Source organism: Rhipicephalus microplus, chromosome X, assembly GCF_043290135.1.
Source record: "Rhipicephalus microplus isolate Deutch F79 chromosome X, USDA_Rmic, whole genome shotgun sequence".
NCBI lineage: Eukaryota > Metazoa > Arthropoda > Arachnida > Ixodida > Ixodidae > Rhipicephalus > Rhipicephalus microplus.
This window is the reverse complement of record NC_134710.1, coordinates 418,064,034-418,208,212: the sequence shown is the minus strand read 5'-3', so window position 1 is coordinate 418,208,212 and position 144,179 is coordinate 418,064,034. Positions and strand designations below refer to the sequence as shown.

At 44.1% G+C, this 144,179-nt stretch overlaps 2 protein-coding genes and 2 pseudogenes across 2 annotated transcripts; 2 read left to right on the top strand and 2 right to left on the bottom strand.

Moving 5' to 3' along the window:
• Positions 1–8,733: 8,733 nt before the first annotated feature.
• On the top strand, positions 8,734–52,852 carry LOC142776511 (tubulin epsilon chain-like). The gene is made up of 12 exons (XM_075880314.1): positions 8,734–8,819; positions 10,906–10,985; positions 39,222–39,290; positions 39,729–39,844; positions 40,871–40,992; positions 42,272–42,338; positions 44,302–44,422; positions 45,087–45,238; positions 49,531–49,671; positions 50,102–50,242; positions 50,903–51,077; positions 52,691–52,852. The coding sequence occupies exons 1-12, from the start codon at positions 8,795–8,797 to the stop codon at positions 52,844–52,846; spliced, it is 1,365 nt and encodes a 454-aa protein (XP_075736429.1). The 5' UTR covers positions 8,734–8,794; the 3' UTR covers positions 52,847–52,852.
• On the top strand, positions 25,544–30,631 carry LOC142777047 (uncharacterized; annotated as a pseudogene).
• Positions 52,853–58,224: 5,372 nt separating the features above from the next.
• Positions 58,225–58,899, bottom strand: LOC119161897 (uncharacterized; annotated as a pseudogene).
• Positions 58,900–70,329: 11,430 nt separating this feature from the next.
• On the bottom strand, positions 70,330–143,489 carry LOC119160989 (uncharacterized). The gene is made up of 8 exons (XM_075880313.1): positions 143,119–143,489; positions 142,886–143,023; positions 109,386–109,471; positions 109,209–109,312; positions 104,375–104,398; positions 104,253–104,288; positions 99,500–99,892; positions 70,330–71,141 (listed from the first exon to the last, which is right to left on the bottom strand). The coding sequence occupies exons 3-8, from the start codon at positions 109,456–109,458 to the stop codon at positions 70,650–70,652; spliced, it is 1,122 nt and encodes a 373-aa protein (XP_075736428.1). The 5' UTR covers positions 109,459–109,471; positions 142,886–143,023; positions 143,119–143,489; the 3' UTR covers positions 70,330–70,649.
• Between the last annotated feature and the right edge of the window lie 690 nt (positions 143,490–144,179).

Below are 144,179 nucleotides of genomic sequence, written 5' to 3'. Positions count from 1 at the left end.
ATCCGCAGCGCCCACCAAGGTCGCTCAAGGTTGAGCGTTCATGCTTGTGCACTTGTCGTTTAAGAAGCAATTATTGCGCATGTCTGGGGCACCATAACAACACATATACATTCTGCATGTGCGTCTTTTACCAGAAAAGGCATATATAAGTAATTTTTAGAACCGTAGTGCTTATCACGCGGTGGTGACCATGCAACGCTTGCACAGACAGGCGAGTGTTTCCAACGCTTCGCTAAGATGGGGTGGTGGTGGCACTTACCCGTCGCCTTGCGTTATACCACTTATAACCTCTGAGATGGGCGCCCACACCCGTCTCAGAGCCACGTGCTTTATTTTCTTTGAAAACTGCCAAATGGCGCTCATGTCTCCAGAAAGAAAATAAGATATCTTTCTAAGCTGTAAAAGGAATGCATTCCTTCTGATCAATAAAAAGATTAGAAGAAACGAACCTCAGTGGCGGGCAGAAGTACATAAAGAAGATAGAAAAACAGCTGTGAAATTTTCGAACCATCTAAACTCCCTAAGAAATGAGACGAGCCTAGAGCAGAAGTTTATAACTTCAGCTCAAGGTGCTAGGCTTGAAGGGGACGAAGCTATTGAATATATAAGAACAAAGGTGACGGAAAATTTTCAACAAAAAGTACTTTATGCACCACAATAGACAAGGATGAATCAAGTGGCGCAATGGCTCCGTTTTCACAAGAGTGGGAAAGGGCTGAGAAAAGTGTTCCTAGTAGTACATCAACAGGCCGAGATGGGATTCAATTATGCTGATAAAACATTAGGTCAAAAACTAAGTGGGCTTTTAGAAAGGCAGTGAGCAGAAATAATAATCGATGGTGACGTCCCCGATAAAGGGAAGGTTAGCATAATGAGCGTGATTTATAAAGGAAAGTGGGACAAAGCTGACATAAGCAACTACCGTTCTATAAATGTGACATCAGTGGTCTACTGGCTGGCGATGCCGATTATAAAGGAAAAACTGCAGGCATGGATAGAGGATGAGGGGGTGTTGGAGAAGCTGCAGAATGGTTTTCGGAAACACAGGAGATTGGAAGACAATCTGTTCTCACTGACGCAGGGCATCGAAACAGCAGAAAAGGAACACAGGCCCCTGTGGCTAGCAATTTTGGATATCAAGGGAGCGTATGATAGCGTGGTTCAAGAAGACTTGTGGGGAATAATGGACACACTAGGTGTGGAAGATGAAGTCACTAATCTTTTAAAGGATATCTATAAAGGTAACAAGACAGTTATAAAGTTACACCTTGAAAGTATGTCGAAAAGCTTCAAGTAAAACAGTTTTGAGTTTCTTTGCGGGTATACTTTACAGCTGATTGGGCTATGAAAAAAAAAGATAGCCCTCACACGTAAGGCTAAAAGCACATAGTTGTGATGAAATATCAGGGCAGTTTACTTATTGCCACATCTTTATGTTACAAGTTCCACTTACAATTTGCATTCACTGCTATAGCATTAACTTTTATAATGGCATCAAATGAAAATAAAAAAAAGGATTGTTCAACTGCGTTTTGAAGTTGCAAGATATTTCTTCTGCACCCACTGCACCGACGAAATGGCAGCAGAAAGTTTGGTAGAAAAATATTGCACATATACAGAAAGTAATAGTACAATAAAAAACAAAAACTGCAAATGCGAAATGTGCTAGAGCAGTACTACCACAACCAAAACTATGTCTGAGAACAAAAGGTGCCAAAGAAAATCTAGAGAATCAGGATGGGTGAAGACATGGGATAGGGTACACCACTCACACCTTGCTCTATCCTTTCTGTTCACTTAGTACGAAAAAAACGTTGGCACAGTAAGAACATATAATTTCTGAATGAATGTGAACTTTTACAGCCTATGCCAAAATGCATTCATGCAATGTTGAAATCCATAGTTCCTTGGTTGGGCTAACAAATGTCATGATTTTTACATTTGTATCTTCTAAGGAGACAACTAACAAGCCAGAACATGTATATGGGCCTTTGTGTACTTGGAAAGGCCCAGAATTGGATCGAGTCCACTTTCCACTTTTGCAATTCGAGTAGGATAAGCATTTTCAAATGAAGTATAAAGCAGCTGCCCCGTGGTTATGCTTGGTAGCAAAGTTTCAGAGTCATTAGGTTGTTATATAATACCTGCTGATGTTCACATGACCAATCTCACACTTAACATTACAGGAAGTACACACAACACATTCTCCCGCACTTTGTTCTTGCATAATAAAAAAGAGTTAATATTCAGAAGTGTTGCTCTTTTCACAGCAACTGAAAATGAGCAATTAATTATGGTACGTACACACAGGACCTCGGGTAATTTTTTCCATGCACTCTGTCATGCCAGAACTCGGTAAAGTACACCCCGCTGTTGTGTACCACTGTATGCATCATATGTTGCATATACCAAGACTCTATCGCCAACAAATTTTGATTAAAATTGTATCATATTGTTTTCGTTGTTGCCATTGAATGATTACACACTCTCAGTTGAAAACTTTCTATTGCAATAAAATGAACAAGCACACTAAAAATTGGTTACTGTCATTTTAATATATTGAAAGCGACTACTAGAATTTTTAAAAGCAGAAGCACAGCATCTGCTGGAAATAATCAAGCCCTTTGAATCCACAGAATTCTGTTAAAAATGGTAAGTGATCATTGTATGACCGGTAAAATCACTTTTCTAAGGTTAGGTAGCCAGCTGCATTGCATACGCTCTCATATTTTGCACTATTAATCTGCCAGCAGGAATAAAATTCATCGTAGTTAAACACTATTTAATTCGGAATGTTCAATTCAATATATTTGGACAGCCTTAGACAATTTGCAGGGTTGGAGTTTTCATAGTGCATATATTTTTTTATGTTGACTTTGCTTGTTTTCTGCAAAAAGCTTCTGTGCCATGTTTTAAGAAAACCTTCATATAAAGTGCTCTACTCATCCTACAAAGTTTTTGCCAAGCAATTGTATTATTTATTTATACCTAATTTGGACAAGCATGCCTGTCTAGCTTTGTGGTTTATATATTACCTCTCTTTGGTCTAGACAACTCGAAGTGTGGAGGTGGGTTGGTAATTGTGAAAGCTGTCCATAGTGAATAGAAAAATTTGGATTAATGTTGTGTGAATTGCAGGGCATGTCAGTCAAGAATAAATATGAGATAAAGATATCGGGCACGGGTTGTGACAGAACAATAACTGAGTGCACTCAGTTGGTACAATCAGATTTGGCCTGTTTTTGTACATGTTGATAATTCGAATGTGTACTAACAGCTATATCCTTGATATTGTAGTGAACTATGTAGCCAAAAGGACTAGTATTGTGTGCTACGCATGTTAAGAGTAACACAGACAGTTAAGAAGTAGTGAAGAATGAAAATGCGAATTCCGCTTCTGTCGTCCATAGTTTCAGTATTGTCTTTATGACTATGCACCATTGATGTAAAAAAACTGATTTATTTTTCAGTGAATGCAAAGCATAAATCTTTGAAGGTCATTCAAAATGTAGGGGTCATTTGGTTCCAATGTGGTGAATATCAATGGCTAAAGCTGATATTGGTGGACTTAGTTTAGCGAAAAGAAACTTCACTGTTCTACAGAATCACTGCTACTTTCTTAGCACTTTTCGTACCACCGCAGTAGTTTCATTAGTCAATCTGCAAAAAAGGTTACTACCTAGTAAATGAACCTGTAATAAACGGTGATCTTGAATTTCTCACTCTTCGAATCTTACCCCGAGCCACTGTTTCAAGTTGAAGAAGAGGAAATAATTGAATGGTGCTGGCTAAGGACAGTAGGTCCTGCGTTCCCACCAGTGTTCCGAACCAAAATATTTTATCTTCCCGTTGGTTCTGACTCTGGTGCAAGAATGCATGTTGCCATGTAGGAGGACGATTCTGGTTAAAAATTCGTGATGTCATCAATGTTTATCATACTTCTTACTGTGGTGAGTGTTTCACACTATACGTCAGCTGTAACTGTGGCCCATATTTTATAAAGTATACATTAGGAAGGCCTTTTTTCGTTTGGAAAAAGATAGCCATCATTTTCTAACTGGAGTAGGCTAATTGCTTGAATTTTTTTTTGTAAAAAAGAGTGGAGGCACCACTACAATTGTTTCTGCAATTGCGCACACTATCAAGAGTCGTCACCTGCGAGCAGTGTGCGAAAACAAATCATCTTTGTGGTAGCAGTCGAAAAACTCTTGTCTACTTGACGTCTTTTGGTGTTTGATTTGGTAGGTAAGCATTTTTGGAACCCAACTTGAATTAGCTTTGTGATGTCTGGGCATATCAGCTACAATAATGCAAATTGTAGTGAAGCCAAGAAGGGAAATTTCGTCTTACAGACCACTATTCGTTAGTTGTCTATCTATTGCAATATCCAGCCGACTTGAACAATTTGCTTCTTCTGGATGCTTGGCGTGGCGCTTCACTATTTGTCCTAGATTTTTGTGCATCCATTTTGGAAGTCTCAACACCGTGTTTTGATACTTGTTTTATTCTTCACAGCTGTCCATAAACAAAGCACAACTCCCCGTAAATGGCAAAAGCTAGGGATTATTTTGCATGCAAAGTGTAATTACAGTGTGCACCTCACAACAGATGGGAACAACAATATTCGCCAACACTGTTGCGTCCCCCGACAACGAGACTACTACTGAGCCAGAACAATCACTTAGGATCTTTCGCAGATTGTGTTGTGCATATAACTCTTCAGACTTACGTGCAAATATAGCAGGATTAAGAAATGGCCTATACTTTATGAATAACCATCGTAGAAAATTCTATTATACATATTTGACTGAAAAGATTACTCACTGCCTATTTTTCCAACATAATTAATGCCATGACTTCCAGCACTTCTCAGCTGTCTAGAGTTACTAGTGTTTTGTATGTTCCCATATTTCATGTATATGTCATGTGCGGTGTAGTGTGAGTGCTGTTCGTTGGTGCATAATTTCTTTTTTTACAAATGAGTGCTTTTTGAAGTATACAAACAGGCATCCATTATTTCGTGTATCAGTTGCTCAACAACGGGCGAGCAAGGGCAGCTCATAATCTGAACTTGTCATCCGTGATAACTTTCACAAGAATGTTGACTTGCTGAGATGTCTGACTCAGGCTCTCATTATTCGTAAGCTGTTGCTCAAATAAAGTGTCTGTCACGGCAACTTTTTTTACCTCACTTCAAGCGTTAACTATGTTTTCTTTTCAGCATGATCCGGTAAATGATATGTTTCCAGGACTTCCGTGCTTAGCACATCTACAAGTTGATCTAGTTAGTCGTAAAAAGATCGGACGCGCAGGCATGACCATAGGAATCAAACAGAATATCAAGAACAATTTTTTATGCAGATATTGCTAGTACATCAGCGTGGGCGATTTCTTTTTATTCAACGCGATGTGTCATTCGCCAGTGTGTTGTCAAATAACATATTGCGGCTCAGGCTAATCGTACTGACACAGGACTTTTTGGGGGCATGTGTGGTGAGAAAGACAACGGCCAGCACGGTACCAAGTACTATGCAAGGGGTGTCCAGTGTAAATATTGTTGTCTGACTGAACAAGACAAGAGAGAGTGTTGCACAATTTAAGCGGATCATTTTATAAACAGATGGATATTGCGGTTTTATTTGAATATATGGTTGTTTACTTCTATTCGCAATACCCATTGCCTATAAATGGCGCACCTTGCAATTCGAAGTGGCCCCTATGCTATAAAAAATTCAGCGCCATTATCTTCGACAACAGGGTGGAGCCCCTTACAAAAGAATATCAAATGTTCAGCCATTTCTTCCTCTCCACACGCACGACATACCGTGTCTATGCCTTCGTATTTTGCTTGGTATGTCTTGGTCCGCAATACTCCCGTTCTAGCATCGAAGAGCAGAGAACTACTGCGCGAATCATCGTGGATATTTTCCCTTGCAATTTCCTGCTAAAAAGTTCGGTAGGTCTCCAGTGATGATTTCGTAAGCATTCCCATCTTCCACATGTCCCTCTATCTTTCCTTCACCTTTTTCTTAACCAATGCTTCTTTTTGGCTTGGTATTCTGCTGTTGTCTAAATACTTGCTTGACAATTTTCGGGTTAGTTTCCTCCATTTAGTATCCACATTCTTCACGTACAAGTAACTGAAAACTTTCCTAGCCCAACGTGCCTCTCACTTTTCTCAATCGCTCCTCAAATTCTATCTTGCTGCTAGCTTCCTTGCACTCAAACGATGTCCATCATGATAGTATTAGCAGTGCTATCTCTAGGTCGCAAAAGTTAGTTGACAACGCCCCCGCTACCCTTATTATTTTGCATTGTCTATAGCACAGTTTTTCTTTTTAAAATGATAGTATATAGGTGTTCTGTCGTACTACGTTGTCGACACGAAACCTGCACGATTCGCGAAGCTCGGTCAAAGTCGCTCGAGCCGTGCACTAGCTTGAGAATCGGTCCTCACCACCGGCAGAGTATTGTTGGCGGTGTTCCAAAAAACACCACTGCTACGAACGACGCCACCGCGAAACATCCCTAGCTCAAAAAAGTATCAAAAAACCTCTTCTTAGGTAAGCATTCTGCAAGGTCAGTCTAAATAGGTCGCGAAAGTCGGAACGAAAAGTGGTTTGAAACCTATTGCGACAGAAATCAACAACCGCGTGACGATTGAAGCACGACTGGGTAAGGGGAGGACAAGGAGTGAAAACTAGGAACTATTAAACGTTTGTTTGCAATATTTTAAAAATTTCATTCGTTACAAAAATTAGTAGGTCACTTTAATGAATCGCCGGTCTTTGTGGTTCAGCACCTTTTTTTCGTTTGGTTTTATAAACAGTGGGTACATGCAGGCTGTCTGGTAACATTGGCCAACGAATGTGGGGGCGTATCCAGGCAATATGCTTGTGTTTAGTTCTGCGTGATTTTATCCCCTATGTAGAGTAGCAGGCTAGAGCGAACTAGCTCAGGCCGACCTCTCTGCCTTCTAATAAATTCTCACTCTCTCTCTCTCTCTCTCTCTCTTGATTCGGCATGCACATTACCAGGTCAACGAGGCATCACTCACTTTTCCGTGGTGATTTCGTGCGTAGCTTCACTAGTTTACTCATTATTTATGTGCATTTCATAGCTCAACTAGCTCACAGAATGTGTAGATAGCCGCTTCTGTGACTGCCGACTGTTTTCGCTGGCGCACGGCCGGCATGCTCTCGCCTTTGGTGACTGTGAACGCGACAGGCTAAGCAACAAAATGTACTCTAGGGCTGCCAAAGCTATATTTTCAAAACAGCTGTCTCGCTGTAGTGGGTTTCAAGGTTTCAGCAACGCGACTTTTCGAACTATTATTATTTTGCGCTCGTAAACAGTTGTTTGACTATTACCTCTGCTAACTTTCTTCTAAATATTGCAAGTACGTCACTTGGCTAATAAAATAACATTGCTTCCTCAATCTTTGTTATTTGTATTTCTTTTATCTCACATGCAAAGAGGTAGATACAATAAAGGCGCAATAACATTGCGTGATAATAAATGAACGTAGCAGGTCAGCAATAAGAGAAATGTTAATTTCGCGCCATGTAGGGCAAATGCGCAACGTCGCTATCACTTCCGGTTGTGACGTAATATTTTATGTTTATTTTTTGCTGTTAAATATCTTCTCCTCACGTAAATGGTGACGGAGGCCACGAGCCGCCGACTACTGGATTGATGGGCTTCTACAGCTACCAGTGTACATATACCTTGGATTCTGTACGACAAATAGGCGCTCGAACAATCGACGACTATGTCGAAGCAGTATTTGCTATCATAGTGGTTCCTAACTCGGCTAAGTTTATGATGCCCTCTCGTTATCACAGTTCGTGATTACTTCCCGCTCGTGCTAAAATTCTAAAATTCTCGTCACTTGCATAAGCTTATCACATGTGAGTCATGCTGTTTAACCCTCGCTTCTCACAATTATTTTGTCGGCTGCTCTGCAATCTCTGATAACGTTGTTCTATGGCTCACGTAGACGTTTTGGCCATTCTTTCAGTACCTATTATCTTTTATTAGTTTCGACTTTCATTACGTAATCATCGAATTCTTTAGAAAAACAGTGGCACATTCAGATTTGTAGGAAAAAGACATCAATTGTCTAACGTCTTCTGCACCCCATCTTGTTGTGCAGGGTATGGCTATTACACTGTACCCTGCATTGGGTAATAGCCATAAGAACAGGTGAAAAAGAAGAAGAAGAAGAAGAAGAAGTAGCAGCGGGAGTGTAATAAACGCTAAAAAACAATAAGAACTCACCTGCCGGGGCCAACACCCTGCAATGGGTAATACCCATAAGAAGCGGTGAAGAAAAAGAAGAAGAAGGAGAGTGATTGCTTCCGATCTGGGATTCAGCCACGAGAACAATTTCTATGCAGTTTGCAAGTACCTTAATGAAAGTAAAAGAATTAGGCTTTTAATTGCGTGATTAATATTCCTGCCGAAAATTCCAAAATACACAGGAGCTTTGTTTAATCACGCTGATTTCTGTTCAAGTTAATGAATGATTGTACGATCTGAACAAGTCACAAACAACTATCGCACTCCTTTCATTCTGCCTAGGACGTCTTTTATTTTTTCTTTCTTTTTTTTCCTGGTAGGTGGTTTCAATATTGAATTGAAAAAAAAAATCTTACTGAAATAAGTCATCAATTCTTGGCCGATCCCCCTGAGTGGGTACGAGCCATTGTTGTGGAATCATCATCATCTTCATCTTCACCAGCAGCAGCAGCGTGAGTACGTCTTGCCTCTGCGTGATCGCTAGGTCTACGAGATGACGCAGTCAATAGTCGTACAAGGTGAGTTCATTCTGTCTATAAAACTTTGTAAATCCCACGCACAGCGAAAATCAGTGGTATGCAAAGCACGAATGAGGAAGGCTGATATGTCACCTTCAAGTCAGCACAACGTAAAGAGGCGGACATAAATTCTTCGTACACGACTACCATGTCATGATTATCATGTTTGAATGCGTCATTTACCTTCATCATTTATTCACGTCCATGGCTCACATACAAGAGACCAAATTTGGTATATGTTAATCTAGTGAAACGGCCGCGAGCGTGCTATGAGCGCTGTCATGTTTGAGATGACACGGAAGCATACCATGATTATCATGCTTGAACTTGCCATTATTCTTCGTCGTTCATTCACGTCTCGTAATACCATATTTGTATATGCGGAACTAGCAAAACGGCCAAGAGCACGCTATGAGCGTACAATGTAATCATGTTTCACATGACAGGCGTATTGTGGTTATCATGTTTAGACCTGTCATAATTATCTTCTTCGTCTATTCATGTCATCTGATAACAAATTTGGTATATGTGGAGTTAGCAAAATAGCCGGGAGCACGCTACAAGCGTAGAATGTAGTCATACTTTAAATGACCCACATGTTATGATTATCTTGTTTAGACATGTAATTTACTTTTGTCATCCATTCACGTCACCTAATACCAAATTTGGTATCTAAGAAACGAGTGAAAGGGCCTCGAGTGCATACTGATCGTGGTATTTTGCCATGTTTTTACAAGACGCGCATTTATTGATTATCGTGTTTGCAACGATAAAATACCTTCGTCATCCATCGACGTCATGTAACACAAAATTTGCTATATGTGAAGCCAGTGAAATGGCCGCGAGCGCATTGTAAATGTGGCATGTAGTCATGTTCTAGCATGACAGGCATCTTATGAGTTATTGTGTTTTCACCAGTCATGTACCTTAGTCATTCATTCACGTCCCGTAATACTAAGTTTCGTATATGGGAAGTTACTGACACGACCGAGAGCGCACCGTGAGTGTAGCGTGTTGTCATAATATACATCACTCTTGTCATGATTTGCCCGTTAGGGTTTTTAACTTGTGTTCCCCATGCAGTCATGTGATACCATACAGTTTTGCAACAAGTATTGTGAACCAAAATACCGCAAAAGCAGCGAGACCAGGAAATGTAAATCCTAACATTCATGACATGTCTAATGATTGTCATGTTATGACTAATCAGTTAAGCTCGCTCTACCGTCATGATATTGCTTACCAATTTTGGTATTGATACCATTATCGTAATGGCTAAGAGAGTTAAAATTCGTAGGCGTCTCAATAGATAGATAGACATAGTTTACTAAAATTAACTAGAAAAGACCCTGGCGCTGCGATCGCTCAGGGACCATGGGAATGATGGACAGTACAAGAATTTGCCTAATCTTCGTTGTTAATGGCTGGTTTCGGTTTCGTTTTCAAAGAAAGGACGAACTATTTTAAACTTTGTGACCTTATTCGAAATGGTAAACCTAAACGTAGAAGGTGATGAAGCGCAACCACTGAACAATTGATGATTTTTGTTTTGTGAAAAAAGACCTCCAAGCCACACGAACACACACGGAGCCAGAAGCAGGCGAAAAGTAAGAAGATTAGAAGAAATATGTCTACCCATCATTTGCATGCTCGCTGAAGCGCCGTGCATTGCAACCAAGGAGGTTATAATAAAAGATTTAGTATAACCTTTTTCGTTTCAGCTCCCATAGGCACTAGCGCCAGAGTTCCCACTAGTCGTCTGTGTAATTATTCTGTTTTCTTTGAATTTCCGAGTTTTACTACCCTTTTTATTAATATTATTCTTGTTTTTCAGTAGATGTGCACATAACTATAATCACTCTGTATCATTTTGAGCCCGCTCCTGTAAGAGCTTGTTAAGAATTATAGTATGAATAAATAAATAAATAGTGTACATTAGAAAACTTTAGATAGATAGATACGCTATCTAGATAGGGGCCTTATAAGGTCCCTCTGAAATTGTGTCTTTTAATATTGTCGTGCATAAATGCCATTATATGCAGCGTTCTCCACATGCTGAAACAAACTCCTCATTACGGTTTTACAGTGGGCCAGTGCGGGAATCAGATCGGATGTCGTTTCTGGGACCTAGCGCTCCGCGAACACACGCTGCTCGAAGATCGAAGTGTAAGTCACTCTGCTATCGCACAAGTAAACGCCTCGTCTCGTCACCTTGACGCCACCAGTTTTTGTCAGGGGACACCCATTTTCAATCCGTGTGTTTTGAAGAACGGGATGACGGTAACGTAGTTTACGTCGCCAGCGCGGGGACGGAGCCCCACTCCTTATAGTACCAGAGCCGGTTCGCGTATTAAGTGTCAACCACAGGCACGCGTATGGTCGTGTCTACGCGTCAAAAGCATCAAATGCGCCTATCGGCGACGCCGTCGGAGGTGCGAGGGATCAAGCCAGGCTTGATATTTTCGCCGCGCGTACAGCGCTTCGTATGCTAGAACTACTACGAAACTACAAACGACTGCGAGCGCTGCAAGCGTGACGCGGTTTTGTGCCGAGTTTGAGCGACGCCGACAAATCCAGTGAATGCCGGTCGGCTGTGCTTGCGCCGGTCCCGAGTGCGATAGTCAGCCAAGCGAAAACATCGCACAGACTACTGGAGCATGTCGGTGATATTGCGCTTAGATCTATGCTTTTCTGTACTAAAAACGAGTGTAAACAGACTGTGGAGGTTCGAAGCTTTGAGCGTGAGCCCTCACTTACCGCGGAGGATATTCAGATCGGTGTTATCTGCATCCAGCACAGGCCTCTACCATCTAGTTCGTATGAACTAGCACATGCGAGGCACATCGGCTGAAAAAACTCTATGGTAGCTTCCGTCGCAACATAGACACCACATACGACGCCCGAAATATCGCGTAGTTTATATGGAGGAGTTATTATCTGCACTGTGTTTGTTTTCAACATCAGTATTCATCATCGCTGAAAGCGAACCTCCCACTAGCCAACACATTTCCGTGATGTGAAAACGTACGTACTTATATAAGTGTATTCGCGAATTGTATGACGCGGAAACATTCGTTGGCTTCGGTGCAAATCGTTTCCGTGTGTTACCAAGATAATAACAAGCGTGCGCTGATTGGTAGCAGTGCGATGTGACTCCGTGTCGGGTACCACCGTCGCTGACACATTCAGCTGTCAGCGTTCTCATTTCCAGTCACGTACAAGATATAAACTTGAACGGGCATTGCAGTGGTGATCTAAAAAGAAAGTTGCATGATTAAGTGCTTCTGGTATTGCCTGATAATTCACTTCTCGATTGTTCTGCTTCTCTGCGACGCTCAGTAGCACATACGTTATTTGGAAGCATTCTAACACAAAAAATCTGAACTTCTATTTCATTCTAATACTCATAGCTATAGGCATACAATGACGCTTCTCCGTCCTTTTACAGTTTATTATAATATAACACGCGTTTTGTTTACAGCTGGACAGATAACTGAAAATCTTGTGAGAAGCACCTGATTTGAAATTAGCAGCACGATGACACGATAGTTGGAAGGGAAGGTCACCACGTGTTTGCAAATAATGAATGAAGGTTCACTAGTACTGCACTGCACTTTGTTCAGAAAAAGTGCAAAAAGTGCCTCATGTGACCTATGAGGCCATTCAGAACTGTGCATGTATTTATCTGTTCCCACAAACTGTAATGAGCTGAAGAATTATGAGATAGATTCAAATAATGAATCTGTGTACGTGTTTGCAAAGAGTGCTTCATTTCAGTTAAGTTTTTTATACACATTACCTTAAGCATATTGTAACGGATATAACAACCTCACAACCGGGACGTCCTATTTACAAGGTTTAATAAGGGCGAACTTGTGCCCAAAGCCAAAAGAACTACACAGTAGCTGGGAGAAAGCAGCGAACGCTCGTCGTCCTCTTCTTCTCTTCTTTTCCGCTGCTCGGTAGCAGCTCGTGCACAGGCTGGGCCGGCTCGTGCCTTCCGGCGGGCTTCATGAGTCGTAGCGATGCCGTCAGCGTTCCTCTTTTAACAACGTCTGCGTTGTACTGCGCCTTAACAATTCCTCGTGGCATTATCCCCCCTCTCAAGCGGCATCGCCCCGATGCTTGCGATGAGGCTGTTTTTTTTTTTTTTTGTGTGTGCAAGTTTGTAAAAATGAGGTTGCAGTACGTCAAGGTATTGGGGTGGCTAGGTTTGGAATCGGTCGTAGTACGGTTTCATCCGTACAATGTGTACACGCTCCGTGGGATTGCGTCGCCTCGAATGCAGGTGGCCTGCAGGCTTGACTTCGTAGACGAGGTCATTGTGTCGCTGTACGATCTCGTAGGGGCCAAAATACCGTGAAATGAGTTTTTCGGAGAGGCCTCGTCGTCGTACTGGAGTCCATATCCACACTTTGTCGCCAACGTCATATCGCGTGTCAAGTCTTCCTCGGTTGTAGCGGTCGGCATCGATGCGGTGTTGGTGGCGTATTCGGTATCTTGCTAACTGGCGGGCTTCTTCCGCTCTTTGTAGAAAGTCGTCAAGATCGGGGGGGTAGTCATCTTGGTCTATTGGTAACATAGCATCCAGTGTTGTGGTAACAGCACGACCGTAAACTAGTTCAAATGGGGTGATTTTGGTGGTCTCTTGCACAGCCGTATTGTAGGCGAAAGTGACGTATGGTAAAATTTCGTCCCACTTTTTGTGCTCGACATCCACATACATGGATATCATGTCCGCTAAAGTTCTGTTAAGGCGTTCGGTCAGGCCATTGCATTGAGGATGATATGCAGTGGTTTTCCTATGAACAGTGTGAGTCATGTTGAGCAGGCACTTCAAAAGTTGCGCCGTGAAAGCCGTTCCGCGATCGGTGATTACAACCGTTGGAGCGCCATGTCGCAGGACTATTTTGTGTACGAAGAATTGGGCCACTTCTGCTGCCGTTCCTCGTTCCAAAGAGTCTGTTTCGGCGTATCTAGTTAAATAATCAGTGGCCACAACGATCCATTTCTTGCCGAGTAAAGATGTCGGGAAGGGTCCAAGGAGGTCCATTCCAACTTGGCGGAAAGGCGCTTTCGGTGGATCTATAGGTTGTAGAAGGCCCGCTGGTTTAGAACGTGGTGTTTTTCGTCTTTGGCACTCGCGGCATGTTTTGACGTAGTGTTGCACTGAAGCTAGTAGCTTGGGCCAATAATAATGGAGACTGATCCTTGCAAGCGTTCGCGTCACACCCAAATGTCCAGATGTGGGCTCATCGTGACACGCTCGAAGTATTTCTTGTCGCATAGTTGCTGGAACGACAAGCAGGAACTTTTCGCGGTTGGGCTTGAAGTTTCTCTTGTAGAGAACGTTTCCTCGGAGGCAGAACAATGCGAGGCTTCGAGAAAATATACGGGGTACTTGTACGTCAATTCCTTGCAGGTGTTCGATAAGCGGGAGTAATTCTTTGTCTGTACGTTGGAGTTCGGCTATTTGAGTGGTCTCGACAATTCCTACGAACGGAAAGTCGTCTTCTTCTGATAGTGGTGTGTCTGTAGGAGCCCGTGACAAACAGTCGGCATCGGTATGTTTTTTGCCAGATCGGTATACGACGGTTATATCGTATTCTTGCAGTCTGAGGCTCCACCTTGCTAGTCGTCCAGATGGTTCCTTTATGTTCGCCAGCCAGCAAAGCGCATGGTGATCGCTGACTGCCTTGAATGGTCTACCATATAGGTACGGCCGAAATTTACTGATGGCCCAGACGACGGCAAGGCATTCTTTTTCCGTGGCCGAATAGTTTGTCTCTGCTTTTGTTAGAGTCCGACTGGCATAAGCTATCACTTTTTCTTCACCTTTCTGCCACTGTATTAGAACGCATCCAAGGCCGATGTTACTGGCATCTGTGTGTATTTCCGTGTCGGCTGTCTCATCAAAGTGAGAAAGAATCGGGGGGTTTTCTAACCTCTTTCTCAATTCGTTGAAGGCGCTTTGTTGCTCGTTTTGCCACTGGAAAGGCACATCTTCTCTCGTAAGTCTCGTTAAGGGTTCTGCGATCTTTGAAAAATTTCTCACAAATCGTCTATAGTACGCACATAGACCTAGAAATCTCCGTACTGACTTTTTGTCTGTTGGCACCGGAAACCTTGCGACGGCGGCCGTCTTATCAGGATCAGGGCGAACACCTTGGGCGCTGACGACATGCCCAAGAAAACGAAGCTCTTCGAAAGCTAATCGGCACTTCTCTGGCTTGATTGTCAAATCTGCCGAACGGATTGCCTCTAACACTGACCGAAGGCGCTTGATGTGCTCCTCAAATGTAGCCGCGAAGATGACCACGTCGTCTAGGTACACTAGGCAACACTGCCACTTCAATCCGGAAAGCACAGTGTCCATCATGCGTTGGAACGTTGCCGGCGCACAACAGAGACCAAACGGGAGAGCCTTAAATTCGTAAAGTCCGTCCGGGGTAACAAAAGCAGTCTTTTCGCGATCACGTTCATCAACCTCGATCTGCCAGTATCCACTTTTCAGATCTAGTGATGAGAAGAACTTGGCACACCGAAGTCGATCTAACGTGTCGTCGATGCGTGGAAGGGGATATACATCCCGTTTAGTCACAGCATTCAGTTTCCTGTAGTCGACACAAAACCGTAGCGTGTTATCCTTCTTCTTGACAAGCACCACGGGAGATGACCACGGGCTGTTAGAAGGCTGGATAACATCATCTTCAAGCATTTCTCGTACCTGCTTCTTGATGACTTCCCTTTCCTTAAGGGAAACACGATACGGGTGCTGGCATACCGGCCTGGTTGTCTCGTCCGTTATGATCCTGTGTTTTGTAATGCTCGTGCGCCGTACCTTTGAACTGTTGGAGAAACAGCTGCCAAATTCCCGCACGAGGTCGTATAGCTGTTGACGTTGAATCTCTGAAAGATTAGGATTTACGTATATTGTGTCGCAGGCATCAGATGGAAGTTTCACATTCGGTGACGTCGTTTCAAGACTGCATATTTCTGTCACTTCACAGAACTCATGAAGAAACGCTATTGCCGTCCCTTTTGCGATGTGCTGGAATTCGTTACCGAAATTCGTCAAGAGGATGTCTGTGCACCCGTTTCGCAGCTGGATAATCCCTCGTGCCACACAAACGCCTCTTTTCAAGAAAACATCCACGTTGCTCTCCGCCACACCCTCGTAGTCGCTGAATGCATCATTATGCACGAGAACCATTATACTGCTCCGTGGCGGTACAGTCACATCATCGTCGACGACGCGCAGTGGAGTGGTACATCGTTCATCTGATCGTGCTACCTTTAAAGCTTGCTCCGTCGAAAAGGACACGCTCGACCTCTGTAAATTGATAATCGCACCATTAGCTTGTAGGAAATCCATTCCCAGTATCACTTCCCTCGAGCACACAGGCAGGACGACAAAGTCACCGACGTAAGTGAAGCCCCGTATCATGACCCTTGCGGTACATCGGCCGGAAGGGGTTATGAGGTGACCACCTGCAGTACGTACTTGAGGTCCACCCCATTCGGTCAGAACTTTCTTGAGTCGCTTCGCTAATTCGTAACTTATCACAGAATAATCCGCACCAGTATCGATCAAAGCATTGAGCTCTAGTCCGTCAATCACCAACGGCAAGTCTGAAGTAATTTTCTCTGTACTGCACTCCTTTACCTGGAAACAGTCGTCGTTATCAGGCTCGTACCGCAGTGGAGGATCTTCACATCCCAAGTCGCCAGCGGCCTCGCCTCCACAGGTCGCCCTCTTCAGTTTCCCGGATTTGGGCTAGGCGAACGCTGCCTAGACGTGCTTGGGAAGGGACGTGGGCTAGACGAGCGGTAGCGCATAGGGGATGGTGAGCGTGGTTGATGACGACGAGGCGGGTCAAATTCCCGACGTGAGCATAGGTATTCTTCAATCTCGGAAGGTCTTTCGCCGTTTCGCGGACACGGTGCATTGATGGCGAATCCCCTAAGACCAGCTTGACGATATCGGCAGAATCGGTACAGGTGGCCAGCCTCTCCACAGTGGAAACACAAGGGCCTACGTGTGGCATCTCGCCACACATCGCTCTTCCGTGGCATCATCTCTCTCGCACGAGGTGGAGTGCGTGTTGCCTCTACGATTTCAGGCGGGCTGCGCATTGTCTGCACATAAGTACTTGGTGTCTCGATCGGCGAACAGTGCAGAGTAGGTCGCCTGAGCACCTCGGAGTACGTTACCGCCCGTCGTGTCGCCGGCACATCACTCCGCGGCTCCCGCATGGCCTGTCGAATTTCGTCTCGGACAACTTCAGCAAGAGACAGCTCGGGGGTGACATCAGGTGACTGCAGTTTCCTTAATTCTTCCCTGACAACAGACCGGACGAGCTCGCGCAATGTGTCAAGATTATCCACGACGCCTGCTGAGTAGACTCCTGCGGATGCACCGGCTACGTCGCGGTTGTACTGTCGGGCTCTCTGCTGAAGCGTCGTTTCGATGGTTGTTGCTTCCGACCGAAACTCAGCAACAGTACGGGGCGGATTGCGGATGAGTCCCGCGAACAATTCTTGCTTTACCCCGTGCATGAGGTGGCGCACTTTCTTGTCTTCCGTCATGCCAGGATCAGCTCGCTTGAAAAGGCGGGACATGTCTTCGATGTACATCGCGACAGTTTCGTTCGTTCGTTGAATCCGTGTGCGGAGAGCTGCTTCCGCCTTTTCCCGGCGATCACTGTTGGCGAACGTACTCAGTAGCTGCCGCCGAAACTCTTGCCACGACGTCAGAGATGCCTCGTGGTTTTCGTACCACACTCGTGCAGAGTCTTCCAACGCAACGTAGACGTTACGCAGCTTGCCTTCCTCGTTCCACTGATTTAGATTTCCCACTCTCTCGAAATGCTCTAACCAGTCTTCGGCGTCCTCGTATGGGTCACCATGAAACACCTTTGGGATGACCGGTTGGCTTACGATGAGTTGTGCCGGCGTAACTTGGCTCGTCATGGTGGTGGCGGCGCTTGTCTCCGTCACCGATGCCCTTGATACAGAAGGGAGTGGCCCAAATTCTGGCAACTCTCCTCGGATACGGCGGCTGACTCGTTGGTGCACCGGTGTAAGCTCCACTGGTTGCGGCTGGTCAGTGCTTGGACTTCGCTCTTGCGTGGGGCTCGGAATCATGTACCCCGCACCTCCACCAGAAAATGTAACGGATATAACAACCTCACAACCGGGACGTCCTATTTACAAGGTTTAATAAGGGCGAACTTGTGCCCAAAGCCAAAAGAACTACACAGTAGCTGGGAGAAAGCAGCGAACGCTCGTCGTCCTCTTCTTCTCTTCTTTTCCGCTGCTCGGTAGCAGCTCGTGCACAGGCTGGGCCGGCTCGTGCCTTCCGGCGGGCTTCATGAGTCGTAGCGATGCCGTCAGCGTTCCTCTTTTAACAACGTCTGCGTTGTACTGCGCCTTAACAATTCCTCGTGGCAATATTCAAAGAGTCAAAATATTCCGCTTAGCTTTGTTAGAAACTTACTAAAAACTTCTATACAGTGCTCTGGCGCAACCCTATGACCGATATCTGTCGTATCAAAATTTTGGGCACGCTTCATTGTATTACAGGGTATTTAGACTACTGATGACATGTGAAAGCCTTCCACGGAGTGCTTGGCTGCAATCTTATAACAAATATCTGTCTCATCAAGAAGCTTCAGATGCGTTTTGTAGATGTAAAGGATATTTAAACTACCAAAAAATTGCAAAATTCTTCAAGACAACACTCATCAGATATCACAGTCCAGTTTAGAGTGATTTTAGCGCTCTCTAACACCTTCAAATAAAGTTTAAAAACACTAGAATGATATACTTGGTTTGGTTCGTGATACCAGTGTGTCTGACATTTTGGAGGCACTTGTATCATAATAGTGTTCTATTTCTCACACTTTTTACCGGGATGTGATCAGGGGGTAGTGATATTTGTTTATGTTAGCACACTTATTGTGATATTATTGTTAAAATTCCTTAATTTTGTAGTTATGTACACCACTACTGCAGTAGCCTCGCATTGGGCTGACATATTTGGAAATAAATAATTATACCATCCGAAAGCGCTCTACCCTGTGCTCGGTTCTAATCTTATCACTAATATTTAGTGCATCATAAGGTGTATGGTGTGTTTTATTGAATTGGAGAACATTTTGGCTGCAGACAATGTTCGAAAGCTTTCCATACAGGGTTCAGTTCCAGTATTATGACCGATATCTGAGACTTCATGAAGAGTTTGGTGTGGCTTGTCGCTTTAGAGAATACTTTAACTACAGACAACATTCAGAAGTCTTCCATACAGGGTTCAGTTCCAATACTATGTCCGATATCTGTGACTTCATGAACTGTTGGGGGCGGTTTGTCGCTTTAGAAAATACTTTGACTTAAGACAACGTTCAGAAATCTGCCATACAGGGTTCAGTTTCAATATTATGACCGATATCTGTGACTTCATGAACAGTTCGGTGCGCTTTGTCAGTTTAGAGAATACTTCGACTAAAGACAACATCCACAAGTCTTCCATAGAGGGTTCAGTTCCAATATTATGACCGATATCTGTGACTTCATGAACAGTTGGGTGTGGTTTGTCGCTTTAGAGAATACTTTGACTAAAAACAACCTTCACAAGTTTTTGATACAGGGTTCAGTTCCAATATTATGACCAATATCTTTGACTTCATGAACATTGAGATGAGGTTTGTCGCTTTAGAGAATATTTTGATTAAAAACAATGCCCACAAAATTTCCATACAGGGTTCAGTTCCAATATTATGACTGATATCTATGACTTCGTGAACAGTTGGGTGTGATTTGTCGCTTAAGAGGATACTTCGACTAAAGAGAAGGTCCAGAAGTACTTCATACAGGATTCAGTTCCAATATTATGACTGATATCTATGACTTCGTGAACAGTTGGGTGTGATTTGTCGCTTAAGAGGATGCTTCGACTAAAGAGAAGGTCCAGAAGTACTTCATACAGGGTTCAGTTCCAATAATAAGACATATATCTGTGACTTCATGATTAGTTTTTAGTGGTTTTTCGCTTTAGAGAATAATTTAAATACAGACAACATCCAAAAGTCTTCCGCACAGGGTTCAGTTCCAATAGTATGACCAATCTCTGTGACTTCATGAACAGTTGGGTGCGGTTTGTCGCTTTAGAGAATAGTTCGACTAAAGACAACCTTCAGAAGTCCTTGATAGAGGGTTCAGTTCCAATATTATGACCGATATCTTTGACTTGATGAACAACTATGTAGAGTTTGTCACTTTAGAGACTACTTTCATTAAAGACAACATTCAGAAGTTTGTCTACAGGGTTCAGTTCCAATATTATGACCGATATCTATAACTTTATGAGCAGTTGGGTGTGGTTTGTTGCTTTAGAGAATACTTTAACTACAGACAACATCCAGAAGTCTTCCATACAATGTTCAGTTGCAATATTATGACCAATATTTGTGACTTCATGAACAGTTGGGTGTGGTTTGTCACTTTAGAGAATACTTTACTAAAGACAACGTCCAGAAGTCTTCCATACAGTGTGCAGTTTCAACATTATGACCGATATCTGTGACTTCATGAACTGTTAGGTGCGGTTTCTCGCTTTAAAGAATACTTTGACTTAAGACAATGTTCAGGAGTCTTCCATACAGGTTCAGTTGCAGTCTTATGATGAGAGGAAATTTCCTAAGCATTTATCATTCAAAATCCTCCACACTGGGCACAATTACAGTCTTGAGAAATCAATCCGTAACATCACGAAGATTAGGGCGTGGGTTGTTGCATTAGAGATGGGTTGTTGCATTAGACAACATTCAAGAGCTTTCCATACAGAGTTCACTTGCAATGTTATGACCGATATCTGTCACATCATGAAGTGTCAGGCAGAGTTGGTTGCATTAGAGCTCATTTCCAATATGGAAAATGCCCATAAGGCATTCTACACTGTATTTTGTTCCCATCTTATGACCAATATATGTTGTATCAATAAGAACCAGGTGTGCGTTGTTGCATTAGAAGATATTTCTAACACACACATCAGCCGAAGGTCTGCCAAACTGGACTCAAATGTAGTCTTATGACTAAATCTTCAAATCATCACGTTTCAGGCGTGATTATCAAGTTAAGTGCTATAAAATGTGAAGTGTAAATGTACTGAGGGTTCCAGCACATTCACGTTATTATTAATAAATTTGGTGGTGCAGGTATAGAAACCCGGTGGCTTATAAACTTGATTAGGAAGGCAGCCGCCGCCTCATTCACCGAAGAGAGGAGAGGGGTGCAATGTCTGCCCCATATAATAACATAATGGGGAGGGGGCGCTAAGTCAGCCACTACATTGACATAGTTGGAAGGGAGATGGGGCACTGCGACGAATTTTCACACCCGCCCCCTCAAGGAGAACCCTGCACACGCCTATGATAGACGTACAGTATCCTAGACGCGAGTTTTCATGCGCGGGAGTGGCACACGCACCGATGTTGATTTCTGGGGCATACCGCTGTAGTTGCTTTGCTCACTGCGATGTCAATTATTTCTAAAATAGTCAGAACTGTGGCGGCCGAATGAAGCACTACCAACATTTTAACGCGCTAATATATTTTCGGCGTCGTACGAACCTATTCCAGTTCAGAACACGCTGTTCTGTGCTGAACTAGGACATTTTCAAGCCAGAAGATCAAGCAACACTGTGGATCGGCCTTGGGTGCGTGGGCGTCAACGCGGTTAACGCGTGCTAGTAGTTGCGCGCCCTTTTCCTCCACAGGCGCAACTAGACACTGTGCCAGAGGTTAGCACTTCACGCAGTGTGCCTGTATTTTGAAATGCTGGCGCCGAATCGCACGCGAGAGCAAAAACAGAGTGATGAGCGTTCCAGCACCTCCAACAGTAGCGCTTGCGCGCTATTGGTTCCTCGCTTGACGTGACGCGGCTGGGCGAGCGCGCGTTTGCAAACGGACGCACACACGCATGGAGCATTGTACGGCACTCTTTGCGGCTGTTCACTTGTATAAAAGCACCCCCGGCCTTCGGCGCGCGAACGTTGGGAGTGTGGTTCTTGCCCTTTGAAGGGGGAGTGCATAGTCGGCACTTTACAATGACATAATAGTGCCGCGCCCGAAACAAAGAACGAAGACTATGTGCGCGCCAACAGCCTCGTGACTGATGAGAGATGAGAGTGACCTTCACTCTCATCTACCTGTACCCTGAAGGAGAGCTGTGCACGCCACGTTCTCTACATTTTCTTTCTGCGTTCCCTTCCCCTCTCCCTAAAAGAGCTAAACTCAACCATGCTTCCGCTATGGTCGATCGAACCAACTCGCAACTTTAGGGGATTATAGGGGGCGCCACAAGAAAACCGATATGGCTGTCGATGCGGTGATCCCCTGCATGCGTGGTGCCTTCGTCACAGGCGTTCTCACTGCGTGGTTGCCGCTGCTTTTGGCTGGGATAATTTTCCGTGGCATTTAAATTGCCATCTGCAGCTCATGCTAGAGTGCATAAAGTGTGGGACACGTGGAGTGATCTTTTACCGGATTCGACGTCCAACGCGCTCGTGCAGCAGCCGTTTCAGTGACGTTGCGTCACATTGCATTGCCGGATGAGGCATCCAGTGTGAGTCAAACTTGGCAGATTTTTGTTATCCACTCAGTCCGCCGATTTCGCGGCCGAATATCATCCATGGTGAACAACACGAGAGACAGGTGAATAGGGCCGCTTTTGCTACCGATCGTTTCTTTACAACTATGATCAACTTCACCGAGGGTGCCGGTTTCATGCCAGCGAAGATGGGTTACAGTAGTTTCATTAACAAACTAATGCTTAATCCAACAAACTTGTGCTCCAGTATGTTACTTATTCAAAACAGTGCCGGCTTACAAGCTGCGAGCGAGCTTGGGAACCACGATGCTTGGACATTTTGCGGGCAAACATGCGGCACTGTAGGCAATCTCGCCAAACCGGATTCTTTGCTGCAATCTTCATACCATTGTTGTGGAGAAAACTGCTTGCGTATCTCGAAGCAGGCATAAGACTAGAAATGGCAATCACGTTGATGAAATTGACGTGATGACAATCACGTTGGTAAAAACCGCGGCGGTGCCGGGGCAACCTGCTGCGCAACCGACTCATGCTGCTCGCATGTGCCAGTTGCGGTGAGCTGTTACGTGTGTTTCACTCGCGAAAGCATAGTTGTATTTAGCATGTTGTTGTAACTCTCCTCCCCACTCCAACTCAAAAGAAAAAAAAAAGAAGGCACTTGCCACTAGCCGCAAGATTAGGCACCATGGTATAGCACAGCACGCCTAGGGCAGTGTTGCTGACTTTGGTGGCACGGGCTAGATTGTCGGCTTCGTTGATGAATTTTGATAGGGCCAAATGCAAAAGAACAAACAGGTACTAAACTTCAAGAGCACTTCCTAAGTGGCCAAAATGACTCCCATAGTCCTTACTACACCGTCTCAACACTCATCGTATTGTGGGTTTAGTTAAGAAAATCGAAGCAGTTCTGTTGCGTCCCAGAAGTGGCCTCATTGTTATTCTGACAAGTTTCAAGATGTGCAGTGTGATAGTCCATAGCTTTACTTGTCGCCAGCCGAAAAGAAACTCAAACACGCTTATGACGCCTTTCACGGTGCGGTTTGACCATTGCAGCCTGAAGCACACACAGTTGTTCTTGTATTATTTGCCCATTATTGAAGCTGAAAGGTACCATAACCTTGCATCAACAAAATTTATCGTACTCCTTTTCCCGCATGCGCAAGAAGTTGTCCGACAAAACGACGAAGCACGGCTGGCACGTTGTCGCCAGGCAAGTTTTCATTCTATCGCCCTATCACAGTTTTCGCCGGTTGCCGTATGCCTTCGCCAGAATAGCTGAAAATTGCAAATTAGCACGACTTTTACAAGCTACTCACCACGGTTAACTAGCGCTCATACTTTTCACGGGTCAGAACCTTTTCCTTTTCACTTCTCTTTTATTTATTCCGACCATGTTCTCCTCTCTCTGTCTCTTTTATCCCCATCCCCCTCGAGTGTTTTTTTTGTTGGGTGTCCTCCCTGAAACAGTTATTGCGCATTCCTCTCTCATTTTTCTACCTTTTCTCACCAAAATTTTTTTCTGTTTAAATAAATAAACAATTACTCATCTGCAAAGGCTGTAAAAAAGAGTTCCTCTTTTCTTCAATTAACCACTTTATCATCCGTGCCATGAGCAAAGTGGACCCTCACTTGCGAGTTAAAATTCTAACGTACCACCTAATCCTCGAGCTGGTTTCGATCAGCAACGTGCTTCCAACTGGCATGGAGAACTTCACGAGCGTTTCGGTGAACGACGTCGATCTGACCGACATTCACGTGCAAAATAGACGCCAGTTCTAAATGACCATCTAACGCGCTGAAAGGCCTCCGCGTCGACAAGTCACGGCCGACAAGTCATGGCGACAGTGATCCGTCACGGCCGATAGATCCCTGTGGTTCCGAAGTACAAGTCATATTCAGAGAAAACACCCGGTGTTCCTTCTCACTAATTCCCAAACAATACTGAGCTGTGCGGCAAGTGGCATAAGAATATTGCGAGAGACAACCTCATCAGCAACGACAAGTCCGCATGGACAGTCGTATACAGCACACTTGCACGATGATGACTATGTGCCTGCGTTCCGCATCAGAAAATTTACTTCTAAATGCGCGCGCGCCTTCTCTTTTCGAGAACTATATCTTCCTGCGTGAGTTCAAGTGCATAAAAGCCTCGGAAAGATCCTGCTTCATGAGTTTGGCCCTTACGTCAAACATCAAGGAAGCGAAAGGCGGACACCAACGAAAAAAATCTGGATGTCGCAACTTCACAAGACGCTTTTTCCGAAGAAGCAGCAAGTGCTTGAACCCAAGCATTAAACAGCGACGCTCATCGGGTGGGTCGACACCAGACAATGATAGGACGATTCCGCCAATTGCGCTCCCAATAGTCGCACCATCGTTCAAAGTGCGAGAAAGTTCAGCGATTGCTGAAAGAAGAAAATAATGCCTCCCAATATTATCACCAAATCAACCACCACGCATGCGTTAAGAAAATTGCAGCAGATGCACAGAAAGGACAAAAATGGCCGTGTTTTTTTGCATCAATTACAATGTGACGAAAAAAACATTCAGCGTACCCTGACGATATTGTAAGGGGTGTGTGGTATGCCACTTTTTGTCACAAAGAGGCTGCGATCATGCGCGCACTTCGGGGCTTGTGACACAGCCAGCAAAGTGCACTCTTCATAGGTGTATAGGTTCAAGCCCAGCATCATCAGGAATGAGCGATGTCATAAACCATCAGTGTGACTTCAATGATTAAGCAACTCGTTTTTCAACGCGTGGTGAGTGGAGAAGACGCCCCAACTCATGTGCTGCCGGCGATCGCACTGCACGGGGCAGCGGGAGATGGCTAGGGAGCCTACATACGCCGCGCAGCGCCTTCGTCGTTTAGGGTGGTGCCACTCTTTGACACAGCTCGTGCCGCCTCCCGCCGTCGGGCAGCGTAGCCAGCACACGTTGCCATAGTAACGGGGCAGACACGGTGCCATCTTGTGCCCCAGTCGGTTTACTGCCGCCGTGTGCGCGTGTCTGCGTGCGTGCCGCCTGTAACTCACCGTGACTTTTGTTGACCACGGGAAGCTTTTCGTAACCATGCCAGCTCGGTGAACGTGTTGGGAGTTGTATGAGCACTGAAAATGCCCGGCTGTTGCGTTCCGCAATGTACGAACCACTGCAGAAAAGGCATACGGATGTTCCGCTTCCCGGCCAGCCCGAACCGAAGAAAGCGCTGGCTTGTACGGGAAAAGGGACCACTGGGAGCTCACTGCTCCTTCTCGTGTTTGCGCTGTGAGTATTGCACCTCACTTCATGTTTTTCGCACGCGTACTTGCAGCTATATTCTATTATATAAGTGCTATGCACCTGCAACGCTTTCAGCGAGCGTCGTCGTGTCCTCAACTTTTCCTCCGTCGCCGTTGCGCATCGGTAGCGGAGGCCATGGCCTGTTTTGATGGCTTCCAGCGACGGCTGCGCGTAGCCGAGCGGCAATTTAGCGTGCGAATGCAGCGTGCGCGCAAGTGGATGCTTTGCGTGGTTCGATTATGCCGGATTACGCATACATGGAACGTGAATGTTCAAAACTAAGCCTGGTTATAAAACATTCCCGAAAGGCCCGGACCGTTCATGCTTGCTAAAAAACAAAAAACAAAAAACACGCGATTCTAGTCAGTGTGACAAAAATTGGTCGAGACCAAGTGACAAAAGCGGTCACTAAGTGACTGCCAAATCTTCGAACGCGCGGCAATTCAGAGTTCGGCAATCGATTTAGAAGCTGCTGTGGGCTGGATATTCATCGGGTTGCCGAAAAAATTGGCTGGCAATCTCCCCCTCTACTGTAGACTCTCCTCGTAGGTGTTGTAAAATCCCCCCTACCGCCGACGGGCAATTGTTCCCTGCGTTGCTTGTGCTGATATTCCGCGCGGGGGTGGAATATATGATTGATTCTTTCTTGCAACACTGCCAAACTGCGTACGAGGGGTAACTAAATTCTGCCAAGATTTCTGTGGCGAGCCGCCACATAAAAATTGCCGTACTGCAATTAGAGGGCATAATCAATTTTCATTCCAAAAGATGAAAAACGCGCGAAAGCGGGAATTCTGCCTCGCTAGCGAGTAATTCAAATGCATTATGTGGTTTTCAAATATTGTTAAGATTGACTTTTTTATTGTAGGCACATTTTAAAGATTCAAGTTTTGTGCAGCACCGACAAGATGGACTGAAAAAGCTGAGGCCGGATGCTGTCCCAACTCTCTTTCCATATCGTGGTAAGAACATATCTGAACTCGTTATATCAAGCCATAGTATGGACACAAATTTAATTTTTCTTTGAATTTGTGAATCTAGTTTGGGTCATTCAAAGAAAAGACACACTCATCTAAATGCAATGCCTCAATTGCACTGTGGCGTTTCGCTCTTATTTTCTACTCGGAACATCTATAAGAAACAGTAATATGCTTTGTGTGGTGCAGACCGTGCAGGAAAGTGCATGATAACATTTTGCTTGTAATTTTTAGTCTGCAAAGCGAAAATGAGTATTGGAACTGTTTGCTGAGTGAGATTGCATAGGCAAGCATGTTATTGTAGTAATGTTCGTATGTTTAATTTTTTCCAGCTGCTCCAAAACACCGGAAGTTCCCGAAGAAGCGCACTTCTGCCACGAAACCTGCGAATTCTTTTAACACCAAACGTGTTTGCCCATCTGAAGACATTCCACAGCTGCCTATGGATCCTTGCGACATAACGAGTTTTGAGAACAGTGTTCAGTTAAGTGCTCATGTTTCAGCAGCCGTTTTACAGCCAGATGCTCTTCCTCATGACACTGCTGAATTCGCGAGGGGTGATCCTCCAGAAGCCCACTTGCTGTCACGTTTGCCCACCAAAGGCAGCAAGCATCAGTACCAGTGATCCTGAGTTCAGGCTTGCTCACGCATTGGGAGCCGTGTCATTTCTTCTACCGCCTAAAAACAATATAGAAAGTGATGCGGACAGTGCTGCTGAGTGTAGGTGCGAGTGTACATCCGTGTGTGTGCCCCTGTCATTTGTTCCTCCAGCCAATGACGCAGACAGTGCTGGTGAGTTTCGGTGTCATCATGAGACAGTAGCCGCTTCTCCACCCCACCTCCCTGCCAACAATCTAGCAAGCGACACAAACGCTACTCCAGGTGCATCCGTAGCCATTCTGAAACAGCTCCCTCCCAACACCGTAGCAAATGATGCAGGGCTCACTCCTGCACAAGAGCAGTCAACCATGCCAGCTGCATTTATGTTTGGAGGCAGCACAACTCCCACATTGTCGATGTTGCATCGGGAAAATTCCGAGCTCCGAAAAAAAACGCCGACTTAAGCAGAAGGTTTAAAAACTTGGTAAAACTGCATAAGCAGACGAGATCAAAAGTACGTAGTCTAAACAAAAAACAAAGGTTAGTTCAGCAAGAACTGAACGCATTGAGATCATCGACATTTCTTGCTGCAGATCAAACGAAGGCCCTAACAACAAAAGGCAGAGTTCACAAGTGGTCAGTTCAGACTATACGCGTAGCCCTCCAAATAAAGCACGCATGTGGTACAACAGGCTACGAATTGCTCAGGTCTCTGTCGTACCCACTGTCATCTAACCGGACATTGATTAGAAGAATGCAAAACATTCGCTTTCTGCCTGGTGTATTTACTGAAGTGCTGGGTGTTCTGAAGCGCAAGGCGGAAACAATGGAGGACATTGTGAAAGATTGCGTCCTCTTTATGAATGAGATGGAAATTAGTCAAGGGTTTGAACATGACCGCTCTCTGGATTGCCTTTTTGGGGGTACGACACTTTCAGAGTCAAATGACTACGTTGCAAACCATGCTCTCGTGTTTATGATTGGAGGTCTAAACACGAGGTGGAAACAGGTCTCGCTTACCACTTCACTTGTCGTTCTACTGACGGAAGCCTTTTAAAGGAGCTTATATTTCATTTAATTGCGCTTTGTTTTGAGGTGTCCTTGAGAGTTCTTGTTGTAACAAGTGACATGGGAAGTGCCAACAGGAAAGTGTGGCAGCTGCTGGAGTTTTAAGCCACAGGCACTCGGAAACTGTCTGCTCTATACCACACCCTCAATTGGATGGTAGGGAGCTGTATTTCATGGATGATCCTGCTCACGTTTTGAAAAACATACGTGGGCAGCTTCTCCACTCAGGAAGTTTTACTCTGGGGAAGGAGACGACAGAGGAGCATTGCATCCCAGGAAAAACTGTTAGCCTTGAACATGTTGAGGCTGTTCTCCAATATGATAAAAAATGACCTCAAAATCACTAACAAGCTGTCGGACATTCATGTCAGCGATGGGCATTTCGCAAAAATGAAAGTAAACATCACCGTGCAGTTGTACCGTGAGGCACCTCCTGCCATTCGCTACCTAATCAAGCTCAAAATCTTGAAGCCGGAAGATGAAGCAACTGCCTGGTTTTTTGACCTTGTCACTAAGTGGTACACTTTGATGTCGTCACGACACCCCATCGTTGCTTTAAATCATTTTGACCGCGCAAAGCACCAGGAAGCAGTTAGGACATTGCAGCTGGCATGTGCTACGTTCACTCGGATGAACATGGGAGCAACTGCACACTGGAAGCCATCGCAGGCCGGTCTTTTGGTGTCGACGACTGTTGTGCTGCGCCTGTCAGAGGAGCTCCTGGCGAGGCATGGGTACTAGTACCTCCTCACTGCTAGGCTGATACAAGATTGCCTAGAAAACATTTTTTCAGTTCTGAGATTGAAGAAGCCAGTTCCAAGTGCGTATGATGTCAAATGGGAACTGAAGGCCATTTGTGTGAGCCAGTTTGTACACACCCCTAAGACTTCGAGCTACAACATCGACGACAGCAATCATCTGGCTGACTTGCTTGACCCAAGCTTAAAAAAGCTAGATCAAGACCCCATTCAGCAGGCTGAGGAGTTAGAGAACTTGTTTGTGATTGGCCTGGCGGAAGCAGAGTGCGACATCGTAGCGTACATCGGTGGTTTCCTTCTGAGGTCTGTCTTAAAGTTTATAGACAACTGCAAAAGCTGTAAAGCAGTACTGACTGACAGTGCTCCTGGGAAATACAGCAGCCTCATCCAGTTGAAGGAATACGTAAAAAATGCCGGAAATCTCATCCAGCCGAGCACGTCTGTACTGACAATTTTGATGGATTTTGAAGAAAACTTCAAAACTTTTGCAGAAATGGGTAAAGTCATGAAGGTGAAAAAACCATTTTCAAGCATTTTAAGTGCCCTGCAGAAGTCTGTAAAAATACACTTGGGATGTTGCAGTTTGCACAAGCCTACTGTAGAGAAGCTGCTTCTCGAAAAATATGTCCGAACAAGACTAAAGCTTTGCCTCAGGCAGCAGCATAAACACAGAGTAAATGGGGCAGCAAGCAAAACCTGTGCTGCGGCAAACTTGGAGTAGTTTAGCAGCCAGCTAGAACCGTAGAGCGTACGCAGCTGCGATCATTTTTTTATGTGAGGACACTTGAACGACTTGGGTGGTACGTTCAATCATAATTTAGGACTGCCTTTGTTAAGGACTCTATGCAACTTCATTGCCGTACAATGATGATAAAGGAAAATTGATGCTTATTTGTATAATTTACATTATAGTGTCTTCAAAATAGCTGTGAAGTATTTTAATGCTAACATTTTCTTTTGCTGTTCCTCAATACCAGCCCGAAAAAAACATTCAAAACCAGGAACACTGGTGTGCCTTTATTTACATTGCACCTTTCTCTTGAGACGTTGCTCTCCATTGTGTCAGTTGCTCACGACGTGTTTGTATTCTCGACTAATGTCATGTAATTTTCAGCGGGGTAATTTAAATTAACCCAGTGGGGCTTTGGCGGTTTTCTTATCGATTTATCTCCCCAATATTTTGGTTCATGTATGTATCTGTGCTCAAAGTACTATTTATGCAGTCGTTGTGTAAAATGCTTTCTTCTCACTGTCATCAGCGTGGCAAGCCGTATTCTTCTCTACTTGCTTTCTCTTTCATTAGTTATCTCTGCGTTGGTCTCATCAGCATTGTCCACTTGTGTAGCCCCTCTGGGCTTTAATCTTGCTCGTTGCCTGTGTGTTCAGTTTTTTTTTCAACAGCTCCATAGAAAAAAAGTCACAAATGAGTGATATCACTTTTACATGCATTAGGCTGCTACATAAAGTGCTTCTTGAAATTCGATGCCTTTATTAGCTCGGACACATTTACTTTGTGTGTTTGTTGTATTTCCCATGTACGCCTGTTGTTCAAAAAGGGGGCATCTGCATGTCACGCAAGCAATGTAATAAAATAATTTTACGTGAATTTTGTCTTGCTTTATGCGTGTAATAAAAGTACGCTACAAGAATGATGACTTCGATGTTCAGCCATAGATGTAATATTTTGTGTTGCCACCTCAAAAATATTCTTGTTAGTGTGTGTAAACATGTTAAATTACACATTGGGCACGTGCCTAGTACGAGCAGAACGATTCAAGCATAGGCTGGGGAAGTTCTATGGGCAACAGTGGTTTAGTCTGTGAGGGTCATTTTTCTTGTATCAGAAACTTTACTACCACACCGATATTTTCTATGCTAAAGCATTTGCGGGGTAACCTAATAACTTGTAGTGCCTTGTATCTGCACAAAAATGCGTAATTGAATAATAGTGCATAATAAATAAAATGGTAATTGAGCCAAAACAATTAAAATGATATAAAAGGCAAAAACCAAAACTGAAAATGAAATTACCGTCTCTCTAATTGGGCGTCATCGTGCAATTACCTTAACACAGAACCTTTCCGGGTTAAGAACGACGGCGAAGCAAGGCGACATAAAATCCCCGGCCATTTTCGCGCTTCTACGTGCTTCTACGTGCAGCTAGTGCCTCCAAAGGATACACTGGCAAGCTTTTACCAAGGACGTGAGTGCTGCATTAAACGAATAATCCCGCGATCTCAACTGTTCCTAGCAGCAGGAAGTTTTTGGAAAGCTTCTTGGCGATAACCGCTAATCACGTACGATCGTTTCGAAGCAGGTCGTTTTAGAGATAGTCTGTTTCGCGCCTACGGAGGCGCGGCGCATGCCGGCTCTCTGGGTCGGGCGGGCCCCAGGGAACCAATATGGTGGCCCGTCAAGTTTGGCGGCCCCCGCAGCCACCGTTAGGCAACCTTGGACTCTGCTGTCGCCACCCTAAACAACGAAGGTGCGGCGTATGTAGGCTCCCTAGAGATGGCCGGGTCGCAGAGCCCCTCTCGAAGGAGTGGCGAGAGCCATGTACTACACCCATTGCGAAGGCCGTAAGAAGGAAGCGCGCAGGTGACATTTAGCCTAAAGCCTTTTGATCTTGGGAAAGTATCGCCATCCACTGTACTCGCCACCGCGCTTGACCTCCTCTCTCCCTTCTCACCCCCTTCACGTCGTCCCGGTCTCCGACACTTTTGCATGATTGAATGGTCTTCTTCACAGTTGCCCTTGGAGATTCGTGGGCCCTACGCTTTGGTTGTGTTTTTCTTTTTCGCTCGCGCCACTTTTCGCCCACGCTCTGCGCCACAAACGTAGCGCGCGCTTTGATTTCAGTGCCTTGTGCGGGTGCCAAGCTGTGTTGTTGCACCTATGACTGCAACAATCACAGTGAAAATGGTTACGCACTTTTTACGATACCCCATGGTAAGCGTAATGGCTTGCACAAACAGAAGTGGCTGCACAACATCGTCTGAAAAAACTTCGTTTCGACAAAGAACCGCGTACCTGGCGAGGTAAGGCGCCTTTTTATTGCTCGTACCAAAGCATCACCAAATGCTGCATTTGAAATATTGTTTCAGGCTGCTCATGAACATACGTGTTCTTTAGGGGCGAAGATTCTTACGCCATGGGTCACATGTGCCATGTCCTCGTAGCCATGATAGTAGCCAGTTGGAAAGCATTGGATGCCAATAAAAACGTTGTCACGGCATATCCACGGAGCTAATGATGATGAGTTGGACAAAGCGTCCGTCAGTCCGTGCATGCTTCTGTTCGTCCATGTGTGCATCCATCCGTGTGTCAATGTGTCCTTCTGTCCGTCCGTCTGTGCGTCTCTCCATCCGCACGCTTCCCCCCACTCGTCATCTGTAACCTCGTGGATGTGCTGTGATTTTTTTCTTTGCTATCCGTGTGTTGCTTCAAAGTGTAGTTCTCATCAATATACGAAATGTCTTTGGAAGAAGCTGATCCTTTATCAAACGATTGCCTCAGTGGTAATTTTATTATTATCATTAAAAAAATTCAGCACTACTGCGGCGCGCAAGCTGCCGCAAATAATCCACCTCCATTGAATTCTGTGGTGTGCCTACGCCGAAAAATGGCGCGTAAGGCGAGCGGGTGAGAAGACTTGAGGAGAAAGCGCGTGCGTGAATGAGAGTGTCGTTACTTTACCAAGATCGAGGGGCCTTAGCCTGGCCCGGCCGTGGCTTGAGACTCGCTGCGGCGCTCGCGTCGGCGGTGCGCGTTAATCACCGTCGAAACATCGTGGCAGCAGACGCGGTGGTGCCGGCGTACTTGTCCGAGCTCCTGACCATCAAGGAGCTCAGCAGCGTTGCCGTCACTGCCAGGGAGCCTGCTGATCGTCGCAGCAGCGTTGGCATCCTCCACGGCCTGGACAGCGACCTCACCGACTCGGAACTGACCACGGGTCTGGCATTGACTGTTCCGATTCTGGCTACAAGCAAGGAAGGTAAGACGGTGCGGTCGCGGTTCGCCAGCAGCTAACCACCGGACCGGACCACCCTCGGCGATCTGCAGCTGCGGGTGCGGCACGCCAGGCCATGTCCGCTGCAGTGCCGGCAATGCAGCCGCTTTTACTCGTATCGCAGAGATGCCTGCGTGCCGGCGCCTGCATCAGATGCGCCCATCAACACCCGGCCGCCTTTACAAGCCGTCCCCGCTCAGTGAACTGCGGAAGGGGGCATCCTGCTGACACGCTGACCTGTCCTCGCTGGCAGGAGGAGCGGAGAGTGGCCATGCTGCTAGCCATAGCACCAACGCTCTTCTCAAAAAGGGCAGTCAGGGCCGCAGTTTGCGAGGAGTACCAAGGGGTTCACTCCTAAGATGCTGCGGTCAGGGCAAACCTTCCGGAAAGCCCCACCAAGGATCCTGCCTGCAGCGCCCGACACCGGTGCCGCGCCGATCCATCCAGCCACCGGTGAGCCACTTTATATTGAGACCACCCCCTGCCCCGCCCACTGAACCCGCACTGGACCTGCGGGATGCCCTCATCGCTTCCTTGCTCGGTGCACTGCGCTTGGTTGGCGACGCACTTCCTCGGGTCACTCGTTGTGCGCTGTGGGTCTGGCAGCGCTCAGAGGATAGTCCGGAACCACCCAGCTACACTAAGAGCCGTGCCGCGGGGGCAGATGTGCTTCACTAACATCTAGACGCTCCACAGGACTCTTGACTACTACTGGCTGCTGTTAATGCTGTGGCAGTTGCCCCTTCGACCATGTGTTGCCACCTGCGAGCTCTGCTGACTGCCTCTAACCCTACCTTCTACTTTCTTATTATTTATTCTCCTTCCTCCGTTCCCCTTCAAGACGCTGTGCCTTGCTCCCTTAAAAACCACAGAAATAAACGTCTTCCTTTCTTTACTGAACCACTACCACGCAACCAGCTCTGGTACAATGAGGAGTTCTGACACGGTTTTGAAGAGAAAACAAGTCGGAAATCTCCCCTGAAAAAACCGGTAACGTCACAATTTCTGTATGTGTGTGTGTGGGGGGGGGGGTGACGGGTAGTTTGATAGCTGTGAGAACAAGCCTGAGTTTCCTGAGATTTTCAAGGGTAAGGCACCTGTCAATATTGCGCATTTTTGATACATTTTTCTTTTTTTCGTTCGTGCCAATCTGTTCCAAAAGAATTAAAGTCTCGAAAATTGCACCAAACTGCTCCAAAGCAGTCTCGAAAGGTAGAACTTTCCTGCTAACCTCAGCTTCAGTGGAGAAAAAAGGCGAAGTTGGCTACATGATTTTCCGAGAAGCAGCAGGAATACCAAGAAAATAAGACGCATGCGAGCAATTTTTTTAAAGACGATAGTCTTTCCTGTAGACCTTCGACGCAAAACGTTTTTTTTATCTGTCTACATGTCTGTACTTTTGTCTGTTTGTCCACTCTTAACAGTTCCTAAACGCCATTCAAGTGACCAAATAATACTCCGAAGGGCCGATCCCATCCGCAGTGCCCACAAATATTGCTCAAGGTTCAGCGTTCATACTTGTGGCATTGTCAAATAAAAAGCAATTATTGTATATATCTACATATCTGAGGCACTATAACAACACGTCAATATTATGTATGTGTAAATTTTACCAGGAAAGGCATACAGAGGAAATTTTAAGGATCGTGGCCTTTACAACGCTGCGCTGGCCACGCAATGCTTTCAGGAAACGACAAGTATTTCCAACGCTTTGCTAAGATGACACTATGGTGGCACCTACTTATCGCCTTGCGTTCTACTTCTTATCACCTGAGAGGGGGGTGCGCATGGCGCTCGCCCCATTTTACTGGATATCTGCCAGATAGCGCTCATGTCCACGTGTGACATTACTTGATGCGCTTGTTCACCTCCGCTGCATGCTCGAGGCACTGTAACACAGCGCCTCCAGAATACCATTCACCAATTTTCTTGCTCAGAACATCAAAAAAAGGTTTTGTTCACTCTCTCCAAACGCAAGAACATCGTCTTTCGACGACATTTGCGGTGTAACATGCAGATACGGGGCCAATAATTTCAACTTAGCAACTTTCTTGTGACAAAGACTTCTATAGTGCCAGCATAATCTCCTCTAAGCGGTTTTAAATCCATGTGACCCTGCAAAAGTGTGCTTCCGTGCATCAAGGGTGCTGCTTCAATTAGCTAGGCTGTGTGCTCTGGAGCCCCTGTCGTTTAACGAAAAACACCGTGTTGGCCTCCCCATCTGAGTGGCAAGTGTAGCGGAGCTGACTCTCAGGTTATGTTGTGTGATAGCCCGTTCCTCCGGTCGGTGCAGTTGTCAAGTCGACGCTGCTGCGTGCGGTCATCTACACGTGCACGTTTGCCGTGAGCGAGTAAATAAACGTAGAGTTACTGAGAAACGTGGCGCGTGCACATCAGTATCTGCAGGTAATAAGAGACCCACTTAGTTATTTGCGAGCCCGTGGTGACAGAATGCGTGTTCAAACCATTTCGAACAATATTAACCTCTAAGCTTTATTCGTGACTCATGACGCGTCGGCGTTAACGTGGCACAGTTTTACTAAATGGTGCCCTGTGCTCCGTTTTGAAATCGGAACTCGCAACAAGCTCTTTAAGAGACGTACCTGCGTGCCGGCTCTGGGCTGCACAAGCTTTTCGGCTTAGCTTTACGTTCAACCAGTGTTTTTTTCAGCGGTCGTTCGACAGTACTTAATTCGTATTCTTTCTTCTTTTATTTTTGGAATCAAACCGACCACTGTACGTTTGGCGGTTTGTTTGCGTGGACATAGACCTATTTCGTGCGCTGCGTAGTGCTATCATATGCTGTTATGTCAGGCTTTTGTTAAGCGGAAGTCTACTGTTACCTATAGAAATAAGTACGATTCTTGCGCAATCGCTAGTTCTGAATTTATTTTTAGTGTGATCCATCTATTTTTCTTTTAAAATGTTTCCGGGGACCCTATTTTTCAACAAACATTTTTACAATATTATTGGACATGTTCTTTACAAGGGCTAGATAGGTCAGGTTGTATAAAAAGTTAGTGCACATCATATATATATATATATATATATATATATATATATATATATATATATATATATATATATATATATATATATATATATATATATATATGGCAATATTCTGTTGAAAAACTTTTTTCAATATCTGTTTCAGGGTTGTGTGTATTATCAGCCAATTAAAATATGCGCTGATGCCCACACGTTGCTGAAATTTCTTTTCAAGCTCTCCCAGTACCACATAATAAATAAATGCTTTCTGGAGCCTTCAACTACGGCGTCTCTCACAATGATATGGTGGTTTGGGGACGTTAATATATATATATATATATATATATATATATATATATATATATATATATATATATATATATGTAGGTATCAGATGTGGCACAACGGGAGCGTTGTCAACAAGGATAAATATATTTATCCTTGTTGACAACGCTCCCGTTGTGCCATATCTCATACTATCTCATACCTTCAAGAAGACTAACTGGCCCATTGAAATATTACTCCCACTATATATATATATATATATATATAGTCTAGTAGATCCTCCGTGAGCGGTCACAACGTGGTTTATTTCGACGTTTCGGCCTAGAGTCTGGCCTTCATCAGGAATAAAGATACAGTTTGTCGGTGCTCAGCTTTATACAATCTCAAATTATATATATATATATATATATATATATATATATATATATATATATATATGAAGAATGGGAGACGTGTGGTCTGGCTCATACGCCATGTTTATTCCAAAGCACTTATTTCTCATCTACTTCTCCTAACCATCACTTCATACGTCACACGATTCCCCCTCGCCCCGAAAGAAGGCATGGATTACGAACAAGAAAATGTAAACAAGTAGAGGTTAAAAAGTCACAAATGTAAAAAATTCACAATTGGTTTTATGCTCCAGGGTAGTTTCGTAAACATTCGAAGACTTCAGGGAAAGTGCAGCAGTCCTGTTAATGCAGGAGTTCTGGTGGGCGAGGCTGGTGGATGCGTCCCGGATAACTTAAAAATGCTTTGGACGTGGAAACAGATGAAAATACAGCCGGTATTCTTGCAAAGGACCAACAAGATTGGAACGCCTTGCAGGATTGAATGTTTCGTATGCGTCGCATTTTTTGTCGTGGGTCCTACAAACGCCGTGCATGCAATTTGAGCGCCCGTTGGTCGTGGCTGATTAGGCGCTGCTTGTGTTCCTGCAGAGCACAAGCGGTTGTTTTTGTGGCTTTGGGGGAGTTTTATATGGTGATGACGCAGATGTTCAGACCAAAGGCGCATTCTTGAATGCTGGAGCGGAAAAGTTCCTTGGCTTTTCTTTTTGCAAGATAGCTCAGATGCACAATCAGTCTTTTCTTTAGTGTATGTTGATCACGACACTCTTCAGGCCGCAAGTATCCTTGAGATGTAGTTTTAGTTGTTCGTTGCCAATGTTGGTGTGGGCGTTTTAGCTGTTGGGTTTCCTCTTGTGGTGGCATTGCTGATGTTGCACTGTCTGACGTGGTGGACTTCCTTTGGAACCATGAGCCCGCTTTTTTGTAGGTTGACGTGACCAGCAAATAGTTGATACTTGTTAGGGTGTCGCAATTTCATTGCGCCAATGAAGATAGTGCGCCAATTCTGGCGCAATGGAGATAGTGCGCCAGAATTGGCGGAAAAATCTGCTGAGGCTCTTGCAACGCCATTCTTGATGGATGTTTCTGGCACAGGGCAGTGCTTGAGAGTTGATCCTTGCGAGCCTCCTGTGTGGGTTGGGCACTCAGGTGGCTGGGAATTCGACGGCGACACTGCGAAAGGATCGGTTTGGTCATATTTTAATTGGGAATGACTGTCTTTCTGTGGAACGGATGTTGCGAGCTCTTCTGGCGTATGAAACTGAGCTGTGTGTGACGGGCTTGGCTGAGTGTGCTCGGAGCTTCTCCGCTCTATTCCGACCATAGTGAACGCGTGAGACGCGAGGTGAGCGTTTTGAGCGACCGAAGATCCACGCGACAGAAAAGCAGGAGGTTGGTCAATGCATGAAGGCTGCTTTTGACTGTGACGACCTAATGCAGTTGTCTCTGGATGGTGGATTACAAGCAAGTCTTCGTCCTAGTCGTCATTGTATTCTTTAAACCAAACGATCATCTCTTGTTTTATCTTTTCCTATGACTTGTAATTTTGAAATATGTGGGTGAGGTAGAAGTTGAAGGCCTCACCGGAGACGTAGTCGGTAAAGTTGGCGACCATCTCCCGTTCCGACCATGATGCAGCGGTTGCGTGAAGCTCGAACATGTCGAACCAGTTCTGTACAGGTCCATCGTCCGCTGCTCCGGTGTACTTGGGGATGAGAAGGCCGGTCGATGATTCTGTCGTGGTGCTGGTCGCTGAGTGCGGTTAGGAGATGATTTCGTAGTCGATGTATGATCAGGGCGTCTTGTGGAGAACTGCGTCGATGGTGAGACACTGATGAAGTGACTTCATCCTGTCGACACTCGTGTGACGCTATGATGAATGGGAGACGCGGCCTGGTTCGTACGCCATGTTTATTCCAAAACACTTCTCGCTTCATACGTCACACAGACACTCACACACACACACACACACACACACACACACACACACACACACACACACACACACACATATATATATATATATATATATATATATATATATATATATATATATATATATATATATATATATATATATATATATATATATATATATATACAATTCAGTCTCACTCGTCCCACCTCCCGATTTCCATCGGGTCTGTCCAGTCAGAATAGATTTTCTTGGTCGTGGTTGGCTCCTTTACAAAACTGCAGAAAGAGGCCAATCGCTGTGGCCAAATGTGATCCCGATTGAGCATAATCGTGATCAGCAGCGCCCTATGTGATACTGAGCTATGAAAACATGAGCTAGAGAAGCAATAAAAAGACTCAACGCAGCTGCCATGACTCTTAATTAATAAAGTATTGTTTTCCAGACCAGTAGGTTGATTTGTATAGCTACCTCTAGATGTACTCTATTTGGAATTTGAATGCAATAATCATGTAGCTTGTTGACTTCGAGTTCTAATCATACTTCTCGTGTTTTTTAGGACACCGACATGTCAGCATGGAATTTTTTTCGCATGGAAGAGAATGGCAAAGATGAGCTGAGAGCCAGGGTAAGCTGGAATGACATCCACTGGACGCGAACAAGGCACATGAGACATTTATTTAGGTTTTTGGCTTCAGCTGCCGCACCATAATTAAACCATAGAAAAAATCATGAAAACGAGAAATGCTGGATTTTCCACTAACTTCAATTTCCTACACACCACCCAAAGATATACTTTCCAAATATGTACATGAAAGCACGTAGCACGTGAACACTCACTACCTTGTAAAATATTCGCGTAGAAATATGGAAGGAGCACGAAGACTTTTTTTCTGATACACTTGCAGCACTTCTAGGCCTGATGCTTCCGTGTTTTTTGCTATTGTGCATGTGTTCCGATACAGTATTACAGAGCCTAAGAAAGCATACTCAAAGAGCTATGGAGTTGTGTGATCAGGGACTTGAACATGATATGCTTTTGTATTTTTTTTCTCAACAACAAAAGGTGGTGATGGTAGACACGGAAGAACGTGTGATTAACTCTATCCGGCGAACGCCTCTTGGGGGCATGCTGAGCAAACATCAGTTTGTGACAGACGTCTCTGGCTCTGGAAACAACTGGTGAGAAATTTCGTGCTCACAACTGACGATGAATCATTTGATGTCTCATAGTGCAGCATCAAAAGAGCCAGATCACAAGGTTATGTTCCTGGCTGTAACGATGGCATTCCAATGTAAATGTTAAAGTGCTCGCGCGTTTAATTTTGGGTGTGCAGTAGAAGATTGGGTGGCTGGCAGTAATACTAAGTTTTCTATTATAGCCCATCTCGTAACCCTAGCAGCATTTTAGGCCACTGGGTAATGTAATGAAGAAATGCCATGACCGTTGACAGCGGGCATTAGCAAAACACTAATGAGTACCGATGTGCACATAACAAGTGAATATCACGATTCTGCAGCTTCTGGCACTCAGCATCCATAGGAATTTTATTGCTAAGTACAAACTAAAAAACACACTGCTGCTTCTAACCTGTAGTTGTACCGAAAAAAAAAGAAAGTACTTTATTGAGATAATACAATTTTTTCTCCCACGAACAGCAAATATATGCAAAATTTTCGCGTTGCGAAGGTCAACTTTGTTTTATTTACCGAAGCTGATATTTTAATAAGACAGCTAATTGACAGAAGTGCATTTAAGGAGGCCCTACTACATAGCAAAGACACTCTCAGCTTCACTTTTTTTCTTGGGAGGGGGGGACATTGTTTATTGCCAATATTTTTAGTAATAGAAAACATTGCTATATTATAGGAGTGGTTGTGTACTAACCTGCCATGCTAGGTTTAGGGCTTTAGTATTGCCCTGTTAAACGTATGGGTTAAACTCTAGCAACAGCAGCTGCATTTCCAGGAGTGGAAATGTCGGTAATGCTGGTGCACATGCAATTAAAGCTCCGAGTTCAAAACAATCTAGAGCGCTATGCTAAGGCTGGCACCATAATTACAATATGGTTTTGATGTGTAAAGCACCAGCACTTAAAGTGGAAGTACTATTTGTGTAATAAAAATGTTGTCTTGGATGTTTAATAATTAGGTTTAGCATTACACACAGGCATCATCTTTAGTCTTAGCATTTTTTTTTTCTTTCAGGGCTGTTGGCTTTCACGAGTATGGCGCAAAATATCGAGGAAAAATCACAGAATACCTAAGGAAGGAAGCCGAACATTGTAGTTCTCTACAGACATTTTTCCTTCTTCACTCGTTGGGAGGTGGTAAGTGCCTTTCACGGGCTCTCTTTGTGGGCACCTAGTTTACTCATAGAATGGGGTGCTTTGTACTATTCAATCTGTAAATATTTTACTGTTATCTGTGATGCCCATTTAGAAACTTACGTATATACTGAGTGATGGCTAACCTCATTCATCTTTCTGTAGTACTATCTTGCTTCTGCAAGGCAAAGGCAATGTGAAATTCTGATAGTGTTTTCCCGTAATTGATGGATCAAACGAGAAAACAAAGCTGCCTATTGCTGTGCTGAATAAATTGAACAAAATACAATTTCATTTTAAAGGGCCACTAAACCGCCTCTAACTTTTTTTACATCCTTTAAACAAGCTCCGAATTCGTACAGTAGACCACGGCAATCACATTTTCTAAATATTAGAGCGCTGTGTGCCGGAGAAATCCTCCATTTAGATAAACGATTCCCATGCCTCTTCCTGTCTGACCAACCACCCTCTTACCCGCTGTGACACTAACTTAGTTAGGGGCTACTTGACATGCTTCTGAGCTCGTACATTAGGCCTTGGCCGTACGAAATGACACCTTGGTGCTGGGGTGATGCAGTTTCAACTGTGAAGTCTGCTGTTCGATTTTCCTGTGCTGCCCTATGTGATTTTATAGAGCCTGACACCACCGAAAGAAGCAGTATTACCAGCAGGAAATCATCCAAGATAAAGAGGCGTCTTGCTACTTTGCGGCTAGGAGAAGGGTGATCCTTGCACCGCTCTACCTACCATGCCACTATGGTACATGCTCATGTCGAAGATGCCCAGATCGGTCGTTGGCTCCATGCCAATGATGTATCGCTGACGTCATGTCACACTCCTTAAGTGGTGGAGTCACGACGACGGGCTATATCTTTTAGCAGAGAAGGGTAATGAGGCCGCGTAAAGATATGAAAAAAGTTGAAACAAATTTTGTAACCCCAGTTATTTCCTTATATAACACGTGTTCACAAATTGTAGCGGCAGCAAGTTTACATACAAAAGTGCACATATCTCTTTCGATAACACATTTTAGACCTCAAGATTGTTTACTGGCCCTTTAAAGTTGAAGCAAACACTCACCCCAGTGTTTATGATCAGTTTGGTCATGTTCGAAAATCATGGTAAATTGATTTGTTTGCTATTGTTTCACCAATATATGATGGTTCCTGTCGTTGGCATTGATCAATGAATTTTTATGGCATGCAACAATTGTAAAGCTCTCGTCTCAGCCTCTTTCCCAGGATTCTATTAACTTGTGAAGCAAGGAGGGTTTTCTTTTCAGGTACTGGTTCTGGCTTGGGAACTGCTGTTCTGGAAATGCTAAGCGAAGAATTTCCTAAGGTGCTGAGGTATGTAAGTACTTAACATGACAAATTTTAGTACAGTTGTGCTCATTAGGTTTCTCACTTTCAGGCCTTTGGCCACGCGTGATATAGCAGATGTCAGCAACGTAATAGCATCAGAAAAATCATTTTAGGAGTGCTTTGTATCAGAATACTTCCTACTTTCGTTGCATCCTCGTAATAGAAAACAAAAAAAGCTCATTTTTATCAATCCGATGCATATTCGCAACTCAAAATAACATGAAGAGGGCACTACGGAGTTGCAGCGTGGCGGATTCGTAGAGGTCACTGCATCCGCTGTCGCTAACGAAGTTATTGAGTTTTCTGCAGTGTGATTGCAGTTCGCGCTGTTTTATAGAAGGGTGCAGGTTGTTGACGCTGAGCATATTATTTTAGTCGGCCCCAGTTTCCCCGCAAGCACGAGCGGCGTTGTTCAAGGAGCACTGACATCAAATTTCAAGATCGAGATGTGCCCATCATTCGATAGCTTGGTATGCATAGGTTTTCTTGGCCAAATATCATTGGCATAGATCGCATCGAAGATATTTTATTTTGATTTAAAAGAGCGTAGAAAAGCTAGGGAGAAAAACAGAAAATAGACTGCCCTGCGACATCTACACTATAGTGCTACGTGTTTGGTGTGATACATTCCACAAATACCACCCTGGGTGACGATACACCAGTAACAATGACGTCGACGATCTGCGTGTGTTTGGAGCCGACTTCCGGTCATGCTCTCACTAATGGCTCTCCTTGCTGTGTTGAAGCGTGCGTGTGATTCATCTTATCACATTGACTGAATAGACATGTGCTCCACAGCTTGAATACGATCATTCAGAGTGGCAAAACATGCCAGAATGTCAAGGAACAGCTGCGCATTGAGAACCTGCACGTCGAGCTGAAGAAAAAGCGGAAATTGCGTGACGTTTCATGCTTTTCCGAACCACGAACCTCTACGCAGTCAGTGGGTTGACTTCAGACACGCCGTTGGACAGAGAAACTGCACACCTGTGAAGAACAGCCGCATTTGCTCCCTTCACTTTGCGGTGAGCTGCTACAGGGCAAATCCTGTGTTGGCGAACGAGTGGGGTTTCACTGGCAGTACGAGGCCCCTTCTCGAGGCTGGGGCTAAAGGGAGAGGGAAAGAATGAGTCAGCGCTCCTTAACCTAGCTGACGGAAAACGCGTGGAAGGGCTTCAGCCTACATCATCAGACACAGAGCGGGATTGACTGCACGTGCGCTCCAAGCAGACAAAATGCCAGCGTGCGTGACGTCATAATTTTTTGTGAAAGCACCATCAGCTGTGCAGGAGCCTCGACATGACCGTGAGGTAGCGCTGACAGCACTACAATTTGGTGGGCTTTTGGCCCATTTTGAACCGCGTTCGATAGCGGATATATCAATCAATATTACAGATGTTTACTCGTACTTCATATGTTTTTTAGGTCGCAAATTGCTACTAGGGGGTCGATAGCTACTGGTTGACGCAAAAGTCTTGACTTGAGTAAATTTGATGTCAGTCCTTCTTTCAAGTGGTCGTGTTGTGTGCCTAATGCACCAGCGCACCGCCTCTCTGCGAAATATGTTTACATATTTCGGGCACCGCAGCAACAGGTAGTCAATGGATACAATTGTCAATTATTAGATCCGAGTTAACAAGTTAACGCTGATGCCTCACCTAGAAAGAAGAAATCTGCTTAGTAGTTCAGTTTTTTCGTCATGGGTGGCACCATCCAACCATGCTCCTGCCGTATAAGACTGGAGCTTCGACTGTTTAAACCTCAGTACGCAGCTTCCCTACATTGTCACTAGGTGCCGCATGAATTGCTTAAGTCGCGAATAAAGGTCTAGTTGCTCAAAGAGTGACTTATTTCGTTTTGTCTCTCTTCTTTCTTTTTATTTTTGTTCTCTTGCATTAACATGTGTCAGTAGAATATGTAATGCACTCGTATACGCTTTTTGAACCAGATTCTGCGCACCGGTGATCCCCTCTGCTGTGGACGATGTTGTGACGTCACCATATAACACAGTACTTGCTCTCGAGAAGATTTCAAGTCTCGCGAATATTTCCTGTCCGGCCGAAAATATTGTAAGTTAGAGATTTGGGTTTAACTACTCGTTTAGGGATAAAAAGATGTTTGCAAAAATAGTCCCAGTCAAAACGTATGACATCTCATGATTGTGCCTGTGCTTGAACTTAGTAAAAACTTGTGAAGAAAATCTGTAACAGTGTGCAGCTATCAATCGATAATGCTAAATTGTAAGATGCTATTTCATAGTGTCCTAATATTCAGTTTTCCAATGTAACCTAACTGTACAAGTAAATCATGATATGGCAACTTAGTACGCGTGTTTAACACCCAAGTCTGCCAAGAAAATTTTCGGATATTAAGGTAAATTTTGCTTCAGTATCTGAAGAAGTTTGAGGTTAGAAAAAAAATGTCATTTTTTAAAGTATACTCTGTTGATGTTCTTTGCTGAATATTTTTCGTTCACCTTATAAGAGTTTATTGCTGCGTTTATACCTTGTCAAAACACATTAGGTTAAGTGGTGTCAATAAAAACGAAAAGCCAGCACTAGCGTTTTTTGTCTTGACTGCGAAGGTTAATTGACGTAATATTTGCTTAAAATACCTTGTATTTAGGCACGGTTTTCCTCTTATCAAGCTATTCTCTTTTTAATGGACTTTTATTCACATGCAAGCTGAAGGCATTTGATGATGCACTAGAGTCTGTACCGTGGTTTATTGCAGGCACTGATTGGTATCTGTGATCGTGTTGCCAAGGCTGCAGCGAGCTTTAAGCAGACTATCGCAAGTAGTGCCAGTGGCATGCTGGGACAGAAAGTGACACCTTACGATAAAATGAATGACATTGTGGCGAACGTCTTGATCCATATAACAAGGTATGAATAATTATTTTCTCTAATGTTTCTTGCCTGCTTCTTTTCCTTGGAAGGCGTCTAGGGGATCGTTTCTTTTGATAAGCACTGCTAGTATGCTCAAAGGGGCCCTGCAACACTTTTCAGCATGTTCACAACGTGGTGTCGATCAGTAGCCAAGGCTTTTTCGAACACGTGAGCACAACATATAACACCCCATGCAGCTTCGCAGTTACAATTCTTCAATTAGCTAGAAATTGTTCTGTCTCCTCTGAACAAAGGATGACGTAGAACAAAGTCACTGGGCCAATAATTGAATGTCCCGACTATTGTTGATTTGAGCATTGTAAGCAGCGTAGTTACTGTGGTCGCCGTAAAGTGTTAGCACATGCTTGTGTGCATCATCGCGTTCACATCGAATGCAAGTCGCACTATAAAAAAAGTGCTCAATGTCATGACATGTGCTGATGAAAGCATCTTTGCCTTTTTGTCCTACCCCTTCTAGCGTAGCTCTCTGCACACTCGCTAGCACAGAAAGGAGAGAGAAAGCACCTGAAGCGTGTGACTAATTCTTGTATCTCTCCTCGTGCGTGACAGACTCTGAATGTTTTTGTGAATGCCAATACGTGAGGCAATAGGCTCTTTTAAAAATCCATTAGGTGATTACTCTAACAGGTGTTCCAGAGGTTCTTTAAATGATGCCGAGGCCTTAAAAGCTGATGCAGAGAGGTGGTACTTGTTTGTAACTCTCCTGTGAATATGAACACGTGCATAAAATAGTAGGCGGAGGTATCGTTGCCCAGGCAGGACTGACAATGCAGTGGCAAAATGGTGGGTGATGCTGCAGGATAGATGGTATCTGTCTATACAATGCAGCAATTTTGTACAATTTCGCAAGTGTGACACAAAACACTAAGAGCTGTCTTTCAATTGCCGAGTGCGGAATGGCTCACAACAAAGCGTACCTGAAAAAAAACCTGTTTAATAGTCCAGGTATTATCGCCGAACGATTATCCACTGGTACTGTTTCCGAAAATTCTTTGCTGACAGGCCATCCCACTCATTGAAGTAGCACAGCATTGTGGCTGTCAAATCCTAAACAGAAATGAAGCTTCACATCTCGATTCTAGATCATCACCAATTCAAATGCCTACTTCGCTGTTGAACTGCGACAATGAAAACTTTTCATCCATTTGCATGCAATGTGTTTCGTCTGTTAGGCGCGCATGACCTCTTGCTGGCCTTATATGTTATTACCATCAACATGACTGTCACAGGAGAGAAGAAACACAGGTGTGCTAGTCTGTGTTTCTTGTCATCTACACGATTAGAATCTCCTTTGTATGTTTTGTGTACAGAGATATATTGTTTGATTTATATGTTTGTATATGATTACCATATAGTCGATGCATTGAAAGCCACGTGGAATTAAGCTTCACTGAGTAAATTTGATATCATCAAGTATTAACAAATTTGCTAAAAATGCAATCACGGCAAAGCCACAGGCTTTGCAATGGTGTAGTCGCATGTTAAAGAATTTTTATTCATCTAAAGAGAATGCTTGGGCATGTTGGTACTACATATCGAAAACCAACAGACCCAAAAGACGGAGTGCAAGAAAAAAGAGGACTTAACAGCGCAGGCCTAAAACAAAGCTTATTCATCAGCATCGTACGATATACAGGGTACCCCACATAACTTGAGCCTAGAATTTGAAAATAAAAGATACTTCAATGGCGACTTGAACCAAACGCGTGCTACTCGCACTAGCCTGTCTCAGGCTATTTTTGATTTCTTCCTATAATAAATATTTAAAATTTCTAATTACCAAGTTTTTTATATGGGCTGAAAACCCAAAATATGAACTCTGTGTGACAGCACTTTCAGAAACCACCGACTAATTTGTTTCCTGTGCGATGCGTCTCTCTGTTGTTTTTTTCCGCGTTGTAATGAAAGCCTACAGCGGCACTATAGCGGTAAGTTCGTAGTCCGTCACACCGCGGCTTCTTTTTACATTTCGCGGGCTTTTTTTACAGCGCGGAAAAAATAACAGCGCGAGACATATCATACAGGAAACAGTTTAGTCGGTGGTTGCTGAAAGGGCTCTACATCTCAGTGCTCATATTTTGGATTTCCAGCGCATAGTTTAAAGAAATAACTAATTTAGAATTAGTGTTGTGGGAAATGAAAATAAGCCCGAGCACCTACAGGGTAGGGCGAGTAGTATGCGTTTGGTTCAATTCGCCTCCTAAGTGCCTTTCACTTTCAAATTCCTGGCTCAAGTTATGTGGGACACCCTGTATATTTGTGCAGTGCTAAACGAAAGAAAGAAGTCATAATGACAAAAAGAACAAACTATCACCTTCATGAGTAAAAAACCAAAGAGTGACGAAGGCAATAGTTTGTTTTTGTATCAGTTTTTATCATTCCGTATTGTTGTTTCTTACTTTTGCTTAGAACTTCGTAAATATATATTCCGCAGTGTTGATGAATAAACTTTGTAAGTCAGCACTGTTGTTTGAGTAGCCTTTGTGCTCCACCTAGTCAGCTGATTTGTTTCTTATTCATGCTTTAGATTCCAAATCTTGTGCAAAGGTTACTTCATATGTATGGTCAGCGTCAAATGAAACCCGATCAGTGACAAGCCTTTGTGATAGTAGTGCAAGCCGTCCAGTTATCACGATTCAAAGGCGTATGCATCCTGCCTGGCAGCTCCACGCATATACGAGTCATCCTGTCCTCTCTTCATTTCTGTTTATTCGCGCGCTTGAACTGACAGTTATACCATGCATATGCGACGTCTGTTAGAAAAGTATCTGACCTTTGGTGGAAGAAAAAAAACTGGCATATATGTACACTTAGATAACTGATCTCGTTCAAAGTAGTTCCCTTTGTACTTTATACACTGCTCACAGCGGTGCTGTCACACCTACCACTCTCAAAGTAGTCCCCTTTGGGCTCCACACTTCTCCCTATGGTGCTGTTATTGTTGGAGGCATTCTGAGAAGGCTTCTTGCGGAATGAAGTTTAGCTCAGCTGTTTAGCAACCATAATGTTCTCTTTTGTCTGAAATCGCTGTCCTCTCAATGTCCTCTTGAGCTTCAGAAACAGCCAGAAGTCGCAGTGGGCCATATCAGGAGAGTAAGCAGCCTGTTGAACTACAGCAGTTTGACTTTTCGCCAAAAAAAGTCTGAGCAATATGTGAAGAATGTGCAGCAGCGTTGTCGTGATGGAGGCGCCAGTCTTCTGTTGACCACAACTCAGGTCTTTTGGGCTGCACAGGACCACGTAGGCTACAGAGAACATCTATGTAGTACTCTTTGGTGATTGTTTGACCTTGTGGTGCGTACTCGTGTTTTACCACAGTATGAGAGTCAATGCATACACTTATCATCACTTCAAAGTTGCGGCGCACTTGGCGGGTCTGGTTTTGGTGAGATAGAATGCTTTCTATGTGACTATTGGGATTTGGTTTTCGGGTCGTGCCCATACAGCCAAAACTCGTCACCAGTGATAATAGTGTTCATAAAGCTGGTGTCAGTGCTCGTGAATTTCAGAATGTCCTTTGAGACTTCATGAAGTTGCTTTTGCTCGACCATGAGCAGTTTCAGCGTCAATTTCGCCTCAACTCTCTTCATGGGTAAATCTTCGGTCATAATGGAATTTGCAGAAAAAGTAATAATGCCCGCCTCTTCCGCAATTTTCCGGATAGTAACGCGAAAGTTCCGCATCGCTTCGGCAATGAGCTGGCCATTTCAGCATGTTGATAGCCAACCATATCATGGCTTGCTCTTTACTGCTGCGTAGCCATTTATAAAGCAGTTGTACCACTCTATAATATGTGTGCAGCACATAGTGTTGTCGAAGAAGGCCGCATTGATCGTTCGAATGGTTTGCACTTGGCTCTCGCCCAAGTTGTGGCAAAATTTGATGCAGTGGCACTGCTCCTGTCACTCCGTCATTTTCCTTGCACTAAAAAACCGCTGACAGCACTGTGCAGTACCTAACTCAAACGCTTCTTTACATTGAGTGACGCTATTGGCAGGCAAAAAAAAAATCACCCATATGCACAATGGTACAAGGTCAACTGATGCAAGCGCACTTGTTTCAAATCGATGCAGTGCTCATACAAAAATATGGTTCCATACTACAGACCTCTTATGCGTGCCTGCCCATTGTGATTAGTGGATGGCGTGCAATATACCATCACGAAGGCTTTTCGCTATTAGAATTTTATTTGACGCTGATACTACAGTGTCTAAAACCATGAGTTTTATACAGTCTAAGCTTTATTATGGCATCACCTGCATTTGCAGTTCGGCACGCTTTCCGGGCTCCTTCAATGTGGACATGAACGACGTTTTCACCAATCTGGTACCCTATCCCAAGCTGCAATTCCTGGTGTCCAGCATCACACCCCTCCACACACTTTTTGATTTGAACCTTCCAGCTCGCAGGTGAGCCTTGCATTAGTTTACTGGTAGGCAGGGAGCCCGATAAAAAGGTTATATTTGTGTTTACATGAATGATGAATTCTAGGCATATTTACAAGAGCATTCTGCCAGACATATTTTATAATGTTGCGGTCATATGCGATGTAGGTCATTCTTGGCAGCGCAAGGCTTGAAAAAGTGCCATCGAAAATCAGAGCTTGATGGGACGCATTTTTCACTAGAAACGCCTATGCAGCTGTCCGGTTAATGATGTCGAACGGTATAATTTCTGTTGTAAGGTCATCAATATTGAACTATATCCCATGGTTTTTTTGTAAACAAGCCGTCCTAAAGACTTTGTAGCAGCTGTTCAACATATGTTGCGCTTACTGTTTGATGTCTTCAAAAAAAGATAAAATCGTATCGATAGCGCGGCGTGTTTTTTTACCCTCAGACTGGACCAGATGTTCACGGATTCCCTTAGTCCGAACCACCAGCTAGTGGAGTGTGATATCAAGAAAGGAACTATGCTATCATGTGCCCTTCTGGCAAGAGGAGACATCTGCATGGCTGACATGCGCAGGAACCTTGACAGGCAAGTCCGGATCTTTTACCGAGTTATGTTGAACATCAAATGAAGTATCTGTTTGTATCCATTATGCAATGCGTTCAGTTTACAACAAGATCTTCATTTGGGCGAATTGGTTTATCGTGGTTGTGTTCTAGTTTCAGTGTGAGAACTTAAGGCAGAGACAAAAACGACAGACAAGATCGCTGACTGTGCTCTTTCCTGTTCGTTTTGTCTCTTCCTGCAGTTGTCGCGCTGTTAATAGAACACAACATTCAGTTACATATTACTTTTGTGGAATATTTTGGCAAGTTATGATGAATCGTAAAATCTTTCCAAGAAGGAGCAGTGCAGTCACATATTTCAAAAACTCTTGTGACCATACAATGCTGCAAAGCACAAGCCAGCTAGCTCAATTATCTGCATTGAACCTACAGCTCTTCTCTAAAACTCTTGTTGATAGCTAAATTGTTATGAATAAAGGGCGCACCACGATAGAAGATTTTGCATTAAAATTGGATGCTTTAGTATGTCTCGTCAGGAAGTTGTATACTGATAGGTAGCACTACAGTATTAGCAGTAGCACATAGCATTAGCATACATCCGCATTCTACTATAACCGTATCTTCTGCATTTGAACAACGGCTGACGAGAACACTGTCTGTCTGCTTCTTTGTTTGCACACAGATTGCGAGGAAGCCTCAAATTTGTCCACTGGAACCAGGATGGCTGGAGGACAGGCCTGTGCTCAGTAGCGCCAGTGCGCCAACCACATTCCCTGCTGACTCTTTGCAACACCAGCTCCTTCCAACGTGTTCTGCGCCGACTGAAGTCTGGATTTCTCAAACTGTACAATCGCAAGGCAAATATGAACTTGTATATACATTCACACATGTATACTTACGCATGCATGCTAAAAAACGCACAAAAGAAAAAACACTGGTAAAATTCTTCAAGCTAGGGACAGTCTTCTGATGACAAGCTCCCATAAAACTATGCTTTGCAGTTTTAATGTCTGCGCGCTGAACGTCTACTTGCTTGTTTTATGCATCGAATGCTGTGCAAATATGCCCTAAAGTGTTAGTGCAACACTGTTGTAGCCAGCAATTATTACATGTTCTGCAGGCGAACACACTTGCTTACGATCTGCACTCTCAAGAATGATTAGAAAAAAAACATTTGATATAAAACACACACCACCACATTGTTCTAGTGGCTAAGGTACTCGGCTGCTGACCCGCAGATCGCGGGATCGAATTCCGGCTGCAGCAGCTGCAATTCAGATGGAGGTGGAAATGTTGTAGGCCCGTGTGCTCATATTTAAGTCCACGTTAAAGAACCCCAGGTAATCAAAATTTTCGGAGCCCTCCACTATAGTATCTCTTTTAATCATATGGTAGTTTTGGGATGTTCAACCCCACATATCAATCAATGAAAGAAAAAATTCCTGCGCTTTTTTTTACAAAGTTGGCGTTTTTGCATAGCGACAAAGCAATGTCATGAAGCCACTTTTGCACACCAGCATCTGCAATGTTTGTTTAGACATTATATCCAACTTTTCTGTATATTTCATGCGATAGATTATGCATTATCAATGAACTCCATTGAGCCCAAACACTATAGAGAAGATAACACCCAATGGCTTTGATAGGAGTATACTTGAACGGAATTCCGTGAAACAAAGCTGATTAAAGGAGCACTGACTCAAACATTTTCTATTTTGGTTTTTTTTTTCTGGTTGCAATAGGTAGTTTATTACAACTGGGAAACTTGTTTTCTTGAATGCACGATGGTTATTTATTTAAAGGCATTTATTTCAGAGTGCTCAATTGTAAACACTGTTTTATGTAGCACTGAGTTAGGCAGTCGCAGTACCAGAGGCAAGGTAAAAGTACAACTGCTCACACGGTCACCCAAAACCGTGACAGGAACGCCTCGCGCGAGCGGGCACCGCGCTTCCAGCCAGCACGTAAAAAGCCGCAGGCAAGTATAAAGAAATTGCAGCTCGTGCACGAGCAAGCAACTAGCCAACAGGAACTCATGACTGTGGGTTTGTTTACATTATCTCCGTGTTGTTGCAGGCATCGCAGGGGGCTCCGAATCTTGTTCAGTCATGCGACATGTTTCATAAAACTCATTTTCAATCTGCTCTAGGTTACATTTTCCCTTGATATTTCATTGATGCTGTGTATGTCTCCACATAAATCAATCTTACTAACTATCTTGCCTTCGAGTTTTTGTGTCGGTGCTCCTTTAATTAAATAATGCACAGAATTGTCAAGTTATTTGTTTCAAGTACTTCTGATAACTGGCAGATAATTCCAAGATATAAGAAAATAAAGACTAGCTGCGATTTTTTATCAATCTGCATGTGCAAATGATAAGTGAGAGCAGGCGAAATTTGGCACTAATTGTAGTAGATTGGCTGGAGTCTGTGCCGTGCTCATGAGCATAAATCACTGCTTTGTTTTATAGGCGCACATGCACCACTTTCTCCAAGTGTCTTCCATGGAGGAATCTCACTTTCAAGATGCACTGGCAAGCTTAACCGAGCTTTCAACCTTGTACCAGTCTATGGAAGGCAGTGACTCCAGCGAGTATGATAATCCCAGGATTAAAGTTTTGCTGTGAGCTAAAGCGTGCCTTTACAGCAGCAACACTGAGTTGTACACTTGGGTACCAAGCACTCTGTGTCACTACTACTAGCGCTGTTTTTACGCCATTGTTCTCTGCTGTGCAATAATACTGATGATCATTGATAGAAATCAAAACTACTTAAATTTGCATCTAAGATCATCAAATTTCGAAGGCACCCTTGTTTGTATTGATATAACGTAGACATGGTTTAGTAGAAAAAAATTGACGTTGAATTGCTTTGGTACTTTCTGTGGGCATTATCGCCAAGTCGAACTTAATAAGTGCACCACTTAGAAGTGTCAGTTATAGAACGTTTGTGTAACATGATATTTCTATGAGGTGTCTTTTTTAGCTAGACAAGTATTCTAACAACACTGCTGGATTATAGAATCATTGCTCACTTTTTTGTGCCAATTTAGCAATTAATGCATGTCATCTACACGTTTACTATGCTGCACTTGTTAAGCGAATTCAATGTTAACTCTGCATTGCCTTATCAAGAATACATTATAGAATGGAATGTGGAATACACTATGGCACGGAATGCGGAATACACATTATGCGCTGGCTCGGTGTGTCCATTGAAAATCATTTGGCATAGTCACTAACATTTCCCCCGACGGGTAGCATTATGGTTACGATGATGCTACATGGGCAGCACATCACAGGCTGCAAATGCTTTGCTACACTATGTTCACATGCAAGTGATTATATGTTCACAACTGTAGACGGGGCTTCACATATTTCACTTCCAAATACTACAAATTCCATTTGTGATGGCAGCCAAACAAGTTTACTCTTCGTAATACACTGAACAGCTGCACTTCGCGCAAGTTTATTCTAACATACAAAGTGACAATTCCTATTTAAAACTGCTTTACAATACATTTTGAAGCCCCCAGCTCCCGAATACTTGCAGATGTTGTGCTCTTGAGAAAATAGTTTTTGTTTTATTTATTTATTACATATCATATTGTCCTATTTGACTTTTCTTCAAGATCAACAAAAAGTCACCCTGCTGGCTTGCCTATGAGTCAATAGTTATAAGCAATCATTATTCCGAAATTCTAAATGAAAAACTTCGATGAGTACAGCCAGCAAACTGCAAAAATAAAACTGTAAAAACACTTGATAAGCGTTAAAGGCACAATAAACTGGATATGTTAATTGTAATGTACCAGCTGCCTTTTTGCAAGTGGGTGAGAAATCTTTGAGTATGTGCATATAAAACTTATGTGTCGCATAACATGTTGCTAGAATAATGTCAAATAACAAATAAAAGCAAACTCAAAAAGACCTGACAGAGCTGACTGTACAAAACCAAGAACATATTTTTCATTCTCCACGATGGCATTCCCACATCAATCTAGGACAGGCATAATGACTACGAATTCTAAACAATGCCAAAATCTCTACAGCACTTCATATTCGCTAGCGGAGTTGTTGCCTCGCCATTACAAAGCAGGCGATGGCTATTTCTTCCTTCAGGGCACCTTAGCTGAGGGAAGGTACACTTTATTTTCAGTATTTTGGATCTTCACTGCAAGTGTCTGTGCTTCTACAAAACGATATCACTCAGTTGAATTTTTTTGTTTACATCGATTAATCTAGTAATTTGTGGTTGTTTGTAATGCTGATGTAGTATTTATGCCTGGGTACCACTAAACTTATAGAGTACATTGTATGATTTTTGAACAGTAGCTCTAAAGACTGTTGAGAGTCATCAAAATGCAATAAACAAGAGTACACGGGAAGCAAGTTACAAAGATAAAGCTGGTTGAAAACAGGTGCAAAGACCTAAGAACATGCAAACAAAATACTGTTGTCATAGATGGGATGAGTGGCCTGGAACAACCTTCAAAATGTTTCATGCTACAAATAAACTGAAATGGGAAAGTTAGTAGGGGAACATTAAAAAGTAAACGCTTGAAAGGGCATCATTGACTCGTAGCTTCACTCAAAATAGGTCTGCAGAAAGCACAGGATTGGAGACAAAAAACGGTTACTTGCTGTAGAAGTTTCTGTAATGCTGCTTCTGTGCTGACCTAAATGAGTACACAGAAAAAAATACAGTTCCAAGAATCTATTGTTTGAGCTAAATAAGAGGTACAGGCACCACTCATGCTGACTAGTGTTTAAAGTATTTGCACATGCAAGCATTTTCCGTGCAATTCACATCATGTTACTCGGAACTTTTCGTCGCACTGAATAGATACCCTCGGTTCTGTTCAAAATAAAACTCTGTAGTTCCTTCATGTAGCCGTACTGCATTAACTAAATTTATACGCCACTTGCGTCTTAGTGTATCTTCTTCCACCAAAAACCAATGGGCGTTAGCTTTCCTGCCTATGCTAATCACTCGTTTTCAGCTATTCACTGGACTATACAGTTTCCTTGCAACTCTGCTAAGCTAACCCACCAGTCTGGAAGTTTAGAACAACGGCAAGTTGAGCTAGTAGGTGGATGCTCCTCGATAAAAGAAGGTAAAGCGTGCACACGTGAAAGAGAAGCAGAGCGCACAAAATTGTGTTCTTGTGATCTGGTTCTCTTCTCTAGCCGTGTTTCCAGACCATAATTTTCTTTCATGATGATGATACGTGGGGTTTAACATTCCCAAACCACCATATCTTTCATGACGAGTGTACAAGTCCCGCCTACACCACACAGGCACTTTACGAACTATGATGTTACCGCACAGTTTTGTTTATCTTCAGGGAAATGTACAGAAGGCAGAAAATGTTCCTATAGACATGACGTAAAAGGATTAAAGCAAACTTGATAGTCATTGAAAATGTGTCAAGAGAAAAAATGTCATGAAGTCTGGTGCGTAGTTCCCTTTCAGTAAACTGGTAATGCAATCCTATTCATGAAGCCACATGTCAATTTTGTTGTGGGTATGACATTTCACATGATTGTAGACAAAAAGTGTTATTACAAATGTCACTACCATACTTGAACATCAAAAAATAGTCTAGTAAGCAATGCTTATTCTTGGTTCCTCACTTTCTACCCTCAACATTTCCACCAAGTTTTCCTCTATGAGAAAAAGGTGACAGAATAAATTTTGAAATATACAAGAAATTGACTAGACACATTCTTACATTAGAATAAAACTTTTCACTATAATTCTATCAGTATTCAAACAGCCATATCACAATTTTTGGTTTGTTTTCAAAAGGCTGTCCACTTCCCCAATAAAATTTATATTATAAAGGTGATAAACAGATTATAATAATCATAAATTTATTGTCATATTAGCTTCACCAGCATGACCTCAAGAGTGCTCTGAAAAACCAGCTAAATATTTCGCAGTATTGCCACACAGTAACTTAACGTGAATTGCGTTGTCTTATCACAGACTACAAGAAAAACAGTAGTTCATCATGTTAAAGAATAAAACCTTTCCCGAAGTTCTACGTCAATATGTCTAACACATCAAAACATCATTTTTATTACACTGCAATGATTTCCTTCTCTGGTATGAGGTTGTAAACCTCAAGCAGAGATGACCACTCATCAAGCTGCGTGGAGGGAACTTAGCCCAAATCCGTCTCTTCACAACACATAAATTTAAATTGACCCCTGTTTTGGAAGGCAATACAAAAATACAAGCGCACTAGAATTTTCTAAATACACAGATTAGTGTGGCGAGTGAAAACAAAGTAATTATGACGGGAAAGAGAAATCTGCCAGATAAAGAAAAGAGCACACACCACCCTGTAAAGACAAAGCACTGATTAGTGGTTCCTGCAGCTGCAGCTATGGGTTGACAGAGTGTCATACCTTAACATGGTTCGCCCTTTTTGCGTAACATGCATCCGCAGTACAATGTTGGCTGGCTAACGGCACGGGCGAAGTTTCTTTTTGATTTCGTTGCAAGGTCGACGGACAATGTAGCTTTCATCGATGTGGCGCAGCATGGCCACGCCCAACGTTTTGCCACTATGGCCTTTCATCATCGCGGTCGCGTACTCAACTCAGCTTCAGTGAGGAAATAGTGTCTGCCTCTGTTTCGGGCCAGGCATGGGTACGAGCCGTATTTTAAAACAACGGCTGGGCGCAGGCGGGCCCATGCATGGCGAATTCGGGGCGGGCCCGGGCTGGAAAAATCAGTCCAGCAGTGCTCTATTGTGTCTTCACTTTTTTTAGCCCTCTTCCACCGCACATCACGAGTGCCTGTAAACTAACAGCGCGAGTTCGTGTAGTTTAGTATCATGCGAACTGCTCGTCCATCTCTTTGTAACTCTTTTTTTTCCTCTATCCTTTCCTTTATATTATTTCCTCCTTTTCCCACCCCAAGTGCCGGGCAGCTAGCTAACTGAGCAAAGCCTCCTTATAACTTCCCTGTCTTTATATCCTCTTCATTTCTGCCTTATTCACTTACTGAAACTAACTTTGTCTTTCGTGTTATTAAAGTATTTAGTCTCAACAAAACGTTTTTTTCTGAAATCAATTTTCCAAAGTCTCATTCTGATCCTTACAATTTAGAGGTTTTGGTTAGGTTTCAGCAAAGGATTGCATTATGCTTATGTTTTGTGCGCTGAGAACGACATTACTTCAGCGCTCTAAACACAAGGGAGCTCCTTGCACTCAACAATGCCACTGCAGGAATATGAGCTACTGCTGTTGTCGAATGTTGTTAAATGGAAGTGCACTGTATAGGCATAGTCAGATGCTTATGGGATGGGGATTCAACAAAAGTTGATTATCAGCCCATTTTGTGCAAGCTCTGAGACAATGAAAATTGAAAATTCATGCACAGGCAGGACATACTGTAAACTTTTGATTATGCCTCCAATTGAAGAGTGGGAATCGCAGTAGGTTTTCCACACATTCAGCTCTGTTTGAACAGTCCTCACAGATTGAAATGCGGTATCAAAACATTCAATTCAACGACTGCTGGACACAACTGCTCGTTATCACCTCAAACGTAGCTGCTGAAAATAAGGTTGGCTGCGATCTAAATGTTCGCACCGATATTACCCAAGCTGAAGGAGGAGCGGAACAGTGTAATACTAAGCCATAAGGGGTGACAATTCAACCAATCAAGACTGTAGGGTAGAGTGGGTTAAATTGTACCAAGTTTAAAATAGCGAATATTTCATTTCGTTTACCTCCCTAAAATAAACATACATGCTGAAACTCTTTTATATACAAGATTTGTGGTGCATAAGTATTGCCACGTGGCCATCGTTCAAATCATCGTGAAATAGTGAACTGTCTTAAAACATGTTTATTGAAGCATTTATGCTTCTACAATTGGGTCTCACCTGGCATGAACTTTACGCAAGACTGCAGTAACAAAGCAAAATAAGTTCTCAAGAAAAACTCAACTGCTTTTTAAGGTGTAGTGTTTTTTACTGTTTCTAGATTTAGTCTGGCCCTCGTGCCACTTGACATTTACTGCATGTCCATGACTTCGGTGTACGCTTAAGCTTAACACACTTCAAGGGAAAGTTTGCTGTACACAGAGAACATTGAACAATACGGTCTGACATGGCACCATGACAATAACATGCTTCTTTGGCGCACTTTATCTGCTTCAGATATTTTAGTCTGCAGTTCATGAAAAACGTTGGAGATAAAAAAGCTTGCTGCTTCAGGCTCTGCAAGTGACGAGAATAATTTGTTGAAGCTGATAAGCTCAATTGCTAGGAAAAACCCTGTGAAAACTATAAAGTGGGAATGGTGGAGCCTTGTGGCAGCCATTTGGGCTTCTACTTCGGCATAATAGGCATGGTCTTGTTTCAACTGTAAATAAGTATTGAAATATCCTAGACACTTTGATTCATAATTAAGGGAAGTATTTTTAGGGATGCAGGGCACTTAACATGTACAACGGATTTCCAGCAATATTCACAGGAGGTGAATTCATCAGGGGAAGTAGCGAGAATAGGCAGTGTTTTCATCACAAAGAGACCACACTCCATTAAATGAAAGCCTTGGTGCTTTTTCCGCTCATCTGATACAAAGGCCTCTTTAGCTTTTGGCTCTATCGAAACACCCCAAGAGATGCTCGAGACACTGGGTGTCTTTACGTAACCCATATTTTTAGCCACAATGCCACTGATGCAACTTTACAAACTAGCACACGATGTAAAAAATATGCCGTAATTGGGCAATTCCGTTCGAGAATACATCGAGCTGTTTGTGACTTCCCATGGGTAACAGCTCAATTTCTGTGCAGCATTCCTTGATTAGCTGGACATTTCTTGCACTGTTTAAGTCTGAATTTTCATAAATGTCCCCCATTGCTGACAATGACGAATAGTGCTATTGGTAGCTTTCTTTTCTTCTTCTGCAGTTTTATGAGAAGGATCTGTGTCCTCACTGTCTGTTGTGTAGCTCAAGACAAGTGTGCTGGAGGAAAATGTCTGTAAATGAGCCAAATAAAAAAGCGTTCAGTGATCTTGCCTGTGAGGCCAAACAGATTTATTTAGGCATGCATTATTTTCAACAGAAAAAGGAAATCAAAGTGCTTGGGGACAGGTGAATTACATGATCTTAACTTTCCAAAACATGATGAAGCCAAAGAAGTCATCACTTTGTGCCAAGTTTGTTCTTTCCCATCGGAAGAATGCTGATTGAAATACGTTTTCTATGATGTAAATTTTGAAGGCTTGAAGTTTCACCAGAATTAGTCTCTCGAATTGCCTTGACGTGCTGCAGAAAGGTGTGCACTTGATCCGAGCTTCACGTCGGGATAGGCACTTGTCGCCTTGCGACAGGTTCAGGAACTTCTTGTCCAGGCTTTGGACTGAAAAATTATGTTTCACAGACAGTTGCAGCCTGAAAATACAAAATTCTGCTATTTTACAAAACGAACATTAACACATGAACATACGTATGAGGGAAGAAAGTATAAGCTGCATATAAAGATATCCATTGTGTAAGAAATCCTACCCTGCTCTAGAATTTGAACCCAGGATTGAGGACTGTAGGCCTGTGTGCTCAGATTTAGGTGCACGTTAAAGAACCACAGACGATCAAAATTTCTTGAGCCCTCCACTACGGCGTCTCTCATAATCATATGGTGGATTTGGGAGGTTAAACCTCACATATCAATCAAACCTCACCGTAGATTTCTTCGACACTTTGGGCCACCTGCACGCTGTCTCTGTTGGGGAAGGATTGCTCATCCTGTGTTTTATGGCTGACTCTATGGTAAATAATAGGGCAGCCACGTGTGCGCAGCATCCTCAGAGTCTGAAAGAAAATGTTGGCACGCATTTTATGTGTTAGCGAGCACTCTTAGGCAAACAAGTCTTAACCCTTAGTACCTTGCACCACAAATTGTATACATTAGCTAGTTTGTCCAGAATTAAAAACTAAAATTAGGTTGATTTCACTCATTCACGTGACAAGCTGCTTGCATAGTTTTAACCGAACAAAAACAAATAATTAATACTGTAGTTTTATATACTGAAATTGAGATACAATAAACGCTGGGATTTATGTGCCAAAATCGCAGGATGATAATGAGACACTCAGCTTAGGGGCACTACTGAATATTTTGTTCACCTTTCCATCCAAAATAACACGCGCGTCATTGTCAGCATGTTTTGTCATGTTTTTTTTTCGATATTGCTGCCACCGAAAGGCACCCACCATGGGCGGCTATGACACCCGCATCTTGTTTCAGAAGCGCGAAGCCGCTAAGCTTCCGCGCTCAATCATGGGCACGTGAAAATGGGTAATGTAAATCGCGCTGTCGAGTAGGCAGCAGACTGTACTTACCCAGCCATGCACGTTCACTAAGCGCCGACAACAGTACTGTCATTTTTGACGATGCACCAGGGCCGGTATATTTTCGAGAGCTGCTGGTGGGCATCCACTGATGCAGTTATCAAGACGACGTGAACTCCGCGTTTGCCTGCCTTTAAAGAAACCACGCACTGAACTTTCCCACTAAGGAAAGGATTGTAAGCATCACTCAGTTTATGCGTATGAATGGTTTCTTGGTGTAAAAACAGGATCCTTCCACCAAATACACAAAAATGCCGCTGCTGTGCGAGAAAGAAAGCTCCTTGAGCCTGACGAAAAACGGAATTGCACAACATCGTCTTCTAGTGGGTCCGGCAGCTGTGGACCATCGAATGACAAGTTGTCTCGGTACCGATACTGTGCGGTCGTGTTGAGGCCCTTGCAATATGCACCTGTCATGCTTGTGAAGCAGTGCTCAGGTGCGAACGACAGCGCATACTACGAAGAAATATCTGCGATGTGGTGCACGCCACGTGCTTGCACCGGAATTTTCGCTCCGCAGACGCGTGGAAGTTGTTTGCTGGAAGCGTCGCGGGAACACCAACAAGACGTGCACGTGATTTGTTTACAAACATGAAAAGGGTGTATAGACTACTGCAGAATGGCGGTGTTCCTGTGCTTTGAGCTGTGATTTTCTGTGCTAAAAACGAGTGTAAAATGGCTTTGGAGTTTCGAAGATTTGAGCGTGAGCCCTCGCCTCCCACAAATTCAATCAGGAGCGATGTCGCCTCCATTCAACGTAGGCTTCTACCGTCAAGTTCGTACAAAGCAGCCCATGGGCGGAACATTGGCTCCAAAAAATTGACTGTAGTTTCCGTTACAGCGAAGACACAATATACGATGCCCGAAACATCGCGTAGAGCCTACGAAGCAGTTCTTATCCGCACTGTGTTAGTTTTAAACAAAGGTGTTCTTCGTCGCTGAAAGCTTTTCGCACTAACCGACACACTAAGGTGATGTGAAACCGTCTGTACTTACATAAACATATAGATTGTACGACGCTGAAACATTTGTGAGCTTCGGTGAAATGGTTTTCTCGTCTTGACAAGCTATAAACAAGCGTTCGCTGGTTGGTAGCAGTGTGATGTAATTTCGGCCCGGGCACCACCAACGCTGACACATTCTGCTTTCAGTGGTCTGTTTTACATTCTTGTACAAGACAGTAACTTGAACGTGCGTTGCTTTGGTGATCAAAATAGAAAGTTGCATGGTGAGGTGCTCCTCGTATTGCCTAAAGTTTCAATTCTTGATTTTCATTCTGCTTCTCTGCCACAGTCAGGGCAGCATCCTAACTCGCACATTCTTTTTAGTACATTCTGATACTCGTTTAAAAACAAATGAAGCATTTGAAAATAAATAGATGCAACATCTGAAAGCGTTCCCCGTTGTGTTCGGTTCCATTCTTATGAGCAATATTTTCTGCATCATGAAGTGTCGTGTGTGATATGTGGTATTGGAGAAAATTTTTTGCTGAAGACCACATGAAAATCCTACAACACAAAGTTCAAGTATAATTTTATAGTTATGACTGATATCTGCAACTTCATGAAGCATTGGGTGTGCTTTGTGAGTGTACAGAATATTTTGGATTGCAACAACGTCAAAAAGTCTTTCATGGAGTATTTAGTTGCAGTCCTATGAGATATATGTGTGACATCATGAAGTGCCAGGCACAGTTTGTAGCGTCAGAGCGTATTTAGACTACAAAAATACCCAAAAGCATTCTACACAGTGCTTGCTTCTTATTCTATGTTAATATATTTTGCATCATTAGGAGGCAGGTGTACTTTATTGTATTAGAGGATATTTACAACACACAAATCATCAAAAAGCCTACTGCAAAGGGCTGAATGGCATCCTTATGAACGTAATCTGCCGCATGATTAAGTGTCGTGTTCACTTTGGTGCGTTAGTTAACGCTGAACTGCTTTCATACAAGGTTCAGTAACCATCTTACGACTGATATTTGCGATTTTATGAAGATTTGGGTGCCGTTTGTTGCTTTAGAGAGCATTTTGGCTGCAGGCAGCGTCCAGAAGTCTTTCATACGGGCTTAAATTACAGTGTTATGACCAATATCTTTCACTTAAAGAAGATTGAGGCATATGGTTAGTTGCGTCAGGGCGTATTCTCACTACAGAAAATGCCCAAAAGTATTCTACGCAGTGCTTGGGTCCTATCTTATGACCAATATCTGTTGCATCATCGAGAACCAGGTGTAGTTTGTTGCACTAGAGGATATTTCTACCGCAGACATCAACCAAAAGCTTTCTACACAGGGCTCAATTGTAGTCTTATGACATAAATCTGTCCCATCATAAAGTTTCAGGCATGATTGTTAAATAGTATGTGCTGTAAGATATGAAGTGTAGTGTACCGAATATACCAGCCTATCTACGATAATAATAATGAATCTGGTAAGGCAGGTATATGAAATGATAATTTTATAATAAAACTTGGTGATTTAAAACCTGACTAGAAGGTGGCCGCCCACTTAGTCACTGATTTTCAGGAGGGGGCGCAATATCAACTTTAGAGACTATATTATTGGAGAGGGGGGCGCCAAGGGAGCCCCTAAATTGACATAATAGGGAGGAGGAGCACTGCGAAAAACCTTTGCCTCCTCCCTTAAGGAGTACCCTGCGCGCGCTTATGATAGACGTACAGTATTCTAGAAGTGAATATTCGTTCGAAAGAGCAGCGCATGCTACGATCTTGATTTCTGGTGCATACCGCACTAGTTACTTTCGTCACTGCGATGTTAATAACACTTAAAGTAGTCAATACTGTGGCGCGTGAAGCACAATCAATATTAAAGAAGAAAGGCTTTCTTGGGGACATTCGAAGCAAAAATATTGGTCTGTCTGTTGCTTGCCTGTCTATCTGTCTGTCTGTTTCTCTGTCTGTCTGTCTCTCTGTCTGTCTGTCTGTCTGTCTGTCTGTCTGTCTGTCTGTCTGTCTGTCTGTCTGTCTGTCTGTCTGTCTGTCTGTTCGTCTACTCTTAACGGCATCGGGTATTTGAAACGGCTGATCGCATCCGCAGCGCCCACCAAGGTGGCTCAAGGTTGAGCGTTCTTGCTTGTGAACTTGTCAATTAAGAAGCAATTTTCGCGCATGTCTGGGCACCATAACAACACGTACATATTCTGCATGTGCGTCTTTTACTAGAAAAGGCATACATAGGTAAGTTTCAGAACCGTAGCACTTATCACGCTGTGGTGACCATGCAACGCTTCCACAGAAGGCGAGTGTTTCCAACTCTTCGCTAAGATGGGATGGTGGTGGCACCTACCCGTCGCCTTGCGTTATACACCTTAAAATCTCTGAGATGGGCGCGCACACCAGTCTCAGAGCCGCGCACTTTGTTTTCTTTGAAAACTGCCAGATGGCGCTCATGTCTTCAGAAAGGAAATAGGATATCTTTCTAAGCTGTAGAAGGGATGCATTCCTTCTGATCCATGAAAAGATTAGAAGAAACGAAGCTCAGTGGCTGGCAGAAGTACATAAAAAAGATAGAAAAGCAGCTGCGAAATTTACAAACCATCTAAACTCCCTAAGAAATGACCGGAGCCTAGAGCAGAGGTTTATATCTACAGCTCAAGGTGCTAGGCTAGAAGGGGATGAAGCTATTGAATATATAGGAACAAAGGTGACGGAAAATTTTCAACAAAAAAGTGCTTTTGCACCACAATACACAATGATAAATCAATTAGTGCAATGGCTCCATTTTACAACGAGAGTGAGAAAAGGCTGAGAAGAGGGTTCCTAATAGTACATCAACAGGCCCAGATGAATTCCAATTATGCCGATAAAGACATTAGGTCCGATGACTAAGCAGGCTTTGAGAGAGGCAGTGATCACAAAAAATAATCGATGGTGAAAACCTCGATGGCTGAAAACTTAGCAGGGTGAGCATGATCAATAAAGGAAAGGGGGACAAAGCTGACATAAACAACTACCGTCCTATAAAAGTGACATCAGTGGTCTACAGGCTGGCGTTGCAGATTATAAAGGAAAGACTGCAGGCATGATAGAGGATGAGAGGGTGCTGGGGTAACTGAAGAAAGGGTTTCGGAAACACAGTAGATTGAAAGACAATCTGTTCTCACTGATGCATGGCATCGAAATAACAGAAAAGGAAGACAGCCCCTGTGGCTAGCATTTATGGATATCAAGGGAGCGTACGATAGCGTGGTTCAAGAGGACTTGTGGGGAATACTGGACACACTGGGCGTGGAACATGTAGTCACTAATGTTTTAAAGGGTATCTATAAAGGTAACAAGGTAGTTATAAAGTGGAAAGAACAGGTATCCAAGCCTGCAGAGGTAAAACGGGGGCTTCCCCTGTCACCCTTATTATTCATGATAATAAGGGTGACAGAGGACACCCCTGACAAGGACTAGAGGCCAAATTAGATGGAAGGGACTGGGCTTAAACCTCTCTTTCGTCAAACAAGGAAAGCTTATTGAACAGGTACTACCAGCATTGATGTACGCAAATGATATAGTGCTAATGGCTGACAACAAGGAAGATTTGCAGAGATTGATGGACATCTGCTTTAATGAGGGAGATAGGTTAGATTTCTGATTCAGTAAAGAAAAGATTAGCAGTGATGATTTTTAATGATAATGAAGCTAGTGAGCTCAGAGTACTGGAGGTCACGCTTGAAATAACAGATAAATACAAATGTAGGGGCGTATGGATAAGCAATGGGACCGAGTACCAAAGGGAACACGAAATATGCGGGACGACTAAAGGTAACAGGAATTCAGTGGTGATTAAAAACTGGGCGCTTTAGAATTACAATAGGAATGATGTTGCGAGAGGATATGAAAAGGGGTCATGGTTCCTGGTCGAATGTTCGGCAATGCGGTCTTGTGCATGAGATAAGAAGCTCAAGCAAGATTAGAAATTAAGCTTCGTGGAATAGGTAGTTTCGCCTTGGGAGCTCACGGGAATACACCAAATCAAGGAGTACAAGGTAATATGGGATGCACATCATTTGAGGGCAGGAAAGCTAGCAGCAAGATAAAATTTGAGAAGCCGTTTAGAGAAATGGGGGAAGAGCGTTGGGCTAGGAAGATATTCAACTATTTGTACAAGAAGAATGTTGATACAAAATGACGGAAGCGAACCAGAAAATTGACTGGTAAATACTTAGAAAACAGCATAGGGCCAAACCAAAAAGAATTATCGGTTAAGGAGAAAGTGAAGGAAGCTGAGTTCAATATGTCGAGAATCAGCATGATTGGCACGTCCGCACTAGAGATCACTCGAGCCTTTAAGCAGAAATTCGCCAAGGAAAGAACCTATGATAATACTCGGGGTAGTTCTCTACTGTTTGTGGCCAGGACGGTAGTATTGCGAACCAAGACATATCGGGCCCAATACGCAGGGGTAGGCACGGTATGCAGTGCGTGTGGAGAGGAAGAGGAAACTGCTGAACACTTAATAATGTTCTGTAAAGGGCTTCACTCTATAGTTCTGGATGATAGCGCAGAGTTTTTCACAGCACTGGGGCTTAGGGACAAAGAGGGAATGATAGAACCGGGTATATTTAACTGAAAGGAGGTTATTTGATTGGTGGCTGGAGTCAAGGCACGAGTGAAAATTAAACCCTTCACTGCAAAGTACGAGTCCTCAACCTCACTTTTTAAGGAAACAAAATCTACTTTTTGGTTCAATAAGTACTATGGCTTGATGGCGTTAGCCACCGTCCTATGTGAAGGGTATAGCCATATCAATTCTTCCAATTCATTCATTCATTGACCTGACCTAATGCGCTCGTTCGCTTCCACTGTACGCTCGAGGCCCTATAACGCAGCGCCTCCAGAATACGATTCCCAAGTTTTCTTGCGTAGAACATCGAGTAAATGTCATTTTAATTCTCTCCACACGCAAGACCGCCGTCTTTCGACGACATTTGCAGAATGAATTGGAGATACGGGGCCAATTCATTTAACGCGGTCTCACATCTTTTAAAACGCACGAAACCGCTCCAGTTAAGCACGTGCCGTTCTGTACTGAACTTGGACAGTTTTAAGCCAAAAGATCAAGTAACACTGGATATCAGCCGTGGACGCTTGAGCGTCGACGCGTTCGAGGCATGCCACTGGCTGCGCGTTGTTTTCCTCCACAGGCGCGACCAGTCGTTCTTGTCGCGTAGGCGCGTGCATACGCGTGCCAGTGGTTTTAACCTTCGCCATTAAAAGTTTAACGCCAAAGCGATATCATGTCTCGTACTTCAAGCACTTAGTGCATGAAATCTTTTTCAACTTGCTATGCACCCACTACGTGGTCTTTAAGGGAATAGGCGCAGTAATGTGTGTGCGTTCGTTTTATAGGGAATGACCGTACTGAAAACAGGAATTCATTACAATAATCACATGTTCTGACGCCCGAGGGCAATTAACCGTGGTGTCATGGCATTATTACTCCAATATTTTGTATTTTATTGTGAAGCATGTAGAACAAACGCGTATGTTTGGTAAAGCAGTAACGTCACTGTTACTTCATTTTCAAGCATAGCAACTTATTTCCACTGTATTCACATGCAGACACATGGCTGTGTAGTAGAACATCAACTTGCTACGGAGACAACCCAGGGTTCGATCGACCCTCAGACCCAGTACTTTTAAATGTGAAGAAGCATTTCTTAGCGAACCTCGGTGACTTTTAGCGTATCTATCTATCTATCTATCTATCTATCTATCTATCTATCTATCTATCTATCTATCTATCTATCTATCTATCTATCTATCTATCTATCAATGACATTTAGCTCTCCTGGTCTTTTCAATAATGGTATCGATACCAAAATTGGTACAGCGTAGATGACTTTATCACGAGCATAAGTGACTAGTCATAACATGAAAGTCATTACGTGTATGTGATAATTGTTATGGCTTACATTTCACAGTCTTGCTGCTCTTGCGGTGGTTTTATTCACATGACCTATTGCAAAACTAGTATCGTGTGACATGACTGCATGGCAAACATAAGCGACAGACCCTGAGGTGAAAAACGTGACATGCACGTCATGTAAGTCCTGACTACACGTCATGCTCGATGATGGTGTGCTCACGGTCGTTTCACTAGCTTCACATATGCAATATTTGGTTTTATGGGACTTAAATGGATGACAAAGGTATATGACTGGAGCAAACAGGATAACCTTGACATGCGTGTCATATAAGAACATGACCACCTACCACGCCCATGATACGCTCGTGGCCGTTTCGCTAGGCTCACATTTACCAAATTTAGTATTACGTGACATGAATGAACGACGAAGGTAAGTGACTCGTCCAAGCATAATAATCATGGCATGCGTGTCATGTAAAACATGACTACATGCTATGCTCATAACGAGCTAGCGGCTGTTTCGCTAGCTCTACAAATACCAAATTTGGTATGACTTGACGCGTGACTAGACGACGAAGGTAAATGACACTTCTAAACATGATAATCACGATGTGCGTGCCATGTAAAACATTACTTTATGCTACCCTCATAGCGCACTCACGGTTGGTTCGCTAGTTATACATATACAAAGTTTGGAATCACGTGGCGTGGCTAGACGACTAAAATAAATTACACGTCCAAGCATGATATTAATGATATGCGTGTCATGTAAAGCATGCTACGCTCATAGCATGCTCACGGTCGTTTTGCTAGCTCCATATATAACAAAATTGGCATTGCGTGACGTGAATGAACGACGAAGGTAAGTGACACGTTCAAACATGGTAATCATAATATGCCTGTCGTGTAAAACACGACTACGTGGTACGCTCATAACGTACGCGCGACTGTTTCGCAAGCTTCACATGTACAAAATTTTATACAACGTGGCGTGAATAGACGGCGAAGGTAAATGACACGTCCAAACATGATAATTATGACATCGAAGTTGGCACAATTAACATCCGCCTAGTAACTTTGTGCTCAAGAGTAAGTGAGATATCAAACTTTCTTATTCGTGCTTCGCATACTATCGGTTTTCTCTGTACGTGGGATCTGCGAATATTCATGATTTATTTCAATTTAGTTGCATATTTCTAGATACTTTGGTCACGCACAGGGTGATAATTTTTTGCTCAACAACGGCGCCGAAACGGATGCCAGAATGTCTCCTAAACGAGATGTTTTACGATATCGCGAGACGCGTAAGCTGCTGCGGGCTGAGCAGCAAAGGGCTGGCAGAGCAATGCAACCTTGCGCGTCAAAGGGAGGCCTCCGCATGTCAGCAAGCCCAATATCATGAATTCTGCCAACCAAGTGGTATAATCTCTGAGATGAAGCTACCATTTCGCATTTGACTAACTACTCTGCTTTGCAAGAAGCTTGTACGGGACGCTCTGATAATAAGTGTTTTTGCTCAACAACTTCATTACAGTATGTACTGACTCTTTTACCTTACTCCAGTAACAATTTGTTGGTGCCGTAAAGTAACTTTTGGCGACGCTTCAGATCTTGCTGCTGTTCCTTGCTTCGAAGTTGTTGGTCTTTGCGCTACGGGAGCTAAACGTTCATGATCACATAAGCATACCTTTGTTATCTCTGGAAGTTATCCTATTACTTGGCGCATTAAAATTATATCTGGGGCCTCTACGCTCAGTTGCTTATGGTTACGAGGCTGTTATATTGCTTTGCGGTGTCGGTGGTAATAGCACTCGATTGTACTCCGTCAGCAAGGCCGGAGTGTCAGATCCCATTCACGCCTCATCGGCACGAGAGTTGCATGGATTGGAAACTCCACTTGAGTAGCAGAGAGTTCGCAGTCTCTTTTACTCTGCATTAAACGAAATAGTACGTTCTGCGGCTAACTGTGAAGAGTAAGAACTATGGGGAGAGTAACACCGTCCCTCTGCTCTTGCAGTACCCCCTCAAATTCTGTGAGTGCATGTGGATTTCTAAATGTAGAGGTGCGCCGCAGCAGGCTTGCAGTGGATAGAATAAAGTCCTCCTGTGTACAAAATGTATATATAACTAGACGTCACTTACCTGATAAATAAGTTGAGTTTCTGTGAAGGTAAGCCAAAAGATATGAGCCTAGTTTGTGTGGTTAAGTGTTTATTTAAACACACACACACACGTATATATATATATATATATATATATATATATATATATATATATATATATATATATATATATATATATATATATATATACATATATAATTATATATATATATATATATATATATATATATATATATATATATATATATATATATATATATATGATCAAGCATTGCACGCGACTGAGCTAGATGTTACAAAAACAAGCGTTGACTTCTGTGGCCCTTCGGCACCGAAATTAGTTTCAGGGAGGCTCCACTAACGCGAGACGTGACGTTCTAGTGTTGGTAAGTTATTGCATATGACTGAAGAAATGTAGCCTGGCTGACATTACCATCTATTATGGTACGACAACAACTTCACTTCTTACATATAATTTCCCTACAATACGGCCATGTGGGTCAGATGTGAAGCCCATAACTACCGTGAAACGACTCACGTCAATAATATTCAGAAATCCTACGTACACTTGCTAGAAAGTCTTCCCTTCTTTCATCTGCCTCGGAGCCTTATATAAGGTCCACACTTATTTTTTATTACAATCCCAACTTGCAAAACAGTAGAAGCTACAGTAAGTGCGCTTCTTTATACTGACGAACATAAGACCGACGAACGTAGTATATCTCCCTCCATAATGTTTCTTAAGGTAGCTCGTATGTCCCGTCACAAGAGTTTCACACATCCAAGATAAGTTCTTCCAAACGGCAGTCTTTGGGTCCCTCCGTCATTCCAAATTTAGGTTTCCCTGTATACCGATTTGGCTATCTTCCTGATGAAAGGGATACTGAATAAATGCACGACCACAAACTCAGCTTCTGTGCACAAAGTCAGCGAGATGACCTTAATGATGCCCAATATTGCAGCTGGCTTCCACCAGGCAACTGATGGTATGCGCCTACGGCACGCAAAAAACAAGTCCACAGACACAAAACTACGCTATACACGCCTAGCCTCTCCTCCTGAAAAGGTGCCCGATGAACTTGTTGATGCCAGCTTGTGGCGTTTGTCCGTCTACGGTGCCAAGCCCGACGCGGCCGACGTGCCAGTTTGCTGGGTTGACCAGCTTCAATGATCCGCGCACCAAGTCCGACATGGCGAGCATTCCGTTGTTGACGGCCAACTGGAAGCCGTCGTACGCCTGTAGGAGGTCGTGACTGGCCGTAGAAAGTGTGCTGCTAGTGGCGTTTCCACTCGAGTTACTGCTGGGAGAAAGAGCGAACGAGGCATTCCTGAGATTGTTCGAGAGCACGGTCACAAATTCCCTCAACGGTCGTGTGCTCTCGGCTCCCTGCGTGGCCATCCGTCGCATCAGCACAGGCAGGGCCCCAGTCAGGTTGCGCACCAGCAAGGTCAGGTTCCCCCTGGTCTGCTCCGTTAGCCGCGCCACGTCGGTCCTGGGCAAGGACCGTGTCACGTTTTGGATGTTCTTCAAGTCTTCCTGCGTTTGACCAACCAAGGAAAGCCGAGAAGTGAATTGTATGAAAGCTTAAAAAGGAATACACGCGATACAGGATCTCAGCGGATGATGAAGGCTCGGAACTTGTAAAACAGCTAAGTTAGCAATCCTCTGCCTGACCAGCATTTATCTACTGCGCTTTTTCATTTTTCAGAAATTTTCTTCACATATCATATTTTGCACCAGTGACCGCATTCACAAACGTGTTAAGATAAAAATATTCGCAAAACAGTATTTCAGCCAAGCACAATGCTGGAAAGCCAAGCCAGCTTTCTGACAAAAAAGAACACTTATGAAAACGAAGTTAGGTACATATACTGTAAATAAATTACTCCGAGGTCGGAGTAAAATGCTTGTCCTCTAGCGTCCCCCTTATTCGGAGCAATTTTCGCTCTGGACATCCGGGGCAAAACTTTTGCTCTGGGTCGTCGGAGGAATTGCGTGGCGCACCCGGAGTACTTTTAAAAGATATTTCACTCCGGCTGACTGGAGAAATCGCATGGCGCCGTCGGAGTACATTTTACTAACAATTTCTTCCGGCTGGCGGGACTGATTACGTTGAACTTCCGGAGCATTTTTCGCGGGTTTTTCACTGCGGCTATCCGGAGCTTTTGTGTGGTACCTCTGGAGTATTTTAAGGATGTACTTATTTTGTCCGGACAGAATTTCAGCGACGTGGATCAGTACATTTTTTCAGTGTTTGCTCCACTGTTTATTTATTGTATGCTGATCGTTTCACGTATTGGTTAGATGAATGAAGTCTCTATTCTCATACAAGCACTGCAGAGGTACTGTGTAATCTTTTCCACAGAACTCTAGCAGAAGAAATTCAAGGGAACACTTGAGTTCTTACTCTTCGATTTATTCAAAATAAGCTGCCCATTTTGGATGATTATCAAGCATTTAGAAAAATGAGACAAGAATAAACAAACATGTGAAAAGCCACCAAAAACAAAACACAATAAGACACATCTGATCAAATCAACAGTACCCAAGTTTGAAGCGCAGTGCTTCAAAACGAACACCATAATGCTGCAAAACGATGCACGACAAACAAAAAAGCGTGGCCACCAAGAACTCTTCAGCATCTCCTAAGGACCATCCATCAGATTAATTGATGACGCAAGGGTTGAGCTGAATATTTCCTGCATAATTTAGTAAAGAAAAGTAATTATACATGATAACTGCAAATCATGCAAGAGCCACAGAAACTGAGAACACTCAAGCCACGGATTATACAGTCTGTGAGTCTATGAGAAGAAGCAATTTCTGAAACTGACCCAACACACGCGCACCACACACACACACACACACACACACACAAAACAGTATGAGCGTTCAAAATCGAGAAGCGCAGCCGAAGTAATCCGGTGTGAGACAGCCGCAACATAATAAAACACACCTCCCTGACGCATTAAGTTCAAAACTGGCCAAAGTGTTCTATATATTTTTAAATTGATAGCTGTACCTTTGCTGAAACATTCAAAAGCAATTTTTGACTAAAAAAATCTTATTTTGGAACTCTTGAACACGGCATGACAAATGCCACTCCCAATAGTTTCCTAATTTTATCAAATAGTATTTATAAATATTAGAGTCACATTTTAGTGCGTGCTCATAGTCACACTTCTAGCAAAGTTGGCGCTTACAGTTTGCATGGTTGCAGCCTGTCTTTAAGAAGAGCCTAGCTTTATCTCCTTTGTAAATTAATTTTCGGGATGATTTGCATTGTTTTATTTTCATTTTTCATAGTAGTTATTGTATGAGCATGTATTTAAGAAAAACAGCTTTAAGTACAAAATAAAGAAAAGTTCACTACAACGTAACAAAACAAAAAAGTCGCAGCTTTGCCGGAAACGCGAAGCAATGAACGCGATAGGAACAAAGTGAAAGGTCATGCGCAGAATGGAAAGCAGATCAAAGCATGCCGTTCTTCACGCTCTAATAACGCACAAAAACGTACTTCCAAGTACGGATACACGCGAATAAGCGTCTTCTATATTACTTTGCTGCGTCTGAAAAGCGCGCGCTTTTCGCAAACGGAGAGTGCAATGATTGCAGTTACATTTGTGCACCTGTAACTACAGCATAATTGTTCCAGGTAAAGCCCGAGGCCATCCAAAGCGTACGACCTTCCCCTTCTCGCCGCCACGAGAGTAGGGCGCGTGACTGAGCGTTGCTCCCCTTCTCTATGCCGGGCAAAATACGCGTAGAAGGTTTGAGCGGGCGCCGCAGCGGGATGTGGTGACGCGCGCTCGTTGCGCTGTCTTGCTGGTAATGCTGAAAACGAAATTCCCCCGAGATCCCCGTGAGCAGGGGTAAGTACTAATAATAAGTAGCTTGCTGTTTGAACGGGGGAAGGATGTGCTCCGGTGTAGCTCAGTGGTTAACACCTCCCTTTCTCGATGCAGAGGTCCAACGTTTGATTCCGTTCACCAGAGTGTTTTTTCGGCATTTCTTTCTTTCTTGCGTTTTCATATATATATATATATATATATATATATATATATATATATATATATATATATATATATATATATATATTGTGAGCGCTGACTATGTACTTCATCTTCATCTGTATGACCAAACCATTGTAGTGATCATCATCGTATGTCACGCGGGCTGGCTCTCTGGCTCGTGCGTCTGGATTAAAAAAGGATAACCTGGTTGCTGCCGTACCGGACGTGGTCTCATAAGTGGTGGAGCGTGCTTTGGTTCCCACGTCCTCCTGCTCTACCCGTCACCCCTGGAGCTCCGGTCTGGTCGACGGTTGTGCCCTCAAGCAACAGCAATGGCAGAACCCAACCCGCCCACTGCTGCAACCGCTCCTTCTCAGCCTCTTAGGCTTCACTACACCGTGAGTACCTCTCATCGAGACCCTCCGGTATTTTCCGGCCTTCGCAACGAAGACGTCGAAGAATGGCTCGACAGTTATGATCGAACCAGCGTTTGTAATTATTGGGACGAGGCGCACAAACTGCGCTACGTTCCTTTTTACCTCGATGGCGTCGCTAAAACATGGTATTACAACCACGAGAGCGACTTCTCCGATTGGTCGGCCTTCACGGGGCATCTCCGTCAGGTATTTGGCACGTCTGCAGGATGTTCTGTAGTAGCGAAACAGAAGCTCGCAACCCGCATTCAAGGGGACGACGAATCGTATACGTCCTACATTGAAGATATCCTGGCTCTCTGTCGCCGAGCACAAAATGACATGACGGAGACCGATCGCGTCCGACATCTACTGAAAGGCATCAACTCTGTGGCCTTCAATGCTCTCGTGATTCAGAATCCGACTACCGTCCGGGACGTCATCACTACATGCCAACGCCTGGACGCGCTTCATTCCATGCGCCTTCCACACGCCTCCTGCGACGCTCGCTTTACCAAAGAGCACGAATTGCGGGCCCTTATCCGCACAATTGTCAGAGAAGAACTTCACGGCCTTATCCCAGGCAACCCTACCGTTGCGTCTAACCACAAACCTCCTCCCAACCTGCGAGAGATAATCAAGGACGAACTGGCATCAATGACAAGCGCTGCACATGCCCCGTCTCCTGTGCGCTTCCCAGTGCCTTCGTACGCAGAAGTTGCATCGCGGGCCCCTGCACCAGTTCCAACCGTGCCTGCGGACGTCGGATGCGACCATGTGGCTGCGATGACAACGCAAGCGCCAAGGCCACGCCACTATTCTACATGGCGTCCTCCCCGCCCCATCTGCTTCTACTGTGGAATAAGGGGTCATATATCCCGTTTCTGCCGCCGCCGTCAGCAGGATGAACGACGCGGTTACTCAGCTTACGAGAGAGACTTTTCCCCGCGACCCGATGAATACGATCCCGCACCGTATCCATCCACTTTCCGTCAGTCGCCCTCCCCTCCACGGTCTCATGCTGGGCCTCATCAGTCTCGTTCATCTCGCCGCCGTTCTCCGTCACCGTTTCGGCGTACGTCATCACCCTTGCGTCCCGCTCCGATCTCTCGGGACTCGGAAAACTAGAAGGTGCAGTTTTTGGAGGGGAAACTGCTTGTCGTCGGAACGCTACAACTCCTCCGTCTCGTCCAGCTAATTTACTGCCTGTTTCTGTGGAAGGTGTTTTTGTTGACGCCCTTATAGACACTGGAGCCGCAATTTCGGTAATTGATCGTGAATTGTGTTTTCGCCTGCGTAAAGTGCAAACTCCTTATGCCGGTCCCATGTTATGCGGTGCTAATGACAGTCCAATTCGCCCGACCGGGTTGTGCACTGCTCGTATTCTCATCGATGGAATCCGTCATCACATACAATTGGCTGTGCTGTCTTCGTGCGCTCATCAGATAATCTTAGGCTGGGACTTCTTGTCAGCGGCGTCTGCTGTTATTTCGTGTGGTCGGCCCCTCATTCGTATTACCGACACTGAGCTTTCTTCTGCTGCCGACCTTTCGTCGCCCAACCTTGTGACAGCTGCGGATTTCCTCCTGCCTCCCGGACGAGAACGTGTCCTTACGATCAAGTCACGTGACATTCTAGATGGTGACGCTGTGGTTGCTCCTTGCCAGCGCTGCATTTTTCGAGGGATCACCATCGCATCTTGTTTAGTGCGGTTCTCCCGTGGTTATGCAAGCATCACGGCCTGCAACACGACGCCAGAACCACTTCTTTTGCCTGAGGGGACCACTGTTGCCAGCATTACCGAAGAAGCACCGCTTTGTGTCGTCACTGGTTCATCTGCTTCGTCATCCTCAAAGTGTATGCCAGCGGAAGATGCATTTCCTGCTCTCAAGGCCACTTTGTGTGAACATCTCAACCCAACGCAAACGGATGCCTTGCTAGCGTTATTAATGAAGCACAAAACTTGCTTTGACGTTTGTTCCGAAGGTCTGGGTCAAACAACAGTGACCGCCCATCGTATCGACACCGACGGATCCCGTGTGATTCGCCGCCGCCCTTACCGTGTGTCGGCTTCTGAGCGCAAGCTTATAGAAGAACAAGTCAACGACATGCTCGCGCGCAACGTCATCAGGCCTTCGACAAGCGCATGGTCTTCTCCTGTCGTACTAGTGAAAAAAAAGGATGGCTCGGTACGGTTTTGCATTGATTACAGATCACTCAACAAAATCACTCGTAAGGACGTCTACCCAATGCCTCGCATTGACGACGCTCTTGATACTTTCCAAGGTGCCGAGTACTTTTCAAGTCTTGACTTGCGCTCCGGTTATTGGCAGATTCCAATGCACGAGTCTGATAAAGAGAAGACTGCGTTTGCTACCCCAGATGGGCTCTTTGAATTCAATGTAATGCCTTTCGGCCTGTGCAATGCCCCAGCCACATTCGAACGGATGATAGACACGGTACTGCGGGGATTAAAATGGAAAACCTGCCTTTGCTACCTGGACGACATTGTCATTTTTTCGTCGAGCTTCTCACAGCACCTGGAACGGCTAGACGAAGTCCTCACGTGTTTAGCTAAGGCCGGTCTCCAGCTCAACACTAAGAAGCGTCGGTTTGCCAGTCACAGCATCAAGGTATTAGGTCACGTCGTCAGTAAACATGGCGTTGAGCCCGATCCCGACAAGGTTGCCGCGGTGCTGCACTTTCCTACACCAACCACACAAAAAGACCTCCGCAGCTTCCTTGGCTTAGCGTCGTATTTCCGCCGCTTTGTACGTGATTTCGCTACTATTGCGGCTCCTCTAAACAAACTTCTGACCACGAGCGCACCCTTTGTCTGGTCGGATGACTGCGAAGCTGCTTTTCACACCCTCAAGCGATGCCTCACATCACGGCCAGTGCTTCGCCATTTCGACCCTGCAGCACCTACTGTGCTACACACTGACGCAAGTGGACTTGGCATCGGTGCTGTCCTTCTTCAGCGGAACCACGCTTCCGAAGAACAAGTCGTGGCCTACGCGAGCCGTACTCTATCACATGCTGAGCGAAACTACAGCATCACTGAGCAAGAATGTCTCGCCATCGTGTGGTCCATACAAAAGTTTCGTCCTTACTTATACGGCCGGCATTTCACAATAGTGACTGACCATCATGCTCTGTGTTGGTTATCGTCTCTCAAAAATTTGTCGGGACGCCTTGGCCGTTGGGTACTACGATTGCAAAAGTATGACTACAGCGTCACATATAGGTCGGCCCGAGAACACCAAGATGCCTACGCTTTGTCCCGTTGCCCGCTCTCGCAGAGCGCCGAAGTGTCACCTTCCATCTGTTCGTCACCGCCCGCCAAAGTGACCAAACAGACAGCTGCTCCTTCGAAACAGTTAGTTGCCTCGGCGGACCTTCTTTCGTCCACAGATCTCGCCTCGCTCCAACATGCCGATACCTACTGCCGCACAATCATCGATCGGCTGACTGGCTTATCGCGTGCTCCAAACAGCCGCCTAAGACGGCAACTTGCCCGTTTCAAGCTTCAAGAGGGAACATTATGTCGGCAAATTTACCATCCTCTCGGTAACCAATGGGTTCCCGTCATTCCTCGCTCACTTCGTCTGGAAGTTCTACAAGCGTTTCATGACGATGCGACAGCTGGTCACTTAGGGTTCCACAAGACCTACGACCGCCTCAGGACTCGCTGCTTTTGGCCTGGCCTCTCCACTTCTGTCGCCAAGTACGTCGCTTCCTGCGCGTCATGCCAGCACCGAAAACGTACCACGTCTTTTCCCGCAGGGCCACTGCAACCACTGCCGTGCCCGTCCACTCCCTTTGAATTTGTGGGCATAGACTTATACGGACCTCTTCCGCTTACGTCAGCCGGTCACCGCTGGATTGTTACTGCCGTAGACCACCTTACTCGCTACGCGGAGACGGCAGCTCTTTCATCTGGCGCTACCTCTGAAGTAGCCGATTTTTTCCTTCGCGCCATTATTTTACGACATGGCGCACCGCGTGTGCTCCTTAGTGACCGTGGCAAGACATTTCTTTCACATGTCCTTGCTGAAGTCTTAAACGCCTCTAACACTATTCACAAGACCACATCAGCGTATCACCCGGAAACTAATGGTCTGACTGAGCGTTTTCACCGAACTTTGTCCGACATGATCTCTATGTACGTGCAACCAGATCACAAAAACTGGGACACAATACTTCCTTTTGTCACGTTCGCATATAACACTGCCATACAGCGTACAACGAATTTCAGCCCTTTTTTTCTCGTGTATGGCCGTGTACCGACTTTTGTTCTGGACACCACCTTTTTGTCCACATCCTCCAATCCATCTTCATCTCTCCCGGAAGAGTTCGCCGCTCGCGTCGCCCGCTGCCGTAAAATCGCCCGTGCCAACACTGCTGCCATTCAGGACAAGAGAAAAATCGACATTGATGCGAAGCGTCGAGTTGTTGTGTTCCGCCCAGGCGACGAAGTCCTTTTGTGGACACCTGTTCGTGTACCTGGGCTCTGCGAAAAATTCCTTCACCGGTATCTCGGTCCATACACCGTCCTGGAACGAACATCTGAAGTCAACTATCGCGTTGCTCCTGTCAACGCGGCTTCTGATCGTCGTCGCCGCCACACCGAGATCGCCCACGTCTCTCGACTGAAACGATATATTCGGCGTCCCAACTCTTTCTAACTTGCTGCCCTCTTTCGCGAAGGGGGGAAAATAGTGTGAGCGCTGACTATGTACTTCATCTTCATCTGTATGACCAAACCATTGTAGTGATCATCATCGTATGTCACGCGGGCTGGCTCTCTGGCTCGTGCGTCTGGATTAAAAAAGGATAACCTGGTTGCTGCCGTACCGGACGTGGTCTCATAATATATATATATATATATAAATATATATATATATATATATATATATATATATATATATATATATATATATATATATATATATATATATGACGCATAACGCCGACGCTGGAGGCAAAATCCAGCCGAGAGTGTTCATATAATTGCTATCGTTATAATAAGCAACATAAAAGGCACAAACATTACGCAAGCTAAGAGCCAACTGCGTTTTCAAAGAAATAAGGAAAGGCCAACCAGTGCACTCAACTGAAAGATCCGTGCACACGTTCGGAGGCCACAAAAGGTGGTGCAGCTACAAGCGTCCTGACGAGCATCCCAGGCTTGAAGATATTTTTCCCCTTTTTCTGTTCACAAGCTAGTGTCGTTGTATTGCCCAGGTCAAAACTACGTCTGATCACTGACGATAGTTATAGCGCGAGAACAAAACGACGACACAGAGACAAGAAGGACACGAAAGACACGTGTCGTCTTTTGTTCTCGCGCTATAACTATCGCCAAGCCATACCAACTAGCCCAAGCTGCCACACTTCTAAGTCTGATCACTGTTCGCACTCCCATGTTTTGCCAAAAAAAAAAATGCTGCCACAGCAGCACGACTGAAAAAAGAAAAAATGCAGCAGCAAGGATAGTAATCTCTCCTATCATCAACACAAGAAATGCGGCTAGTTTTCGAAAGGGTGGCTTCTCCTTTCTCTCTTTCTTTAACTACAGTGCCCCCTCCGTCTAAGATTCTTGAGTCCGCCTGTCATATAGATTAACTTTACTACACCCCCCCCCCCCTCCACTTTCACAGAAACGTCGAGCGCTTCACGACTCGTTCTGCCAAGCAACGTTTCCTTTCTTTTCACATTCCTCGTCTTTAGTATCGTCAGTTTATTTCACCCCTCTTTCTTTTCTTGAAAGCACGACGTCCCGCGAAAGGTCTAGTGTACTTCTAGATTAATATCTCAGCACCATTTATCCAACCAAAATACCCTTTTCACAAGTATGAGCACGTGTATGCGTTTTAAAAGTCTGTACCATTTACATTGCCCTGCCTCACTTTACTATATATATAAAGAATTAAGACTGATTTTAGTTATTAAAGTTTTATTGGTTCAGCTAACATATTTTATCACAATAGTTTTTACGCAGTGCCTCGACCTGGCGTGTATTGATATGGAAAGCGGACAAATGTTACCGTTAATGTGTACTGACAAGACCAAAAATATCTTTTAACCAGTTAGGTTCAACCATAACAATCATTACTCTTTCATAGAAATAACCTAAAACTATGATCTTTTCTATTGTTCGATGTCTAACCAATAATCCAAAAATACAGCGACATGACTCTATTTACCAAAGCTAATAAGGCGTTAATGCTGAGCAAAAAAGACGAGTACAAGAAAGTGAACAACCACAAGTGCTTGTTGTGTTCACTTTTTTGCGCTACATTTACGCCATAATGAATCAGTTCCAACTCGCTCACCTCTTCGTTCGGCTTTAGTGACGTTATATTAAGAAAAAAAAAGACGTAGTCCAAACAACGCGTTATTAGAATTCCGCTAATTTTTCACTGACGTCTTATGAAATTAGCCAAATATTGATCACACGTTTAATTTATCAACCCAACATTATCCGATATTAACACTACCTGTCAAGAATAACACATGTAATTTAAGCAGAGCTCATTCACCATTTTTTTCGCTGCACCAACAGCCGCCGGGTTCCTTAACACTCGCGACATCACAATGTGTCGTTCGCTGCCAGGAACCATTGCACGAGTACCGTTCCCACAACTCCCTTCTGTCGTTGATAACCTTCGCTGCTGCTTGTCGCTTGTGATATCCAAAATGTGCTCAAAACGATATCCTTTTCTCCAAAGCGGCTGAACGCTTCGCACAATCCCCACTGCACTGGCTTTATCCACGCCATGTTGGTTTGTGGGGAACAGCCTCCTGGCGGCGAGGCTGCCTACGTCACTCCTCGAACAGCCAACAAATGCCAGTGAGCGATGACCCGGAACAATTAGGGAGCATCCACCGAGGCAAAACCGATGCGCGGGAGCATTTCCAGAGGGACCACGGGGGCATAATCAGAGGATTGGCCCCGTTTTTTCCGGTTTCCTTCTTCCGGCGATGACCGGAAGAAAACAGAGAAAAACGAATGTATTGGCTCCGGTACAATCCGGTTTGAGTGAGGCCGCCGGAGCAGAGCGGACGCGTCGTTCCCCGATTCCTCCCAGCTGGCTATATTTTTGTTTACAGTGTATGCACTCCGGTTTTCAAATAGTGAGGCGCACGTTTACACAAATGCTGCCATTGAAATCACCTGCTTGTTTAAAGACGAATTCTCTTACCGAATCATTAGGTACTGTGGCTTGTCTTGTACGGCTAGAGTAAGTGACTGGGAGATTTGATTATGGGGGGTGCTTTCGAAGTTGTAATTCGTGTAAAAGAGAATTGCAAGTATAAGACCATATCTTCCCAGTATTCATGAAAAACGGCAAGAAATAAACCGTTGTTGTTCTCTAAAATAAATAACAAAATAGAATGAGTCCCACTTGAATCTTGAAGTTAACTAGCACCAGGCTGTCCATTTTCCCCAAAAGTATGAGAGCAGCGTTACACAATTCGCTATCCAATGGCTGCTTAAGCGATGCCACTCGGATGCATGCCAGTAAGTATAGATGGAGACGATGTCACGTTTAGTTGTAGCTACGGAAATTGATTGGTATTCTATAGATAATGCGAACACTTAATTTCTTGTCTAAGTCTTGTATATCGATACTCGTTATGATCGGTTAAAAAAAGGGCTGCATGTCTTGTTTTTTTTTTAATGTAATGACGCGCATACAGCGTTATGGTTAAACCTCAACTGGTATTTGCGTTTTTGTAAGACCGCAATTGTTCTGAGGCCCGGTAAGGTCCGACAAAGCACACAGTCCTTGTTCTGAACAAAACTTCATAGACAAAAGATCGCGTTCAGAGCTTAACGTCGGCAGGTAACAATTTTTTATTTTCGCGGCCACTTTACGGCTTATCTGTGCTTCAGAATAAACTGGTGCATCTGTTGTGGAATGCAGGCAATTCAGTGATAAAAATACCACTAAGAAATTAAGGACACATGTAACTAAGTACACGCTGTCCCTGTTTCTTGCTCACTCTGTGACAAATTAAGCATCCAAAAATATTATAATCGCTATAGTTCGCACAATACACACAGAAGTAGCATAGTTGGTCACAAGCATATGCGAAAATTTCCGGATTAGTTCTTACAACATTGTATCAAAGCATGAGTCGGGACTCGGGAAGTTTCGTAACTGAGACGAAATTCCGTTGCCAAATTATTCTACTTAGAACAAGGTATAGTAAAAGCTCGTTATTTTGAACTCGGTTTATTTGAACTTAGTTAACTCGTACATACACCTCGGTCCCGATACTAGCCTGTGTATTTATACGGACGGAAACTGCCAATAATTCATACACGTCACTATCCACGATGGTCAATTCACGCTTGGAGCCCCTGGTTTTCATCGCTATCTTAATCTGTTTCAAAACCAAACCAAGCCAAACTCACTAGAGATGCAAGACAGCGAAACAGCATTTCTGAGCAAATGACAATTTGAACGATGCACCGGAACTCTCTTTCATTGTACAAACAATACTCACGGTGTCACTAGAGAAAAAAACAAGCAAATGCAAATTACTGGAAGCTCTTTAGTTTGTTTGCATTACCTTAAACGCAAAAATAGACGTGCATTACAGCATAAAAAGCGTCATGTATTTCGACATCTAGGATCGCTGCTCACACGAGCGCATAAATATGCTTCTTGCTAGCGTGTTATTGACTGATAAATTATATTTATGATCACTGTTATAGCTCCATCAACCCAACTTACAAAATCACCTGCCCCAGACGTGTTGTAGCGCCTATTTCGGGATGTCAGGATGCGGCTTTTTTTGGGCTCTGGCCAGGAAGTCGGGTGCAATTTTTGTTAAATGTAGTGGTCACCCACTAATTCAAGCATCACTTAATTAAAGGAATTTTATTGCCCCTTCGAGTTCGGATGAACGTGCTCTTGAACTGTATAATGCTAGACGAGTAGACGCAGAGATTAAGATCAATTTTTGGTGCAAACTGACAAGGAAAATGAAAAAAAACAAAGAACGAGGTCTGCCTTTCTTTCCCGTCTTTTTTTTCTTATTCTCTGTTAGCACCATGAAATTGTTCGTCAAGTTCTGCTTAATATCGCGCAGAGAAATCATTGTGAAAACCAGCCGACGGCAACATCAATATCCTTAGTGCGTCATCGTGTCCCAGCCACTTGTAAAAACTATATACCTAATGAATATTTCTAAAAAGTGGTAGGCTCCGTCGACATTATAAGGCGTTTGTAGCGACATCTCGGTGCGCGAGCTCCGCTAGGCCTAAAGTTCTTCACCGCTGTCTACGATCACGCGACAACTGATGCAGCATGGCGGAGGCTCCTGCCCTACGCGCTTTGCTCGGAGCCAGCTTCAGTTTGTAGCTACACGCATGTAACTACAGTTCGAAGGCAAACGTAGTAATCACTTGGCTGTCCATGTACTATTGTTGTGGTTTAACGTCCCAAAACCACCATATTATCACACTTACGAGGCGGTCTTGCCCCGTAAGCCTGGAGACGAGGCGACTTGAAAACAAATTTCATTTGAGTGATCTAGTGCCTATAAAATAATTGCGAGGGAAAAAAAAACTTTCATTGGCCTCGAAACGGCCAGTGCGGCTCAGCGTCGGTGGAAAAATATCCGTTGTCTCGTCACAGATACGCATCAGTTTCTCACGTGGTCTCACTGCTTATCAAAAACTTGCCCAACGCACGAGTGACGGAACGACGTGCTACCGACGTCACACTGTAGATAAGCTGAGGGTGGCGCTGCGCAAAGAAGTGGGCACCAACAGAAATGGTCGTGGCAGTGCTCCCAGTGCTATAAAATATACAAATGAAACTTCAAGCTTTCTTAAGAAATAACCCGGTAAAAAATACATGCCAAGAAAGATTATCTGTGAGTCCACTAAAGCAGGAAAAACGTTTTCATGCGCAAGACATTTACGACTTCAGTTCGTGCCCGGCGTCATTGAGATTGCGTAACCCCGTCAAGGATAACTTCACGCGTGAGTGGCCGTGTTATCTTGTAACCTCCAAAGTAGCGATGGAGGAGCTTCTCGCTGGGACCGTGACGGCAAATCGGTGTCCATACCATTACACGATCGCCAGGTGCGAAATACTGCTCGCAGTGTCGCAAGTTGTAGTGCCGGACATTGGCGTGTTGTTGCCTCGTTACGAGTGTTCGGGCAAGCTGGCAGGCTTCCTCTGCACGATGTAGAAATCCGGCAACATCTTCGTCCATGTTCTCATCACCGACGTGTGGTAGCATGGCATCCAGCTTAGTAGTAGCGCCTCGGCCATGATATATGCGTTGTCTCCTGCTGCATCGTATTATACGCGTATATAACGTTGGGGAGAACTTCGTCCTACGTCTTCTGCTTCACGTACACGTACATAGCGAGCATATTGACAAGCGTCTTGTTGTAACGTTCCATAAGGCCGTTTGTCTGGAGGTTGTAGGCTGTTGTACGGCGATGACTGGTGTGGTTGGAACGCAACGCAATATCTGTTGCGTGAGCTCTGCAGTGATCACAGTTTCCCTGTCAGTAATGAGGACCTCGGGTGCGCCATAATGGAGAAAGATGTTCCTCACAAAGAATCTTGCGACCTCTAGTACACTCCCTGACGGTAACGCTTTCGTTTCGACATAGCGAGTCAGGTAGTCCGTCGCGACTACTACCCATTTGTTCGCGTTGGACGACGTCAGGAATGCACCAAGCTGGTCCATATCGATTTGCCGAAAGGGCTTCGTGGGAGGGGGGGGGGGGGTCAATAGGCTGCAGGAGTCCAGCAGGCCTAAGAGGTGGGGTATTGCGGCTTTGACAATTGCAGCAGGTTCTTACACAGAGGTCAACGTCAGCGTTAAGACGCGGTGAGTGGTATTTTTCCCGGAATCTTAATGAAGTACGAGCAAATCTAAGATGTCCGGCGGTCGTATCATCGTGGAACGCCTGAAAATTTCTTGCTGCAGATTGTATGGCACGACTAAAAAGTATGTCGACCCATTCCGTGCGAAGTTCTCCCAGTGTGCGCCATTGCAGAGGCACAGTGTCAAGATGACACGTTTTTACAGCCTGGGTGGTGAATCGGTGTTGCTCTTCAAGAAGTCAATGACACTGCGTAGGTCGGGATCTGTGCGTACGAGCCCTGAATACTATCACTGATTAGCCCGAGAAAACCATTGTCGTCAGGCGAAGCTGGTTCAACGGGTATTCTTGACAGGCAGTTTGCGTCTGAATGTTTTCTTCCTGACTTGTAGACCACTGTTACTTGTTACGTCCAACTCCTGTAGCCGTAAGCTCCAATGAACTAAGTGACCAGATGGGTCATTCAGGTTGGCGAGCCAGTACAAGGCGTAGTGGTCACTGACAACTTTGAACGGCCAGACTTTCATCTATAAGGTCGAAATTTTGTGACTGCCTATATGACGGCCAGACACTCTTTTTCGGTTGTCGAGTAACTGCATTCAGCCTTCGAAAGAGATCTACTGGCGTAAGTGATTACCTCTTCTTCTGCGTCCTTTGTTTGGACCAACACAGTGCCAAGGCCTAGCCCCTTCCGTCTGTGTGAACCTCGGTGTCGGTGTTCTTATCGAGACGACCAAATAGTGGCGGCGACTGTAGCCGTCATTGAAGTTCCCGGAAGTAGTCTTCTTGTGGTTTCTGCCACTCATATTTTACGTTGGCTCTTCTAAGACTAGTAAGGGGCTCGGAGATTTGTGAGAAGTTGTGGACAAAACGGTTGTAATAGGCGCAAAGTCCCCGAAATTTTTGCACCGTCTTCCTCTCAGTGGGTAGTAGAAAGCTTCCGACGGCGACTGTTTTCTGGTGGTCAGGGCGTACGCGGTCACGATTAACTACATGGCCTGAAAACAGAAGTTCTTCGTAGGTAAAGCAGTACTTCTCCGACTGCAACGTTTGACCCGACGATTTAATTGTTTCGAGTACTGCCTGTAGCCTTGGGATGTGTTCTTCAAAGTTTGCTGCAAAAACAACAATGTCGTCGGGGTAAACGAGACAGGTTTTTCACTTGATTCTTGCCAAACCTGTCATAACTCGCTGAAATGTGGCAAGTCTAGAACAAAGTCTAAGTTGCATGATTTTAAATTTGAATAGGCCATCTGGTGTAATGTATACGGTCTTCGCCGGTCCCTTTCATCGACTTGAATCTGCCAATAGACGCTCTTCAAGTCCATTGAGGAAAAATACTTCCCATTGCAGAATCGGTCAAGAGCGTCGCCGATCGCCGGTAGTGGGTACAGATCTTTTTTAGTGATGCTGTTGAGTCTGCGGTAACCGACGCAGAACCTCGGTGTACCATCTTTCTTCTTCCCAAGTATGAAGGTGAAGGCCACGGACAGCGCCTCCTCTATTTTATCAGTGCCCGGGCGAAGGAGCGGATTTCAATGGGAAGCGGCTGTCGGTGCTAGTGCGGCGTTTCGTCGCCAGGCGCCGCAACTGGAGTAGAGATGCCACCGCGTCGTCTCTCGCGGAAACGAATGGCACAGCTGCATTCGAAGCTGCCCATATGGCTCGGTTTTCAGCTGTACTACGCATTGTTTAAGATGTAATGGGAAGTTGGAAACAAGAATCTTAAAGCACTTGCTGTTTTAGACACCCATCTCATTTCAAAGGCATATGTGTCATTCGCGACTACTTGATCGAGGCGCTCACGCGTCGTCTGCTAGGCCTTTACTAGATAGTTCATGCTAGTAATCTGCGTAAGATCGTTTTGTCACTGTGGCGTTAAGTTGACTGAGAGTTGAATTTTTGACTAACTGAAAGTCGATTTGTGAGACAAGCCTTTGCCAGAAGCAAATATTAAAAGATTGGGTGCCTAATGTTTTCAGATGCTCGCTACTCTATACTGGCGTAGCACATTATGTGCAAGCCAGGAGTTTATGCTCTAAATGGCACTAAATGCCACTTGACTGCTTCTAGGGATATAGGTCATCATTCGTTCCTATCGGAAACCGGACATGTGTTGCCACCGAGAAAAAGCAAGTGCCAGAAAATGAGAACTATGGCAGGTTATTTCATCATTTGTGGCTTAAACAATGAAATAAATGCGAAATAAACAAGAACAGCTCCACACGCGGCGAGATTTCGGCGATCATGCCTATGTTTTGAACGGCCGTTGTTAAAGACGCAAGTTTACTGCAGACTCTCAACTTGAGCCAAGGTGAAAGGCCTGAAAAATGCTGCCTGTGGTCAGTTGTTTGAGCTTGTCTGTGTATTTGTGGGCGGATTGTTGTAGCATTGATACCCGGCAGCTCAGCTTTTTTTTCTCTCTTTTCCTTTGACCTTTTGATTCGGTAGCGAGCAGAATAGAGGCCGAATGGTTGTGTGGTGCCCATGAACTCCCATTTAGCTTTGGGGCGTAATGTTATCGTGGCATACGGCAGTGATCGCGAGATAGCGTTGTTACTGATAGAGTCATTTATTGACTGTTCGGATGCACCGCACTCCCGTATAGCGATGCCAATTGTCATGTTGCCAAACGTGACTTGTCTTCAACCACTACTACTTATATAAAATATTCGAGTCCTAAATAACGGTTACATATACAGTGTAGTACGAAGATTTAATAGGAGACCAATGGTTCTGCCTAATTACTGCAAGCACGCTTCCCCAAACAAAAGCGGTAGCTGCGATTTCACTGAGCTACAGCCATATACTGCATCAAAGTGATAGCTCTAGATGCCTCATGAAAAGCGAAAATTTTCTTGCGTCGGCAGCTTGAACACGAGTGATGCAAGAAATCAGTATTACGTGAAAACTTCATCATATGACGTCACATACCTCAAATGTTTGTGACCTATAGAAAGGTCGCATAACCTGACGGCATCATATAACATCTTCGTTTGGTTGAAATGAGCCGGTCATGAGAGCAGTGCATAACAAGCAGAGTGGCAGAAAGCTAGCTTTGTCTCCAATTCCTGAGGCCGTAAGAAAACCATGTTCGGCGCAGAAAGATCCCGGAGGGAAGTAGAAAACATACAGTGCACTCAATCGGAACAAAGCGAGGAAAATTTTTGCCTTTCAGTTGCCTCAGGAAAATCCACAAAGGGACTGGCGAGTTTTTTTTTGTAACGAAGGAGAAATGAAAAATAAAGTGAATCATTTTTTCCCGTATGACATTCAGAGTGATACACAGCTTTAATATATACTGAGCCATGCAAATAATGAGGCTGCAGTAGCTTGAAAAAGAAAATAAAACACGATTGCTTTAAAACTCGAACGCATATAACGAACCGGTAGCACGGCCTGACAGAGCCCGGTGAACACAGCGCACCGCTATTTTCGTGTTACTTTTCATTCTCCCTGCATCCGAGAAAGCCGTCAAGAAACCGGACTGCTAATTAACTAGCATGAAAACATGAATTCACAAATTCACAAGCTTCCCAATACGCGTGTCCGTTTAGCGCCAGCATCCCGTAGTCCACTCGCGCCGCGCCACCATGCGGCATCGGCGAGCGGAGGCGGAGCGCGCGCTCGACGACCTGAAGAGAGCGTTCACCCGGGCACTGAAAAAAGAGAGGAGGCGCTGCCACGGGCTGATTGACGGCTTAATGATTTTTTCGCGAAGCGTTTCCTCGACATGTGCTCTGGCTGCTTCGCACTCTCGAGGTGACACGCGATATGGGCTCCGGCGGATGGGTCGGGCTGATTCGTCGGTGATTATACAATGCTTCGCAATCGGCGTGTGCCCGATTGGGGATATCTTTGATGAGCATAATCAAGAAGAAGGCTGCGTAACTTTTCTTGCTTGTGCTTTGGAAGGGCAGGGTTGATGTCAAAGTTCGGGTCATCTTTCATGGCCGATCATAGGTCGTCGAATGATTGTGACAGCATACATGCGCTTCGTACTTCGTCAATACGTTCTACAAATGCGACCATCGTGTTATTATTCAAGTGCTTGTGCTCAGAACAGAAGTTAGTTACGAGAGTATCTGCTCGGCCTCGATGTAATTAAAGCGTGCTTGCCGTTAGCGTGAACCGGCTCTACGCTAGCGGCAAGCATGCATCGCCATTTGATGGTCTCAGGCAGTCATGCGCGGCTGTTTGCTTCGCGCACGTTTGCCGTTTTTTGCCTTTCTAAAAATGGGTCCGAGATCAAGACTCATTATCGTGCCATTTGCCGGAGAATGGTTTGGCCAATCAGCGACGAAGGAGCGACATGGCTGAGCCGCGTCGTCTGCTTTTGCCTCTGCGCAATGTCTGCGTCTACAGCGGAACTCTTCGAGCTGCTTGCTTCTTGCTCCACCGTTTTCGAGATATTCGGTAAGTGTTGTTTTCAGACTACGTTCTAGCAATGAATAGAGCATTTTCGTCTATCCAGTATTTCAAAAAAGAACACAGCAATTCAAAATGACGTCCCCAAAGCAGGCGTTTGAACAAGTAATGCCAGCTATTCAGCGTTACCAAAAAACAAACAAACGTGTAATGTATGCCCTCCAAGATTTGGGTATACTTTTTTAGGCATAACATCAATTATGTGAGTAAGGTTCTCAAAAACGGTGCCGAATCGATTCGAGTACTTTGTTGTCGAAGCTAGAGGACATGAGTCTAAAGCCAGTGGAAGCATCAGTTCGGAGCTTTCGAGCTAAAGAACGCACGGCGGCCGCTTGATAGATTCGAGGTGGTCGACAACTGCATTTGTAAGAGCAGCCATATTTGTCAGAGGAGCTTGCCGTGAAAATCTAACAGCTCTCCTGCGGGCGGCGCTGGTTGCCGGTCTACGGCACCGCACCATTAGGGCTGGTTCCCGCTTGCGGCAAGCCTGGCGTTAGCGTGAACGTTTCTGAAAACCATAATCAAATAATTGACGTTCTAGGCTTAAGCAAGCCTTTTTGAATCTCGGAGGGCACACATTACACGTTTGTTTGTTATGCTAACACTGGATTGTTGGCGCTACTTGTCCAAACGCCTGCCTTGGGGACGTCATTTTTAATTTATGTGCGTTTTTTAAAGATATCGGACAGGCTAAAATGCTCTATTCACTGCTGAAACGTAGTTTGGGAACAACACGTACGACATATCGTAAAAACCACGGAGCAAAAAGGAAGCAGCTCGAAGTGTCCGGCGGCAGAACCACACAATGCGGAGAGGTGAAAGCAAGCGATGTGGCTCGGCCATTTCGCTCCTACGTCGCTGATTGGCTAAACCACTCTCCGGCAAATTGCAAACGGCACAAAAATGGGTTTCGGACCCATTCTTTGAACGGCGAAGAACGACAGACGTGCGCGAAGCAAACAGCCGTGCACGGCCGCCTGAGAACGTCTAACGGCGAGGCCTGCTTGCCGCCAGCGTGAACCGGCCCTAAGTCGGCACTTGGCGTGCGTCTTCGAGGTTGAGGAATAATGGATTTTGAGGTGTGTCGCTTGGACTGGTCATGGCTACGTAGTGTGAAAGTTTCGAAACTTGGGCGTTGTCGCGTTGTGAAGTCGTAGTGACCCAGCATCGGATCGTGGCGTCACGACGCCAAGTTGTCACGCCGCGGCAACGGTTCGTGGCGTTGCAGTGTTGGTTCGTGCCGTAGCAGTTGGAGGGTCTTGCTTGGTTCACTGGGAAGCGGCGTCAACTCGTACATCGCTGTCGTTAGTTTCTCTGATGAGGGCTTGGAGATTGCCCTCCTGTTCTGTAGGAGCACGCTGTGTGTGGCGACAGGGCGTTGCGTGATTGCGGTGAAGACGACCTGGGGCGAGACTGCACTTGTCCTTCAATTTTTGTCAGATATGCCTCGAATTCATGCGGCCGCTGGCCAAGAAGGGGGCGTTGAGGCTGAAGCCCCGTAGGCCTATATGGTGGCAATGGCATGTTCGGACCACGTGGCCAGCTTCCCTATAGTGGAAGCATAATGGGCGTCGGTTTGGTGTCCGCCAAAGGTCAGCCTTCTTCGCGGTGGCTTTTCGATAGGCCATAGGTCGACTTTGTAAGCGGCGCTCGTGGTAACGGCGTGCAGGGTCGGGGAGGCGGCGACGGTGTTTACGTATCAGTGCACGCGACTACAGGCATCTAGCTATGTGTAGCGTCGACATAAGTCATCCCTGCGGGCTGTGGCACTGGCTGCAGGACCACCTTGGTAGGAAATGCTGTTCCGAGCGCCTGATGCAGCTCGTCGCGAATGATGCTTGTCAGAGGTGAGACGTGTGGGCTTGCCACAGGGAGCAATTTCTGAAGTTCTTCTTGAAATATATTCTGTATGGTCACACGAAGACAATGAGCGTGTAGTGTATCGAAGTCTATGTTGCCCGAAGAGACAGCTGGCAAGCCGCGGTTGTATTGCCTGGCTCGCAGGTGAAGTGTTTTCTTTTTTTTTTACTTGTTGCCGCCTCTGTCACAAATTCTGCAATTGTGTTTGGCTGGTTACGTATGAGGCCAACGAACAGCTGTTCCTTCACGCTTCGCATCAGGTACTGGAGTTTGTTTACCTCAGTCATATCGTCATCCACGTGTCGGAAGTTTTTCGCATTTCCTCGACAAACACAGTTACAAGCTCATTCGGGTGCTGCTGACGGGTCTGGAGCAGCCTGTTACTTACGGTGGGCGTGTAGGAATGTAGATGCCAGTCATCTCCTAAAGATGTCCCAAGTCGTCAGAGAAAGTCTTCTGCATTTCATACCATGTTAGGGCGGACTATTCAAGAGAGAAAAAGACGTTACGCAGCTTGTCTTTTTCCTTCCAATTGTTATAGAATGCGACTCTCTCGAACCTGTCCAGCCATTCTGGCGAGTCCTCGCACGTGGAGCCATGAAATTTCGGTGGTTACTTTGGTTGTTGAAAAGTAAACGTAGCGGTAGCAGTGGTGTTCGTCATCGTTGTTGAAAGATGAGGTTTCACGTGTCGTCCAGGGTCGCGCAACAATCCGTACTACGGGGGCCGTCCCAGGCGCCTTCGACTAGTTTGGATTTCTCTCGGGTTCTTTACCTTTACGGCTTCGATGCGTTCGCCTTTGCGTAAGGGGCTAGTTTCACGACTTGAAGTGGTGTTCCCACCATAAGCACTTCTACCAAATGTCACACTTACTTGGCGGTCTTGCGCCGTAAGCACGGTGACGAGGAGACTTGAAAACAAATAAACTGCATTTGAGTCAACTTGTGCCCAAAACAATTGTGTAAAAAAACTGCCAGTGACCTCAAAACGGCCTGTGTGGTTCAGTGTCGACAGAAAGAATGCCCGTCCTCACTTCGCCAATACGCATCAGTTTCTCACGTGGTCCCCAATCTTATCGAAAGCATGCCGAGCGCACGAGCCACGGAACAACGCGCTACTGATACCGCACTGTAGATAAGCTAAGGGCGGTGCTGTGCAAAGAAGTGGGCACCAGTATAAACGCACGTGGCAACATGATTATGAGAGCCGCCGTAGCAAAGTGCTCCGAAAATTTTGATCACCTGCGATTTGTTATCGTGCGCCTAAATTAAGCACGCGAGCCTCAAGAAGTTTCACCTCCATCAAAAATACGCCCTCCTTGCGTCCGGAATTCGATCCTGTGACCTGCAGGTGAGAAGACGAATCCACTAGACCACAATACCGGGTTCTATTATAGATATACTTGTATAATTTACTAGGCAAGTGGGTGATAAAGGCGACTGAGCGTGAGTCGGAAAAAAAGGAAAGGCCTAAAAAGAAAAAAAACACGTGGAGAAATATAGAAAGAGAAGACGCAGAGAGAAAGAATGAAAATTGAGAGAGGAAAAAATGAACAGAGGGAAACAAACATACACAAATAGAAGGCGAGAAACAGAAAAAGAGAAGGAAAAATAGAAAGAGCGAGAAGTAGCGAAATAAATAGAATTAAATAAATAAAATAGACAGGTCAGAAGGTAAAATCAAAGATAAGCCAGAGCCGTCTTGGTGTCTATACTCTGGTGTTAGGCAGCGTTGCGTGCCTTAGTGCAAGTTTCGCTAACCTTCTTTCTTCTAAGTTGCAATAGAAATTTTGTTATCCTGGTTGCTGCAAGTAAAAAAACAAGTAACTATTTCGGCAATCGACTTTCACGATTTATCTCAGCATACAAAAGAAAACTATCTCACCAGTATGCTCGAGGCCATACCACCGACAAAGTGCCATCGATTGCATCTTCGAGTCTCGTTACACTTCTAAGAAAGGATATATTGGTCTGAGTTAGCTGGCCCTGGACACACTGCATATTGGAAACAGTTCTTTTAGGGGCGAAGCTTCTTAGGGCGTGGGCTGTGCGTCCCCTGTAGCCTGTATGTAGCCACCTCTAGTTTAGTTCTTGCAGTGTTCACTAGATGGCGGTACCATCCCCTGTATGTAGCCACCTCTAGTTTAGTTCTTGCAGTGTTCACTAGATGGCGGTACCGTATCCTGTATGTAGCCACCTCTCGTTTAGTTCTTTTAGTGTTTACTAGATGGTGGTACATGTAGCTGATGATGAAAAGATGCAAGATGTTAAACTAGAAAGCGGTACTTGTAGTTGATGAAAGACGCGAGATCCTATAAAATAGGAATGATGTCACATATGGCGCGTGTCATTGGTTGAAGGCAATCGTTCGATTTAGTGCGGCGACGTACGCTAGGGGGAGCGATGTATTAAAATCGAGTGGGCAAAATGTACAGAGGATTCATGGTTTACCAGGTTTACCTCCGGAGCTTCACCCACTCATCATCATTCACTTCGTGGATATGGCGGAATTTTTTTTAACAGGTTCACCGGAAGTTTGCTTTATCGAAAGCGGGGACAAATCCGTGAACTCAGCCTTGAAAGACACGCACACAAGAGAACAATTTTGACAAGCACACAAGGTGGAATTAGCAACAGTGTGATGACATATTAGCTATACTTACTCGAAGACAAAACCAAGACGCGCAATTGCTATTCATGATATCATGAATGTGAGAGCTTGTGACAAACAAAGCAAAATAAAATAGCTAATGCACCTTAAATGAGCCCTAAAGAACCCGTGATAATACGAGCTTTCGAGCGCGTCATAGTATCGCGGCGTTACCCGATTTTTCAGCACAATTTGTGACGCTATAGCTGTTCACGTGACGTCAGGATGGAATAGGCACTTCATTGGTCGATGTACGAGAAATACATGTTATGAATTGTCATCTACCCTGCTTTGCCATATTTTCGCATGCCCGTTCTGCCTTCTTGCGCAGGACTGTCATACTTGTGGCGCATACCCACTGCGGGCGAATGACTATTGTGAGCCATAAACTGATTTCTATTTGTTTTTTAATTGCAATGGTAATTATATAAACGGTCTCGGCTGGTTTTTTTTTCGTTGCTGCGGTCATTCGTCGTATTATTATATATGAACACCCAAGAAAGAAAAAAAAAAGCCGCCTGCGCTCGGCACCCAGCTTGTCACGATGCGCCGACACGCGCTTATCTTTAAGGTGTACTTTGCCCCGCGATTAGGGGAGGGGGGTTATATGCTTGTTCGCGAGTGCTTATCCACAGGTGAGGAGAATCGTGTGCCTCAGGCTTTCACCGGAGCGATTGCGTTAGTCGCTGCAGGCCCTAAATTAGCACTTCACTCACTACATAGACCCCGTTTGCGAAGAGAGCGCGTGCTTTTCATACACAGCGAAGTATAACAACTGGGACCCTTGTTAGTTTTCACTCATCTGTACTTGTGATTAAGTTTAGTGCGTCCATTTTGTTTTAACAGCCCGTTAAGTGTCGAGCGGTAGACGTTGTTATACTCACGGACAACTTTTATTGGCTACGAAAGGAAAGCTGCAGAGGTGCAGAAACTTCACATTTGCTCCTCCAAGTAGTCCGGTTCGGCTCGCGTTTCGAATGACAGCCGTGTTCCAATAATAACACTGCATTCAATTTGCTATGTCTGCTTAGACAGCCATTTGTGAGCGAAATTTGTCACAAGTTGCTATCATATTCATTGAGTCGCCATGGTGGCGGAGCTATGATTTTTTCATAGTTTGCGATTGCGCAAGCCTGATATAGGAGCGTGCAATTGAAAAGTGCGAAATACTGACTAGTTCGACGCTCAGTGCTGACATTCAACGTGTTTTCCACAGAACTAAAGGGCGTAGAGAAGCTGGCGGTTGTATAGGAAGGTAACAAAGGTGTGAAATGAACTACTTTCTAACCTTTGAGCTCGGTGTGGTTGAAAGCCCTTTAAAAACGTGTAGATATGAGCGCATGCGCAAGAAACCGTCAAATCGCGGTTCCTTTGAAAATGCCACTTATTTTTTTTGCGTTAACGATAAAGAAAGTACAGGCCTTGATTTGAGTTCCACTTTTCACTTGACGGAGCTCAGCACAGCGCCGCCACGCAACCTAAGTTGACGAAGTGGTTTTTATGAAATGAAATCTGCTATCACTCCTGCAGATAGGAGTGAAACTTTATTTAACTAAAACAAAAAACCTCGTGTTAGAGCTTCTATGGTTGGATCTCTATATCCAGGGCTCAACTGGCCTTAACTGAGTAAAGGGACGCTCGTTAGAACATGTAGGTTACACACAGATCCTGTCCATGCTTTTGCATTTCACACGCTTCAATTATTTGCCTAACAGATTTTTCGGGTCCCCAACCAATAATGTCAAAATGGTAGAGCAACCACACGCTCAGTAATGAGCAGGCAAGTTGGCACCTCCTTTTGAAGTGGCCGATGTGTCATGCGCTTTCAAGTAAGTATTGCCACGGTGGCGCGCCTGCCTTATGTGCATTCTACTACAAGAAGAGTGGTATGCGATACACGACATTTTTTTGTGCAGTCGATAAATCTTGCGATGTGGCGAATGTACAATTGCCCTTTGATTGTTCAGAAAATTCTTCCTTGTTCACCCCTTACCAAAAGACTATCATCATCATGAACAGATATTCGGCACAGAAAGCGGGTAAATCCCAAAAGTCATCATTGACCCTTCAACAGGGAAGTACGCAACAGTTAACACGGACATGTGCCACAAAAACTTGTGCAGCCTGTAAGAAAACTACCCGTCATTCAGAAACGCCAAAACGCCACCGTAATAGGGTAAGTCGCCCTACGCACAGTTTACACTAAAAAAAAACAAAAACTTAACAGCTTTTCCACAAATGCGATACATTTAACGCAATAGCAACGAATTGGAAGGTCACGCGTAGAATGTCAAGCAGATCGAAACGTGCCCGCGTTTCTCACGCACAAATAACGCACGAAAGGTATTCATAGCTACCGATGAACGTGAATAAGCGTCTCAGTAGTTACTTCAATGACTCAGAAAAGCATGCTCTTTTCGCAAACGGAGAGTGTGCAATAAGGGCAGTGGCCATTGTGCACCGGGTAAATACCACAGAATCAATCCGGTGAAAGCCCAAAACGTACATTTTTTCCACTGCGAGATAAGTGAGCGCACGAGTGAGAGTTCCTTCTCACGGGACAAAATACGGGTGGGAGATGAGAGCGCGCGCCGCCGCGTCGAGACGATGTGGTGACGCGTGCTCATTGCGCCATCTCTCTGGTAATGCTGAAAACACGCCCCACCGCGGTGGTCTAGTGGCTAAGGTACTCGGCTGCTGACCCGCAGGTCGCGGGTTCAAATCCCGGCTGCGGCGGCTGCATTTTCGTTGGAGGCGGAAATGTTGTAGGTCCGTGTACTCAGATTTGGGTGCACGTTAAAGAACCCCAGGTGGTCAAAATTTCCGGAGCCCTCCACTACGGCGTCTCTCATAATCATATGGGGGTTTTGGGACGTTAAACCCCACAAAGGTAATGCTGAAACCACGACAGCAGTTCTCCCGAGATGCCCATCGCCAGCGGTAAGTAGTAGATATAAATAGCTTGCCATTTGAACGGTCAAGGAGGTGCTCCTTCGTGGCTTGGTGGCTAACGCCTCGAACTCAAAATTCGGAGATCGGACGTTCGATTGCGCGCGCTGAAGTTTTTCTTTCTTGAATTTTTTTCTTTTTTGTGTGTGTTTCCGTATACATAAATACATATACATATACGGTGAACGATGGTCGAAGCCGACGGGAATATCCAGTCGAGAGTGTCCATATAATTTATGACGCAATAATGTCGCGATATATTGGTCGCTTTTAAATAGAGCGCTCTTCACCATGCCGATCAGAGACCATGGCTGAAAGAACACCCGGCCACACCGAGCTCGCAGGCGTCACCCGCTCGGGGTTCTGGTGAAGGAAAAGAAGAGGTGTTCTGAGATTTCTTTGGTGTTCGACGGACTCGCGCTTTTCACAAAGTTACTTTACTTGTGGGCACAGGTTCACCCTAATGAATAGGTTTGTTTTATAGGCGTTTTTGCTTTAGTATTGCTACAATATTACGAACAACGCAACAATTGGCAACAAACGATTGCGAAGCAATGGTGGTGAACCGTATACGTAAAACGAGAGAATGCTAGAGAATTAGAAAGAAAACGACGGCTACGAGATGACTGCGACGCAATGGAATGTCCACGCCAACGACAACGTGCACGTGTCGTGTCTGTGACTGTGACTGTTTGCGCTCTAACCTGTATGCGCTCACAATTCAACGTATAGAAATAACCTAGCATCGCGTAGCTACAGCGCAGCTATCGCTCAGAAAGGAAAACGTCATCTATTTTAGGTCTACAAATAACCTACAAGCAATCAGATTAGTCTTCAAATACTCCAGTTTCACTCTGTAAAGCCTCACACGGCTCAGTGCAAACTTCGTTTTTTGATTTTTATTTAGTATTATCTTTCGCAGTTAATATATCCAAGACGATTGTATTGTGTTTGAAAAGATTAGCTTAAAATCTAAAAACTTTATCGCGTGCCCTGATGGCAGTCTCTTGGGTCAATCTCAAACATTACTGCATGTTTTGTATGAGTTTAAAAGATCACATTTTACGATTTCTCTGTTAGCTAGGTTCTTCAATTTAATGAAATAAAGAAATAAACAACATACCTTAAGACTTTGTGCACTTTATTTTTAATTAAGAAGTTGGAGAAGGGTTGACAAATATTGAAAGGAAAATCTGGCGCCAAACCAGGTTCATACTGGACCCTATACAAATTTCGCTCTTTTGCGGGAACAAGACGTCGTCAAATTCAGAAAAAATGGGTGACAAGCACATGGTTAAAAGTGACCTGAGGAAGTCACAGGAAGGAGACAGGCATTTTAGAAGAGGAATATTCCGTTTTTCTAAATATGTTTCCAAACCGCTATGAAGAAATCCGCATGAGATACTGAATAATTAGGTCTATAAAGTCTAGGGAGATTGGTGGTGTTAGCACAAAGCTGTTTTCGTGCTTGTCGCTCCAAGACACGTATAGCTAACGGGTTCACTGATTTCTCAAGCTATGTGTCACAGGAAGGCTTGTTACGCCTACCAGACGTACCGAATCCCTTTGAACCAGGACGTACAGCATACGTTGACCGGATAATCTGCAGCATACAACAAAAAAGTCACAGCTTTGCCGCAAAGGCGAAGAATGAACGCGATAGCAACAGGATGGAAGGTCGTGCTAAGAATGGCAAGCAGATCAAAACGTGCCCCGCGTTTCTCACGCACAAATGCCGCACGAAACGTACTCACAGGTACACATGAACGCAAATAAGCGTCTCAGTTGTTACTTCGTTGTGTCTGAAAAGCGCGCCCTTTTCGCAAACGGAGACTGTGCAACAATTGCAGCGATGCGCCCGGTAACAACAGCAGAATCATTCCGATGAAAGCCAAACTCCAGCCAAGACGTGCAACCCTCCGCACTGCGAGATAAGCAAGCACACGCGTCAAACCTACCCCCTTTACACAGGGCAAAGTATGCGTGAGATCTAAGAGCGCGCCGACACGATGGGACGATGCGTCCTATGACGCCATCTCACTGGTAAGGCTGAAAACACGACAGTTCCCCCCGAGATGCCCATCAACAGCATTAAATGGTAGATATGCCTTTTGAAGGTTGAAGGAGGTGCTTCTTTGTGGCTCAGTGGCTAACGCATCGCACTCACAATTTAGAGGTCTCACATTCAATTCCGGGAGCTAAAGTATTTTGGTAGATTATTATTTCTTTCTTGCCTTTTTATATAGATAAATCCGTATACATATACAGTAAGTAATAGCGATGCCAACGCCGACGCCGATGCCAGAGGTAATATCCAGCTGAGATTGTTCATTTATTCGCTACTGCAATAAACATATAGAAACAATTTTTCAAGTATACACCCGTTATGGGCTTGCGTGGCGACCTTTATGATGTGCCTTTTTATAAATGCAAGGATTACTGTCCGCCAACAAATCTGTATGACCTCAACAGTAGTATAGCCAGAAATTTTGTTGCTGGATGAAAGATTGATTTCACGCGTTTCACGCTTTCACGCGAAAACATGCAAACAAACGCGTTTCACGCGTTCGTTTGCATGTTTTCAGGTACATTTCCACACATACAAAATTTCCAAACCAGGGGGGGGGGGGGCTGAAGTCCTCTCCCAACGCTACTACTGCACTAGCTACGCCAGTGAACGTCTTTGGTTAACATTACTGCATTCTTCTCACCAACCTGAAAGCGGTGCATGAGCTGATTGGCCGTGGGCGTCATGGCATTCACGCCTGCCGTGGCTATGCTGTTGAATGTCTGCAACGTTCGGTTGAAGTTATGTACCACTGTCTGCAGAGCGGCACCTGATGTCACCGACTTGGACATGTTGCGAAACGCTTCGCTGGCCGACTGCAATGTTCGCTGCAAGGGTTCGGTGCCTTGTGCGCCACCAGAATGTGGCAGTCGCAGCCTCTGGAAGCTGTTCTGCAAAGCTTCCAGGTTCTTGACGATGTTGCCGTTCAGTCGGTGAAGGGAGGAAAGGTTTCGCAACGCAGTGCCCAGCTCACCTACGTCCCTGATGCGCAGGTGATCTGTAATATTCGACTGGACGCGGTCGTACAGGTCTCGAGCACACTGCGACCGAGAACAACAACAGGCGATGCTATGAATAAATGATGATTACGCTACTGGTAGAAATTGCGAAGCCAACGTGCTAGACTTCACGCAGAATAGAAACTGCATACAATAGATGGCTTGTTACTTTTTTGCATTATTATAGTTAAAGCTGCCGCACCGATTGAGGCCCTTCGTTTTATCTGCGTTTTAAGACGCTGTGTCATCGAATACACACACGCAGATTTCACTTGAAAAGCATAACTTTTGTCGAAAAGTGGCACCATAAAAGAGTAGTAAATGCTTTCACACCAAATGGCGGTTACTTTTCAGTATAAGTTTGTGGAGTATAACAATAACGTGTCCATATTAATGTTCAAATTTCTTCGAAATGAACCAACCATGGAGATCAGGCGTCTCAGTGTACTAAGCACTGAAACAAATGATACGTGTTTCTAGGAGCACTAACGAAATGGTTGAAAACTAAAAAATTATATTCATGTTTGCGTAATCAGTACGCATGCACCAGTACTGAAGTGTGAATCTGGGTATGGGCTCCTGGGTAATATGTTGTCAATGCACTTATTGTTTCGATAATTGCGACCATGTGTTTTTCAATTCGTCTGGAACTACGAGTATTCACAAATTCAGATATTGACAGCCGTGAACATCGAAAAGAAGAAAATGGTATGCAGATATTGACAATTATACATCGGGTACATGGGCACCGTGATCATGAGAGTGTTAAGTGAATGCTTTCGTGGTATCTTGTATCGTGACATGAATAAGTAAGGTCATTAAACGTAGAATGCACCAACCCAAATTTTTTTATTGGTCTACGAATACATCAATATGGCAGCTCCAAAGCCCACCCGTAAGGAGGTCTTTAAGCTGCATAGTAATGTGTAATAGTAATCTGCACAGTAATCTTTCGTGCGGGTCACGAGCATGAACGGAACTTCCCAAACTGTGTTTGTGAGGTGCGGTGAGGGGTGGTTTATGTGTTATGAGGTTATCTGTGTATACCTCATAATCATCATCCTGCACCTGCAGTAGCATTTCAGGCAAACAGCCAGGCTAACATCGCAAGCTTTAATGTGGAAATATATGAGCGCACAAGGTAGAAGGAAAAACACTCGACAGGAAAAACGCTCACTTACAACTGAAATATTATTAGAAAACATTCATTGCACAAAAACACAAACGCGCAGGTGCTACCAACTATCACTTCAAGGTTCCACCCCCCTCCCCCAAAAGAAAAGAAGATATACGTTTATCTACTTCAACAGCTCAAAAAGACACCTCTTTTTCACTTATTGATACCAAAAGAACACTGATACACGTGCTTTCATTCGCCCTAATCTGTTCTGCTTCCATGATTTCTCTGGTCAGTTTGTGCTTTGATTTGCCAAGAATTCTCATGCTGCCAATCTGCGGATCGCACCCACAATCCTTGCAGTGCATTGAAAAGTGCGTGCCACTTGCGAGAACCTTCAAGGACGTCGCATGTTCTCGGAGTCGATCATTTAAACAACGTCCAGCCCAGCCGATGTACACTTTTCCGCAGCTCGAGGAGATTATGTACACAACCATTGGAATACACAGTACAAACAGCGTGGCATGTTTTTTTAGTGCAACCGCTCTTGTTCACCGTTCTATGATTTCCTATCATGGGGCACAGTTTTGCCAGCTTGCAGGGAGCCTTGACAGCAACGTGTACTCCGTGCTTGCGCCCAATCTTCATCAAGGAGTATGAAATCTTGTGCACATAGGGCATAGCTACAACCGTTTTTGTTGGCCTTGTTTTCGCCATGTTGGCGGTACTTAACCTCTTTAACCTCTTTAGCATGGTACTGCCTACTGCCACAAGCAAGCTGTCCGGGTAACACGACCTGAGCAGGTGTCTTACTTGATTCCGGAAACTGCGTTCCATTTTTATGGACATGATTTGCTGAGTGATGAACTAAGGCAGGAATTAGGTGTCGCCTTTTTCACTAGCTTGCTGTGAGAAGATTCGAAGGGCAACAGGCCCTTTTTTGACCGTGGGGAAAACTCCCAGCAAACGTAACCAACTGCACTGAAATCAATGTTAAGATCTGAAAACTGCAAAGCCTCTCTGGCTGGTTTTTCATGTGTGAATGACATTGAACTTGTGCATTGTTTAGAACACCCCAAGTTGTTGGTTCCTACTGAAGTGGGTGAACAGTTATCCTCTATGTTTCACATCGCTAGGAGGTCGTCAACATATCTGTAGACATTAACTATAGGTTGTCCCACGAGCTGATGTAGTAGCTTCCGGTCAAATTTTGCCAAGAATAATTCACAAAGCACAGAGGCCACACAGGACCCAATGCATACGCCCTTCCTTTGGACAACTGTCAAATCATCAAACTTTAGAACGATTGCACACAGATAGCACTGAAATCTTGCAAATTTGATATTTTAGAAGCATTCTTTTTGGCCATGACACATAAAGTCATGTGTCCCCTACGAGCCATTGTCACTGAAAAGGGGTGTTGGTAGCATCTCGTGAGCTTCTAACTGCAACGACACCTGAACCTATTGGCTCCTGATGACCCCTTTAAACTGAAGTGTTCAGACGTACTGGTGAAAGACCTGTTGTGAGGCATGTGTGGTGCTGGGTATTGTTTTTCGGTTGATGTCGAAGAATTGATTTATTCTGTCCCGCACGATAAACTGTTTAAAACTACACGTAAGGCCATTGACTCTTTCGGGGTAGTAAACTTTCAAAACAATGCACTAATTAATGTAGATAATTTTATCGAGCTACTTCAGTGCTACTTGTGTGCAACCGTTGTGAAGTTGGATAATTTGACAGTTATCTAAAGCAAGGGCATACGCATTGGGCCCTGTGTGACCCCTGTGCTTTGTGAAATATTCTTAGCAAAATCTGACCGGAAGCCACATGAGCTCGTGGGACAACCTGTAGTTAATGTCTACAGATATGTTTATGACTTCCTAGTGATGTTAAACATAGAGGATAACTGTTCACCCAGTTCAGTAGTAACCAACATCTTGGGTTGTTCTAAACAATGCACAACTTCATTGTCATTCACACATGAACAACCAGCCTTGTAGTTTTGCTGTTTTTAAGTCTTAACATTGATTTCAGTGCAGTTGGTCACGTTTGCTGAGAGTTTTCTCCACGGTCAAAGAAGGGCCTGTTGCTCTTCGACTCTTCTCACAGCAAGCTAGTGAAAAAGACGACAGCTAATTCCTGCCTTAGTTCATCATTAAGCAAATCATGTCCTTAAAAGTGGAACGCAGTTTCCGGAATCAAGTAAGACGATTACTAAGGTCGGGTTGCCCAGACAGCTTGCTTGTGGCAGTAGGCAGCAGCATGTTAAAGAATTTAAAGAGGTTAAGTACCGCCAACATGGCGAAAACAAGGCCAACAAAAACGGTTGTAGCTATGCCCTATGTGCACAAGATTTCGTACTCCTTGATGAAGATTGGGCGCAAGCTCGGAGTACACGTTGTTCTCGCGGCTCTCTGCAAGCTGGCAAAACTGTGCCCCATGATAGGAAATCATAGAACGGTGAACAAGAGCGGTTGCACTAAACATGCCACGCTGTTTGTACTGTGTATTCCAGTGGTTGTGTACATAATCTTCTTGAGCTGGGGAAAAGTGTACATCGGCAGGGCTGGACGTTGTTTAAATGATCGACTCCGAGAACATGCGACGTCCTTGGAAAGTTCTCACAGGTGGCACGCACTTGTCAATGCACTGCAGGGATTGTGAGTGCGATCCGCAGTTTGGCAGCATAAGAATTCTGGTCAAATCAAAGCACAAACTGACTAGAGAAATCATGGAAGCAGAACAGATTAGGGCAAATGGAAGCACGTGTAACAGTGTTCGTTCGGTAGCAATAAGTGAAAAAGAGGTGTATTTTTTGAGCTGTTGAAGTACATAAACGTATACCTTCTTTTCTTTTGGAAGAGGGGGGGGGGTGGAACCTTTAAGTGATAGTTGGTTGCGCCAGCGCGTTTGTGTTCTCCTGCAATGAATGTTTTCTAATAAAATTTGAGTTGTAAGTGAGCGGCTTTCCTGTCGAGTGCTTTTCCTTCTACCTTGTGCGCTCATACATTTCAGCATTATGTTGTACCAACTGGCCAAGCATTCCACTATATCGCAAGATTTTTCATTAGAACATTTACCTCTATCTCTCAAGTGACATAGGGTTTCCATTAAACCATATAATGATGCACCATCGAGTGGCTTCGCAATTAAAACGAACGCTTTTTTGCCGATGCTAGCTTCCAGGACAACATTATAAAGCGGATGTAAGGTAATAAAAAGTAAAATTGCTCATATATAGTTTTAAGCCGAATGTGAGCAGAAGCAGCTCTTCAAACTTACCTTGTTGAACTTCACAATGTCTACGGTGTTGTTTTCCTGCAAGAAGTGAATCACATACACTCTTAACACCGTTCCTTTAAAGGTTCAGCTGGAAACTCGTCGATAGACGCAACTGCACTCACCTTTGTTGCTCCACGCTTTAGGCACTGGGGGTATAGGAAAAAAAGAGTAGACGGAACGTGTTAGTGAATATTTACAATTTTCATATTGGAGTAACGAATTGTATAGAATAACGTCAATCGCACCCTAAAGGATTCGCAATGTTTCCTTTTGGAATATGGGTCTCGGAGGTGATAAACTTAACTGAACCTGTACTTCAAAAGCTATACTAAGGATGGCGCCCCATTCCTTGATTATAGGAAAATTAGTGTACTGCTAGATTTCATGAGACACGGTGTGCAGCGCCTTGGACGCCATCAATATAGTGTCTTTGTGTGTGCTACGAGCAGCCGTGAGGACAACTGCCTCTTTGTAGATGTCTATGAGTTGCGTCGTAGCTGTGGTTGCAGATATGCAGGTAAGACTTCAAAAAAGCGCCCCATTAAACTGATTCCAAAAAACTTAGCCATTAAAATAACAAATGTAAAGGCCTTTTTTTGCATGTGTGAATTGAAAGTTAAACCGCAAGTGTTCCGGTTTACTGCAAGAAAATGGCCGTACTTGGTCACAATCGAAAAATTGTGAATTAGATGAAGAATGAAAGGCAAGTAAAGTGCAGTCTCTTTCGAAACTTGATAGCTCACGTATAGTAGTAACTAATCCCTTCACTTGACATTACTTTCTACTTATGAAGTCCCCCTTCCAGTAATTCGAGTGGCTTGTTTTAACTCCTGTATACGGCAGTTTATTCCACTAAAAACGAAAAAGACTAATCCCAGTGTTCTATGGATGAATCGCGACATTCTCCACTTATCAAGCCGTGTGAATCGCCTCAGGCGATCTAAACGTAACAATAACCCTGACACTATCACCAAGTTCAATCTCGCGAAAGAGCTTCGACAGATGACAAACTCGGCTAGGGATTTTTATTATCGGGTGCAGCTTCAAACTCTGCTTAAAAGTGATCCCAAAAAGTTTTGGCGTTCTATCCTTCCTAAATCAACTTTACCGTCTTCATTCACCTCTGATGGCGAAACATTATGTGACGCAGCTGATATATCAAATGCCTTCAAGGACTATTTTAGTTCCAATTCTTCTGTTGACAATAACACTGTTCCTCCCTTCCGAAATCGTCTCTCTAATATCTCCATTGGGAATATCACAATTACCGCTGAGGGCATTCTGAACTTTATATTGAATCTGGACGTAAAAAATGCAATGGTCCTCATTGCATTCCCAATGTATTTCTACTCCGGTATTCCCAATTGTGTGCTCGGTACCTTGAAATTATTTTTAACACATCGATCCACACCGGTAATGTTCCCTCGTCCTGGAAAATAGGTAATGTCCTTCCTCTTTTCAAATCCGGCGATAAGCACTCCTTTTCCAATTATAGACCAATTTCATTAACCTCATACTCTTGTAAAGTTCTTGAACACGTAATCTTTAAACACATCATGAACTTCCTCTAGTCTAATAACCTTCTGTCCAATTTTCAACATGGGTTTTGACGCGGGTTCAGCACGTTGACGCAATTTACTGCCTTTTCACATGACATTTCCATGAACCTTGACGCAGGATATCTGATTGATGTCATAATTATTGATTTTTCTAGAGCCTTTGACACTGTTATTCATTCAAAACTCTTGCACAAATTAAATAAGATCCTTAATAACCCACAATTAGTTCACCGGATTTCTTGCTTTCTTTCGAACCGTTCTCAATTTGTGTGCTTTGATTCCGTTGCTTTTTTCCTGGCCAAAATCACTTCGGGTCTTCCGCAGGGCTCAATCCTCGGGCCTTTGTTATTTTCGCTTTATGTTAATGACTTGCCTGATATTGTTCATTGTAAGATTCGTTTGTACGCTGATTATTGTGTTTTATATCATGTAATCCACTCGCCCAGTGATCACATCCTTCTCAACGATTCATTTGAATCTTTCTGTAACTGGTGCCGTTCCTGGCAAATGAACATTACCTACAAAAAAACTGTGTTCATGTCCTTTACTAATAAATTAGTTCTTTCAGATTTCAACTACTCATTTAATGGACTCTCTTTGCTGAGAGTTTACCAATATAAATACCTTGGCGTGCTTTTCACTCCTAACCTGTCCTGGTCTCACCATATTGATTACATTACTCCTAAAGCGCTAAAAAAACTTTGTTACCTCTGGCGTACTCTATCTGCGGCCCCTAGCGATACAAAACTAACTGTGTACAAGACCCTTATCCGCCCCGTGCTCGAATACGCGTCACCTGTATGGAACCCCTACAACCAGTGCGAAATAAAACAAATAAAATCGGTACAGAAAAAGGCCATTAGATTCATCTTCAGGCGTTATGACTCTGCTTTTTCACCTACGTCACCATTACCATCTTTGAACCTAGCTCTACTTTCATCGCGAAGGAACATTGAGTCTCTCAAGTTATTACATTCTATAATTTATTCGACGTGCAAACTTTCAAAAGATCTCTACTTGAAATGTTCCAGACCTTCTTCAACACGCCAATACCATCCTTTGAATATGACACCATTCTACGCCCGTACTAACACGTTTAAATTTAGCTTCTTTCCACGAACTGTTGAACTTTGGAATAACTTATCCGGTGACATACGTTCTTTGCCCTTAAATGAATTCTTGTTATCCGTAAATACACTTTGACAGTTTGTTTTTTCCGTTTCACTGTTTACTGTGTTTACTGTGTTCTCTTCCTTGCCACCATGTCTTCATTGTGCCACCATGTGATGCCATGTATTGCCACTTTGTATTTTGCTTTCCTTCGCATAGTATTACACCATGTTTTGTACCGGCCTGTTACCCAGTCCTGCCATAGCCCTTACGGGTTGCAGTATGTAAAAATAAATAAATATATAAATAAATAAATAAATAAATAAATAATTTAAGTGACACGTCTATTAAGACCCTATGAAAGACACTCCAAATTTGGCAAGCTTGTTCTGGCATGATCACTTCGCTTAAGAGGCATTATAAAGTGAAATAGTGTCTTTAAAAAGCTGTCACCCTACTCAAAAATGATTTTGTTATCATTCAATAAGCCTAGTTCTTACGAACCATGCACGAGATGTGCATCGCACTTGGTTTGAGGGGCAATAACAGCTGCGCACTAAACAGGAACACGAAACAAAAATGTGCAAACATGACAAGTGCTACTGTGAATTTGAAAATTTACTGCCTAAATGGCTCAATACACACTTCAAGTATGAATGCGCCTGCAAGTAATGAAAAATCATGACACCAGGTTACGGGTTATTTGATTGAGACAAAATAACTATACAAAGAACGCGAAATTGTTATCACACCAGAAAAACGAGGTGAATACGAGCCTTAATATACATAAAATAGCTTTTTTTTCATTTTTGGAGTGCTATATTGGAGGCGGATTAAATTACTCTTGAATGTCTCGTTTTCTGAGGTACTGCAGAGTCTTTCCTTTTTTTTATGGCCACAAATCTGCCGCCCCAATTTAGTATAAAGCCAACAGGTGCCGCTAGAGGCGCAGCTGTGCATGCGAGGGCACGAGAATCTTGGTATTGCGGTGGTGGTGTGCGGGACACCCTTGGTATTTAGCCTTTCAATGTTCGCGAAGGTCGATTTACTTTTATATAGCTGGTTTTAACACACAATTTTGCGTAAATGAGTACCGAGTACTCACACATCTTGAATCGGGTACCCAGGTTTAAATAATATATTCGCTCAAAACATTCTATGACATGTTCTGAGCGACTACAGCAAAACATGCATAGTCAAAAATACTTTGCCTTTCGGTAATTATGTTAAAAAGGAGTGAGTCAGCGAAGAGAGCCTATACGGTGCTGTACGTCTGACGTAGAAAATGTGGCGCTGGCCGAGTTAGAACTTGTTTCGGTGAAATTTAAATCGCACGTAGCGATAAAGCCGAGGCGCCGATGTCTTTCGTGCACATACGCGTGCATATCGATTCAAAATTGCAATAACCACTGTGTACACTCGGCGACAACGTTTCTCGGCACTGAAGGGGAAGCTACGAAGACGGAGCTTCTGCACATGTAGCACTTCGCGAAGTGGTTCGTTTGGGCCCACGTCTCGTAACGCAATGGAAAGTGACAGCAGCGCACGATCAGCGTTTCATGTAGACGCAGGCGCCGCTAAGCGTTTGAGGTGCACGTAAAAAGGTGGGACTTTCTCGCGCGTTCAAAAATGTGCTGTCACAATGAATAAATTAAAGCAAGTAAGACTATCCTAATGGTGGGAGCTGCACCCTGTCTCAAATAGCTTCACGTACAGAATAAAGAGGGAACTTCTATATTTCTTAGTGAAAATACGGGCGCTTTTCTGCAACTACATTAACTGGTGGTAGGATGCCCGTGATTAGGCTCTGTATACCTTCGCTCCAATGCCAAGAAAAGTTGTCGCCGAGTATAGCAGCGACAAGGCCCACTTTCATATTATGCTCTGCTTCTTGTTACTCAGTTAACCAAACGCGCTTTTTGGTTCTTTTTTTTCTTGTAAACAAAACCACCCGCTGGCACTCAAAACATGTCCGGAATGATCATCCCCCACCGACACTCCTGTGTTCTAAGAAATAAGGCAGCAGATGCACAGAAAGAACCACAACCACATTAGCTCATGTTGCACCACACGAGGGCTTCGTTACCGAACACAGCCCCCTTTGGCTCAGTAGCGGCCCATTGCGGTAGCTTAGGGCAGCACATGAAACTGTCCCATGGCGTGACGGTGATGTTTTAGGGCCATAAGAGAATATAAAGAAATTTGGCTTTAGTTAATCTTCGAAACACGTTTGACTGACGGCACCAATAGTGCATATACCACCAAGCTTCGAGTGCAGTTTCGGTACCTTCGAAAATTCTTGAAAGCCATGCGTGGTAATTTCGAAGCTCGTTCTATTGTCCAGGCGAATGTTGTACCTGTGGGAACTTGCGTCCTCCGCCTGGGAGTCTTCTGCAGACGAGCGAAGGATCAAGACGAAGAATTAAGATTACAGCAGCGGAAATTGAACATGGAGAGCACTTACCCGACCTCAATCCAACAATAAAAATGGCTGTCACAAGGGCGAACTTGAGCATATTGGCTAGCATAGTCGCCATGGTAACGGTTTATCTGGAAGCAGTGTGACAGATTTATATCAGCGGGTAAAGTAGTAATATTTTTCTCGTAGAGAGAAAAGGTTGCAGCTAACGTGTAAGATATATGTAAAAAAAAATGAAACATTGGACGGCCAACTCCACAAAAGAGGTGCTCGAAGATCCATAATCTGAATAATTCATTGATTTGCGGGTTTTAATGTTTCAAAATGACTGTATGATTATGAGAGACGCAGAATAAGAATCTGATATGAACAAGCTAACCGCACCTTTTCTCTGAATACTGGTTGGACATTAATAATAATTCCAAACTCCGTAACTATAATTTTCCTGTTTGCTTTTTAAAGCTGATGATCGGTGATAATGGTCACAATGCGACTAAGGACAAAAATGACTGAAAGATAAGAGTGTTAGAAAGGCAAAAAAGAATCGGTGCACCACCTTCATTGTTAAAGGGCGACTAGCTATGCCCCACCCTTTGCTTCAGTTTGAGTAATGATTAAGATAGTTAACGGATGACAATAACCTCGTAGACACTTTGTTCATAAAGTCATTAGGATGTCATCACTGATCTTTTGTTGCACTTTCTGGCGTTACATGGAGACTCAGTTCTTTATTCTTTATTCTTTATTCATCAGATACCCCGCAGCACCCGAAGGCGTTATAGCAGGAGGGTTACATCAATAAATGACGTACATCTCCGTTCACCGACACAATACAACTTTGTTCACACATAAATAACTGAAATACATTTTCGTTCACACACATAGTAGAATTTTGTTCACACATAATACATCTTCGTTCAGGTTACAACACGGGTTTACAGCAGTGAATAAAATATACCTTCGTTTCCACTATGTACTTGCATTTCAGTTATCCTGTTCCACTGTTTAATTGTTCTAGGAAAAAAATGAATTGGCATACATGTTCGTTTTAGCTGGGTATTCCCGAATTTCGCAACTATGATCAAAACGTTTTGAAGTGCAATGAGGGTTGTGTAGGTATATTTCTCTATTAATTCCAGTTTTATTGTAGTAAATGCAGTAAAGAAATTTTAATCTCTGCTTCTGGTGGCGGTCAGAAAGACACTCCCATCCTAGCTCAGCCTTCATTGCAGTGCAGTTCTCCCCCCTTCCGTACCGTCCCAAGACGAACCTGGCAGCACGATTTTGTAATTGTTCCAGAGCAGCAATGAAGGTTACCTCGGCGGGGTCCCACTCGACACAACTGTATTTTAAGATAGGTCTGATACAAGTAGTGTATGCCATACGTTTTAAATTCACATGCGAACATCGCAGGTTTCTTTGAATGAAATTTAAAGCCTTACCAGCTTTGGCTATGAGAGTGTCAACCTGAGGCCTCCATGAACATTCACATGATAGTATTAAACGTAGGTACTTATATGTACTCTCTTGCTTCAACTGTACATTGTTCAGATGGTACTGTGACTGAAATGGTTTCATCTTTTTGGTAAATGAAATATGTACACACTTTGTTATATTCAAATTCATTTTCTATTTGGTACACCAGCTATAAATGAGCGATAAGTCTTTCTGAAGTGCTAATACATCATTGTGGGCACGGAAGCGCGATGGAAAGAACAGCCAAAGGCTTACGCACCTGTCTTTTCGTCTTGCAGTACGTCGCTGTTTTCGCGGCCGGCGTACCAGTGGCTGGTCTACGGGAAAGCTTCGCGCTCTCGGACGGAATTCGTGAAGCCGCCCCTTCCCCGGATCTTCCATTATCGGACGGAATCTGTGCTGTTGCCCCTTCACCAGACCTGCCAGAAACAGCTTGCTGGGACCTGACCAACATCGTCGAGCGCCACCTGCAGCACCACCAGTGCGCAGCTGCGACATCAACGTCATCTCGTCCGGATAGGATAAGACCCAGCATCGAGCACTATCACTGCAGTGGGCACGGAAGCGCGATGGAAAGAACAGCCAAAGGCTTACGCACCTGTCTTTTCGTCTTGCAGTACGTCGCTGTTTTCGCGGCCGGCGTACCAGTGGCTGGTCTACGGGAAAGCTTCGCGCTCTCGGACGGAATTCGTGAAGCCGCCCCTTCCCCGGATCTTCCATTATCGGACGGAATCTGTGCTGTTGCCCCTTCACCAGACCTGCCAGAAACAGCTTGCTGGGACCTGACCAACATCGTCGAGCGCCACCTGCAGCACCACCAGTGCGCAGCTGCGACATCAACGTCATCTCGTCCGGATAGGATAAGACCCAGCATCGAGCACTATCACTGCAGTGGGCACGGAAGCGCGATGGAAAGAACAGCCAAAGGCTTACGCACCTGTCTTTTCGTCTTGCAGGTTAGTTACCTTTCTAAACTGCCTTGTCGTAGCTTCCGATCTGATGAACCCTTTATTGTTGTGCTTCCGTGCCCACAAGCCGTTCTCTTGCCTTTTTGTTCTTTGCTACTACTTCTTTGTGGGGATGTAGAAAGCAACCCAGGTCCTGACAACTTAGCAGAACTAGTGAAAACGATGAAGGATTTGAACGAACGTACAAAAAGAATGGAATCAGCGCAAACAACAATATTGGACACCGTATCTGTGTTAAAAGAACAACAACAGTCAGTTTCAGAATCAATAAACGAAATAAAGGACAGACTGGCGAAAGTTGAAAACCAAACCTCCGTTTTCGAGCACTGGCAGCATGAAATGAAAGAACTACGCACCACTGTTGAGCGCCTTGAAAAAGACACTAGTAATATGCATTCGCGTCTTGATGACGCAGAGGATCGATCGCGGAGAAACAATCTTGTCTTTTATGGAATTCCAGATGCCGCAGATGAAACTTCTTCGGAATCGGAAAAAAAGATCATCAACCTCCTGACTAATACTATCCAAATTGATGTCACAAGTTCTGATATATGCCGCGCTCACAGAATAGGACGCTATGATTCAGCGAAAGCTCGACCACTTATAACGAAATTTGAAACATTTAAAAAGAGAGAGCTGGTTTTTTCAAAACGAGGTTTGCTAAAGAGCACTGACATAGCAATGAGCGAAGATTTTTGTCAAACAACGCGCAACATAAGGAAAAAACTAATAGAATACGGTAAATCAAAGACCACGTCCTTCAAACTTCGGTATAAAACGCTGACATTCGATGGCAAATCTTACGGATACGACGAAGCGAAGAACTGTATTTTCGAAATACACAGAAAAAAACCCACACACGAGCATGAACGTAGCAGAACTCTTCGCTCAGGTCGTAGGTTACCGCCGAGTTAGGGACATCTGAGGGGAGGAACCATAAACGAGTGCAAGTGTTCAGTCCTTTTTACCAACATTCGTAGTTATTTTCCCAAGAAAGATGAATTCTGTGGTATTATTGATGACTGTAACGCCGACATTATTGCACTGACAGAAACCTGGCTAAGTAGCAAAATAACAAACCCCGAACTCTTTGAGTGTGCAAACCGTTATACTGTTTACCGAAGTGACAGAACTGGTAGGATTGGTGGTGGCGTCTTGCTCGCTGTTAAAGAATCCATAAATTGTTCTCTTGTGCCAATCAACTCGAATTTAGAGCTTATTTGGTGTTGCCTAACAATTAGTTTTAAGAAAATATTATTAGGTGTCTGCTACAGATCCCCATCAAGTGACTCATCCTTTTGTGATGACATTCACGACAGTTTAAATGCGGTTACCATGCGTTTCCCGGGAGTTCAAATTATACTCTTGGGTGATTTTAATTTTCCTGACATCATCTGGTCTCATTCGATCCCTTTTTCTAACCCCTCAACGGCTGAAGCCAATCGGTTCGTTTCAGTTTGCTCTGACTTCGGCTTATCCCAGATAGTCAAACTTCCAACACGTGTAACAAAAAACAAATCATCACTCCTTGATCTGATTCTAACGACATCAACTGATAAAGTTTCTACAGTAACACACATGCCAGGGCTGAGCGATCACGACATCCTGCTCTTCACGATTACAACACCTCATCAAAAGATAAAGCGACAGCGGAAAAAGATTCGAAATTATAAAAAAGCTAATTATGAGGCCATCAACAATGAACTGTGCCTGTTTCTGGCCACTTTTTTACCTAGTTATCTAGAACGCTCCGTCGAAACTAACTGGTTCATTTTAAAAAATAAAATCGGTGAGCTAATAACCAAACATGTCCCCCTTCGGACTGTTTACGCTAACAATAAATCACCATGGTATAGTACATATTTGAATCGATTATCCAATAAGAAAAAACGTTTATTCCGCACAGCTAAACTTCACTCAACACCGTCTCATTGGCTAACATACAAAAACGCTGCAAGCTCATATCTCATAGCACTAAAATCAGCCAAAGTCTCCTTCCTTAAATCCACGCTTCCAAACTTAATACAGGCTAACCCAAAACGCTTTTGGGAGATTATCCGGGGAAATGCTCATAAAAATGGTATATCACTGCTGACAAGTTCTGGGGGCCCTGTACCGGAGCATATGTGTTCTACTCTGCTCAATGAAACTTTCGCTTCGTCATTCTCATCACCTAACCTTCCCGGTCCGATGCCTGAGATCCATCCTACTCAATACCACTCAATGCATCCCATAATCTTCAACTCCACTGGTATCAAAAGCATCATTCAGAAACTAAAATCTAAAGCATCATGCGGGGTAGACGAAATCAATGCAATCTTTTTAAAAAACACTGCTGAATATTGCTCAATCATACTAGAACATATTTACTCGCAATCTTACAACTCGGGTACCTTACCGTTTGACTGGAAAACTGGCAGAGTCATCCCTATTTACAAATCAGGACCATCCCATGACCCACAAAATTATAGACCGATTTCTCTTACATCAGTGCCTTGCAAAATTATGGAGCATATAATTTACACACATCTGGTTAATTTTCTCGAACATAACAACTTCTTCACAGCTTCGCAGCATGGATTTCGCAAAAACTTTTCCTGTGACACTCAGCTCATAGCCTTCACTCATTTTCTCCACTCTAATCTAGATGGCGGTTTTTTAACAGATTGTATATTTCTCGACTTCTCTAAAGCATTCGACAAAGTGAACCATGCACTGCTACTTCATAAACTAAGCGTTCTAAACATCGACACAGCTGTAATTAATTGGATTCGCGCCTTTCTAACATCACGTGTTCAGTTTGTAGCCGCTAACGACGTTAACTCCTCATTGATTCCTGTTGATTCTGGTGTCCCGCAAGGGTCTGTGCTTGGTCCCTTACTATTCCTAATCTATATTAATGATTTGCCTACTAATGTCTCTTCGAAAATATGCCTGTTTGCAGATGACTGCGTCTTGTATAGAAAGGTGACGGATGCCGCAGACATTTCACTAATTCAGGAAGATCTTAATAACATAACTAAATGGTGTCAATTATGGCGTATGGAATTAAACGTTAGAAAATGCAAAAGTATGAGGATTTCCAGTGCTGAAGTGACTTCCCCTACTTACACACTTAATAACATCCCACTAGAATGCGTAACATCGTACAAATACTTGGGTGTCCATATTACCAATAACCTTTCATGGAAAACTCATATTGATTACATAGCCACCAAGGCCACTAGCACATTAGGATATTTTCGCCGGAAGTTTCCTCAAGCGCCATCTTCATTAAAACTACTACTGTACACAACTTTCATTCGTCCGAAGCTTGAGTATGCATCGTCAGTATGGGACACCGGATATCAGAACCACATAAAATTACTAGAAAAAATACAAAATCGCTCAGTCCGCTTCATTTTAAACAATTACCAAAGAACTGCGAGTGTTACTAACATGAAAGACATTCTACACCTTCCATTGCTATCACATCGCCGAAAACTATCTCGACTCTATCTTTTCCATAAAATCTACTACCACAATTCATATTTACATTCTATGCTTCTTCAGCCACCGCCGTACATTTCATCCCGCATCGACCATCGCCAAAAGGTAAACATTCCACACAGCAACACCGTCGGCTTTTCACACTCATTTCTCCCCACAACGACCAGAGACTGGAACAATCTGCCTGCATCACTCACAAGCATAACTAACACCAATAATTTCAAAATCGCACTTCGAAGTTTCATTTCGAGTTAACATCGTTCAGTGTTTGTTTTCATACCTTTATTTTTTTTTTTTTTTTTTTTTATGCTTCTCGTATTCTAGTTTTGCGAGTGGCTACTTTTTGTACATTATTATTATTTTTTTTTTTTTTTCATTATATCTCTTTTGGCAGTGCATCCAATGATAAAATCTTGTAATTCTTCCAGGACAGTCCAGTGTTTTGATTGCTGTGTTATTCATTTTGGTTCATTGGCCTTTGTTCTTGTAACTGATATTTGTTTAAAGCGTCATCGTGATAATTCATTTCTGTATTTTTAAAACTATAACCAAGTTTTTATTTAAGTTATTATTACGTGTTAACTTTCTTCTTTGCCCCTCCCCTCTTCAATGTACGTTTGTACCCTGAGGGTATTTGAAATAAAATTGTGATCAAACATTTTTCTGTACACAACACAATCATCCGCAAACAACCGTATAGAAGATGAAATTCCTGCAGAGATATCATTAACATAAATTAAAAACTATAGCGGACCCAGGACGGAGCCTTGTGGGACCCCTGAGGTAACATCGGTGTATTCGCAGCATTTTCCATTCAGTACTACGGTTTGTGTTCTTTGGGAAAGGTAACATTCGATCCATTTAAAAACAGTCTAATCAATGTTCAGGGTGGTAACCTTAAACAGTAAGAGTGAATGTGACACCGTGTCAAACGCTTTCCGAAAATCCTAGAACACACCATCAACTTGTCCTACAGTATCTACGCCCGATATTACATCATGATAAAATTCGACTAATTGTGTTGTGCAAGACAGCCCTCTGCAAAATCCATGCTGCTTGTTGATTAGTACCTTATGCTTGTTTAAATGAGTTATTATTTCTTTGTATAAAATATGTTCGAGGATTTTACACGGGATAGACGTAAGCGATATTGGTCTATAATTACCAACGTCTTTTTTGGACCCACCTTTATGTATCGGTACCACGTGCGCAATTTTCCAGTCATGTGGTAAGGTACCTGTCACTAAAGATCTTTCAAAAATTGCATAAAGATACATAGAAATGGGCCCCGCACAACGCTTGAGTACACGCGGAGAAATTTCATCTGGACTACTAGATTTACTCTCATCAACGTCCCTCTATAGTTTTTCAATTCCATTAACACTAAGCTCGACAGGAAGCATAGGCGGAATGCTCATAATAGTTTGATGATAATTACAGCGGTGTTTAAGTAAGACTATCGAGTGGAAAAAGTTGTTTAGGCATGCAGCCTTATCCTCGTCATTCGTAATTACCGTGCCGTTATAATTTGACTCCTGTATTCCAAAGGAATCTGAGCCACACTGTTTTAGGTACTTCCAAAACATTTTAGGATTTGATTTCATTTTGTTGCTCAGCTCAGTGAAGTAATCATCTTTAGCTTTTTCTATCTTTAGCTTATATTCATGGGTAATTGACTTCAGTTTTTCAAAGTGAGCAACTGATTTGCTTTTCTTGAATGCGCCTAATGCCCTCTTCCTTTTGTTGATAAGTTTTAATATATGTGCTGTTACCCATGGTTGTTTGTACTTTTTTAGCCGCGATGAATGAACACTAGGGATATGTCTATTTGTTAACTCGGAAAGTATATTCTTAAATTTGTCCCACATATCATGCACATTGCCCTCCTCAAAAATACATTCGAAAACAGGGAACGAATTACGAAGTTTTTTAGAAATTGCGTCGTAGTCACCCTTGTCATAAAAGTAGATCCTTCTACTCGTAGGTAACTTCGCACACACTTTTTTCTTTTGGATACAAGCAACAACAGCAAGATGATCACTAATTCCTGGAATCACAGTCACGTCATTTACGAAATTTGGCGAGTTACAAAACAACAAGTCTAACACAGCGTCATTGCGAGTAGGGGTGGTAACGTACTGCATCAAACCAAACCTGTCGACGATATTTTTCATCGCAAGGTTCATGCGCCCACTTAAACTTATACAGGAACCATTACCCCAGGATAAACCAGGCAGATTAAAATCCCCCCCCCCCCCCCCCCTAGGAGTATTGTCTGGGCTGATGCTTTAGAAGGAATTTCATCTAATGTTTGCATTATGCTACTATCTGAGCTCGGCGAGCGATAAACTACTCCGACCAAGAACGCGAAGTTATCAGGCAGTGTTATCTTGCACCATACAGACTCCAGTGCGTCGCACTTATAATTAACTTCAAATGACTGTAAGCGAGAACGAACAAGTAAAAAAACGCCACCACCTGCTGTGAGCCTATATTTGCGATAGACGACGTAATTTTGCGGAAACACCTCACTATCAGCAATCGAGGGCTTTAGCCAAGATTCTGTACCAAGGACTATATCTGCGTTAACACTCTCAATTAAGCCCAAGAGCTCAGCAACTTTATTAACTACGCTGCGGCAGTTCACGATGACGGCAACAAGTTCTTGACATCGGTATTTCTCCTTTTTTCTAGTTTGTCATCGCCTGCATACTGGGACGACCTCTTCTTTTTCGTCATCCCACCTGAAAGCCCTGCCGTTAATAATCAGTTTGTCAAAATTCAGCTTCACTTTATTGTTCTTATCCTCTCTTTTTGTCTTAGCATATTCCCACAGCTTATTCCTGATACTTCTTGTCTCATGTGAGTAATCTTTGCTAACGCTGTACTGGGAATTCTTGAATCTTTTGGCATTGAGAAGCACTGCCTGACGCTCTTTGTACAATGAGAATTTAACAATAATTGGCCTCTTCTTATTTTCATTATAGCGTCCTAAGCGATGGGCCCTTTCCACAGATTCGAGTTCCATTCCAAGGCTCGTTTTGCAAATATTCTTTATTATAGCTTCGGATTCATCCCACGATTCTGAGGTTTTATCATCAACGCCATAGAAAACAAGATTTTTCGGCGACTTCTGTTTTCGAGGTCATTTGTTTTCTTTCGCAGATCTTTCACCTGTTGCATGAGTTGCCGTATTATAGCTGCCTGCTCCGTTACAATCTTGCTGATGTCCCTTATCTGGTTCTGAGTTTGGCTAAGAATATCTTTTACTTGCATCAGTACGTTCTCATTTTTTTTCGAACCTGAATTTAATGCCGTTTAATTTTGAAATTAAAGTTTCCTGCCCACTCTGCAAACATTTCAGCACTTCTATCTCCGGTGTCTTAGCAGGACCTGGGTCTGTTCAACATCCCCCGTGAGTATTAACAACAAAATCAAATACAGCACTCTGTTAGAAAATAATCGCAATCTCTTCAGACGCGACGTATGCATCGTGCATCCGTGGTTTTTGTTACGAACAGTTAGCAACGTGGGACTTCCATCCTTGAACGAGTTCATCCTTTTTTTTTGCTTTTGCCTCTGCGTGCAGTACATCAACTACTATGGTACCAATTAGCATGCAATATCATAAATCTTGTAGATGACCTCATTTCTTTATCATATCTATGCCGAACGCTTTTGTCTTCGACGTCGTAGACAATGGGAGCAGTAAATTCAAGCTTCTCAGTTTTCATGCCGAGCTTTATCACAGAAACAAGAAACATTGGAGGTGATAGACGCATGCTGGCCTGCATCCCTGGCTCTGAAAACTCAAGAACTCACTGATAAAACCACTTTTCGGAATTGGTTGTCTCTATAGCAGCACATCTAGAACCATTGTTGGCGGCAACGTGTTACTAGTAACGTCGTTACCAGTGACGCATTTCTTTTTTTTTTGGTAACTTGGTAACGTACTAGTTACAATTACAGAGCTGTAACGAGTGCCAGCTTATGTTACAACTTTTCGTTAATGTGCGGTGTCACTTTACTCCTTACTTTTTGATCTTGTAGGTGCCATCTTTCCAGAGCTCACCCCGATGAATTCTTTAGACGCAGCATCAGAGAGCTGTCTGCCTGCAGGTCTTGACAAAAAAAGCGATGATAGAACCGCTTTTTTGTGCGTAGAAATAACGGATATATAGTATTCCTGAAAAACAACCCAACTTCATGTACCCATCTAGGAAGTTTTGGGCCATCGCCACGCAAAGGTTCAAGAAAGCGGTTGTGTCTGCTATGACAAACTGTAGGAACATGCTTTTCATGGAATTGAATTGCAGCCGGACCACCGCATCAAATTGGTCAAGTTTGGCATCGTAGACTTAGATTCACAAACCTAAATCGCACTCATTCTTATGACTTGACCCCCGTATTTACAAACCTTACTTAACTTTATCCTTATGGCTCAATTCAACCATATCCGTAAGTCCGCCCTTAACGACTTTCAAGAACCTGCCTTGTAAATATTGCGGAACTTTCCTCGTACTTAAGTAAGGCTCGGTTAAAGAAGCATATGACTTACGTTAAGGTTTCCATAAACAACATGGCGGGGACAACAACTCTGCGTATTTCGTTCAATATGTGGACCGCAAAGAAGAAATATTGAACGGCACATTGTGCACATGCACGTCAACGCCACGGCAAGTCCTTAACAATAGATGGAACCTTGTTGAGACCTACTACAATCAGGAATTTGTGTGCCCCCCTGTGCAGAAAAAGTGCCGTGAAGAAACTGCTTACCGTGCTCTTTCTGCGGAAAGATATCTACGGTCGTAGATTCGTTGTGCCTCGTCTCATGCAGCTGCTCATCGCATCGCGCTTTTATGCAGTTGGTACGTTTCAACTTGGGAGCGACGGCCTTGTCAATGTCTCGTGGCCAACCGTGCCACGAGTATACAGTCGAACAGATACTTGCTCTTAGGAGCGTAGCCAGAAATTTTTTTCGGGAAGGGTGACGTGAAATTGGTGGTATTTTGAGGAGATTGTGTACATGTATATCAAAGTCGTGAGACTACCCCCTTCTACCCATGCGTATACTTGTGAAGAGAGTAACTAAATTCTAACTTATCACAGTAAAATACAGTGAATGACAAGTAATTGATTGATTGATATGTTGGGTTTAACGCCCCAAAACACTATATGATAAGAAGACGCTGTAGTGGAGGGCTCCAAAAATTTTGGCCACCTGGGGTTTTCAACGTGCACGCAAATCTGAGCACATGGGTATACAGCATTTTCGCCTCCAACGAAAATGCAGCTGCAGGAGCCGGGATCCAATCCCGTGACCTGCAGGTTAGCAGCCGAGTACCTTAGCCACTAGACCACAGCGTCGGGTGTAAACGACAGGTAGAGTGACCGTTTGGAGAAACCGCCTCTCGTCGTGCCATTGAATGGACTAGTCTTCAAAAACGGATCATTGCGATAACCCGCCTGATCAGAGAAGACATCGTTTATCGTTAATCTTTGTTAAGCGTAAATGGCATAGTCCTTGTCCTGGCGAAGTGCGTTTCACAAGTCAAGGACGGCTCCGCTTACAACAAAGAACGACAGGTATATGCAGCATGTTTTTTTACATTCATAATTACATTTTGTTTTTGCTTACTTTGCTGAGCGAATAAATTTAATGTCGATGTTTGTGAGATGTCTATGGGATTGATTTTTATGTTAAGTTCTAATGTCAAGCTGCCCTGGCACAGTGATATGTATCAGTCAATATTTTTTTATACTTGACTGTACGCGTAAGCATGCTTGCAATACGCAAAAAGTAATTTTTTGTAAGTTATACTGCTCGTCTGTAACATGATTTCACACGCATTATTTTTGGGCAGAATTTCTTGCAACCTTGGTTAACATTACAGTTGCACTGTGGCTTTTGATAGCAGTGAAGGCTTCCAATCGTAGATGTTTTATCATGCAATCTGCAAGGGCAAAGTAATCATTGTTGAGAAATGTTCAGTTGGTCTCAAACGAAAATGCACCTGGTATGAATCATGATACTTTATATCTACACACACGGAAATGTCTTGTTCGCTGAGTATAGGCGCTAGAAATCCTAAATGCACGCAAAAACACGCAATGTTCATGTTTTACTTATTTTTTTATTGTAGCTTTGGTCCCTATGCCCCCTGAAACAACAGCGTTGCGGCAAAACGTCTTTCGTTGTTTGCAATCGTGCAGCCATCATTTCCCTTTACGTCAACAGATTCACAACTGTATAGAATATTTCACCGTGCAGCAGATACGCCACTGCTCTAACTAGTACGTGCATTCATGTTTCCAGCACTTACGCCGGCACGAACAGGAGCAGCCTTGTACCACACAAAATCTCTAGTGAGTGATGAAGGAATAAACTTCAGTCTTTTTCAGAGCATAGTGCATCATAATCAATTTCTCAGAACGCGTGAACTCCGGTGAGAACTGTCAGTGCATGCAACTCGAGTTTACTTACGCTGTACTGTACATCATCCGTGCCTGTCGGTTGTCTTTTTCGGGCATTCTCATGCGAGTCACTGGAAATTCACTGCTGGCATCAACACCTTTGCGGTCATCCACGTTAGTGGTATGACGTCACAACGCAACAAAATCTACCAACCTTCTCCCGCAGCGCAATCACAAACGCGAGACATTTCGCCACAGTGTAAGATACTGGGCAAGCGCGACCTTACTGGACCCTGAATGGAAGCGCAGTAAATGTATACCTTTTGTGTGGCGCACAACCACAAATGCAAATATCATGAAATTATTTTTACTATAAAACGAATCATCAGAATAATTGTCATGGTGCCCAATTTGTCACATACAGCTGAATTGTTTGCCAAATTGCGTATTGTACGAGTATAGTCACTATATGAATGCAGGATATATTAGTATTATAAACAATGCACAAAAGACCAAGACAGTGCCTTACGAAACTTAGCCAACCAGAAAGAATATAGGAGCATACAACACCCGAAATCCCGATGTGTGGCAAGTGGCACGATGTCGCACAAACTAAGGGAAGCAAACGGTCCGTTACCAGCTACCATCGCTGCTAAACCAGTAGCAGAGTACTAATGGTGTCGATATTGAGAAGTTATCAATAAGAGAGCTCCGTGATATCTGGATGTAAATTTAAAAAATTTTGTTCATTTTATAAGAACCCTTTGTCAAGGTTCGAGATAGGTTACTCTATTTTGTTGTTTATAATTATTTTTTCCCACCTAGCCAAAACTATTTCATGCTTGGGTTTTCTCTTTTATTGTTATGCCAATTTTCTGCAGTTTCCGCTAATATGTGTCAAAAGTATTTGTGTACCTTGCAATCTGCTCAATGTTAATATTTGTCCTTTTGCTGCTGTTTTACCCCAGAGGAGCTGTCGCCTCGTCAAGCTACTCACTGTAGTAGCTTTTTGTGTCAGCTCCTATCTTTCCTTTTTGCGAAAGATGAGTAAATTCGACTTGATTTGATCTTTCCGCCAGGAGCAAACGAGCGGTAGTGCTTAAGGCGGAACATTACCGGCCGACATGTACTCATGTCAGCTGGTGATTCTGGCATTCAGCGTGATTTAGTGTTCTCGCATTCTCGCATTTGGCGTCTCGCACTGAGTGTCACCACCCAAACTTTGCTGAGCGCGTTGCTTTCTAGGAATGCGAAGTCACCCCCTTGAAATACGCTGCCTACACTCATTAGTGGGTAGTTTATGTTCTGTGTCAATTAGCGCCCTTCTATGAGACTTGGTGGCCACGCCGAAACGCCGTAAGATAACACTTGATGATTATTTTTGAAGGGTGAATCTTGTTTCAGTGCAAACCCGACAACTGGCGAAAAGGATAGAGCAGCCGAAGAAACGATTCGCAGCTGTAGTTCTGCATTGCCTGAATATGACTAGTGAAACCCCTCGGAGCACGATGCATGAACGGAAACTGAGACTCCTGACGACATTGGTCTTCACATGTTAAACTAGCCAATACGTCAGAAGATTCACGACGACGAGACTAGACAACGTTTCTGAATGACGCAATAGAAACTTGGCGCTAACCACACATTCTCCTCAGTTGATTAATGCTAAGTGAAGTTCCAACCTCTCTGGCTAGAAATATTTGCCTGTGTGGTGTGTCCCTAATATCAGAAGGGAGCTATCTGCAAGACATGTGCGCTTTTTGGAAAAGAAAGTTCAGGCTAGGGGACCCACCAAGTTTTTGGTACCTTGGTCCTGTTTCCGTTCACACGTTTGAAGAACGCGCTCGAAAACTTAAACGGACTGTCTACCATCCTTCATTGCTCTCCTGTTTTGTATTGCAATAAAAAGCGTATCATATGAAGTGTCTAACTTTGCAGCGGTTTTCTTGGAAAGTGCGTAGATTTTTTTTTAACAGAGTATTCCTGTCTTCGTTATGTCTCCTTCCATCGGTGGGATGAATGCTGAACAACACTGGTGGGCGCCGGTGAAAACCAAAAACTGAAACCGCATGCGGTTTTTGCAGGTTTCATCAAGTTTGGTTATTGATAATACAATTACCTCGGTGGTCATTTTAGGCACACGCATTTCTTGTTCCTCTCATGAGCGGCGGCCAACGTCGTGGTTGCGTTTCTCAGCCGTTTGCAGGCAGGCATGCAGGCAAACGAATACACCGCCGGCCGCGCCATCGGGCGCCTATTTGAACATGTGACAAAAAAATTAGTCTCTGGCGCAATAAAAAGCGGCCTCAAGTGCATAAAATACAAATTCAAACTGAACGTGTTTTTTAAGGAAAATAATTCTGCCTGCGACTATTTCTCGTCCTACCAATACATTCTCAAGATTGATCACACTTGCTGTTGGGTGACGCTAGTAATCAATTTTTATCTACTTTAAACATCAAGTTGATTTTCATTGGTGCCACAATCAGAACAAAATTTCCGAGCAGTAGACCGTCCCTTTAGGCAGCCACAACGAGTGTGACTACCACGAGACCGCTGCTCTATACACGTGTCAATCATCGTGTCAATTGAAAAAGATAATCAACATTATTCCGGTATGTCATGTGTCTATTTGCTGCATGAAACGTTCCTTTCGCAAAATTTATTTTATTTCTTGCGAAAATTTCGCTATGTATACTGTTTTTAATTTACAAGATAAGATGTTCACCCATATTTCTTCATTCTTCTGGGCATTTCTTGTTGTGCACGATTTGCAGAATTTGATGGGTGTACCATTCTAGTCATATCAATGTAATGGGACAACAGGCAAAGCGAATCAATATATATATAAATATATAAATATATATATATATATATATATATATATATATATATATATATATTGTCACGGTACAGCGTGAACCAAAGGCAGATAAACGTTGACACAGGGACTCTCAGCAGCCAAACAGCAGGATCGCCTTCTTTATCTTCAATCAGCCAGAGGTCCACTACCTGGTGTCCGCCAAATCCTCTTATCGTCGTTTTGGTCCACCAGTACACACGCGTCATTTGCCCCCCCCCCTCTTAATGAGCATCGCCCCGATGCTAAACCAGTAGTGCAGTTTTTTTTCTGTTCTTTAAGAAGTTTCTTGCGCAGTCACTACCTTTCATAGGGCTTCATGCGCACAACGTGAACTACTTCTGAACGGTGCTGGCGAAGCCTCGTACTATGTGAACTGTCGGGGACGACCTCGTAGGTAACATCACTCAGTCGTCGCAGTACTAGATATCGCCCAAAGTATCTCCTTAGGAGCTTTTCAGAGAGTCCTCGTTTCCGTATGGGCGTCCAAACCCATACTCTGTCGCCGGTCTGGTAAACGACTGTTCTGCGGCAAGAATTGTAGCGGCTCGCGTCGTACTCTTGTTGTTGCTGGATTCGCAGGCGTGCTAGTTGTCTTGCTTCTTCCGCTCGTTCTGTAAACATCTTGGCGTCCGGTTCGATGTCGTCGCATTCGTGCGCTAGCATCGCATCTAACATGGTTCGTACTTCTCTTCCGTAAATTAGGCTGAACGGGGTCATCTGGTTTGTTTCTTGCTTGGCAGTGTTGTAAGCAAACGTGATATATGGCAAGATTTCGTCCCAATTTTTGTGCTCGACGTCTACGTACATAGAAAGCATGTCTTCAATTGTTTTGTTCAGACGCTCTGTAAGCCCGTTCGTTTGCGGGTGGTAGGCGGTGGTCTTACGATGGGTTGTTCCACTCAGCATGAGGACTTGTTCCAAAAGAGCTGCCGTAAATGCGGTTCCTCTGTCTGTGATTACGACGCTTGGTGCACCATGCCGCAGGACAACGTTCTCGATGAAAATTTGTGCCACCTCCGCTGCTGTACCTCTCTGGATAGCCTTTGTTTCAGCATAACGGGTAAGGTAATCAGTCGCGACAATAACCCAGCGGTTCCCAGCAGTAGAAGTAGGAAGTGGGCCCAAAATATCCATGCCAATCTGGTCGAATGGTGTTCTTGGGACCTGCACAGGCTGCAGGAGGCCAGCTGGTTTAGTCGGCGGTGACTTCCGTCGCTGGCAGTCGAGGCAAGTACGAACATGGTGTTTTACGGCTATGGTCAGTCTTGGCCAGAAGTAGCGCTGCCGTACTCTGGCCAACGTTCTTGTGTAACCTAAGTGGCCTGAAGTCACCTCGTTGTGGCATGCTTCGAGTACTTCGGAGCGAAGGGCTGCTGGGATGACGAGCAAATACGCAGATCCTGTCGAAGAGAAGTTTCTTTTGTATAGTACTCCGCTCCGTAAGCAAAATGATGACAGCGCTCTTACGAAAACAGTTGTGCCTTCTGAGATCTTCCCTCCAGGTAATTAATTAGGGCATGTAACTCAGGGTCGCCACGTTGTTGCTGTGCAATAGCGGTTGAGTCAAGCACGCCGAAAAAATGCTGTTTCCTCCTCATCAGATAGAGTTGCCGATTCAATGGGTGAGCGGGATTGACAGTCGGCGTCCATGTGGCACTTTCCTGACTTGTATACGACAGTCATGTCGTACTCCTGCAGCCTGAGACTCCAACGCGCTAATCTCCCGGTAGGATCTTTAAGATTTGTCAACCAACACAGTGAGTGGTGGTCGCTGATGACTTTGAAAGGGCGGCCGTATAAATACGGACGAAATTTTGTGACCACCCATACCACGGCGAGGCATTCTTTCTCAGTCGTGGAGTAATTGGTCTCGGCGCGTGTTAGTGTTCGGCTTGCATAGGCGATTACTCTTTCTGTGCCCTCTTGCAGCTGCACAAGCACAGCTCCCAAACAAATATTGCTGGCATCAGTGTGTAGCATCGTTGGCGCTTTCTCATCAAAGTGGGCAAGCACTGGAGGCGTCTGTAGTCACTGGCGGAGGTTCTTAAAAGCAGCTTCCTCTTCGTTGCTCCATTGGAAAGCAACGTCTTCTCTCGTGAGGCGGGTCAACGGTGATGCGATGCGTGCGAAGTCTGCGATGAATCGCCTATAATACGCACATAGTCCGAGGAATTGTCTGACAGCCTTCTTATCAGTCGGCACCGGGAACTGTGCAACAGCTGCGATCTTTTCAGGATCAGGACGAACGCCTGCGTGACTGACAACGTGGCCAAGAAATTGCAGGTCTTCATAGCAAAATTGGCACTTTTCAGGCTTCAACGTCAAGCCCGCAGACCGTATGGCTTGTAAAACTGCCTCAAGTCTTTTAAGGTGCTGGTCAAACGTTGCGGCGAAAACTACGACATCATCAAGGTAGACCAAGCAGGTTTTCCACTTCAACCCAGAAAGTACGGTATCCATAAGTCTTTGAAAGGTAGCAGGCGCTGAACATAAACCAAAGGGCAAGACTAAATTCATATAAGCCATCTGGTGTCACAAAAGCAGTCTTCTCGCGGTCTCTGGCGTCTACCTCGATTTGCCAATACCCACTCCTTAAGTCCATCGATGAAAAGTAACGAGCATGTCGAAGTCTGTCGAGAGAGTCATCTATACGAGAAAGTGGATACACATCTCTCTTTGTCACCTGATTAAGGTTTCGGTAATCTACACAGAAGCGCAGGCTGCCATCTTTTTTTCTAACGAGGACTACAGGTGACGCCCAGGGGCTTTTTGAGGGCTGAATGACGTCATCTTCTAGCATTTTGTCGACTTGCTCTTGTATCACTTCGCGTTCCTTTGCAGCCACGCGATAGGGGTTTTGGTGAATTGGTCTCCCCATGTCCTCGGTAATGATTAGATGCTTGGTGAGAGGCGTGCGGCCAACTCTTGATGTTGTCGAAAAGCAGTCTTTGAATTCGGCCAGTAGCTCAAGAAGCCTCTTTCGCTCGTTCTTAGGCGAAGCAGTGCTAACGTCAAGGACTGGTGTCGAATCAAGTTTTGGCGCCTCGTCGACTACTGCCAAGCAGCCTTCTGCGTCTGTGATATCGTCGAAGTAAGCGACGGCCATGCCTTTTGGAAAGTGCCGGCGCTCATCACTAAAATTTGTCAGAAGCAAGTCCGTGCGTCCAGCGGCGACACTGACGATACCTCTTGCGACGGAAATGCCATGTGTGAAAAGGAGCGAGATTATTCGATCTGCTACTCCTTCGCCGTCAAACTGGACAGCGGCTGCCACAGAAACAAGCGTGCATGACCGGGGAGGGAGAACCACATCGTCATCAGTTAGATGCAATTGGTTTGGTCGCGCCTGTGTACAATCAGGTGCGCCCGAACTGTTGCGGAATGTAATCAAACTGTCTGGGATATTGATGACGGCGCCGTACTCTCGTAAGAAGTCCATACCAATAATTAGATCCTTGCAGCATGCGGCGAGAATGACGAACGACGCAACGAAAGAAGAACCTCCTATGTCATTTCTCGCTGTACATCTTCCAGAGGGCATCAATAACTGACCACCTGCCGTCCTTATTTGAGGGCCTGTCCACGGTGTCTTCACTTTCTTGAGGCGGATGGCGAGGTCCTGACTGATGATAGAAAAGTCGGCACCGGTGTCGACTAAAGCTGTTAATTTCTGGCCGTCAAGAAAAACACTCAGGTCAGCGGTCACAATGTCGTCGCTCTCACGTCTTGTCGGATTTACAGCGTCGTGTAATGGGGGCTTTTCGTCGTCATCTTCATGGCCTGCAACCTTACCCCCGGAGGTCGCCGCCCTCAGTTTCCCCGTCGCGGGCTGGGTGACCTTCTTGCGTTAAGGTCCGCGGAGGTACGTCGGTGTGACGAAGGTGAATGAGCAGGAGAAGGAGAGCGGGATTGACGTCCCAAACCTGGCTGGCGGGTAGGTATTGCCTCCTCTTCAGAACTACGGTATTCGTAAAAGTGAGAACGGGCTGCATGGAAAGAGGCGTCCTCCCGGCGTGGTATGTATTCTTCGTTCCCACATCGATCGTCAGACCATGTTCTAAGAGGGCGGAACGGATCACTGCGGTGCCAGCAATGACGGGCAATATGACCTGCACCTCCGCAGTTAAAGCATAGTGGACGTCGATCGATTGTGTGCCATGCGTCTGTTCTTCGGAGGGGTGGACGTCTGAACCTCCCTTCTTGCGACGATGTCCATGGTGCTGCTGTGGACGCCTGGTGATACGTCGGTTGGCTTGGCGGTCGGCTCAGGGTCTGCTCTTGCCGTGGTGACGCAGGGGCCGTCGGCACTGGGTGATATGGCGGCGATGTACCAGATGGTGAACGTCGCAGAGCATCGGCATAGCTCATGGGACGGTGCTCGTCACCAGGACCAGTGGTAGAAAATGCGTGGCGGATTTCGTCGCGTACCAGTTCATCGACGGACGCAACGGGGGTTTGAGCAACTGGATTTCGGAACTTTTGCAGTTCTTCGCGAACTATCTCCCTAATGAGGTCTCGCAGAGAGCTTTGATCCTCAGGTATGGCGGCAGCATTGATTGGGGTGCTGCTAGACATTCGATGATACTGCCGACATCGTTGATGGAGCGCCCGCTCGATAGCCGTAGCCTCCTTGATGAAGTCAACTATGGTACTTGGAGGGTGGCGCAGTGGCCCGGCGAAAAGTTGCTCCTTAACGCCGCGCATGAGGTAGGTCAACTTCCCATCTTCACTCATGTTCGGGTCAGCTCGACGAAAAAGACGAGTCATATCTTCAGCAAACATAGTAACGCTTTCATTGGGTTGTTGAACCCGTAGCTCCAACAGCTGCTGCGCACGGTCGCGTCGATCGACATTGGTGAACGTATCGACAAGCTGTTGTCGGAAGTCGCCCCAAGTTAACAGACTGGATTCTCTGTTCTCATACCAAATTTTCGCACCGCCGTCAAGGTGGAAAAAGGCGCGTGAGAGCTTTTCTTGTTCAGGCCACAGATTAATCTTGGCGACACGCTCATAGTGCTCAAGCCAGTCGTTCACGTCTTCATGTGCGCCGCCACTAAAGTGATAGGGAACCAGCGGTTGAAAGATGGTTACCTGTGAAGGCTGTGTTGGCGGGGGGCCTTGGGGCGCCGGTTGCGGACTGGTGTTGGCCATTTGGAGAGGTAATCGGCACTTGCGAGGTTCCGTGGAAGGCGTGAACTCTGGAGCGAGGCCTACCAGCCGCCGACTGAACCGGTGCACGGGAGTTGCAATGGGTGACAATGCGTCCGAGCTAGATGAACGGCTCCCAGTGGGAGTATGGAGCATTAGGTAGGGTTGCGTCCCAGCACTTCCACCAGTGTCACGGTACAGCGTGAACCAAAGGCAGATAAACGTTGACAATATATATATATATATATATATATATATATATATATATATATATATATATATATATATATATATATATTGTGACGAAGAAGCACAATATACGCGAAGATTAAGCGCACGTTCAAAGACGATGTGACTATCAGCAAGGACAGGTGATGATGATTGACTGATGTCTAGAAGAGGGTGAAGGGCATAATACATGCCTACAAGATATATATATATATATATATATATATATACATCCCCTGATGAAGGGAGGTCCCCTCCCGAAACTGTTGGGAAATAAATATATTTATCCTTGTTGACAACGCTCCCGTTGTGCCATATCCCATATATATCTATATATATATATATATATATATATATATATATATATATATATATATATATATATATCATCATCAGCCTGGCTACGTCCACTGCAGGACAAAGGCCTCTCCCATGTTCCGCCAGTTAACCTGGTCCTGTGCTTGCTGCTGCCAATTTATACCCGCAAATTCTTAATTTCATCCGTCCACCTAACCTTCTGTCTCCCCTTAACCCGCTTTCCTTCTCTGGGAATCCAGTTAATTACTCTTAATGACCAGCGGTTATCCTGTCTACGTGCTACATGCCCGGCCCATGTCCATTTCCTCCTCTTTATTTCAACTATGATATCCTTAACCCCCGTTTGTCCCCTAATCCACTCCGCTCTCTTCTTGTCTCTTAAGGTTACACCTACCATTTTTCTTTCCATTGCTCGCTGCGTCGTCCTCAATTTAAGCTGAACCCTCTTTGTGAGTCTCCAGGTTTCTGCTCCGTAGCTAAGTACCGGCAAGATACAGCTGTTATATACCTTCCTCTTAAGGGATAATGGCAATCTACATGTCATAATTTGAGAGTGCTTGCCGAATGTGCTCCACCCCATTCTTATTCTTCTAGTTACTTGAATCTCGTGGTTAGGCTCTGCGGTTATTACCTGCCCTAAGTAGACATAGTCTTTTACAACTTCAAGTGCACTATTACCTATCTCGAAGTGCTGTTCCTTTCCGAGGTTGTTGTACATTACTTTTGTTTTCTGCAGAATAATTTTAAGACCCACCTTTCTGCTCTCCCTGTGTAACTCCGTAATCATGAGTTGCAATTCGTCCCCTGAGTTACTCAGCAATACAATGTCATCGGCGAAGCGCAGGTTACTAAGGTATTCTCCATTAACTCTTATCCCTAACTGTTCCCATTCTAGGCTTCTGAAAACCTCCTGTAAGCACGCGGTAAATAGCATTGGGGAGATTGTGTCCCCCTGCCTTACACCCTTCTTGATTGGTATTCTGTTGCTTTCTTTATGAAGCACTATGGTAGCAGTTGATCCTCTGTAGATTTCTTCCAGAATGTTTATATATACTTCATCTATGCCCTGATTCCGCAGTGTCTGCATGACGGCTGATATTTCTACTGAATCAAACGCCTTCTCGTAATCTATGAAGGCTAAGTATAGTGGTTGGTTATACTCTGAGCATTTCTCTATTACCTGATTGATAGTATGAATGTGGTCAATTGTTGAGTAGCCTGTTCGAAATCCTGCTTGTTCCTTTGGTTGATTGAATTCTGATGTTTTCTTTACTCTGTTAGCAATTACCTTTGTAAATAGCTTGTACACTACAGAGAGCAAGCTGATCAGCCTGTAATTCTTCAAGTCCTTGTCATCTCCTTTCTTATGTATTAAGATGATGTTAGCGTTCTTCCAAGACTCTGGTACCCTTCCCGTCAGAAGACACCTCGTAAACAGGGTGGCTAGTTTTTCTAACACAGTTCGTCCTCCATCTTTCAGCAGATCTGATGTTACCTGATCCTCACCAGCAGCTTTGCCTCTTAGCATGCTCTCCAAAGCTTTTCTGACTTCTTCTATCATTACTGGTGGGGTGTCGTCTGGGTTACTGCTAGTTCTTATAGTATTAAGGTCGTGGTTGTCTCGGCTACTGTACAGATCTCTGTAGAACTCCTCCGCTATTTTAACTATCCTATCCATATTGGTAGTTATTTTGCCTTCTTTGTCCCTTAGTGCATACATCCTACTTTTGCCTATCCCAAGTTTCCTCTTCATTGCTTTGAAGCTTCCTCCATTTTTCAGAGCGTGTTCAATTCTCTCCATGTTATACCTTCTCACATCGCATACTTTACGTCTATCAATCAACTTCGAAATCTCTGCCAGTTCTATTTCGTCTGTTGTACTTGACTTTTTCATGGTTTGACGCTTCTTAATTAGGTTCTTCGTTTCCTGGGAAAGCTTGCCAGTGTCCTGTTTAACTACCCTGCCTCCAACTTCCACTGCACACTCCGTAATGATACTCGTCAGATTATTATTCATTGTATCTACGCTAAGGTTGGTTTCCTTACTAAAAGCCGAGTACCTGTTCTGCAGCGACACTCTGAATACCTGTACTTTCCCTCTCAGTGCTAGCTCATTGATTGGCTTCTTGCGTATCAGTTTCTGTCGTTCCTTCTTCAAGTCTAGGCGAATTCGAGACCGTACCATTCTATGGTCACTGCATCGTACCTTGCCAACCACTTCCACATCCTTCAGGATTCCTGGGTGTGCAGTCATTATAAAGTCTATTTCGTTCTTATTTTCGCCATTAGGGCTCCTCCATGTCCCCTTGCGGTTTTCTCGTTTTCGGTAGAAGGTATTCAAAATCCGCAAATTATTGCGTTTTGCGAATTCTACTAGTAGCTCTCCTCTGGCGTTTCTAGTGCCGATGCCATAATCTCCTACTGCCTGGTCTCCAGCCTGCTTCTTCCCTACCTTTGCATTAAAGTCGCCCATCACTATAGTATACTGTGTTTTTACCTTACTCATTGCCGATTCCACATCTTCATAGAAGCTTTCAACTGAAGCGTCATCATGGCTGGCTGTAGGCGCGTAAGCCTGTACTACCTTCATCTTGTATCTTTTATTCAGTTTAATTACAATACCTACCACCCTTTCATTAATGCTATAATATTCCTCTATGTTGCCAGCTATGTTTCTGTGAATTAGGAACCCCACTCCCAGTTCTCTTCTGTCTGCCAAGCCCCGATAGCAAAGGACGTGTCCATTCTGTAGCACCGTATAGGCCTCATCTGTCCTCCTAACCTCACTGAGCCCTATTATATCCCATTTAACACCCTCTAGCTCTTCGAATAGTACAGCTAGACTTCCCTCACTAGATAAGGTTCTAGCGTTAAACATTGCCAAGTTCAAGTTCCAATGGCGGCCTGTCCGGATCCAGAGAATCTTAGCACCCTCTGCTGCGTTGCAGATCTGACCGCCGCTGTGGTCAGTTGCTTCGCAGCTGCTGGGGACTGAGGGCCGTGAGTTATTTGACGTATGCATGTGGGAAGTAGTGGCCAGATACTGCACCAGGGTGGCCAATCCTTCTCCGGTGAGGGAGTGCGTTCCCGGCGGTGGTTACCGGTGAGGCCGCAGCCCAGGCCTCTTAATGCAGTTCCATCAACACGTGGATTTTTTTTTAAATCCGGTTGGGAACTGCGCGGCACCGGGATTTGAACCACGGACCTCTTGCATGCAAGGCGGATGCTCTAACCACTACGCCATCGCCGCACCTCCAACAAAATACACGTTTCTAATGTTTTTGCCACTGTTGCTTGTTGCCACTGTCAAAGAAGATTGCTTTATTATGTCAGGGTCATTACTACGTATTATGGGACGCAGCTTATCCACTACGAGAATACCTCTTGACACCATACAGGGATTATGGTGCTATGACGAAGGAGGAAAAAGGTTTAATTATAGGTTTTCAGCAACGCGAGTGCTTATCAAAAATGCATTCAGCACACTCAAGAAGCCATTCAGGCAGCTCATGTACATTGAGTTACACACTATTCACAGACTCAATAAGTTTATCATCAGCTGCTGTATTCTTCATAACTTGTGCATAGATTATGGTGATGAAGAGCCTGATGATGATCACGATGAAGAAGAAGGAACGCCTAATGCTATGCAGGAGCAAGACACTACTGATGAGCACATTGATGAAAGTTTTGAACAGCAAGCTTCGCACAAGCTTGGTGAAATTAATCATGCAAAGGTATTGGCAAAGGTGTTACAAAAAGATTGTGGGAACACCATGTTAAGCATCTTTCAGTGTGCTGTTTTACTTTATTGCTACATACTAACATTCCAGCTATACTTTATTAGTTTCTGGATATTGTAATCAATTTTCATGCATTTTTCAAAATTAATTTCAGCTGCAGTGTAATCATTTTCATCTCACAGTACAATTTGTGTTCTTTTTTTTTAACATTAGCCGCAGCGCCACGTAACGCATTATTGCGGGGGGGGGGGGGGGCACAGTGCTTCATAGAATGAATTTGCAGTCTTGTGGCCCAATAAATCACCTAATAACATATTACATTTGGCAATAGCTTATGGAAAAAAAAAAAGAATGCTGACACAGATCAGTTCTGGGGTTGTATGGCCGAACTGTAAATTTGTGGTCATCACGAGAAGATTCATAACGTGCTAGTTTGAAACATTCTGAATGATAAATGCCTGTTTTCCTGTTATAGAGTGAATGAAATATTTTAAATATTAGATTGTGTCTTCGATCATGCAATTATTACCAATTAAGATCTCTCTTGATACATTGGGAGCTTTAGGATCGGTCATATATTTTCCGAAAAAATCTTGCTGCGAATGACTGAACGCGCTAAAGTGCATAAATATGTACTTTGTGAAACTGATCCCACACAGAACAGGTGTATTCCAGTATTGGTGTAACGTAGAGATAATATGTGGCCTGTTTAAAGCTCCTTTTCTAGGGTTTCTGAGCTTTGCACGCCAAAGTGATGCCATGCTCCAGAAATTTCGACTGCCTGCTTCAATATGAAGTGTGACCTCACAACACATGAGGTTCTACTGAAATTTTCATTCAGAGTCAACGCCGAAGATGCGCCTTGAAAGCTTCATTTTCTCAGCATGCTGCCATGCTTTTTCAAGCCGACAGCGTTCTTTGTGTGCCTGCCTTTCTATGGGACGCTTCATTTTTTTTTTCTTCTTGACGGTCGGCTTGTTTTTTCCTTTTTCCTCTTTTGGTCATTTCATTGAAGAAATGTACCATCTCCAAATTTCTGGAACCAGACAGCTTAGGTTAATTGGGCTCTGGTTCTTTGTTGCGCTCGTCGACTCCTGGCTTGTCAACGATTGCCTATTTACAAGCTGCATTTAAACTGATGCGTATAGCATTGACCAAGATTGAGGACAGCATGCACAGTGGACACACTAGACCTCTTCTTCTTCATCTTCCGTGTGCAGAATGTCTGATATGTCAGCTATGTAGCAATATCAAGCTCAAATTAGTCATACAGGCGTGAGTACGTGTTCTATCGAAGTCAAAGGCCACAACGTGTTCTCTAGGTCCACATTTTGTTAGCCAAAGCGAAGGGATGACACAGTATAAAAGTGGGAACAATTTGCCAATTTGTAAAAGAGACACCGAGGCCTAAGCTGATGTAGAAACAAATGCAATACAACCACAGATACTAAAGGGAAAAACAAATTATCCCTGCACGTTGGTTTTCATTGATACCCTCACACGAAAGTGAAGAACACTCTATGCACAGCTGATCTTTATCTCATGAGCAGTTTGGTACCTGACACACGTAAATAACTTTTGCGACAAGGAAGACATAGCTGCACATAGGCGAACACACAAAGTTCCCCTTGCCCTGCTCATACTTGCGGAGTGTGCTTGACAAGCGTGAGTGCTGACGTGTAGTGCGGCTCAGTGTTTCATATTCGATGGGAAGGCACAAGGTGCGTGAGTGGCAATGCACTGCTCCTACTAATACCACCAGATCTAGGGGTTACGAAATTTTTGTAAATAATAGTTTTCTCCATATTCACGACCACTTCATACGCGCGACAAAACAGCTTTTTTGACAAGAGTCAGCGCCCTATTGGCGCACCAATAGGGCGCTGACTACTCATCACTTAAAAGTATCTAATAACAAAGTTCATGGAATGTTCAAGTCTCAGTCTTCTTGAACGCTACTTTTATCAGGATAAATGTACTCGATGCTGTCATTATAACATTAACACATTTAAGCTTAAACAATATCAAAACATCACATTCGTTCAAGCATACTCTATGCTGTCATTATAGCATTAACCCATTTAGGCTTAAACAATATTAAAACATCACATTTGTTCAAACATGCTCACTATGCAAATACTATATAGTGCAAAATAACAAAAATGCGGACCAAGGTGAAATACACAAAACTTAAAAAGACGTTTCGGCTCCCCACACAGGAGCCTTGTTCACTGTGACTGCGAACAAGGCTCCCTGGGGAGCCGACTTCTTACACCAGCTTTATGGGGGCATTCATCTTTAGCTCAACAAAACAATCAAGATGTATTTCCTACATTGAGGAATTACAGGAATGGAATTGAACTGCTCGGTCATTCCCAGAGTGGGAATGGGCTAAGTTTTTGCATTCTAAAGAATTAAAAGAAATAGAATTGCAGCAAGTCCCGATTCCCCGGAATAGAATTGGAATGGATTGGAGTCACCCATTCCAATGTACAATACTTTTGTAGAGAACTCCCACTGTTCCTAAGAGTGTTAGGCTGTCCGCCAGTCTAGGGCCAAGGCAAATATGATTTGTCCGTAAAGCATTTAGATTGCACAGGCGCGATAGTTCACCAAAGCTGCGAGAGGGTTGAGAAGCAGAAGATGAGAGTGGTGTCATATTTGCAAGATGTTTCAGCGCGCGAACACAGGAAAAAGGACAGGGTAGACAGAAAGAGCGCTGACTTCCAACTAACTTTATTTCACAGAGTGGCAAGAATATATACTGCTGAAAGAATGATAACAGAGCATGAAGGTAAAATGCCGATGGTAAATTAGCCCAAGCTTCCGCTCTTGAGAGTGGAGGGCACGAAAATGAGCACTAAGAATCTCCCAGAGTTCATGCTCGTTTATAGGACAACAATTAAAGGGTTTTCAAGGATTTTCAAGGCTATGTATGTGATATTTCAAGGACCTCTTTGTCTGTTAAAACCCAACTGACACACCTTCAGGGAGGATGGAGGCTTGAAATAACTATAATTCATCAAAAAAGAGTAACATCACCGGAGAAAACATAATAAATATGGCTTTGATAACAATTTATTTCTAGACAACTTTCAATCAAGTCACTGTTAATGAATTAGCAGCTACATTAGACTTATGCAGGAGAGGCAGAAGCAAATAGTGACCTGACGTGCATCATCAAATCAAACAGGCTCTGGAAGTCTGTCAACACCAAGCAGAGAGAGATAGTGGAGATTGATATGGAAATTCAGGAAAAGCAGTAAGGAGTGGCACATTAAACTGTTCCTTAGTTTTGCCTATCTTGTGTCATACTGAAAAAAGTTTGCATACTGTGTCATACTGAAAGCGATTCTCTATGTAACTTAAGAAACTAAGATATATATATATATATATATATATATATATGGGAAAGAAGGGAAAGAAGTGCATACTTAAGGGCTCGTTTTTCCGTGTTTTGACACAATAATGCCAAGGAAAGTATAGGGGAGGTCGTTACACCGAATTGTAAGGTAAATGTGAAGAAGGAAAAGTGGGAAAGTGGGTGAAAAGATAACTTGCCGTGGGCAGGAACCGAACCTGCGACCTTCGAATAACGCGTTCGATGCTCTACCACTGAGATACCACGGCGGCTATCCTCCCAGCCACTTTTATTGGATATATATATATATATATATATATATATATATATATATATATATATATATATATATATATATATATATAGGGATATTTTTTTCAGCATTATATTGTTCCTTAGTGTAGCGCTTTTTGACACACTGCTGAAAAATAAAACTTTTGCCCACTACAGCTGGCCACATTGCATTTCTTATTAAGCTACTTCAGGTTTGTGACCACCAGGTCGTGGGATCAAATCCCGGCTGCAGCAGCTGCATTTTTGATAGAGGCAAAAATGCTGTAGTACCATGTGCTCGGATTTGGGTGCACGCCAAAGAACTTTAGGTGGTCGAAATTTTCCGATCCCTTCACTGCAGCGTCTTTCATAATCATATCGTAGTTTTGGGACGTTTAACCGCACATATCAATCAGGTTTATGACCACCGTTTTTTTATTTATCAGCCTAAATTACATGATGAGTATGTTGCTAGGCCTTTCTTATGTTATGATTGGCCTGCACGTTTGCCTGTGTTGTACATTCGTCATTACACACTTCGTTGTGTCTTTTGCCGTTTGGGGCCAGTAAAGATATGTATCAACATATTTACACTCGCATAGCAGCAAAGTTTGGTGGATGGACCACATAAACTGTCGCGCATTTGTGTGTGTATTTACATGTTAGCAGATCAAGCGAAGGTTCAATAGATTTGTTATTTTTGGGCTTGAGTATACCTTAGCACGCGTAAGAGTCACACTGCGATATGCTTGAACGTGGCTTATTGGAGCTTGCAACTGTATCTGCCTTTTACAATTAAAATTAATCTCCGCCGAGTGAAAAGTATCGTAGTGATTGACTCTGGCGAGATCTGTTCCGGTGGGTACACGTATGACCACCACTTCGGCAATAATCTCGTCGGCGAGTCAACCTGAAGCTCTTGCGACCGACATTCCTGCCCAATATCTCAGAGTGCCAAAGCCTTGATCAACATTGCGACATGTCCCATCCGCAGACATTATTGACACTAAAAGCACCCAGGTATAATATTGGGATAGTAGCACCACTTAGTTTCTAAATCATGTTACTGCAAAGCGAAGAAAAGAAATGTGTGTAAGTGCCGGGGAAAGGGGCGTTCGCGCGAAAAATTTCGGGGGAGAGGGTTGAACCTCCCGCACCTACGCCACTGCCTGCTGTGGTTGCAAAAACATTTTTTCCCGTACCGGTAAAACTTGTTAAAGTGGCGCAAACACTTTTCAATTTGTTTGGTCTGCCGTTCATGGATGCACAGTGAGTCGATTGTTGAATCCTATCGTGAGCTCCTTCCACGTTCTATATTAGGGCACACGGCGTCTGTCTTGGTACTTGTTCACAAAGCCCGTCAGGACGTAGTCATTTCGTCGGTGAAGTTCGGTGCGCCACTCCACAATAAACCCAACTTCGTAAAAAAATGCCATAAAACTGCGCAAATTATCAAATAAACCTAATGAAATGTAAAAAAATAGTGAGAGAGAACAACCAACGCTAAATTGAGCGCAATAACACCACCGGGCACTACAAAAACAAACAAGATGTCGAAATTACAAAAAAAAAACCTGCGTCGACGGGAGTTGTAGAAAAGTGGCCAGACAAAAAAATGTATAATTCATCGAAAGTGGCTGGTGCCTAAACAATCGTTGCTACCGTTTACGTTTGGCTGGTTATGTGCCCATTGTTGTTGGTTTCTTGCAGTAAAGCTAAGTTATTGTTTTTCGAGGTGTTGACTTTGTAGCGAAATTGAGTGGTATAACGTTGTGCACCAAAGAAATAAACACCAGAAGACACGCTCGCGTTTTTTTTTTTTTGTCTGAGGTTGTTTCTGGGCCATTTAAGAAAGAGAAGCCGAGGAAACGATGGGCTCAGATGTTCACAATTTGTGGGAACGCACTTAACCTCCCCCTTTTCGCAAGTTGGTTAAGTCATATGGCACTGACGCGCAAAAAGTCGCCGCTAGTTATCGCTAGTGAAAGGTCTGGGTGACTGCACTTGTTGCAAACGCATTGCCAATGCCGTAATAATTTCTGGGAATCGACTTGCCAGAACCATGATAAGATTTTCAATGCGGCCGTAGTAGAAGGCTCCGGAGAATGGTCAACTGGTGTTTTTTTCACGTGTATGAAAATCACACAGCACACAGACAGCAGCTCCAGCATCCGCCTCTCCCTGAATGAGACTGCCGCGGCCGATATGGTTGGAAGTGCCGAGCAGACTTCGTAATGCTAATATAAATATATCACTAATGGCACGTCCAAGCAGGTCGACATCCGAGCATACAAGGCACTCATATGCCGCTGCATGGTCGATGACTTATACGCTGAAGGCAGTTAGTGGTTACGATGTACCGTTTGAGATGACCTAGCAACTAAGGCTTATATCTAATGTGTATACGCATAAGTAGTGCTCAAAACTAAACAAAATTGATGAAAATGATGTACACAGTTTTCTTACAATGAAACACCGGGAATCACGTAATATATATCTACTGCACAGGAGTTATTGAGGCCCGTGGGCTTAGATTTTAGGTGCACGTTAAACAGCTTCAAATGGTCGAAATTTCCGGAGCCCTCCTTTACGGCGTCTGTCATTATCATATGGTGGTTATGGGACGCTAAACCCTAACAAGTATATTATGAATATTATTAATATTATTATAATATTATTGTTATTATCATTGCAGAATGGTTTCTTCACCGATATCACAAAAAGAACAGTTTAGGTTGTCACCAAGCCTTACATAATAATTTAAATAATGGACAAGCATGCTAGAGACTACCGTTTGCGAGAACGTTTTCGTTGACTGGAAACTAAAGGAAAGTTGTATTATGACGCCGTCTTCCTAACGTGCTTTTTTTCCCGAGATATTTACCTACATACTTTCAACTCGATTCAAATTAGTGGCATACATGCAACACCGCGAGCATCCACATGACGGGGCCGTTGCGCTTGGCATAATATGAAGATGGGGCAGAGGCATCAGTATAGCTGATAACTGCTCTAATTTCTCTATCAACTAGAAAAATCAAAGCATTACTTTGTGACTACGCCTTTCACGAACAATCGGTCGTTCTGAAATATCTGATAATGCCGAGAAAAGATTTGCATATAAACACGCTAACTGAAAACGATGTTTACAATATTTCCATGTGCCGGCGCCCCATCGTCCCCGCATGCGACTTGCAGCATTAGGCAACTAATGATCCCAATTTCGCATGGGTGATACGACGTGAGATTTGTCGAGCTCGGCGGCTAACACAAGAAGGTCGCGGGAGCACTTGGCATGGCGACTGCGTTTCGCAATATTTTAGATGCCTGTGTGCTTAGGGGCACGATGAAAATTAAACTCCACATTGGTGGAAATTTACGAAGCCGTCCACTATACGGCTCTTCTCGTAATCATATTACGGTTTTGGGGCGCAAAGCCTCAATACCTATTACTAATAATATATACGAAAAGAGGTGAACGTATGCAGGCACATGTGTTTCTGAAAACGGGCATGTTACAAGAATTTTACTGTACCGAATTCTGTTGGAATACTGCTGCCTCTATTATAAATATGCCCGTTTACCGCGGTCACTAAAATATCCACCAATAAATTGATTTCACAGGAACATTGACAATCGTCGTATATTCTTGAAACCTCGCGCAGCATATCAGGGGTGGACTCGAAGTACTTGTGGATGCCACATTTTTATCAAATATTCGAGGCTTCATTTTTATCGTACACACGCATACGCCGTATGTGGCAAACCTGGAATAGCGTTAGAACCTAGAATTTGTTGGGCCAGGCTAATATCTTGCGACAACCGGACAACATGAACACTTAGGTAGTAATTGTTTGAATTTTACGTCCCAAAATTAAAATACGGTTACGAGCGATGCTGTAGTGGAGGGCTAAATCACCGCCTGATGTTCATTATTGTGGATGTAAATCTAAGTACTCGACCAAGCATTTCTCTTCCAGTTGTCCGTGGTGACCGCAATTAGATCCCGCGACTACCAAGGTCAGCCGTCGAGAAAATGAACCTTCGAAAGTGAGCATAAGACGTAAACGCGTTGCAACTGGACATCTATGGGTCTGCATTACCAACAAATAGTTAACCTTGAGGGAGCTATCAGGTACCCCACCGTCGTCTTTCTTCAGCTTGTGAAAACGTTTCGTGACCAGCAAGAAAAAAAAGAAAATATTTCTCTGTTCAGTTGATAATACGCAGATACTTAGCAGAGCGCGTGAGAAATGCGGTCGGTAAGCCATCAGTCAGATTTTATTCGGCCTTTCATATAAGGAACAACAATATTATCACTCTTAGTGTTTCGTTACACTGCTAGTGCATACACTATTTACGAAGTAAGCCGAACCGTATATTTGTCGAATAACTTGTATGAGCTATTTAGAAGAAAAAGAGCTTATGAGATAGAGACGCTGACATTGATATGGTGATGTCACTCGCATATAACATACCCGGTGCGAAACGTGCATACATTTTTATAACGTAATTTAAGAGGTGTGGCAATTAGGATTAGCACACTTTTTGAGTTCTCAGACACAACCAACGGAAAGAGTGAAGCTACCTCTGTATTATTCTGAGTTTGATAGTCGAAGAAGTGCGTTTACAGTTGAAAGGGCCTACACAGGGAATGTGGAGTATTTGGATCTTGACACGGAATACGTAACACGAAGTGACGTACTCGAGCATACATTCGTTTTTACTCAGCATCACTTCGTAGTTCAGTTCTCACGCGTTATTTTGACGAACAAAATCTCTTCACAACAATATACAGAGTGGTCCACTGAATGTAAGGTAGTAAGTGTATTTTTTCGCCTGGTGAAACAAATGGCGCTTCAATTTTAATATGATAATGAGAGCAATGTGTAAAAGTAGAATGCAGGCACTTGAAGCTACGGTGTAAAAAAATGAGACTCACATCCAGCATATACCGGTCTAAATGGCGACAGAGTTAGCCACCATTTAGAGTTACGGATTGAGTAGACACCCCGCTGGCTGTCTTTTAAGAGGCATTAGTGTGCCATGATCATACCGACATGCATCACCAACAATATAACTAGATACCTAAGAATTTTTGTCGGCTCAAGCGACTTCTTTAAGAGAGAATGTCAACGCTTGTCGTCGCCACATATAGACTTGGCCTTTCGATACGCGTGTATAGCCGCGTGCTCGCCCGAGAGGCTACCGTGGTCTTTTCAACAACACCTTCAAACGCAAAACAGGCGGATGCCCAAACCCACCTGGCCGGAGCAGCCGGGGCTAGCTTCCTCTCGGACACACCACGTGGGCGCGAGGCTGCGACGGCCGGAGGTCTTCGCGGTGGTCGTCCTGGCCGAGAACAAGCTTACACCGGCCTCCGTGCGTCGTTCGGATGGTGTCTGGGAAAAGAAAAGAAATATGGTGCCGCGTTTGCCCGGCGCGCGCTTCTCCTCCTGCGTGGCCTACAAACGGTGAGAGCCGCGTGTGTACGCACCCCGTTACGCGAGAGGTCTACTGTGCGAAGAGAGCGTGAAAAGCGCCAGGAAAGGCAGCGCGCGGGTAAGGCCACCGACCGGGTCGTCGGAGAGTGCGGAGAGCGCCTTCGTTCGTTTCGTCGCCGACTGTCGTTTCGGCGTCGTCGGTTCCTGCCTTCGAGCTAACGCTCAGCCCGGCTCGCGACGCCAGAACTGGGTCGGTCCTATTTTGATGCCCAGTTCGACAAACTCGGGAATGCTGTTGCTACCATCAGGCGCATGTACACTATAGGCGAGAAAGATGGGAAGAGAATGCTGAAGAATTCTTCTCAATCATACGCGATAATTATTCGTTACACATTAGTTTTTAACTTTTCCTTTTTTTTTTCATCGCCTTCGCAGCTGGCTCGCAGTAGGCAGAGTGCTCGGAACTACAGAAACGGGCGCATCTTCGAACCCCTTTTTTGAGCGTGCTCCCTCTCTCTCGTTCTCGCATGCACTCACTTCCGGTGTCGTATTTGGCCCGGTAATAAATGAACCGGTGTCGAGTCTGCTACGGGAAGTTGGGGCGTGTCGCTGTGTACAAGGATCACAAAGGCGGAAAAGTGTTGCTGATCTCGGAGTGGTGTTTTTTTGTTTTTTGTTTTTTATTCCGCGTAGAAGGAAAGCCATCATTCAGCAAAGGCCAAATTTTTTTCTTCGCGCCGCATGAAAAAGAAGCAGCGGCGTAACGGTTTTCCTGCGTATTGGGCATGAATGATTTAATGCTCGCACGGTTGATGCCTTTGCATTTGCCCACTTCTGCAAAGAACAACATATTACGTCGTTCCCTACAACGTAGCGTGTTGCGGCATACTGTCTCGTCGTGTAATAGGGTTGGCATGCAACCCTATGTCACTGGACTCTTAGGAAGTTCGCGGTACAGATAGATAGATATGTGGGGTTTAACGTCCCGAAACCACTATATGATTATGAGAGACATCGTAGTGGACGGTTCCAAAAATTTTGACCACCTGAGGATTTTTAACGTGCACCCAAATCTGAGCACACGGGCCTACAACATTTCCGCCTCCATCGGAAA

Excerpts from the sequence above, each read along its gene's own strand:
- LOC142776511 (XM_075880314.1), top strand. The coding sequence starts at position 8,795 with ATGACGCAGTCAATAGTCGTACAAG. Across the intron at positions 42,339-44,301 it reads GAATTTCCTAAGGTGCTGAG|ATTCTGCGCACCGGTGATCC; the intron begins GTATGTAAGTAC and ends TTTTTGAACCAG. Across the intron at positions 44,423-45,086 it reads CCTGTCCGGCCGAAAATATT|GCACTGATTGGTATCTGTGA; the intron begins GTAAGTTAGAGA and ends GGTTTATTGCAG.
- LOC119160989 (XM_075880313.1), bottom strand. The coding sequence starts at position 109,458 with ATGGCGACTATGCTAGCCAATATGCTCAAGTTCGCCCTTGTGACAGCC. Across the intron at positions 99,893-104,252 it reads ACATTGTGAAGTTCAACAAG|TGTGCTCGAGACCTGTACGA; the intron begins GTAAGTTTGAAG and ends TCTCGGTCGCAG. Across the intron at positions 71,142-99,499 it reads AGCTCATGCACCGCTTTCAG|GAAGACTTGAAGAACATCCA; the intron begins GTTGGTGAGAAG and ends GGTCAAACGCAG.